Raw genomic sequence first — 144,179 nt, forward strand, 5'->3', positions numbered from 1 at the left:
TCAATTTGTTGCTCTCGGATTGCTTATTGTTCTTGCCTCCTATATGTGCTTTTTCTTTTACCTTATTGTGTTCATAACTTGCTATTAGTTCTAGTAAGTTTCTTTAGAGTTAGGTTTCCATTGTGTCTTAAGTTTTCAAATCACATTTCCATTGAAAAATCTTATAAAAAAAATTTTGTGACTCAAAATTTCAAGTGCTTAATCTTACTTCTAGTGCACTATCTTTTGGATTCAAATTTTAAAAAGTAAATAGGCTGAAAACAGAGACAAAAACAGAGCCTAAATCAAAAGAAAAGTACAAAGATTCAAAGAAGAAAAGTGTACAAAAGAATCCAAGACAAAACCTAAAAACTAGTGCACTAGTTTCCTTGTTTTCACTTGAATTTTTGTCTAACTTGTAGTCACGGTTTCTATAGCTTGGAATCTTAGAAAAATTTGAAACAAAAGGCAAATATACTCTCTGGACTCTTAACTTGAATATAGAAAAAGAAAGAATTAAAAAAAAAATTAGAGAAAGCATTTTAAAGTGAAAAAGCCGAGAGGTGTACATTGGTGAAAAATCACTTGATTCCTTGTTATTGTTTTGACTACTACTTGTGCTATACTTATCCAATTGCTTTCAAATTTTTTTTGTTTTGTTCATCTACTCTAGTACCTATCTAGGAACATTCCTAACTGAGTGCTAGCTTTATTTGGAGTCTTATTTTCCAGTTTTACTTGTTGAACCTCTTTGAGTCTTGTCATATATACATATTACTCTTAACTTTTGGTATAAGCTTTCCAAATTGTGCTTTATTGCTTGTATAGTTTTCTTTCAATAATTTCCCTGTGCTGGAAGTGGCCTCAAATCCTTGCTCAAGGATCAAGCATTGCTCAACAAAGAGTAGGAAAAGTTTGGACACTAAGACCTAAAAATTTGACCTAATTTAGTGACCAAAACTTCTCCTAAACTTCCTTCACTTGAGTGACCATTCCTTTCACCTTGTGAGGCAGCCACCATTAACCTCTTTGTTGTGTTTCTTTTGCAGGTCCAGTAGCATCATATTGAAGGATTAGTGGCGGATTAAACACTTGATTAAGTGTTGGAAAATTTGCACAACAATCCGTCACTAATTGGTCACCAAAACCACCATTTATTGCTTTCTAGGCTAGTTTAAATTTTGCAATCTCACTTGTATTTTAAAATCAATTTGTAAAGCTTGGAGGGAGTATTAAGAAGCTGGTCAGGTATATCTAACTCCTTGTTAGCATTCTCACGTGTAGTACTAGTGGAAGTGGCTTGAAAATTTCATATGTTTCAAGCTTCCACCTAGGGCAAACCGACTAGTTGATTTATCCTTGCTTCCTTCAAGTGTTTGAACTTTAATTGTGTTTACTTAGTTGCTTAAATTCGTCTAGACTTGTGTAGATTTACTTGCTCACGTTTAGTTTAGTCTCAAAAACAAACAAATTGTGAAAAAGCATTCAATTTTGTGAAAATTTTTGGGGAATCAAAGATACCACAAAGGAGTTTAGTGATTTCCACTTGAAAAGGCTTGGTTATTAAGTGGCTCTTAGTAGCTCACCTCCCTTGATAGTGCAATTTGTACACTTAGACTTCCAAGTGCTATTTTTGTTCCTAGAAAAGTCCAAAAATATTTTCTTTTTGCATAGCATATACAAAAAAAAAATCTTTTGTTTAATCATGAGAAAATATTTCTCAAGTGGTAGTGAATTAAGCTCTCCAAAAGGTTTTTCACATTCTACTCAAAGGCTTAAATCACTAACACCTTGGACAAAGCAAGAAGCTTTAAAAAAAGAAAAAGAAAAACTTGAAAAAAAGCACAAATTGCAATTTTAGAGGAAGAAATTCACATTATTAAACAAAAGAGAGAAAAACTTTTAGCAAAAGAAAAATTGAGAAAAACAAGAGAAAAAGAAAGAAAAAAGGCATTGCTCTTAGGGAAGAGTAAGGAGGAAAATAATTCCTCTAAAGGACTTGTGAGTGAAGAGAGTTGTTCTACCACTAAAAATCATTTACAAAATACTCTCTTCATAAATAAAGACCTTAACTCTTACCCTAATCTTACCACTAGTCATGAAGTAGAGATTCAAGAACAAATCATTCTAAAGAAAAATGAATCTCAACTTCAAGATGTAGTGAAGAAGGAGTGGACTACATTTAGTTCCACTTCTTGTGCTACTTCCTTGGAGGTGCCCAAGGAAGATAGCCTTCCTCTCTTTAGGAATCCTTCTACCATAGTTGTTCTAATAAAGCACCCAAATTTTGGAATATATTGTTTGATAGATACATCTTGTCATATTTCATATTCTATTTTTGATCTTATGGGAAGTTCATCTTTATTTGAACTTAATTTGCACCCTTCCCTACAAGACAAAAATAGTTTATATGAGTTTTCAAGATTTTTCAAGACATTTTATCTACCAAACAATATGATTCAAAATTGTTTAGGACGTTTTCTAGTATTCTTTTCTTTATATTTTAGGAAAAGCCTAGGCTACCATTTAGGGTATTTTAGGAAAGATATTGTAGTGTTTAAAAATCATTATTTTCATTGTCTTAGTCATAGTGTTATTACATTCTTAGGTTTTACTTCTAGGTTATGCTTAGGAGAGGAGCCTATTTCTACTTTTAGGGAGTCTAATTTTGATAGTTTATTTTTTCTTAGGCTAGATATAAGGACTCCTCTTAGGATCCATAATCCATTTTCTCATCATAAACATGTCACCTCTTATACATGGTTTGTTGTGTATGTAGGTGATGATTCTTATTCCATGCATCCTCGTGATTTGAGGACAAATCCTTTTCAAGAGGGAGGGGATGATAGAATCATGCCTAGGAAGGCAAGAGGTGACATATTGAAGGAGCCAAGAGGAGTTGGCTAGACATGAAGGTTTGGGCTAGTCAGGGCCCAATGGGCCTGATGGGCCTGGGAAGGCCCAAGTTGAACTTTTCATAGGCCATATTTTGTTATAGCTAATTTCATATGTTTTGTATACATGATGTTAGTATAGGTATCATATATTTTGGTCTTGTATTTTGGACCACATAGAATAGCATTTTAGGTTTTAGGCTAGTTGGGCCTAGTTTTGGGCTTCATGGGCCTTTGGGCTTTTGGTACCCAATATTGGGCTCATTTTCATTCTTGTAATTTTTCCTTTCCATTGTAATTGTTTGGCCAATGTAATTAGGTCATTAGAATAGGAAAATACAAGGAATACTAAAGTATGCTAATTAGGTTAAACTAGGTTTAATTTGGAAGCCATTTAAGTTACATTTGAGTCACATGTTTTGCACCATTGGTGGCTGAACATGTGACACTCAAATTAACCCTAAATGACTCTCAAATCAGACCTAAATGCACCTTGGTACCTAAATTTTCGGACTTACACATGTGCACCAAAGTTTGAATTCAAATTTCAAATTTGAATTCAAACTTTAGGCGCCAATTTGTGTAGCTTTGGTTTAGGTGCCTATGTGTTTCATTTCCGTGCATACTTAAGTCCTCCCTTCACATTTTTGTATTCACTTTTGAATATATGAATTTTCTGAACTTGTATTCAGCCAAATTCCCTCAAGAGTCACCGAAACCATCCAAGAGAGAAAACCTTAAGAGAGTGCCTTCAATTTCCTTAGGAAACCTAGCTTCCTTCTCTTTGAAGTGTGCAATCCCTTGAGACTTGTGCTTGGATGCTTCCGTCCATGGATTAGAGCTTCTAATCCTCACGAATTCCTCTTCCAAAGGTGTTCAAGTTTTCGGTCCTATCTCCTTGATTGAAGATCCATGCATAAGGAGAGCTAAGGAGAAGCTACATCTTCCACTTCTCCATTTCTCTTCCATCATATAACCATGAAGAGCGAAGGGTAACATCTCATGCCAGTCTTTAAATGAGACAACCATCTTTTGCACTATTTTCTTGATGTTTTTATTGGCTGCCTCGACTACCCCATTCATCTTTGGCCGATATGGGGAAGAGTTGTGGTGTTGGATCTTGAATTCTTGGCACAGTTCTTCCACCATTTTGTTATTCAAATTAGATCCATTATCAGTGATGATTTTATCGGGATTACCGTATCTGCATATAATGTTCTTCTTGATGAAGGATGTTACCACCTTTCGGGTCACATGAGCATACGATGCCGCTTCTACCCATTTGGTGAAGTAGTCAATGGCCACAAGGATGAATCTATGTCCATTGGATGCTTTCGGCTCAATGGGTCCAATAACATCCATGCCCCACATTGCGAATGGCCAAGGTGAAGCCAATACGTTGAGTGGAGTTGGTGGGACATGAATGTTGTCGGCGTATGCTTGACACTTATGGCATTTTCGCACGTACTGGTAACAATCCCTTTCCATGGTCGACCAATAGTATCCCGCCCTGAGGATCTTTTTAGCCATTGCAGGCCCGGGGATATGGGTACCGAAAACCCCCTCATGTACTTCTTTGATCATATTTTGAGCTTCGACTCGGTCTATACATCTCAACAAGATCGAGTCATAATTTTTCTTGTAGAGGGTTTCACCGACTAGCAGAAATCCCATGGCCCTTCTTCGGATATGCTTCTTGTCATTATCGTTGGCCGCATCAGGATATTCCTCTTTTGTTAAATATTGCTTGATGTCATGGAACCATGGACGATCATCGACAGCTTTATCTATCAGAAGGCAGAACGCTTGCTTATCGTGCCGCCGGATATTGATGATGGGCATTTCATGCTCACTATCCAAGGTGAACATCGACGAGAGCGTAGCAAGAGCGTCGGCAAACTGATTCTCCTCCCTTGGAATGTATTCAAAGACGACACTTTGGAAGAGATGTGTCAAATCTTTGATGTGCTCAACAAATGGTATCAGTTTAGGATTTCGGACTTCCCAATCACCTCGTAGTTGGTAGATGACTAGGGCCGAATCACCAAACACTTTGAGCTTTAGGATACCATTGTTGATGGCTGCTTGGATTCCCAACGCGCAAGCCTCGTATTCACCCATGTTGTTTGTACAATCAAAGTTGAGTCTTGCCGTTATGGGAATGTATTTTCCTTGTGGAGAGATTAGAACTGTGCCAATCCCTCGTCCAAGCATGTTGGAGGCTCCATCAAAATACATGGTCCACGCATCATCTTTAGGCTCTTCATGTTGTAGATTCATTATATCCTCATCGGGGAAATTATCCTGAAGGGATTGGTAGTCGTTGGTCGGCCCGTGTGCTAGGTAATCAGCTAGGGTACTGCCCTTGATGGCCTTTTGTGTGACATGTATGATGTCAAATTCTGATAACTGTACTTGCCATCGGGCAATCTTCCTAGTGATTATTGGTTTGTCGAACACGTACTTAATTGGATCTATTTTGGAAACCAACCAAGTAGTATGCCTAATCATATACTGCCTGAGCCGTTGTGTTGCCCATGCTAACGCACAACACGTCTTTTCTAACGGCGTGTAGCGGGTTTCATAGTCGAGAAATTTCTTGCTCAGGTAGTAGATGGCTCGTTCTTTCTTTCCCGTTTCATCTTGTTGTCCTAGCACACCTCCCATGGACTCATCAAGCACGGTTAAGTAGAGGATTAATGGTCTTCCCTCGACAGGTGGCACCAATACTGGTGGATTGGCCAAGCACTATTTGATCTTATCAAAAGCTTGTTGACAATCCTCATCCCAAGATTCGGAATGATTCTTGCGCAACAGCCTGAATATTGGTTTGCACGTGTCAGTCAACTGTGCGATGAACCTTGCGACATAGTTCACCCTGCCGAGGAATCCTCTTATCTCTTTCTCGGTCTTAGGAGGAGGCATTTCCATTATTGCCTTCACTTTATCGGGGTCCACCTCTATGCCTTTTTTACTGATGATGAACCCGAGAAGCTTACCCGACCGAACTCCGAAAGTACACTTAGCCGGATTTAGCTTAAGCTGATACTTGCGAAACCGGTTGAATAATTTTCTCAAATATTGGATATGGTCCATTTCGTCCTTTGACTTTGCGATCATGTCGTCCACGTATACTTCGATTTCTTTGTGGATCATGTCGTGGAATAACATCACCATCGCTCGTTGGTAGGTGGCACCCGCATTTTTGAGTCCAAAAGGCATCACCCTGTAGCAGAAAGTGCCCCAGGGTGTAATGAAGGAAGTTTTCTCGCGGTCTTCCACATTCATCTTGATTTGGTTGTACCCAGAGTACCCATCCATAAAGGAATAGAGTGTGTTCGTGGCTGTATGATCCACTAGTGTATCGATGTGCGGTAAGGGAAAATCGTCCTTTGGACTGGCACGATTCAGATCCCTGTAGTCAACACAAACTCTAACCTTTCCATTCTTTTTAATGACTGGCACGATGTTAGCCAGCCATTCGGGATACTGAGATACAACCAAGAATCCCGCGTCTAATTGCTTTTCTACCTCCTCCTTGATCTTTAAAGACCATTCGGGCTTGATTCGTCGGAGCTTTTGTTTGATGGGTCGAAACCCTTCTTTCAACGGTAACTTGTGCTCGACGATGTTAGAGTCCAAACCGGGCATATCATGATACGACCATGCAAATACGTCCTTATATTCCCTTAACAATTGGATCAATTGCGCCCTTATTTCATCACTGATATGGGTCCCAATGTTGACCTCTTTTATCTCTTGGCCCTGCCCCAAATTCACGGTCTCCAATTTCTCTTGATACTGTTGGAGTAGACGAGCTTCTTGATCTAGCAGTCTTTGCAGATCCGGAGAGATGGTCTCCTCATCACTGTCCAACTCAACCCATTCATCCTCAACTTTCGGATCCCGGTCGGAGCGAACAATCACAGACATAATTGTTTTATCGGTTCTATTTTTGGTTTAGAATTATTAATGTTAATGAGAGAAAGAGAGAAAAGAATAAATGAGAGAATGATGTGTGAAAAATGCCTCTTTATTGATATGTATAAAAAACTGTACAAAAAACCCTTATTTATATGAAAAGGATCTCATGATCTCGGGTACTGATCATGAGTCCCAAAAAGAAAAGAAAAATGTGGAGGGGCCCTATCTTGGCTTGCTCTTCTCTCTACTCCTACTTCGACAGAGGATTCTTGCTCACGTCGGGCGCTGTCGAATCAAAAGTGATCCACCCAGCATCGATAAGGTCTTAGACCTTATATTTGAGAGCTCTACAGTTCTCTGTTGAATGCCCCGGTGCCCCCGAATGGTATAGACATTTGTCTTGCGGATTGTACCAATCGGGGTAAGGTGGATCAATTTTCCTTGGTGGAATGTAAGCTAGAAGATGAGCTTGCACTAGCTTCGGCAGAAGGTCGCTATATGTGGTCGGAAGTTTATCAAACTTCTTCACAGGGTTGTACTGTGACTTTCCCGACTTCGAAGCGGAGGAAGATGAAGAAATAGTTACGGCGTTGACTCCTCCCTCCTTCTTCTTCCCATAGGTCCTGTTAGCTTCAAATGATTGGGAAGGCTTAGCTAGCTTCCCACTTTTCAGCCCTTGTTCCACTCTTTCTCCAATGGTGATGATGTCCGAGAAGAGCGTTGTCGTGTTCCCTATCATCTTGTCATAATAGGGACCGGTCAACGAGTTTATAAACAGGGACATCGTCTCCTTATCCGACAGTGGGGGCTCTATTTGTGCCGCCAACTCCCTCCATCGTTGGGCGTACGCCTTAAAGGATTCATCACTTTTCTTACTCAAGGCTTGAAGATCGGACCTATCGGGTGTTAGGTCGATGTTATACTTGTAGCGCTTGAGAAATGCGTCGGCCAACTGCTTCCATGTAAGCACCTGATTCCCATCCAGCTGCATATACCAGTTGAGTGCGGTGTCAGCCAAGCTCTCTTGGAAGCAATGGATTAAGAGCTTTTCATTAGTGGCATATGTAGCCATCTTTCGGCAATACATGGTGAGATGACTTTTGGGGCAAGTCGATCCCACATACTTTGGGAGATCGGGCACTTTAAATTTGGGAGGGAATGTCGCCACCCGCCGAAACGGACTTTGGCATTCGCGACGATGGTTGGACTCTTTTTAAGTTTTGAAAAATGATGGATTGTTAGAACGACTTATTCTCAAACTGAGACCTCATCGAACTAACAATTTTATTAAATGATTCACCAATCCATGTTAATCCCAAGCTGGACCCTCCATGGATTAGTGGTTTTCGCAAAAAGAAGGGTTCTTGGAGTGGCCACCAATGTTTTACTCAAAACATTGGAAAAAGGGATAAGGCAATTGATTTTCGCAAATCAACCTTGGCCATTACAACCAGAGTTGGGTAAGGGAGTCGGTTACGTGCGGGGAAGGTGTTAGCACCCCACAACGCCCCTTTCGGGTTCCCTATGACGGATTATTTCATAAATAACAGTGTAAAATTACTAAATTACCCCTATTTATTAGAAACGATTATAAGCGGAATATTTACATGATGAAAATTCTAAATATGCAATGCAACAATCATAAAGAGGTAAAAGAAGGGATTTGGAAAAGAAACCTTTGAAGCGTGCTTTTATATATTTAAACAGACGTTAGGAGGCTTTTTGGCGCTCCTTCCCACTACACGCTCGCTCGTTCCTTCCCTAAAAATAATTTTTACTCCGGAAATCAAAGAGATTTCCCTTCGACTAGTTCGAATCCTCAAGCTAAATGCTCAGAACTCAAGAACTTTGTCGGATCAGCTCTCGGAGAGATATCTAGGGCAGAACACTGCTCAAAAACCCCAGAATACTCAGCCAGAGGGTCCAAAAGTATGGAAAAAGTGTGGGAGGACGTGCCAATGACGTCCTATTTATAGGATTGAGGCGCAATACGGCCTGGGAGGTCAATACGGCCCGTACTGGGTTTTTGAACTACAGTACGGCCGTATTGAAATTGGTACGGCCGTACTGAAGTTCAAAAACTTCAGTACGGCCGTATTGATTTCACTACGGCCCGTACTGAGCCATTTTGAACTACAGTACGGCCGTGTTGAATTTGGTACGGCCGTACTGAAGTTCAAAAACTTCAGTACGGCCGTATTGATTTCACTACGGCCGTATTGTAGTTCAAATGGCTCAGTACGGCCGTACTGAACCTCTAGGAGGGCGTATTGAGCTCCAATCCTCGCACACCCTTATTCTAAGCTACTCTAAGACCTTTAGACCTACAAAGAATCACCCTAGGGTCTTCCAGGAGTCCTTCTGGCTGACTTTCCTTCGGTCTTCGAGAGTCTTTGAGCTTTATTTCTGACCCGGACAATTTTAGGGGTCTACAGGGAATTGGATGTCCCTCACTAAGCACATGTCGACGGCATCTTTGATATCAAAATCATGCCCCTCCATAGCCCTCAGCCGGTGCTCGAGAGCGTGGAATTGCTCCTTTGAAATCTCGGGCTCTCTAATTGTAATCCCCGCCCCAAGGGGTACAGCTTGCGGAGGCTCTTGCTCTTGCTCCTCCTCATGATGAGATTCATGGTCACTGTGTTGAGCCCCGTGTATGTTTTGGTGACGCATGAGTTCCATCATTTGCGCCATTTGCTCCTTGAGCTGTGAGAGCTCGGCTGTAAGCTTCCTATTTTGTTCCTCCAACGCGTCCATCTTCTTGAGTTTCTGCGCGCGCGTGAGGACAGAGAGATGACCAGCCACTTTCTAAAATGAATGCTTAATCTAATTAGTTTATTTATGGAATGAATACACTCTTGACATGAGCTTGATAACCTTCCATCTTTAAGGTGCTACCATTTTAAGACGGAGGTTTACCACCCTCCTTGACTTATGATCTCTCCCCTAACGGAGAATCTCAATAGTCATGGGTCTCTTTCACTCATGTCAAGGGGTATTGGTGAACCTAAAATGAATGGTTATGAGGATGCATGATGTCTTATTGGTAATGATGCACATGCTCCTCACTTTCATTATATTTTCACACATGGTCTTTCCTCTCATGTCATGACATTTTTCATGCATGGGGGTTATTCTTAGACCTCATCACGAGGTTTATTATTAATGCACAAACAATGTCACATAGACCTATACACAAACAATTCACTCATCCACGAACAGTCACGAGCGAATCACGAGGTAGGGGTATCCTGCAGACAAGTGCATATTTAAGGAGGTTCTAACTGTTCTCACCGGTCTAAGGCCCCCAAGGTGCCCCCATTATAGGGACCCAATCCCTTTCGTCGTAAGTCGATGGAAAGCTCCAACGCACTGTCGGACTTGAGTTCATGGTTTTCACCTTGAGTGATGCTTTCCGACAACGGTCTACGGGCACCTATAGACCCATTCGACAACCGGCCGTACTAGCATCCACTCCCTATGGCTTTCCACTCATGCCCCCGGGTATAGAGGGAACTGTTGTGTGCAAAGGTTCGTGTGCAGTTTATATTTCAAACAATTGCGAAAATTTAAACACCCAACAGTTATTAAAGCCAATTAGGTAAAACATATTATCATACAAGCAAGGGGTAATGAAGTAATTTTAAACTATCATTTTAGAAATAATCCATCACTAAATGGGACTGACTCTCAAGGCTTCCCCAGTGGAGTCGCCATCTGTCGCCACCCGCCGAAACGGGCATTGGCATTCGCGACGATGGTTGGACTCTTTTTTGGTTTTGAAAAATGATGGATTGTTAGAACGACTTATTCTCAAACTGAGACCTCATCGAACTAACAATTTTGTTAAATGATTCTCACCAATCCGTGTTAATCCCAAACGGGACCCTCCATGGATTAGTGGTTTTCGCAAAAAGGGGTTCTTGGAGTCGCCACCAATGTTTTACTCAAAACATTGGAAAAAGACATAAGGCAATTGATTTTCGCAAATCAACTTTGGCCATTACAACCAGAGTTGGGTAAGGGAGTCGATTACGTGTGGGGAAGGTGTTAGCACCCCACAACGCCCCTTTCGGGTTCCCTATGAAGGATTATTTCATAAATAATAGCGTAAAATTACTAAACTACCCCTATTTATTAGAACGATTATAAGTAAACTCTCTACATGATGAAAGCTTTAAACGTGCAATGCAACAATCAAAAAGCGATAAATGAAAGCGGTAAAAGAAAGGATTTGGAAAGAAACCTTCGAAGCGGGCTTTTATATATTCAAAAAGGAGTTAGGAGGCTTTTTGGCGCTCCTTCCCACTACACGTTCGCTCACTCCTTTCCCTAAAAATAAATGTTAACTATGGAAATCAAAGAGATTTCCCTTCGACTTGTTCGAGTCTCAAGCTAAAGGCTCGTGAACTCAAGAACTTAGTCGGATCAGCTCTCGGAGAGATTTCTAGGGCAGAGAATAGCTCAAAAACCCAAGAATACTCAGCCAGAGGGTGGAGAAATGCTCCAAATGTGTGGAAGGACGATCCAATGACGTCCTATTTGTAGGATTGAGGCGCAGTACGGCCTAAGGAGTCAATACGGCCCGTACTGAGTTTTTGAACTACAGTACGGCCGTACTGAATTCAGTACGGCCGTATTGATTTCATTATTGCTGTATTGTAGTTCAAATGGCTCAGTACGGCCGTACTGAACCTCTAGGAGGGCATATTGAGCTCCAATCCTCACACACCCTTATTCTAAGCTACTCTAAGACTTCTAGACCTACAAAGAATCATCCTAGGGTCTTCCAGGAGTCCTTCCGGCTGACTTTCCTTCGGTCTTCGAGAGTCTTTGAGTCTTATTTCCGACCCGGACAATTTTAGGGGTCTACAAAGAGGAGTCTAGGAAACTCATATAATCTAAGTTTGTCTTGTAAGGAAGTATCCAAGTTAAGTTCAAATAAATTTGAACTTCCTTCAAGATCAAAAATAGAAGATACAACACCATGAGATGTATCCAACAAACCATACAAGCCAAAAGTTGGGTGCTTTATGAAGAAAACTAAAGTAAAGAGTCTTAAAGAAAGAAGGCTCATCTACCTTGGGCACCACCAAGGAAGTAGTACAAGAGGTGGTACTAAGTGAAGTCCACTTCTTCTTCACTAAATCTTGAAGTTGAGATTCTTTTTCTTTAAAAAGGACTTGTTTTTGAATCTCCACTTCATGACTAGTGGCAACGTGAGAGAAAGAGTTAAGGTCATGATGAATAAAGAAAGTCTTTTTTAAATCATTTTCAATAGTAAAATGACTTTCTTTAAGCATAAGCCCTTTGGAAGAAATATTATCCTCCTTACTCTTCTCTAAGAGTGTTGGTTGTTTTTCTTTTTCTAACCACTCTTTAACTTTCTCTATACTTTTCTTAATTTTTTCTTTCTTTTCTATGTTCTTTTCTTTTTCTTTCCTTCTAAGTTCCTCCTCTCTTGTTGTATTTTCTTGCTCATGCATACTCCTAGGAACTCTAACTTCTTTGCCTTTTTGAGATCTTGTTGGAACAATCCTAGGTTGGGATCCACTAGTTTCTCTCCTCTCAACTAATTTTGCAAGTAGTTGTTTTATTTCCTCATTATTTCTTTCAAACTTTTTTTCTTTTCTTCTCAATTCTTCCTCTCTTTTTATATTTTCCTCTTCTTTTTTTCTTAGGTACTCTTTGAGTTGCCTAAGCTCATCCCTAACACTAGACCTAGTACTACAAGAGTTATGACCATGCACACTAGAATGATCACTCATCTTTGATCAAAAAGGTTTTCACAAAGTTGTTTTCAAAAAGGTTTGAAAAAGGTTTTCACAAAGAATGAGTGATAAAAGGGTTTTCACAAAAGGTTTTCAAGATGCAAGATTGGTATGAAAAGGCCTAAGTATACAAATTGAACTATCAAGGGAGGTGGACTACTAAGAATCACTTAAAAACCAAGCCTTTTCAAGTAAAAATTACTAAGCTTTTTCACACTTTTCTCACAAGACAATTTTTTTTTGCACAAAAGTTAAGTGTGTGTGTTGTGCACGCCCCCCTAGTAGGCAAATGAAGCCTTCTAAACGAAACAAATAAACAAAGTAAAGTCCTAGGCAAATATACTACCAAAGCTTTAAAGCATGCAAAGGAAAGACTTAAAGCATATGCTAGTCGGTTTCCTAGGTGAAGGTTTTCAAATCACCTTCAAACTACACGAAATTACTACCCAAAAAAATGAAGAGGTTTAAAATGGCCAATTACAACCCAAGATGGAAGAAAGCAAAGGCCAAATACAAGAAGGCCAAAAATAAAACAAGAACGAAACAAGTAAGAAAAAGAAATTGTTGAATTTCCAAGTCTTCAAATCTCCACCCCTTCACAATGAACACCCAAGGTTAGCCTTTCAAAGGTGTTTGCACTCTTTGATTTGGTGTGATCCTCCAAAGTTCCTTGAACTTAAATCGGACAGCCCCTCCACTCAATCCACCAAGAAAGTGTGTGGTGTTTAAAAGCTTTCCTCACCTAGGTCAAGAAGAAAACACAACCCAATAGTACAAGAGGCCAAGGAAGAAAACTAAAAAGGCACAATTAAAAAGGCTAAACTCAAGTGGATTTGTTGAGACAAACTTAAGAGTAGAAAGAAAGACTCAAAAACTAAAATTAAGGCACATTAACAAAAGGCAAGCACACAAAAGAGTAAGTCCTAGAATGGCACTAGAATAGAATTTATCAAATAGGCTTAAAAGAAAGTAATGCACTTAATGTGTTTGATTAAATGTCTCATAAAGTCAATAAGCATTGTCCAAAAGTCCAAGAATAACTCCAAGTGCCAAGGTATGAAAATTTGGTCCAAAACTCCACAAGTCTAGCAAAGGTTCCCTTTTTCTTTTGTCTTTGATTCTTTTGATTTTGTTTCTTTTGTTTCTTTTGACACTTGACTAGGTCACGGTTTTGAGGTCCAAAAGTCCATCCAATACTTTTTTTTTTTTTAATTTTATAGTTCTCCTTTGCTTGGGTTTTACACTTGTGTTTGTTAGTTTGATGAGTAAGTCCTTGGAGTATCCTTTTAGCAACTTACAATGGCTTAAAGAGACAAGTTTTGAGTGTCTTCTTAAGGTTTTTAATGTGCAATGTCCAGCAACAAGAACTTGCACATAAAAGGAATTTTCATACTCAAAACATCAAACAATACATAGGCATGTTAAGTGCACCAAGGAATACACAAAGTGGCCGAAAATTTTAAAGCATGTATGTGCAAAGAAATTAATCACACATGATATTTTAGGAATGTAGAACATGCTAGAACTAATTAGCATGCATGATTGACTCTCTAAAGCACATCAAGGACTCACGGCCATTTTATCAAACAAGTGGCATGCATATCATTTTTTGTTCATTTCAAAGGCTAAACATAAAAACTTGGAATTTCTTTCAAGGTAGTTCAAAGGAAACAAGCTTATGACAAAACCATATGGATTATAAAATGAAAAACATCATTATATCATGCAGCCCAAAAATTTCCAGCAACTCAATTTTAAAGAAAAAATGGTAGGAACCCTAGCAAGGAAGCCTAAAGCACCAAGATGATTCACAAGAATGATGAGGCATGAATCAATACATGAAAATGAGGAATAAGAATCATGACATATGACAAGATGATGACTCAATCATGCACAACAATTTAGACATTCAAGGAGACACAAATGACATGACCGAAAATACCAAAGATGGAAAAGTTACCCTTGAAGAACCAAGGCTCTAGATACCACATGATGGCATCCTCACTTGCATGGACATGAGATGATGGACAAGGAAGATGATGCCTCACTCCAAAGATCAAGTTCTTCAAAGGTGGCACAAGGTTTTAGGGTGGATGATGATAGAATGGATGAAAATGGAGGTTGGGTAGAAGGTGTTTGAGAAAATGCTTGAGAAGGGTACTCTAGGGTTGGCTCACTTCATGATGATGAAGGCCACTTCTAGGGTTGTTTCTCTCAAGGTGGAGATGGGAGGGAGGTGGCTGAATTAGCCAAGGGTGACTAAGGAAAGATATAAAGGCACAAAAGACTCTCTTTATATTCAATATCCAAAGTATTTACAAGGTGTGGTGCATTGGGTATTTATAGGAGGGGAGGCATCTAGGGTTGCATTTGGAGTAGGCAAATGCTTTCCAAATGAAATGCAAATGAACCCTAAATGCAACTTGGTGGCGAAGGATGGAATCTTTGGGTTTAGATTGGCTATATCTAGGTGCATGATAAGACCATGCAACCTTTGCCCTCCACTTGGGCCTAAGCCTTTCTAACACCAAAAATAGACCCAATAGGCACCAAAAATATGTGTCACCCTCTAATTAACACCCTAGCCCAAAATTAAAAACCCTAATCATCTAGAGCACCCCATAATACAAGGGTAAAATGGGAAATACAAGGGAAAATAAATTCTAAGTCCTAAACACCCCAAAATACAAGGGTAAAATTAGAAATACAAGTAAAATAAATTCTATGACTAAAATACCCCAAAGTACAAGGGTAATTTTGGAATCAAAGATAAGGGAAAAAATAGGAATAAAAAAAAATGCTATGCTAATAAGAACTTAGGAGCTAAGGTCCAAAAGTGGCCTCACTCCTCCTATGGTTTTTTTTCAACACTAACCCATTCCTTTTGTTTCCTTCAATACATCACCTCTTGGACTTCTTGGCCTTAGTGTTATTCCATCATTCCCCCTTACATGAAGGAATGAAAAATGATCACAAATGTTGCCAAAAAAAAAGCTTGGCAGGAAACCCATTAATGGGGCTGTGCAAAAATTAGGGCAAGGTCCTCTAGGAGACTCACAAACAAAAAGGGTAACCTAGGAAAAAGCGAGGATCGAAAAGAAAATGTCTGCTAGGAAACACATCCCAAGCTACCTAGGCAAAAGTTAGGACAAAGCACCATAATGAACTGAAAATCGAGAGGTAGTTCGGGAAGATCATTTAACCAATAAGCAATCTCAAGTAATCCTTTAACTTTGAATGTTCTTGTTCACCAGCTTAAACACTAGCCAACCTCGGTCAGCCATTCTTCTTAGAACAACTAAAAAAAAAAACCTTTTGAAACAAATCTTTTGAAAAATAAAAAATATCCCTTTCTTTCTCTTTTCTTGACCAACATGTCATTAAGATATTATTGAGAGATACACGGAATATGCACAGTGAACACTCACAGGAAAAAGTTGGATGTGTCCTAGAACAGAGTCTAGGTACACCTGATCTAAGGGCTAACATATCATATCTGGTATAGGCGAGAGGGCCGAACTACACAAACCTCAAGTTCAAGAAGCAACACTGAATTTGACAAGGCTAAAGGCTAACAATCCATGTCATTGATCAATGCGCATAGATTAATTTCTTGAAAGTAAAAATAAATTTTCATTTTAAGCATTAGCGTAGAAGCATCATTGCATAACATGCATATGGAACAAGGATGCACAAAAGGGAATAAAAAAACAATAAAAATCAACAATAAAAAGATCACCCAATCCATTCTTGCTTTATACTTTTTTTGCATTTTGCATCTTTGTTTTGTTTGTTGTTATCAATAAGAAGGCATTAGAAGCCTAATTTTACAGGGGCACTCCATACAAGTGATTTTATACAGCCTTCAAGAAAAAAGACATATCAATAGCAAGATAGTGCAAAACTCACCAAGGAAGAATAAGCAAGCCTACAAGAAGATGCTTAGAGAGGCATCACAATACTCACATGGCAGGGGCAACACCAGAATCCCTGTCACCCATCTATCGCCCATCAACATAGGGGCACATCAAGTACATCTTGCCCATCCTCCTTGGGGAATTTTCCATCACAAATCAACAACGAGGGTACCGTTGAGTACTTCAAATTGAAATAAAAATCACCATCAAGTATCCACCCAAGATTTCAAAGGTCCTCCTTCAAAGGATATCAACAATCATCCAAGTCGAGAGCTGCCGTCGAGCCTCTCAAATCATTAATCGACAATGAGGGTACCGCCGAGTTCCTCGAAGTAAAAATTGGGACTGCCGTCAAGCTCCCACTATAGGCCGGCTGAAGCCTTAAAATCAGTCCAACTTGGTTGAGAGCTGCCGTTGAGCCTCTCAAATCAGTGAATGACAACGAGGGTACCGCCGAGTTCCTTGAAGTCAAAATCGGGACTTCCATCGAGCTCCCACCATAGGTCGGCTGAAGCCTTAAAATCTGTCCAGCTTGATTGAGAGCTGCCGTCGAGCCTCTCAAATCATTAATCGACAACGAGGATACCGCCAAGTTCTTTGAAGTCCAAATCGGGACTACCGTCGAGCTCCCACTATATGTCGGCTGAAGCCTTAAAATCAGTCCAGCTTGATCGAGAGTTACCTTCGAGCCTCTCAAATCATTCATGGATAACGAGGATACCATCGAGTTCTTCGAAGTCAAAACTGGGACTGCCATCGAGCTCCCACCATAGGTTCGTTAAAGCCTTAAAAACAGCATAGCTTGATCGAGAGCTGCCATCGAGCCTCTCAAATCATTAATCAACAACGAGGATACTGCCTAGTTCCTTAAAGTAAAAAATAGGGATTATCGTTGAGCTCCCACCATAGGCCGGTTGAAGCCTTAAAATCAGTCCATCTTGATCGAGAGCCACCGTCGAGCCTCTTAAATCAGTGAATGACAACGAGGGTACCGCCGAGTTCTTCGAAGTCAAAATCGGGATTATCGTCAAGCTCCCACCATAGGTTAGATGAAGCCTTAAAATCAGTCCAGCTTGATTGAGAGCCGTCATCGAGCCTCTCAAATCAGTGAATGACAACAAGGGTACCGCCGAGTTCCTCGAAGTCAAAATCGGGACCACCGTCGAGCTCCCATTAGTGGGCCGGTTGAAGCCCTAAATGTCAGTCCAGCTTGGAGAGGTTGAGCTCAGAATATACTCCCTTTTTAACAAGCTCACAAATAAAAGAATTCACTACATGAGACAAGCAGAAGCAACAGGAAGCATCTACATCAAGACCATAAGGCTAGATGTTTCAAATTTTTGCCTCACTATCACAAGAAAAATAATGGATCATCTACTCGAAGACTGAAGATCACGTGTATAGTTTGTCACCCTTGTTACCCCATAGAGTATGCAATCCAACACTCAGCTGCTGTAAAAGGTAATGATACGAGTAAATACACCTATACAAGGGAAGCAACGTAGAAGAGCACAAAGAGACAAAGAGAAGACCTGGATGAAATGTCTACAACTTTACTTGCCTTTGGAAAAGCAACACATAGCTATTCCAAAAGACAATTAAAGAGGGGTAGCTGTAGACACCCAATTTCGTCCAGGGGGCATACAAACAAAGAAATGGATGTCTATTATCAAGGAAAGGAACTCCCAAAGCAGGAAAGCAATAAGACAGGACATTAGAGGGTCGAAAGCCCAAAACAATTGATTTTAGTGGCCTGGAACGGGATATTCCAAAATCAAAACGGGTCTTTCCCAAATCTGAAACGTAAATTGGAACAGGCCGTTCCGAGCCACCTAAAAGGCTTAAAAACTCTTGGTTGGAACGGGCCGTTCCAAACCAAAACAGGTCGTTCCAAACCAATCAAAAGGCCTAAAAAACTTGGTCTGGAATGGGCCATTCCTAGACCAGAACCGGTCGTTCTAAACTATTAAAAAGACCTAAAACCTAGTTTGGAACGGGCCATTCTAAGAAAGGGAATATGGTGTTAATCTCAACTCCGGAACGGGTCGTTCTCCGTTCAGAACAGGCCGTTCCAGGTTTCAGAACGGGCCGTTCTGATTTCAGAACGAGCCATTCCCAAGTGCGTGATTAACACACAACGTCCGGATCCAGAATGGGCCGTTCTAAATCTAGAATGGGTCGTTCTGTCCCCCATTCTAATGCCCATAAATAGCTGCCTCGGGCACAGTTCTCAAGGCCACAAAATTTTGTCCAAGACTCCTTAGAGCTCAAAATTTCTTTTTTTTTTGTCTCTCTTTTGTATTTCTTGAGTTCTCTCCTTCTCTCTCTTTTGTATTTCTTGAGATTTGAGAGGGATATTGTAGTGTGAAAGGCTGCCACAAAGAACCTAAATTCTCCATAGTTGAACATCTAATAAAGCTTGCTACGAGGTATTGCTCATCAATCTCTTGCTCTATCTTTTTACTCTCTTGCTCTATCTTTTACTTTTTTATTTTAAATATTGTTATAATAAACGCAATCATGTAGATATTTTAGGGTTGATCGTGTAATTTAAATTTTAAGTATGTAAATAAATATTAATAAAGGGAATTTAATATTTAATTTATTAATTCTTATCGCGTTAATTTCATCATAGGGTACCGATTTAAGGCCCTGTAGGGGTGCTTAATACCTTCCTTACACGTAACCGACTCTGAAACCCAATTTTGGTTATCAAGGCCGTTATTGGACTTTTAAAAACCTTTCTTGTTTGAATGCTTTTGAGTAAAAAATTGGTGGCGACTCCCTGAACCTATTTTTCAAAACCATTAATTAAGGATTAATATGGTGTGTTGAGATTCATAGTGGTTGAATCAACTCACTTCTGGTTAATCTGGAGAATGAAGGTTTTGATGATAACAAGTATGGATCAAAGCTGACCAAGGACATCAACAGGTCAAAAACAAAGTCAAGAGGAAAATGTGGCTATTATGTTGTGTAATAGGAGTAGCTCATAAATTGTATTATTTTTTTTAGCTTATTTTTCATGTGTGTGCTTTGTGCATGAGCTAATCTTTATCTAATCTGATTAAGAGTGAGTATGATGATGAGTTAGAAACTTAAGAAGTTATTTTGAGACATTAAATAGTTTTTTGAAAACTGACTCAAAATAATTGATTATCATTAAATATAATCGATTATTCCAGCAACAGGTAAAAGGGATGCCTTGCTGCAATAATCGATTATTTGTGAAATAATCGATTATCCCAGGAATCACTCTCTGGAATAATCGATTATCCTGCAAAAAATCGATTAAATTGTTCTTGGTTGATTTCCAGAAATCATGAAGAACAAAATAATCGATTATTCTTTAAAATAATCGATTATCTGGTTCTAAAAATGTTATAAATAGTTCTTATATTTTGAAACTTCAGAACAAGATAGAATAGAGATCAAAAAGAGAAAAACATGTTTGTGAAGTCTTTGTGACCTTGGAGTGTTTTCTTTGTGAAACCAAGAAGAAAAATGTTTTTGAAATGCTTTGACAAGATCATCATCATCATCATCACATTCTTGAAAAGAGAAAAATTAAGATTTACTTCTGAATTCCAAGTGAATTCGTTCCTTTAATTCTGTGAATAATTGTAAATCTTGAGTAGGTTTCTCAAGTGGTAAGGAATTCTTGTAGTGGGTTTCTACAAGGGGTGCTTTCTTGGGGTCAAGAAAGTGGTTATCTTGAATGTAGGAGTGTATACATGTGTCGTATGCTTGTAAAACTTCTTCATTAAGATAGTTGAACAAATCTTGATCAGGTTATGATTGAGGACTGGATGTAGGTCACATGTGGAGTGACTGAACCAGGATAAAAGACTTGTGCAATATTCTCTTACCCTTATCCTTTACTTTGAGTATTCTTGGTTAAAATGTTTGTATGCACAATGTTGACTTAAACTGAATCTAAGTGTTGCGTATTGATTGTTCTTAACCTTGAAGTTTATCAAAGATTAATCAAAGAAGCATATAGGATTCATTTTTCATTAACAAGTCTTTAAGGAACTTCTTTGAAAATTCTTATTAGAAATGTTTGAATTGAAATAAAGATCCTAAGAACTATGAAAATTTTTAAAGTTTCATAGAATCCAATTCACCCCCCCTCTTGGATTCAGCCATTCTTTTCTAACAATTGGTATCTAGAGCAAGGTTCTTGAGTGTTATTCAAGATTTAAAAAATGGCCAATAGAAACCTACCTTATGGTGAGGGTGTGTCTATTCATAGACCTCCTGTTTTCAATGGTGAAAACTATGTCTACTGGAAAATTAGGATGAGAATTTTCATTGAAGCAATTGACATTACTGTGTGGGATGTAATTGAAAATGGACCCTATATCCCTATGACCAAAGATGATGATGGGAAGAGAGAAAAACATTGGAGTGAGTGGAGTGATGATGAGAAGAAGAGAGCCCAATATGACTATAGAGCAAAGAACATCATTACATCTGCATTGTCTATTGATGAATTTTTTAGAATTTCTCAATGCAAATCTGCTAAAGAAATGTGGGATACTTTGCAAGTCACTCATTAAGGAACAAGTGATGTAAAGAGATCAAGAAAGCATAGTCTCATAAGAGAATATGAATTGTTCAGAATGAACAATGGTGAATCAATTTCTAATTTTCAAAAGAGATTTACACACTTGATAAATCACCTTGTTGACCTTGGCAGGAAATTTGAAGAAGAAAAATTAAATTTGAAAGTTCTGCAATGCATGGACAGATCATGGCAAGCAAAGGTGACTTCCATAGATGAATCAAAGGACTTTACTTCATTGACCCTTGCTACTACTCTCTTTGGAAAGCTGAGAGAGCATGAGAAAAAGCTGCATATATTTGAGGAAAATGAACACCAGGACAAGAAGGGCAAGGGAGTGTCACTAAGAGCCTTGAAATCGGTCAAAGGCAAAGAAGTGTGTAAAGAATCAAGCTTCGAAGATTCTGAAATAGAGAACTTCAACTTACTGGTGAAGAAGTTCAGAAAATTCCTAAGGAAGAAGAGGAATTCCCCCTACAAGTTCAATAAGAAGAATAATAAGAAAGAGGAAGCAAGTACATCCTCCTATAATTATTTTAAGTGTGGGAAATCGGGACACATAAAAGCTGAATGTCCAAACCTCTTAAAGAAGTAACAAGAGGAAAAGAAAATGAAGAAAAATGGCAAAGGAAAGAGAGCCTACATTGCTTGGGAAGACAATGACTCAAGCACACCAAGTGATGAATCTGAATTTGAAGAGAACAATTTGTGTTTGATGGCTGGAGTTGATCAAGACATAATAGTAAGTGATTCTGACCTTGAATCTAATTCGAACTATGATCAACTCCAAGAAGCTTTCATTCAAATTCACAAAAAGGCTGTGAAATTAGATGCTTTAAATTCAAAACTTAAAAATAAGCTCTTATGGTATGAAAATGCTTTAATTAAAGCTGAATAAGACGTTGAGGATTTGAAAATTGAGCATGACAATCTTCAAACTATTTTGAACTTTAATGAAGCTCATTGTGAAACCTCCTCTTCTTCAAAAGGTGTTTGTGAAAATTGCAAGACTTTGGAAAAGAAAAATGATGATTCAAAAATTACCCTTGCAAAGTTCACAAATGGAAATGCAAATTTGAATATCATTTTGGGAAGACAAAGAAATACTTTTGATAGAAGTGGACTAGGTTTTAATCAAAGCATGAACATGCCATTAAAATAAAAAAAAAGGAGTTTTTAAGAAAAACCAAGTTTTTAGAAAATATAAAAGCAATTTCAATAGACAAACAACTTGCTATTATTGTTATAAGAAAGGTCATACAATAAGTAATTGCTACTCTAGGAGGTATGGAGTGTCGCCACCCGCTGAAACGGACCTTGGCAATCGCGACGATGGTCGGACTCTTTTTAATGTTTTGAAATTGGTGGATTGATAGAACGACTTATTCTCAAACTGAGACCTTGTCGAGCTACCAATTTTATTAAATGATTCACCAATCCATGTTAATCCCAAGCGGGACCCTCTATGGATTAGTGGTTTTCGTAAAAAGAAGGGTTCTTGGAGTCGCCACCAATGTTTTACTCAAAACATTGGAAAAAGTGATAAGGCAATTGATTTTCGCAAATCAACCTTGGCCACTACAACCAGAGTTGGGTAAGGGAGTCGGTTACGTGTGGGGAAGGTGTTAGCACCCCACAACGCCCCTTTCGGGTTCCCTATGATGGATTATTTATTAAATAATAGCGTAAAATTACTAAATTACCCCTATTTATTATAAGCGATTATATATTAAATATCTACATGATGAAGAATTTAAATATGCAACAATCAGAAAGCGGTAAAAGAAGGGATTTTTAGAGAAGAAACCTCTTGAAGCGTGCTTTTTATATATCAATGAAGTCTAGGAGGCTTTTTGGCACTCCCTCCCTCTACAAGCTCGCTCGCTCCTTCCTAAAAATAATTTTTGACTATGGAAATCCAAAAGATTTCCCTTCGACTAAGTTTGAATCTCCAAGCTAAATGCTCGGAATTCCAGAACTTCGTCGGATCGACTCCCAGAGAGATTTCTAGGGCAGAACACTGCTCAAAAACCCTAGAATACTCAAGGAGGGAGTCAAAACTGTGTGGAAAAGTGTGTAATGACGTCCAAATGACGTCTTATTTATAGGGAACAGGCGCAATACGGGCCCTGGAGTCAATACGGCCCGTATTGAAGTTTTGAACTACAATACGACCGTATTGAATTCAGTACGGCCGTATTCAAGTTCAAGAAACCTCAATACAGCCGTATTGAGTTCAGTGCGGCCGTATTGAAGTTCAAGAAACCTCAATACAGCCGTATTGAGTTCAGTGCGGCCGTATTGAAGTTCAAGAAACCTCAATACGGCCGTATTGAGTTCAGTGCGGCCGTATTGTAGTTCAAAATGTTCAATACGGCCGTACTGAACTTTTGGGAGGCCGTATTGGGCTTCATTCCCTCCACTTCCTTATTTTGAGCTATTACAAGACCTCTAGACCTACAGAGAATCCTCCTAGGGCCTTCCATGAGTCCTTCTGGCTGACTTTCCTTCAGTCCTCAAGAGTCTTCAAGCTTTATTTCCTACCCGGACAATTTTAGGGGTCTACAGCTGCCCCCCCTTTACTTAGTCAAACGGTCTTTTTGGTGTATCGATTGACAAGTAAAGGAGTTGACCCAATTGTCCGGGGAATAAGCCATCCTTCCGACTTGTAGTGTCTTCCGGTGGAAAATTGTTGAGTAGCCTCTCCAGGTTGAGTATTAGTCGTCGCCTCTCCAGGCTCATTGCATACCTCGGTGCTCTCGACAACTGGGTAGCTGAGTACCGCCTCTCCAGGCTTGTGCATACCTCGGTGCTCTCGACAACTGGGTAGCTGAGTACCGCCTCTCCAGGCTTGTGCATACCTCGGTGCTCTCGACAACTGGGTAGTTGAGTAGCGCCTCTCCAGGCTTGTGCATACCTCGGTGCTCTCGACAACTAGGTAGCTGAGTACCGCCTCTCCAGGCTTGTGCATACCTCGGTGCTCTCGACAACTGGGTAGCTGAGTATTGCCTCTTAGGCTTGTGCATACCTAGGTGCTCTCGACAACTGGGTAGCTGAGTAGCGCCTCTCCAGGCTTGTGCATACCTCGGTGCTCTCGACAACTGGGTAGCTGAGTACCGCCTCTCCAGGCTTGTGCATACCTCGGTGCTCTCGACAACTGGGTAGCTGAGTATTGCCTCTTAGGCTTGTGCATACCTCGGTGCTCTCGACAACTGGGTAGCTGAGTAGCGCCTCTCCAGGCTTGTGCATACCTCGGTGCTCTCGACAACTGGGTAGCTGAGTACCGCCTCTCCAGGCTTGTGCATACCTCGGTGCTCTCGACAACTGGGTAGCTGAGTATTGCCTCTTAGGCTTGTGCATACCTTGGTGCTCTCGACAACTGGGTAGCTGAGTACTGCCTCTTAGGCTTTGAGATGATTTTGTCTCCACAGTCCACGATGCTGCTTCGACGGTTTGATTTTGATTTTGGTGCCGCTGAGGGCTGGATAACGCAGGGATCCGTCTAGGGGATGTGCAGTTACTCATAGGTTCTTGTGTCCCAACTTTCCTTTGCATAGTTGGTACCCATTGAGGAATTTCTGTTTCCCTGGGGTGTAGACACGAAGATGCTCTTTCTGAGATGAGCGGTGCCTTATGATTGGCTGACGTCCTTTCGACGTTGGTGGAGTATCCCGGTTATCCTTATTCGGGTGACTCTTTTTATTTTCTGATTTTGTTGCCTCTGTGTAGGCTATTATCCGCTGGGGGATTTTGTCATTGATTGTGATTAGACTCTTCTGTTAGGCCGATCATCTTGACGCTTGATGTTTGGCTAAGAGCCGGATTCCACTTGGGGAATGATTATTGATCTTTTGATTTTTCTCTTTTTTGTAGGGATGCCTCTTAATAGGCGACTGGGGATTTGAAGTTTATATATCCCAGAGTATTATTTAGAAAGCCTCTTCAGGCTTAGCTTCACTCATCGCTTGAGTTGGAAATCTATCCTCCACTGAGGAGGTCATAGTCCTTTCGACTTGGATATTCTGTTTAGATGATCAAGCCCTCCTTGGGGAATCTTGCTGATCTTGGTTTGATAGCTTTCACTGGGGAATTTGGCCCATGAGTGGAAGCTGAGATATCTCTGGGGAGTATTATTTCGGCGAGCCTCTCCAGGCTCAATTATTCTGTACAATTTGTCGAGTATTATTTCGGTGAGCCTCTCCAGGCTCAATTATTTTGTGAGAGTATTATTTCAGCAAGCCTCTCCAGGCTCAGTTATTCTGTGAGAGTATTATTTCGGCAAGCCTCTCCAGGCTCAGTTATTCTGTACAATTGGAATCTTTGCCTTTTTTGTCGAATTTTGACTTTTTCTGTATTTGATTGCTTTTTCTGTCGATTTGCGGCTTTTTTTGTTGACCGCTGCCATACACAAGCAATTTTTCCTATTTTTCTGTTTTATGCAATTGCCTCATGAAGAGGTCTTTGAAAATTTCTTTGTGGCTAATACGGCCATATCTATTTCAGTACGCCCGTATTGAGTTGAAAATTTGTTCATAACCCTATTTTTAGTACGGGTGTACTGAACATGATACGGGCGCATTTGTTTTTTTCTGAAGTTTGATTTTTTTTTTTTTTTTTTTTTTAATAAACAGAGAATAAGTGATCTTCCAGTACACCTATCATCTGTATGCATGTATGCGGTATGATGCACCTAATTCTATTTGATTCATTTTTCAAAAGAATTAACCGATGCGTTTCTCTGTTTGAATTTTGCCATTCCTCCAGACGGGCTGTGCGATGCCGATTTCTGTAGCCGAGGAATGATGCGTGTTATATTGAGATTTGGTGTTATCAACCAAGTGATTCTTCCCTTCCTTTAGAAGATATGTCAACCCTCCTATTGACCACTATATCTCCATGTTTCCACTAGATTATCCTAAAATCGCTTGGGACAAGAGAGAAAAGAAAGGAAAGGTATATATTTTTCGAAAGTTTGTGTTTTAGAGGGGTTTTTATTTTCATTTTGAAAAATGGTTTTTGTAAGAATGGCTGGCCAAGGTAGGCTTATTGTGTTTAGGCTTGTTTGTTTAAGCATTTATGAAGTTAATCAAATCTTGTTATTGACGTTGTGATTTGACAACTTAGATAGCTTTCCCTGAACTTTTTCTTTTTGAATTCTGTTCATGGTACCATCATGGATTTCTTTTCGCTTTTTGATTGTCCTTATTTTTGCCTAAAACACCCTTTTGTGGCGTTTTAGCGGACTTTTGTTTTTGTTCATTTTTGCAACCCTAACTTTTGCCTAGGTCACCCTTTCGTGGGATTCCTAGCGGGTCTTTTGCTCTTATTTTTGCGCAGCCCCCCTTTTTGGGTTTCCTGCCGAGCTTTTTTGTTTTTATGGTTCTTGTTTTTAAAGGATTTTCTTTTTATCCATGATGGCACTTGTCGAGGCCAAGGAAAGGTGCTCTAAGTTGTCACGCACACTTCCACATAAAAATGATGCGGGTTTATTGTTATTAAGACAATCTTAACCTCATTCATGCTTATTCAAACAGGGTTAAAAATAATGTGGTTTAGAAATTTATTGTAAGCAAGAAGAGAAGCAGTAAGAAATAATAAAGAATGATTTTATTATAATCATAATGGAAACATGTGCCCTATCGAGGCTCGGGGGTCGGGCTGTCCCCGAGGAGTGATCTCTAATAGTCATCAGGTCTATACATCCCTATCAGAAGGAGAAAAGCACTTGATGACAACGACCGGCCTTGACGCTTGTGAACCGGCCTTCCTAAAGATCTGGCTTAAAGAACGTCGAGAAGGATCTTGGTTCCTCTTCGTCCTTTGATCTTTATTAGGGTTGTATCCTAACCCTTGTTTCCCCGTATTATCCTTGATAATAGGTAGCTCAGGAATTCCTTGGGAGTCCTTGCCAAGTCCTTGTCCGGGCAAGTATCCGTTCTTGGTAAGCATGTAGGCTACCTTCTTTATTTCTTGGGGAAACGTTTCAACATTGGCACTTTCCAATGCTTGGAAGGCGGTCTCTAGATTTTCCTCCTCGGATTCTTTATTTTCCTTTCCTTTATTCTTGGGAGCTTTTATCATGAAGATCATTGGGAGTGTAGATCCTGCCACTCCTAGTCATGCCCCCAAGTCCAGCGATGTTAGAGAAATTGCTGTTGGCAGAAAAATGGATGTCATATATCCATGGCACAGCCTTATTTGATTTGTAGGGAAAAGGCCTTGGAGTAGTGATCCTTAACGGTGTCGGACCTTCCCCTTTGTTCGTCTTGATTACCAACAACGAAGTTGTCGTGTGCTCGCTTGGCGCAGTTGTTGGTTTGCATTTGATAACAAATGGCGTGCGATCCACTCTTTGATTATACGCATCGATTAATTCTTTCTTTTTATTAATGTTTATTATTAAATTACTTGGAGAGATGTATGCAAATGAATGACTATGAAATGCAAGGGCAATTGAGACATTTCATAAATCAAAAACTTGATTTCATTGATCATAAAAAGTGTACAACTTATCATACGATGCTTTGAAGCAATTTTTTACAATATGAGAAAAGCCGATAAAAACCCACAGGCGGGTTCATATTTCTTCTCCATTCGTCTTCGGCTTCCTCTACATGGCGTGCCATTGCTTCAACTTGCGTATGGACCGCTTGGCTCATATCATCACTGATCTTCTGAGCGTCCTTCGCTTTTTGAATGTGATAGTTGATCATGGCCTGCAGCTCATTGAGCTCGTCTTCGGCTCGATCCTTCTCCTCTCGGAGTCTAGCCATTTGTGCTAGTCCTTCCCTTTCCCTCTTGCGGAAGTTGGAAAGGCTTGCGGTTTGTTGTTGAGCAACTTCCCGCCATTGTTGTGCGTCGGATCGAGTCAAGAGCAGATCGTCTTGCATGTCCTTGATCAACTGTGCCTGCCTTGCATACTCGGCTTCAAGGCGTGCTATCTTTGCGTTAATTTCTTGGAGTTGACTACTCGGTTCAACCTTTGGCATTTTGGATGCCCGAGTAGCCTCCTCATTGAGGTTAGCACATTCATCCTTGAGCCGCTCTATCTCGTGGTCTTTCTTCTTGCATTGCCTTTGTAGACCATCAATGATGAAACTGGATTCTTCATTTTTCTCTTCAAGAACTCTCATCTGAGCTCCCATAATTTCCAGCTTCTTGGTCAAGGCGTCGACTTGTTCTTGCATTAACCTCCTTGTGGTTGCGGTTGCGCAAGAGGTGGATGGTTGAGACACCCCCCTCTCGCTCCTCCATATCTCGTAGTCGGTGGAGGCGGATACCCGAGGCTTTCCAAGCTCTCGATCTCCCTCATAGATTGGTTTCTCCCACGCTCTAATGACAGCATGCATATCCCTCTGATGCTCGGAATCAAAGGAGAAACACAACCCTCCAAGCTCCTCTTTAGTAGGAATAATTTGAGTCCTCATTAGTTGTCTCATAACCAAACTAGGTGAGTAGGCTATGCAACCTCTGAGGCCCATCAATGGTATGCTTGGATAACTGCCGCATCTTGTCAATACATTACTTGGACGGAACCAAGGACAAACCCACGTGAAGTGCTCAATACTCCACTGTTCCATCTCTTCCTTCCACTCGGAAGCATATCGGCGGCGTACGGGGATCTTCGAAAAACTCCTCAACAGATCGGGCAAGGTCCCCATGTGACTAGAGGCATAGAAGTGTGTGATGCCCCACACATACAACAAGGAGGTGCAGCATCGGATAGTCTTCCCTTGCTTCTGTTGAGATAGGTTAACAGAAAGCAAGGTGTCGGCAAGAATGGCAGGCACGGGACTCTTCATGTGTACGTCCCAAGCGAAGAAGGCGTCCATAGCAGCATGGTCCACTGTGTTAGCGTGAAAGGGGAATAAGATCGTCCCAAACACGGCTAACGCTAGAGTCTTGTTGAAAGCTAACCAATCTCCCTCACCAGTCAAGGAAGAAAGGTGGTCTTCAATCATAGCAAGCTTCCAACCCCTGATACTGCCGTTCCCCACTAAAGCGGATGATCGTAATGGCTATCGCCACCGGCCCGAAACGGGCTTTCGGCATTCGCGAAGGATGGTTGGACTCTTTTATTTGTTTAAAAATATGGATTGCTAGAATGACTTATTCTCAAACTGAGACCTTGTCAAACGAGCAATTTTATTAAAAGGCTCACCAATCCATGTTAATCCCAAGCGGGACCCTCCATGGATTAGCGGTTTTCATAAAAAGGAAGGGTTCATGGAGTCGCCACCAATGTTTTACTCAAAACATTGGAAAAAGAAGTTTAAGGCAATCGATTCAAAAATCGACTTCGGCCATTACAACCAGAGTCGGGTAAGGGAGTCGGTTACGCGTGGGGAAGGTGTTAGCACCCCACAGCGCCCCTTTCGGGTTCCCTATGACAGATTATTTCTAAAAATAATAGTGCGAAATTACTAAATTACCCCTATTTATTCTAAACAATTATAACTTAACTATCTACATGATGACAGTTAAATATACACACAGAAAGTAGTAAAAGGAAAGTCTTAAGAAGAAACCTTTGAAGCGTGCTTTTATATTCAAGTAAAACTGGGAAGCTTTTTGGCGTTCCCTCGCTCTACAAACCCGCTCGCTCCCTCCTAGAAAATTTTAACTATGGAAATCCGGAGGATTTCCCTTCGACTCAGTTCGAGACTCAAGCAAAAAGCTCAGAACTCGAGAACTTTGTCAGATCAACTCTCCGAGTGATTTCTAGGCAGAGCACTGCTCAAAAAAAACCCAGAATACTCAAGAAGAGGGTTAAAACTCAGTGTAAAAGTGTCAAATGACGTCCAATTGACGTCATATTTATAGGGATGAGGCACAATACGGCCTCTGGGGGTCAATACGGTCCGTATTGAAGTTTTGAACTACAATACGGCCGTATTGAATTCAGTACGGCCGTATTGAAGTTCAAAAAACCTCAATACGGCCGTATTGAGTTCAGTGCAGCCGTATTGAAGTTCAGTGCAGCCGTATTGAGTTCAGTGCAGCCGTATTGAAGTTCAGAAACTTCAATACGGCCGTATTGAGTTCAGTGCGACCGTATTGTAGTTTAAAATGTTCAATACGGCCGTACTGAACTTTTGGGAGGCCGTATTGGGCTTCATTCCCTCCACTTTCTTATTTTTTGCTACTCTAAGACCTCTAAACCTACAGATTGTCATCCCACGGTCTTCTAAGAGTCCCTTTGGCTGACTTTCCTTTGATCTTCGAGAGTCTTCGAGTCTTATTTCCGACCCGGACAATTTTAGGGGTCTACAGCTGCCCCTCCTTTACTTAGTCAAACGGCCTTTTGGTGTACCGTTTGATAAGTAAAGGAGTTGACCCAATTGTCCGGGGAATAAGCCATCCTTCCGACTTGTAGTGTCTTCAGGCGGGAAAATTGTTGAGTAGCCTCTCCAGGTTGAGTTTGCCCTCTCCAGGGTGAGTATTAGTCGTCGCCTCTCCAGGCTCATTGCATACCTCGGTGCTCTCGACAACTGGGTAGCTGAGTACCGCCTATCCAGGCTTGTGCATACCTCGGTGCTCTCGACAACTGGGTAGCTGAGTATTGCCTCTTAGGCTTGTGCATACCTCGGTGCTCTCGACAACTGGGTAGCTGAGTACCGCCTCTCCAGGCTTGTGCATACCTCGGTGCTCTCGACAACTGGGTAGCTGAGTACCGCCTCTCCAGGCTTGTGCATACCTCGGTGCTCTCGACAACTGGGTAGCTGAGTACCGCCTCTCCAGGCTTGTGCATACCTCGGTGCTCTCGACAACAGGGTAGCTGAGTACCGCCTCTCCAGGCTTGTGCATACCTCGGTGCTCTCGACAACTGGGTAGCTGAGTATTGCCTCTCCAGGCTTGTGCATACCTCGGTGCTCTCGACAACTGGGTAGCTGAGTACCGCCTCTCCAGGCTTGTGCATACCTCGGTGCTCTCGACAACTGGGTAGCTGAGTACCCGCCTCTCCAGGCTTGTGCATACCTCGGTGCTCTCGACAACTGGGTAGCTGAGTACCGCCTCTCCAGGCTTGTGCATACCTCGGTGCTCTCGACAACTGGGTAGCTAAGTATTGCCTCTTAGGCTTGTGCATACCTCGGTGCTCTCGACAACTGGGTAGCTGAGTATTGCCTCTTAGGCTTTGAGATGATTTTGTCTCCACAGTCCACGATGCTGCTTCGACGATTGTTTTTGATTTTTGTGCCACTGAGGGCTGGATAACGCAGGGATCCGTCTAGGGGATGTGCAGTTACTCATAGGTTCTTGTGTCCCAACTTTCCATTGCGTAGTTGGTACCCATTGAGGAATTTCTGTTTCCTTGGGGTGTAGACACGAAGATGCTCTTTCTGATGTGAGCGATGCCTTATGATTGGCTGACGTCCTTTGACGTTGGTGGAGTATCCCGGTTATCCTTATTCGGGTGACTCTTTTGATTTTCTGATTTTGTTGCCTCTGTGTAGGCTATTATCCGCTGGGGGATTTTGTCATTGATTGTGATTAGCCTCTTCTGTTAGGCAGATCATCTTGACGCTTGATGTTTGGCTAAGAGCCGGATTCCACTTGGGGAATGATTATTGATCTTTTGATTTTCTCTTTTTGAAGAAGTGCCTCTGAGTAGGCGAATTATCTTGATGTTCCGAGTGCCGGATTCCGCTTTGGGGAATGATTATTAATCTTTTTGATTTTTCCTCTTTTTGAAGGAGTGCCTCTGAGTAGGCGAATGATCTTGATGTTCGGTGTTCGGCTGAGTGCCGGATTCCGCTTGGGGAATGGTTATTGATGTTTTTTTGATTTTTTTGCTTTTTGAAGGGGTGCCTCTGAGTAGGCGAGTGGGGATTTGAAGTTTATATATCCCAGAGTATTATTTAGAAAGCCTCTTCAGGCTTAGCTTCACTCATCGCTTGAGTTGGAAAGCTACCTTCCACTGAGGAAGTTTAAGTCCTTTCGACTTGGATATTCTGTTTAGATGATCAAGCCTCCCTTGGGGAATTTTGCTGATCTTGGTTTGATAGCTTTCACTGGGGAATTTGGCCCGTGAGTGGAAGCTGAGATATCTCTGGGGAGTATTATTTCGGCGAGCCTCTCCAGGCTCAATTATTCTTATACGAGTATTATTTCGGCAAGCCTCTCCAGGCTCAATTATTCTAAGAGGGAGTATTGTTTCTGCAAGACTCTCCAGGCTCAATTATTCTGTATGATGAGAGAGTATTATTTCGGTGAGCCTCTCCAGGCTCAATTATTCTGAGAGAGTATTATTTCAGCAAGCCTCTCCAGGCTCAGTTATTCTGAGAGAGTATTATTTCAGCAAGCCTCTCCAGGCTCAGTTATTCTGTTGAGGGAGTATTATTTCGGCGAGCCTCTCCAGGCTCAGTTATTCTGAGAGAGTATTATTTCAGCAAGCCTCTCCAGGCTCAGTTATTCTGAGAGTATTATTTCGGCAAGCCTCTCCAGGCTCAGTTATTCTGTATGAGTATTATTTCGGCAAGCCTCTCCAGGCTCAATTATTCTGTACGTTTTATTGATTTTCTGAATTTCTGCATTTTGTTTGCTGCTGTCATACACAAGCAATTTTTCTATTTTTTCTATTTTATGCGACTGCCTCATGATGAGGTCTTTGAATATTTCTTTGTGGCCAATACGGCCATATCTATTTCAGTACGCCCGTACTGAGTTGAAAATTTGTTCATAACCCTGTTTTTAGTACGGGTGTACTGAACATGATACGGGCGCATTGTTTTTTCTGAAGTTTATATTTTTTTGTTTTTTTCAATAAACAGAGAATAAGTGATCTTCCATTACACCTATCATCTGTATGCATGTATGCAGTATGATGCACCTAATTCTATTTGATTCACTTTTCAAAAGAATTAACCGATGCGTTTCTCTGTTTGGATTTTTGCCATTCCTCTAGACGGGCTGTGTGCTGCCGATTTCTGTAACCGAGGAATGATGCATGTTATATTGAGATTTGGTGTCATCAACCAAATGATTTTCCTTTCCTTTAGAAGATGTGTCAACCCTCCTATTGACTACTATATCTCCATGTTTCCACTAGATTATTCAAAAATCGTTTGGGACAAGAGAGAAAAGAAGGAAAGGATATATTTTTTTCGAAAGTTTGTGTTTTAGAGGGGATTATTTATTTTTTGAAAAATGGATTTTGTAAGAATGGATGGCCAAGGTAGGCTTATGTGTTTAGGCTTTGTTTGATTAAACACTTATGAAGTTAAGAAAATCTTTGTTTATTGACGTTGTGATTTGACAACTTAGATAACTTCCCTTGAACCTTTCTTTTTGAATTCGGTTCATGGTACCATCATGGATTTCTTTTCGCTTTTTGATTGTCCTTATTTTTGCCTAAAACACCCTTTTGTGGCGTTTTAGCGGACTTTTGTTTTTGTTCATTTTTGCAACCCTAACTTTTGCCTAGGTCACCCTTTCGTGGGATTCCTAGCGGGTCTTTTGCTCTTATTTTTGCGCAGCCCCCTTTTTGGGTTTCCTGCCGAGCTTTTTTGTTTTTATGGTTCTTGTTTTTAAAGGATTTTCTTTTTATCCATGATGGCACTTGTCGAGGCCAAGGAAAGGTGCTCTAAGTTGTCACGCACACTTCCACATAAAAATGATGCGGGTTTATTGTTATTAAGACAATCTTAACCTCATTCATGCTTATTCAAACAGGGTTAAAAATAATGTGGTTTAGAAATTTATTGTAAGCAAGAAGAGAAGCAATAAGAAAGAATGATTTTATTATAATCATAGTGGAAAACATGTGCCCTATCGAGGCTCGGGGGTCGGGCTGTCCCCGAGGAGTGATCTCTAACAGTCATCGAGTTTATACATCCCTATCGGAAGAAGAAAAACACTTGATGACGACAGCTGGCCTTGATATTTGTGAACCAGCCTTCCTAAAGATCTGGCTTAAAGAACGTCGAGAAGGATCTTGATTCCTCTTCGTTCTTTGATCTTTAACGGGGTTGTATCCTAACCCTTGTTTCCCCGGATTATCCTTGATAATGGGTAGCTCCGGGATTCCTTGGGAGTCCTTGCCTAATCCTTGTCCTGGCAAGTATCCGTTCTTAGTGAGCATATGGGCTACCTTCTTCATTTCTCGGGGAAACGTCTCAACATTGGCAATTTCCAATGCTTGGAAGGCGGTTTCTAGAGCTTCCTCTGCTGCATCCACGTAAGGTATGGTGGATGGCTTGCTGATGAGTATGTCATCTTCAGCTTGTACGGTCACCAGTTTGTCATCCACTATGAATTTGACTTTCTGGTGGAGCGTAGAGGGAACAGCTTTCGCATCATGAATCCAAGGTCGGCCGAGGAGACAGCTGTATGCGGGAGTAATGTCCATCACTTGAAATTCGACGTTGAAGATGGTGGGTCCAATTTGGATTGGGAGATTGATCTCTCCCACCACTTCTCTTTTAGAACCGTCGAAAGCTCGAACGATCATATTGCTCGGGCGCATTTGGATTCCCTTGATTGCCACTTGATCAAGCGTTCTTTTGGGCATCACATTCAAGGAAGATCCGTTGTCTACCAAGACTTTTGCGATGTGATACTCCTTGAACTTTACGGAGATGTGCAAGGGCTTGTTGTGATTAGGTCCCTCGGCGGGGATCTCTTCATCGGTGAAAGTGAGGTGATCATTAGCCGTGATATGACTAACAATCCCCTCAAACTTGTCTTGGGAGATAGTATGCGACACATATGCCTCGTTCAAGACTTTCAACAGAGCTTGCCGATGCGGTTCAGAGCTTAGGATCAACGACAACAAAGTGATCTTTGCTGGTGTCTTGTGAAGTTGATCCACAATGGAATACTCGCTTTGTTTGATGATTTTTAACAGCTCATCAGTCTCCTCCTCGGATTCTCTATCTTCCTCGGTTTTCTCCTTTTCTTTTCCTTTATTCTTGGGAGCTTTGTCGTGCAGATCTTCGGGAGTGTAGATCCTGCCACTCCTAGTCATGCCCCCAAGTCCAGCGATGTTGGAGATATCGCTGTCGGCATAAGAATGGACGTCGTATATCCATGGCACAGCCTTATTTGATTCGTAGGGGAAAGGCCTTGGAGCGATGATCCTTAACGGTGTCGGACCTTCCCCTTTGTCTGTCTTGATTACCAACAACGGAGTCGCCGTGTGCTTGCTTGGTGCAGTTGTTGGCTTGCATTTAATTACCAATGGCGTGCGATCCATTCTGAACATACGCATCGATTATTTCTTTCTTTTTATTAATATTTATTATTAAATTACCGGGAGAGATAAATGCAAATGAATGACTAATGAGATGCAAAGGCAATAAATCTCAAAAATACAATTTTTATTAATTGAAGAAAGTGTACAACTTTTATACAATGCTTTGAAGCAACTTTTTACAAAAAGAGAAAAGCCGGTAAAAACCCACAGGCGGGTTCATATGTCTTTGCCATTCAGCTTCGGCTTCCTCCACATGGCGGCCCATTGCTTCAATCTGAGTATGGACCGCTTGGCTCATATCATCACTGATTTTCTGAGCATCTTTCGCTTTTTGTATATGATAGTTGATCATGGCCTGCAGCTCATTAAGCTCATCCTCGGCCCGATCCTTCTCCTCTTGGAGTTTGGCCATTTGTGCCAATCCTTCCCTTTCCTTTTTGCGGAAGTCGGAAAGGTTTGCGGCTTGTCGTTGAACAACTTCCCGCCATTGTTGCGCATCGGATCGAGTCAAAAGCAGATCGTCTTGCATATCCTTGATCAACTGTGCCTGCTTTGAATACTCGGCCTCAAGGTGTGCTATCTTCATGTTGACTTCTTGGAGTTGACTACTCGGTTCAACCTTTGGCATTTTGGGTGCCCGAGTAGCCTCCTCATTGAGGTTAGCATACTCATCCTTGAGCCGCTCTATCTCGTGGTCTTTCTTCTTGCATTGCCTTTGAAGACCATCAATAGTAAAACTGGATTCTTCATTTTTCTCTTCAAGAACTCTCATCTGAGCTCCCATGATTTCCAGTTTCTTGGTCAAGGCGTCGACTTGCTCTTGCAACACCTTCCTTGTTGCTGTGGTTGCACAAGAAGTGGATGGTTGAGGCACTCCCCTCTCGCTCCTCCATTTCTCATAATCAATGGAGACGGATTCCCGAGGCTTTCCAAGCTCGAGATCTCCCTCATAGGTTGGTCTCTCCCATGCTCTCATGACAGCGTGCATGTCCTTCTGATGTTCGGAATCGTAGGAGAAACACAACCCTCCAAGCTCCTCTATAGTAGGAATGGTCTGAGTCCTCATCAGTTGCCTCATAACCAATCTAGGTGAGTAGGCTATGCAACCTCTGAGGCCTATCAATGGTATGCTTGGATAACTACCGCATCTCATCAATACATGGCTTGGACGGAATCAAGGGCAAACCCACGTGAAGTGCTCGATACTCCACTGTTCCATCTCTTCTTTCCACTCAGAAGCATATCGGCGGCGTACGGGAATTTTCGAAAAACTCCTCAAAGGGTCGGGCAAGGTCCCCACATGACTAGAGGCATAGAAATGAGTGATGCTCCACACATACAGTAAGGAGGTGCAGCATCGGATGATTTTTCCTTGCTTCTGTTGAGACAGATGAACAGAGAGCAAGGTGTCGGCAAGAATAGCAGGCACGGGACTCTTCATGTGTACGTCCCAAGCGAAGAAAGCGTCCATCGCAGCATGGTCCACTGTGTTAGCGTGAAAGGGGAATAGGATCATCCCAAACACAGCTAACGCTAGAGTCTTGTTGAAAGCTAACCAATCTCCCTCACCAGCCAAGGAAGAAAGGTGGTCCTCAATCATAGCAAGCTTCCAACCTTTAATACTGTCGTTCCCCACTAAGGCAGCTGATCGTGATGGTAATTTGACCTGAGTGGCAACTCTCTCTACGGCCACATGGTTGTCATGAAAGATATAGACCCCGGCTGATTTGGGCCATCGTAGCATGAGTTCGTACTCCTCGAGAGTAGGAACTAGGTCAAACTGGGGGAACTCGAAGCAGTGCAAATCGATACTCCAGAAGTGAACCAGTGCTCTCAGAAATGCTGGATCCACACAGATCTTCATCAAGTCGAGGACTCGTCCATATGATTTCTCAAACTTGACGCGAGCCTCTCTTGGCATCAAAGTACAGAGGTGATCCAACCTCTCAGCACGGTATAACAAGAAGTCTACTTTCTTCAACTGCCCATGCATCTCCTTAGACCTCTCCATATTCTACAATACAATGCATGATATGAGATGATGGAGATGAATATGCATGCATAGTGTTTATTCAACTAAGCATTATCATGTTTTGGGATTTTCCTAAGATGATGCATGATATTGCTTGGTTTGGATAAATACATATTTTTTTCTTTTCTTTTGGGTATTTTTTGTATTTTTTGGGTGAAAAGGGAAACTACCTATATGAATGTGATGAAGGTAGATGTTAACACCGTATAATGGAAGATTCTTATTCCTATTTATTCTTATTTTTAAAAGAATAGGAATGTTGTATGTTTAAAGAAATGCAATGTATGCTCAAACAATTTCACATAATCAATGCACAAACAATTCACTCATCCACGAACAGTCACGAGCGAATCACGAGGTAGGGGTATCCTGCAGAAAAGTGCATATTCAAGGTGGTTCTAACTGTTCTCACCGGTCTGAGGCCCCCAAGGTGCCCCCATTATAGGGACCCAATTCCTCTCGTCGTAAGTCGATGGAAAGCTCCAACGCACTGTCGGACTCGAGTTCATGGTTATCACCTTGAGTGATGCTTTCCGACAACGGTCTACGGGCACCTATAGACCCATTCGACAACCGGCCGTACTAACATCCACTCCCTATGGCTTACCACTCATGCCCCCGGGTATAGAGGGAACTGTTGTGTGCAAAGGTTTGTGTGCAGTTTTTATTTCAAACAATTGCGGAAATTTAAACATACAACAGTTATTAAAGCCAAATAGATAAACATGTTATCATACAAGTGAGGGGTAATAAAGTAATTTTAACTATTATTTGTTAAAAATAATCTGTCACTAAATGGGACTGACTCTCGAGGCTTCCCCAGTGGAGTCGCCATCTGTCGCCACCGGCCCGAAACGGGCTTTCGGCATTCGCGAAGGATGGTTGGACTCTTTTATTTGTTTAAAAATATGGATTGCTAGAATGACTTATTCTCAAACTGAGACCTTGTCAAACGAGCAATTTTATTAAAAGGCTCACCAATCCATGTTAATCCCAAGCGGGACCCTCCATGGATTAGCGGTTTTCATAAAAAGGAAGGGTTCATGGAGTCGCCACCAATGTTTTACTCAAAACATTGGAAAAAGAAGTTTAAGGCAATCGATTCAAAAATCGACTTCGGCCATTACAACCAGAGTCGGGTAAGGGAGTCGGTTACGCGTGGGGAAGGTGTTAGCACCCCACAGAACTCAAGCAAAAAGCTCAGAACTCGAGAACTTTGTCGGATCAACTCTCCGAGTGATTTCTAGGCAGAGCACTGCTCAAAAAAAACCCAGAATACTCAAGAAGAGGGTTAAAACTCAGTGTAAAAGTGTCAAATGACGTCCAATTGATGTCATATTTATAGGGATGAGGCGCAATACGGCCTCTGGGGGTCAATACGGTCCGTATTGAAGTTTTGAACTACAATACGGCCGTATTGAATTCAGTACGGCCGTATTGAAGTTCAAAAAACCTCAATACGGCCGTATTGAGTTCAGGGCAGCCGTATTGAAGTTCAGTGCAGCCGTATTGAGTTCAGTGCAGCCGTATTGAAGTTCAGAAACTTCAATACGGCCGTATTGAGTTCAGTGCGGCCGTATTGTAGTTTAAAATGTTCAATACGGCCGTACTGAACTTTTGGGAGGCCGTATTGGGCTTCATTCCCTCCACTTTCTTATTTTTTGCTACTCTAAGACCTCTAAACCTACAGATTGTCATCCCACGGTCTTCTAAGAGTCCCTTTGGCTGACTTTCCTTTGATCTTCGAGAGTCTTCGAGTCTTATTTCCGACCCGGACAATTTTAGGGGTCTACAATGGCAATTTGACTTGAGTTGCGACCCTCTCTACGGCCACATGATTTCCATGGAAGATATAGACCCCTGCTGATTTGGGCCATCGTAGCATGAGCTCATACTCCTCGAGAGTAGGAACTAAGTCAAACTGGGGGAACTCGAAACAATGCAGATCGAGACTCCAAAAATGGACCAAGGCTCTCAGAAAAGCTGGATCCACACAAATCTTCATCAAATCGAGAACTCGTCCATAAGATTTTTCAAACTCCACACGAGCCTCTCGTGGCATCAAGGAACAGAGGTGATCCAACCTCTCGGCACGGTACAATAAGAAGTCCACTTTCTTCAATTGCCCATGTATTCCCCTAGATCCCTCCATAATCTACAATAAAATGCATGATATGAAATGGTGATGTTGAATATGCATGCATAGTGTTTATTTAACTAAGCATTATCATGTTTTCGGGATATTCCTAAAATGATGCATGATATTGCTTGGTTTGGATAAATAACCCTTTTTTTTTTTTTTTTGGGTATTTTGTTTTTTGTATTTTTTTGGGTGAAAAGGGAAACTACCTATATGAATGTGATGAAGGTAGATGTTAACACCATGCAATGGAAGATTCTTATTCCTATTTATTCTTATTTTAAAAAAGGAATGTTGTATGTTTAAAGAAATGCAATGTATGCTCAAACAATTTCACATAATCAATGCACAAACAATTCACTCATCCACGAACAGTCACGAGCGAATCACGAGATAGGGGTATCCAGCAGAAAAGTGCATATTCAAGGTGGTTCTAACTGTTCTCACCGGTCTGAGGCCCCCAAGGTGCCCCCATTATAGGGACCCAATTCCTCTCGTCGTAAGTCGATGGAAAGTTCCAACGCACTGTCGGACTCGAGTTCATGGTTATCACCTTGAGTGATGTTTTCCGACAACGGTCTACGGGCACCTATAGACCCATTCGACAACCGGTCGTACTAACATCCACTCCCTATGGCTTACCACTCATGCCCCCGGGTATAGAGGGAACTGTTGTGTGCAAAGGTTTGTGTGCAGTTTGTATTCCAAACAATTGCGAGAATTTAAACATACAACAGTTATTTAAAGCCAAATAGATAAAACATATTATCATACAAGCGAGGGGTAATAAAGTAATTTTAAACTATTATTTTAGAAATAATCCATCACTAAATGGGACTGACTCTCGAGGCTTCCCCAGTGGAGTCGCCATCTGTCGCCACCCCGCTGAAACGGACTGTCGCCACCGGCCCGAAACGGGCTTTCGGCATTCGCGAGGGATGGTTGGACTCTTTTATTGTTTTGAAAAGTATGGATTGCTAGAATGACTTATTCTCAAACTGAGACCTCGTCAAACGAGCAATTTTATTAAAAGGCTCACCAATCCAGGTTAATCCCAAGCGGGACCCTCCATGGATTAGCGGTTTTCATAAAAAGGAAGGGTTCGTGGAGTCGCCACCAATGTTTTACTCAAAACATTGGAAAAAGGGATAAGGCAATTGATTTTATAAATCAACTTCGGCCATTACAACCAGAGTCGGGTAAGGGAGTCGGTTACGCGTGAGGAAGGTGTTAGCACCCCACAGCGCCCCTTTCATGTTCCCTATGACAGATTATTTCTAAAATAACAGTATAAAATTACTAAATTACCCCTATTTATTATAAGCGATTATACTTTAGATATCTACATGATGACAATTTTTAATATGCACACAGAAAGCAGTAAAAGGAAGGATTTAAGAAGAAACCTTTGAAGCGTGCTATTATATATTTCGAGTAAAACTGGGAAGCTTTTTGGCGTTCCCTCGCTCTACAAGCCCGCTCGCTCCCTCCTATAAAATTTTAACTATGGAAATCCGGAGGATTTCCCTTCGACTAGGTTCGATCCTCAAGCAAAATGGCTCGGGGCTCAAGAACTTCGTCGGATCAACTCTCCGAGTGATTTCTAGGGCAGAACACTGCTCAAAAACCCCAGAATACTCAAGGAGAGGGTTAAAACTCTGTTCCCCAGTGTGATATGACGTCCAATTGACGTCATATTTATAGGGAATAGGCCCAATACGGGCTACGGAATCAATACGGCCGTATTGAAATTTTTGAACTTCAATACGGCCGTATTGAGTTCAATACGGCCGTGTTGAAATTCAGAAATTTCAATACGGCCGTATTGAGTTCACTGCGGCTGTATTGAAGCTTCAATACGGCCGTATTGATTTCAGTACGGCCGTATTGAAGTTTCAGAAACTTCAATACGGCCGTATTGAGTTCACTGCGGCCGTATTGAAGCTTCAATACGGCTGTATTAAGTTCAGTACGGCCGTATTGGGCTTCATTCCCTCCACTTCCTTATTTTAAGCTATTCTAAGACCTCTAGACCTACAGAGAACCCTCCTAGGGCCTTCCAGGAGTCCTTCTGGCTGATCTTCCTTCAGTCTTCGAGAGTCTTCAAGCTTTATTTCTGACCCGGACAATTTTAGGGGTCTACACGGACCTTGGCAATCGCGACGATGGTCGGACTCTTTTTAATGTTTTGAAAGTGGTGGATTGATAGAACGACTTATTCTCAAACTGAGACCTTGTCGAGCTACCAATTTTATTAAATGATTCACCAATCCATGTTAATCCCAAGCGGGACCCTCTATGGATTAGTGGTTTTCGTAAAAAGAAGGGTTCTTGGAGTCGCCACCAATGTTTTACTCAAAACATTGGAAAAAGGGATAAGGCAATTGATTTTCGCAAATCAACCTTGGCCATTACAACCAGAGTTGGGTAAGGGAGTCGGTTACGTGTGGGGAAGGTGTTAGCACCCCACAACGCCCCTTTCGGGTTCCCTATGACGGATTATTTATTAAATAATAGCGTAAAATTACTAAATTACCCCTATTTATTATAAGCGATTATATATTAAATATCTACATGATGAAGAATTTAAATATGCAACAATCAGAAAGCGGTAAAAGAAGGGATTTTTAGAGAAGAAACCTCTTGAAGCGTGCTTTTTATATATCAATGAAGTCTAGGAGGCTTTTTGGCACTCCCTCCCTCTACAAGCTCGCTCGCTCCTTCCTAAAAATAATTTTTGACTATGGAAATCCAAAAGATTTCCCTTCGACTAAGTTTGAATCTCCAAGCTAAATGCTCGGAATTCCAGAACTTCGTCGGATCGACTCCCAGAGAGATTTCTAGGGCAGAACACTGCTCAAAAACCCTAGAATACTCAAGGAGGGAGTCAAAACTGTGTGGAAAAGTGTGTAATGACGTCCAAATGACGTCTTATTTATAGGGAACAGGCGCAATACGGGCCCTGGAGTCAATACGGCCTGTATTGAAGTTTTGAACTACAATACGGCCGTATTGAATTCAGTACGGCCGTATTGAAGTTCAAGAAACCTCAATACAGCCGTATTGAGTTCAGTGCGGCCGTATTGAAGTTCAAGAAACCTCAATACAGCCGTATTGAGTTCAGTGCGGCCGTATTGAAGTTCAAGAAACCTCAATACGGCCGTATTGAGTTCAGTGCGGCCGTATTGTAGTTCAAAATGTTCAATACGGCCGTACTGAACTTTTGGGAGGCCGTATTGGGCTTCATTCCCTCCACTTCCTTATTTTGAGCTATTACAAGACCTCTAGACCTACAGAGAATCCTCCTAGGGCCTTCCATGAGTCCTTCTGGCTGACTTTCCTTCAGTCCTCAAGAGTCTTCAAGCTTTATTTCCTACCCGGACAATTTTAGGGGTCTACATGGAGTTCCAAATGGAGAAATGGTTTGGATTAAAAATAGCCAAAGGCTGAGAACTAACCATCAAGGACCCTTCACATGGTTACCTAAATCATTTTTCTGATCTTTGTTGTAGGAATGCTTGAGGGCCAAGAGCTTACTAAAGTATCTTGATAGTGGCTGCTCAAGGCATATGACTAGAGATCCTTCAAAATTCTCAAGTCTAAAATTGAAGAATGAAAGGTTTGTTACTTATGGTGACAACAACAAAGGGAGAATTCTTGGTCATGGTAACATTGGTAACTCCTCCTCCTTAACATTGATTGAGAATGTATTACTTGTTGAAGGGCTGAAACATAATTTGCTGAGTATAAGTCAACTTAGTGATAAAGGTTTTAAAATTGAATTTGATAATACTTGTTGCTTGATCTGTGATAAAAAGACAAAAGAAATCAGATTCATTGGAAGAAGAACTGACAACATATACATGCTTGACTTAGAAATCTCAATAGCAATTTCCAATACCAAGTCCTTAATAACCAAAGAAGACAACATTTGGCTTTTGGCATAGGAGAGCTGCACATATTCATATGGATCACTTAAACAAACTTAGTAGAAAGGAGTTAGTGATAGGATTACCTAAACTCAAGTTTAGTAAGGACAAACTATGTGATGCTTGTCAAATGGGCAAGCAAGTGAAGGCCAACTTTAAAAGCAAAAATCAGATGTCAAATACTGGACGTTTATAATTAAATCACATGGATTTGTTTGGTCCTTCAAGAACCATGAGTCTAGGTGGGAACTACTATGGGTTAGTTATTGTAGATGACTATTCAAGATTCACATGGGTTATGTTTCTTGCAAATAAAAATGAAGCTTTTAATGCTTTTAAGAAATATGCCAAGCTTGTTCAAAATGAAAAGAACTTAAACATCACCTCTATTAGAAGTGACCATGGACGTGAATTCCAAAATATTTTGTTCCAAAAATTTTGTGAGGAGCATGGTATTAATCATAATTTTTCAGCACCTAGGACACCTCAACAAAGTGGGGTTGTTGAGAGGAAAAATAGGTCTCTTGAGGAATTGGCTAGGACTATGTTGAATGAGACCAAATTACCAAAATATTTTTGGGCTGATGCGATTAACACAGCTTGTCATGTGTTAAACAAAGTTCTGATCCGACCCATACTAAAGAAAACACCTTATGAAATTTATAATGGGAGGAAGCCTAATATTTCATACTTTAGATTATTTGGGTGTAAGTGTTTTGTGCTGAACAATGGCAAAGAGCAACTTGGAAAATTTGATGCAAAAACTAATGAGGCAATCTTCTTAGGATATTTTACAAATAACAAAGCCTATAGAATATATAACAAGATAACTCTAATTGTTGAAGAATCAGTTCATGTTGTGTTTGATGAGATTAACAAACAAGAGACAAAGCAAACTGAAATAGAAGACTTGACTGATTTTCTTGATCAACCTTTATTAGAAAGTGAACCTAATGAAAAGCCTAAAGAGAGTGAATCAAATGAAACCACTGAGGATACAAGTGAACAATTTCCTAAGGAATGGAAAACTTCTAGGGACTTATCAATGGAAAATATAATTGGAAATATTGGTAAGGGAGTGTCAACTAGAAGAGTCATCAAGAATATTTGTAATACTATGGCTTTCGTGTCACAAGTTGAACCTAAGACTATAGATGAAGCACTAAAAGATGAACATTGGTTAATGGCTATGCAAGAGGAACTAAATCAGTTTGAAAGAAATGAAGTATTATATTTAGTGCCATTACCAACTGATTATCCAATTATAGGAACCAAGTGGGTTTTTAGAAATAAGCTTGATGAATCAGGAATTATTATAAGAAATAAGGCAAGGTTAGTGGCTAAGGGGTATAATCAAGAAGAGGGAATTGATTATGATGAGACTTTTGCCCCTGTAGCAAGGATAGAAGCCATTAGATTACTTCTTGCTTATTCTTCTATAATGAATTTCAAGCTTTATCAAATGGATGTGAAAAGTGCTTTTCTGAATGGGTTGATACAAGATGAAGTGTATGTGGAGCAACCACCTGGTTTTGTTGATTTTAAGTATCCTAATCATATGTACAAACTTAAAAAGGCACTCTATGGCTTGAAACAAGCTCCAGGATCATTTGCAATTAATTCACATGGATTTGTTTGGTCCTTCAAGAACCATGAATCTAGGTGGAAACTACTATGGTTTAGTTATTGTAGATGACTACTCAAGATTCACATGGGTTATGTTTCTTGCAAATAAAAATGATGCTTTTAATGCCTTTAGAAAATTTGCCAAGCTTGTTCAAAATGAAAAGAATTCAAACATTACCTCTATAAGAAGTGACCATGGAGGTGAATTCACAAACATTTTGTTCCAAAAATTCTGTGAGGAGCATGGTATAAACCATAATTTCTCAGCACCTAGGACACCTCAACAAAATGGGGTTGTTGAGAGGAAAAATAGGTCCCTTGGAGAACTAGCTAGGACTATGTTAAATGAGACAAAATTGCCAAAATATTTTTGGGTTGATGCTATTAACACAGCTTGTCATGTGTTAAACAAAGTTCTAATCTGGCCTATATTAAAGAAAACACCCTATGAAATTTACAATGGAAGGAAGCCTAACATTTCATACTTTAGAGTGTTTGGGTGTAAGTGCTTTGTGCTGAACAATAGGAAAGAGCAACTTGGAAAATTTGATGCAAAGGCTGATGAGGCAATTTTTTAGGATATTCTACAAATAGCAAAGCCTTGTAGACCCCTAAAATTGTCCGGGTCGGAAATAAAGCTCAAAGACTCTCAAAGACCGAAGGAAAGTCAGCCGGAAGGACTCCTGGAAGACCCTAGGATGATTCTTTGTAGGTCTAGAAGTCTTAGAGTAGCTTAGAATAAGGGTGTGCGAGGATTGGAGCTCAATACACCCTCCCAGAGGTTCAGTACGACCGTACTGAGCCATTTGAACTACAATACGGCCGTAGTGAACTCAATACGGCCGTACTGAAGTTTTTGAACTTCAGTACGGCCGTACCAAATTCAATACGGCCGTACTGTAGTTCAAAATGACTCAGTACGGGCCGTACCAAATTCAATACGGCCGTACTGTAGTTCAAAAACCCAGTACGGGCCGTATTGACCTCCTAGGCCGTATTGCGCCTCAATCCTATAAATAGGACGTCATTGGCACGTCCTCCCACACTTTTTCCAGACTTCTGGAACCTCGTGCTGAGTATTCTTGGGTTTTTTAGCTATTCTCTGCCCTAGAAGTCTCTCCGAGAGCCAATCCGACGAAGTTCTTGAGTCATGAGCCATTAGCTTGAGACTCGAACAAGTCGAAGGGAAATCTCTTTGATTTCCATAGTAAAAATTATCTTTAGGGAAAGGAGCGAGCGGACGTGTAGTGGGAAGGAGCGCCAAAAAGCCTCCTAACTTCTTTTTGAGTATATAAAAGCACGCTTCAAAGGTTTATTCCCAAAATCCTTTCTTTTACCGCTTTTTGATTGTTGCATTACACGTTTAAAGCTTTCATCATGTAAATATTATACTTATAATCGTTTCTAATAAATAGGGGTAATTTAGTAACTTTACACTATTATTTATGAAATAATCCGTCATAGGGAACCCGAAAGGGGCGTTGTGGGGTGCTAACACCTTCCTCACACGTAACCGAACTCCCTTACCCAACTCTGGTTGTAATGGCCGAAGTTGATTTGCGAAAATCAATTGCCTTATATCTTTTTCCAATGTTTTGAGTAAAACATTGGTGGCGACTCCAAGAACCCCTTCTTTTTGCGAAAACCACTAATCGATGGAGGGTCCCGCTTGGGATTAACATGGATTGGTGAGAGTCATTTAAACAAAATTGTTAGCTCGATGAGGTCTCAATTTGAGAATAAGTCGTTCTAACAATCCATCATTTTTTCAAAACTTAAAAAGAGTCCGACCATCGTCGCGAATGCCAATGTCCGTTTCGGCGGGTGGCGACAGATGGCGACTCCACTGGGGAAGCCTCGAGAGTCAGTCCCATTTAGTGATGGATTATTTCTAAAATAATAGTTTAAAATTACTTCATTACCCCTCGCTTGTATGATAATATGTTTTATCTAATTGGCTTTAATAACTGTTGAATGTTTAAATTTTCGCAATTGTTTGAAATATAAACTGCACACAAACCTTTGCACACAACAGTTCCCTCTATACCCGGGGGCATGAGTGGAAAGCCATAGGGAGTGGATGTTAGTACGGCATGTTGTCGAATGGGTCTATAGGTGCCCGTAGACCGTTGTCGGAAAACATCACTCAAGGTGATAACCATGAACTCGAGTCCGACAGTGCGTTGGAGCTTTCCATCGACTTACGACGAGAGGAATTGGGTCCCTATAATGGGGGCACCTTGGGGGCCTTGGACCGGTGAGAACAGTTAGAACCTCCTTGAATATGCACTTTTCTGCAGGATACCCCTACCTCGTGATTCGCTCGTGACTGTTCGTGGATGAGTGAATTGTTTGTGCATTGTTTATGTGACATTGTTTGAGCATACATTGCATTCTTTAAACATACAACATTCCCTTTTAAAATAAGAATAAATAGGAATAAGAACCTTCCATTACATGGTGTTAACATCTACCTTCATCACATTCATATAGGTAGTTTCCCTTTTCACCCAAAAAAATACAAAAAACAAAATACCCAAAAAAAGATATTTATCCAAACCAAGCAATATCATGCATCATCTTAGGAGCATCCTGAAAACATGATAATGCTTAGTTGAATAAACACAATGCATGCATATTGTAGACCCCTAAAATTGTCCGGGTCGGAAATAAGACTCGAAGACTCTCAAAGATCGAAAGAAAGTCAGCCAGAAGGACTCCTAGAAGACCATAGGATGGCTATCTGTAGGTTTAGAGGTCTTAGAGTACCTAAAAATAAGGAAGTGGGAGGTTTGGAGCTCAATACGGCCTCCTTGGAGTTCAGTACGGCCGTACTGCACATTTTGTACTACAATACGGCCGTACTGAAACCAATACGGTCGTATTGAAGTTTCTGTATTTCAATACAGCCGTACTGAATTCAATACGGCCGTATTGAAGTACAAAAACTCAATACGGGCCGTATTGAACCCAGGGGCCGTACTGCGCCTCATCCCTATAAATAGGACGTCATTTGGACGTCATTCCACACTTTTTCACACTTCTTGGACTCTCTCCTTGAGGATTGTTGGGTTTTTGAGCAGTGTTCTGCCCTAGGAATCTCTCCGAGAGCCGATCCGACGAAGTTCTTGAGTTCTAAGCATTTAGCTTGAGAATTCGAACTAGTCGAAGGGAAATCTTTTTGATTTCCATAGTAAAAATTATTTTTTAGGAAGGAGCGAGCGAGATTGTAGAGGGAGGGAGCGCCAAAAAGCCTCCTAAACTTCATTGATATATAAAAAGCACGCTTCAAGAGGTTTCTTCTCTAAAAATCCCTTCTTTTACCGCTTTCTGATTGTTGCATATTTAAATTCGTCATCATGTAGATATTTAATATATAATCGCTTATAATAAATAGGGGTAATTTAGTAATTTTACGCTATTATTTAATAAATGATCCGTCATAGGGAACCCGAAAGGGGCGTTGTGGGGTGCTAACACCTTCCTCACACGTAACCGACTCCCTTACCCGACTCTGGTTGTAATGGCCAAAGTTGATTTGTGAAATCAATTGCCTTATCCCTTTTTCCAATGTTTTAAGTAAAACATTGGTGGCGACTCCAAGAACCCTACTTTGCGAAAACCACTAATCTATGGAGGGTCCCGCTTGGGATTAACATGGATTAGTGAATCATTTAATAAAATTGTTAGTTCGACAAGGTCTCAGTTTGAGAATAAGTCGTTCTAGCAATCCACCACTTTTCAAAAACTTTAAAACGAGTCTTGACCATCGTCGCGATTGCCAAGGTCCGTTTCGGCGGGTGGCGACAGATGGCGACTCCACTGGGGAAGCCTTGAGAGTCAGTCCCATTTAGTGATGGATTGTTTCTAAAAATAATAGTTTAAAATTACTTCATTACCCCTTACTTGTATGATAACATGCTTTATCTATTTGGCTTTAATAACTGTTGTATTTTTAAATTCTCGCAATTGTTTGAAATACAAACTGCACACGAACCTTTGCACACAACAGTTCCCTCTATACCCGGGGGCATGAGTGGTAAGCCATAGGGAGTGGATGTTAGTACGGCCGGTTGTCGAATGGGTCTATAGGTGCCCGTAGACCGTTGTCGGAAAGCATCACTCAAGGTGATAACCATGAACTTGAGTCCGACAGTTCGTTGGAGCTTTCCATCGACTTACGACGAGAGGAATTGGGTCCCTATAATGGGGGCACCTTGGGGGCCTCAGACCGGTGAGAACAGTTAGAACCACCTTGAATATGCACTTTTCTGCAGGATACCCCTACCTCGTGATTCGCTCGTGACTGTTCGTGGATGAGTGAATTGTTTGTGTATAGGTTTATGTGATATTGTTTGTGCATTAATAAAACCTCGTGATAAGGTTTAAGAATAATCCCCATGCATGAAAATACCATGACATGAGAGGAAAGACCATGTGTGAAAATATAATAAAAGTGAGGAGCATGTGCATCATTACCAATAAGACATCATGCATCCTCACAAACCATGCATTTTAGGTTCACCAATACCTCTTGACATGAGTAAAAGAGACCCATAATCATCGAGTTTCTCCGTTGGGGAGGGATTATAAGTCAAGGAGGGTGGTAACACTCTGTTTTAAAAAGGCAGCGCCTTAAAAATGGAGGGTTATCAAGCTCATGTCAAGAGTGTATTCACTCCATAAATAAAATTAGATTAAACATTCATTTTAGAAAGTGGCTGGTCATCTCTCTGTCCTCACGCGCGCGCAGAAAATCAAGAAGATGGACGCGTTGGAGGAACAAAATAAGAAGCTTACAGCTGAGCTCTCACAGCTCAAGGAGCAAATGGCGCAAATGATGGAACTCATGCGTCACCACAACATACACGGGGCTGAGCACAGTGACCATGAGTCCCATCATGTTGGAGGAAGAGTGGAACAAGAGCTGAAAAGTGGGAAGCTAGCTAAACCTTCCCAATCATTTAAAGCTAAGAAGACCTTTAGGAAGAAGAAGGAGAGAGGAGTCAATGCCGTAAATATTTCTTCATCTTCTTCCACTTCGAAGTCAGGAAAGTCGCAATACAACCCTGTGAAGAAGTTTGATAAACTTCCGACCACATATAGCGACCTCCTGCCGAAGCTAGTGGAAGCACGTCTTCTAGCTTATGTTCCACCAAAGAAAATGGATCCACCCTACCCCGATTGGTACAATCCACAAGATAAATGTCTATACCATTCGGGGGCACCGGGGCATTCAACGGAGAACTGTAGAGCTCTCAAATATAAGGTCCAAAACCTTATCGATGCTGGGTGGACAGCGCCCGACGTGAGCAAGAATCCTCGGCCAAAGCAGGAATAGAGAGAAGAACAAGCCACGATAGGGCCCCTCCATATTCTTCTTTTAGGGACTCATGATCAGTACCCGAGATCATGAGAACTTTTTCATGTAAATAAGGGTTTTTGTACAGTTTTAATACATATCAATAAAGAGGCATTTTTCACATATCATTCTCTCTTTTGTTCTTTTCTCTCTTTCTCTTATTAATATTAATAATTCTAAACCAAAATAGAACCAATAAAATAATTATGTCTGTAATTGTTCGCTCTGACCGGGATCCGGAAGTTGAGGATGAATGGGTTGAGCTGGACAGTGATGAGGAGGCCATCTCTCCGGATCTGCAAAGACTGCTAGATCAAAAAGCTCGTATACTCCAACCGTGTCAAGAGAAATTGGAGACTGTGAATTTGGGGCAGGGCCGAGAGATAAAAGAGGTCAACATTGGGACCCATATCAGTGATGAAATAAGGACACATGTTCCCGCTATGATTATAATGAAATCATTCTTTTTGCTTCTTTTCTTGCTTATAATAAAATTCTAAACCACATTATTTTTAACCCTGTTTGAATAAACATGAATGAGGTTAAAATCATCTTAATAATAATAAACCCAAATCATTTTTATGTGGAAGTGTGTGTGACAACTTGGAACACCTTCCCTTGGCCTCGACAAGTGCCATCATGGATAAAAAGAAATCCTTTATAATAAAAGAAGCTCGGCAGGAAACCCAAAAAGGGGGCTGCGCAAAAATAAGAGCAAAAGACCCGCTAGGAATCCCACAAAAGGGTGACCTAGGCAAAAGTTAGGGTTGCAAAAATGAATAAAAACAAAAGTCCGCTAAAACGCCACAAAAGGGTGTTTTAGGCAAAAATAAGGACAATCAAAAAACAAAAGAAATCCATGATGGTACCCCGAGCCGAATTCAAGAAAGGTTCAAGGGAAGCTATCTAAGTTGTCAAGTCACAACGTCAATAAACAAAGATTTTCTTAACTTCATAAGTGTTTAATCAAACAAGCCTAAACACATAAGCCTACCTCGGCTAACCATTCTTACAAAAACCATTTTTGAAAAATAAATCCCCTCTAAAACACAAACTTCAGAATAAAAGTATCTTTCCCTTCTTTTCTCTCTTGTCCCAAATGATTTTAGAATAATCTAGTGGAAGCATGGAGAAATAAATCATCACTAATAATGGATCTAATCTGAACAACAAAATGGTGGAAGAACTGTGCCAAGAATTCAAGATCCAACACCATAACTCTTCCCCATATCGGCCAAAGATGAATGGGGCAGTCGAGGCAACCAATAAGAACATCAAGAAAATAGTGCAAAAGATGGTTGTCTCATTTAAAGACTGGCACGAGATGTTACCCTTCGCTCCTCATGGCTATAGGACTTCAGTACATACATCTACAGGAGCTACTCCATTCTCCCTCGTTTATGGGATGGAGGCAGTTCTACCCGTCGAAGTCGAGATACCTTCTCTAAGGGTAATCATGGAAACAAAACTTTCCGAGGTAGAATGGGTTCAAAGCCGATACGACCAGTTGAACCTTATCAAAAAGAAACGGCTGAACGCCATATGCCATGGTCAAGCCTATCAGAGGAAGATCAAAAAGGCTTTTGACAAGAAAGTCCACCCTCGAGTCTATCATGAGGGAGAGTTGGTAATGAAGAAATTGCTACCAACTCAAAAGGACAAAATCGGAAAGTGTGCCCCAAATCACGGAGGACCATACGTGGTAAAATGAGCCTTCTCAGGAGGAGCATTGATCCTCACAGACATGGATGGAGAAGAACTTCGATACCCAGTCAACGCTGACGTGGTAAAGAAGTACTATGCTTGAAGACGTTGCTTGCATAGGCCCGCTAGGATGAAAACCCAAAAAGGGCGTCCTAGGCAAAAGTTAGGGCAAAATAAAAAGCCCGCCAGTACAAGGGTACTAGGCAAAACAAAGGCGAATTTATCCCCGCTAGGATACGTCCTAGACAAAAATTAGGGGCAAAAGAATAAGATGCAAAAACAAAGCAAGCAACGATCACTTGAATCGAAAACCGAAAGGCGGATCAAGTGATTATCTTCTAGAAGCAAGCGTCTTGCAGCATCTACGCTCCTGGCTCAGACATCTCACCCGAAGCAATTAGGGGAGCGTAAAGAGCAACAATTACAGATATAATTGTTAAGCCCAATGTATATAGCTTACCCTGGCCAGCCATTCTTCAGAAATTTCCTTCTGTATATCTTTCTGTAAAAACACTTGTAAATATCAATAAAATATCTATTCATTTCTCTTCTCTCTTGACCATGTGATTATGCCTCTAAAATTGGTATTTCATAAAAATTGTACGAAATTCCTTTAATAATCGGTCAATAAAGAAAATTGGAGGGGTTCCTATAAAATCCGTAATCTCCTGTGAAAAAGGCTCACAAAGATATTCCCTCACGTCGACGACATAAATTCCTCCAAGAAAATGAGGATAGGGAGAGCCATTCATTTAAAAAAAAAAAAAAAAAAAAAAAAAAGCCATTAATAAAATAATCAAACTTGCATTTGTGCATCACACACACATTAGTTGCACATTCAAAGACCTTATCATGAGGCAATTGCATAAAATAGAAAAATAGAAAAATTGCTTGTGTATGACAACAGTCAACAAAAAAGGCAAAAATACAGAAAAAGCCAAAAAACGACAAAAAAGGCAAAAATACAGGAAAAGCCCAAAAACGACAAAAAAGGCAAAAGATTTAGAAAATCAATCGCATCGTACAGAATAACTGAGCCTGGAGAGGCTTGCCGAAATAATACTCTCTCAGAATAACTGAGCCTGGAGAGGCTTGCCGAAACAATACTCCCACAGAATAACTGAGCCTGGAGAGGCTCGCCGAAATAATACTCAACAAATTGTACAGAATAATTGAGCCTGGAGAGGCTCGCCGAAATAATACTCCCCAGAGATATCTCAGCTTCCACTCACGGACCAAATTCCCCAGTGAAAGCTATCAAACCAAGATCAGCAAGATTCCCCAAGGAGGGTTTGATCGTCTAAACAGAATATCCGAGTCGAAAGGACTATGACCTCCTCAGTGGAGGATAGCTTTCCAACTCAAGCGATGAGTGAAGCTAAGCCTGAAGAGGCTTTCTAAATAATACTATGGGATATATAAACTTTAAATCTCCACTCGCCTACTCAAAGGCACCCCTTCAAGAAAAATCACAAAAGACAAATAATCATTCCCCAAGTGGAATCCGGCTCTCAGCCAAACATCAAGCGTCGAGATGATCTGCCTAACAGAAGAGGCTAATCACAACAAAACGACAAAATCCCCCAGTGGATAACAGCCTACGCAGAGGCAACAAAACCGGAAAATCAAAAGAGTCACCCGAATAAGGATAACCAGGATACTCCACCATCGTCGAAAGGACGTCAGCCAATCATAAGGCATCGCTCACATCAGAAAGAGCATCTTCGTGTCTACACCCCAAGGAAACAGAAATTCCTCAATGGGTACCAACTACGCAATGGAAAGTTGGGACACAAGAACCTATGAGTAACTGCACATCCCCTAGACGGATCCCTGCGTTATCCAGCCCTCAGTGGCACAAAAATCAAAAACAATCGTCGAAGCAGCATCGTGGACTGTGGAGACAAAACTATAACAAATCCCTGGAGAGGGCAAACTCACGCTACCCAGATGTCTAGAGCACCGAGGTATGCACGAGCCTGGAGAGGCGATGACTAATACTCACCCTGGAGAGGGCAAACTCACCTTGGAGAGGGCAAGACTCACGCTACTAAAGTGATCAGAAGCACTGAGGTATGCACGAGCCTGGAGAGGCGACAACTAATACTCACCCTGGAGAGGGCAAACTCACCCTGGAGAGGGCAAGACTCACGCTACCAAAGTGATCAGAAGCACCGAGGTATGCAAACCCTGGAGAGGGCAAACTCACCCTGGAGAGGGCAAGACTCACGCTACCAAAGTGATCAGAAGCACTGAGGTATGCACGAGCCTGGAGAGGCGACGACTAATACTCACCCTGGAGAGGGCAAACTCACCCTGGAGAGGGCAAGACTCACGCTACCAAAGTGATCAGAAGCACTGAGGTATGCAAACCCTGGAGAGGGCAAACTCACCCTGGAGAGGGCAAGACTCACGCTACCAAAGTGATTAGAAGCACTGAGGTATGCACGAGCCTGGAGAGGCGACGACTAATACTCACCCTGGAGAGGGCAAACTCACCCTGGAGAGGGCAAGACTCACGCTACCAAAGTGATCAGAAGCACAGAGGTATGCAACCCTGGAGAGGGCAAGACTCACGCTACCAAAGTGACTAGAAGCGCGGAGGTATGCACGAGCCTGGAGAGGCGACGACTAATACTCACCCTGGAGAGGGCAAGACTCACGCTACCAAAGTGACTAGAAGCGCGGAGGTATGCACGAGCCTGGAGAGGCGACGACTAATACTCACCCTGGAGAGGGCAAACTCAACCTGGAGAGGCTACTCAACAATTTTCCCACCTGAAGACACTACAAGTCGGAAGGATGGCTTATTCCCCGGACAATTGGGTCAACTCCTTTACTTATCAAACGGTACACCAAAAGGCCGTTTGACTAAGTAAAGGGGGGGCAGCTGTAGACCCCTAAAATTGTCCGGGTCGGAAATAAGACTCGAAGACTCTCAAAGATCGAAAGAAAGTCAGCCAGAAGGACTCCTAGAAGACCATAGGATGGCTATCTGTAGGTTTAGAGGTCTTAGAGTACCTAAAAATAAGGAAGTGGGAGGTTTGGAGCTCAATACGGCCTCCTTGGAGTTCAGTACGGCCGTACTGCACATTTTGTACTACAATACGGCCGTACTGAAACCAATACGGCCGTATTGAATTTTTTGTATTTCAATACGGCCGTACTGAATTCAATACGGCCGTATTGAAGTACAAAAACTCAATACGGGCCGTATTGAACCCAGGGGCCGTACTGCGCCTCATCCATATAAATAGGACGTCATTTGGACGTCATTCCACACTTTTTCACACTTCTTGGACTCTCTCCTTGAGGATTCTGGGGTTTTTGAGCAGTGTTCTGCCCTAGGAATCTCTCCGAGAGCCGATCCGACGAAGTTCTTGAGTTCTAAGCATTTAGCTTGAGAATTCGAACTAGTCGAAGGGAAATCTTTTTGATTTCCATAGTAAAAATTATTTTTTAGGAAGGAGCGAGCGAGCTTGTAGAGGGAGGGAGCGCCAAAAAGCCTCCTAAACTTCATTGATATATAAAAAGCACGCTTCAAGAGGTTTCTTCTCTAAAAATCCCTTCTTTTACCGTTTTCTGATTGTTGCATATTTAAATTCGTCATCATGTAGATATTTAATATATAATCGCTTATAATAAATAGGGGTAATTTAGTAATTTTACGCTATTATTTAATAAATGATCCGTCATAGGGAACCCGAAAGGGGCGTTGTGGGGTGCTAACACCTTCCTCACACGTAACCGACTCCCTTACCCGACTCTGGTTGTAATGGCCAAAGTTGATTTGTGAAATCAATTGCCTTATCCCTTTTTCCAATGTTTTGAGTAAAACATTGGTGGCGACTCCAAGAACCCTACTTTGCGAAAACCACTAATCTATGGAGGGTCCCGCTTGGGATTAACATGGATTAGTGAATCATTTAATAAAATTGTTAGTTCGACAAGGTCTCAGTTTGAGAATAAGTCGTTCTAGCAATCCACCACTTCTCAAAAACTTTAAAACGAGTCTTGACCATCGTCGCGATTGCCAAGGTCCATTTCGGCGGGTGGCGACACATATTCAACGCCATCATCTCATATCATGCATTCTTATCGAAGATCATGGAGGGATCTAGGGGAGTGCATTGCATACATCTCTCCTAGTAATTAATTAATAACATTAATAAAAAGAAAGGATTAATCGATGCGTATGTTCAAAATGGATCGCACGCCGTTTATTATTAAGTGTAAACCAACAACCGCGCCAAGCGAACGCACATCAACTCCTTTATTGGTAATCAAGACGAATAAAGGGGAAGGTCCGATACCGTTGAAGATCACTGCTCCAAGACCTTTTCCCTACGAATCGAATAAGGCTGTGCCATGGATATACGACATCCATTCTTCTGCCGACAGCGATATCTCTAACATCGCTGGACTTGGGGGCATGACTAGGAGTGGCAGGATCTACACTCCCGAAGATCTTCATGATAAAGCTCCCAAGAATAAAGGAAAAGAAAAAGAAAAAGAAAAAAATGAGGAAAATAAGGAATCCGAGGAGGAGACTGATGAGCTGTTAAAATATATCCGACAGAGCGAGTACTCCATCGTGGATCAACTTCATAGGACGCCAGCAAAGATTACTCTGTTGTCGTTGATCCTAAGCTCCGAACCGCATCGGCAAGCTCTATTGAAAGTCTTGAACGAGGCATACGTGTCGCACACTATCTCCCAAGACAAGTTTGAGGGGATTGTTAGTCACATCACGGCTAATGATCACCTCCCTTTCACCGATGAAGAAATCCCTGCTGGGGGACCGAACCACAACAAGCCCTTGCACATCTCTGTAAAGTGCAAGGAATATCACATCGCTAAAGTCTTGGTGGATAATGGATCTTCCTTGAATGTGATGCCAAAAAGAACATTCGATCAAGTGGCAATCAAGGGAATCCAAATGCGCCCGAGCAACATGATCGTCCGAGCTTTCGACGGTTCCAAAAGAGAAGTGGTGGGAGAAATTAATCTTCCAATCCAAATTGGACCCATCATCTTTAATGTCGAATTTCAAGTGATGGACATTACTCCCGCGTACAGCTGTCTCCTCGGCCGACCTTGGATTCATGATCGAAAGTTGTTGCCTCTACGCTCCACCAGAAAGTCAAATTCATAGTGGGTGACAAGCTGGTGACCGTACAAGCTGAAGATGACATACTCATCAGCAAGCCATCTGCCATACCTTACGTGGATGCAGCAGAGGAAGCTCTAGAGACCGCCTTCCAAGCATTGGAGATCGCCAATGTCGAAACGTTTCCCCGAGAAATGAAGAAGGTAGCCTACATGCTCACCAAGAACGGATACTTGCCTGGACAAGGACTTGGCAAGGATTCCCAAGGAATTCTCGAGCTACCCATTATTAAGGATAATCCGGGGAAACAAGGGTTAGGATACAACCCTAATAAAGATCAAAGGACGAAGAGGAACCAAGATCCTTCTCGACGTTCTTTAAGCCAGATCTTTAGAAAGGCCGGTTCACAAGCGTCAAGGCCGGTCGTCGTCATCAAGTGCTCTTCTCCTTCCGATAGGGATGTATAGACCTGATGACTGTTAGAGATTACTCCTCGGGGACAGCCCGACCCCCGAGCCTCGATAGGGCACATGTTTCCGCTATAATTATAATAAAATCGTTCTTTATTATTTCTTATTGCTTCTTTTCTTGCTTGCAATAAATCTCTAGACCACATTATTTTAACCCTGTTTGAATAAGCATGAATGAGGTTAAAATTGTCTTAATAACAATAAACCCGCATCATTTTTATGTGGAAGTGTGTGTGACAACTTGGAGCACCATTCCTTGGCCTCGACAAGTGCCATCATGGATAAAAAAGAAATCCTTTAAAAACAAAAATCATAAAAACAAAAAAGCTCGGCAGGAAACCCAAAAAGGGGGCTGCGCAAAAATAAGAGCAAAGAACCCGCTAGGAATCCCACGAAAGGGTGACCTAGGCAAAAATTAGGGTTGCAAAAATAAACAAAAACAAAGGTCCGCTGAGACACCACAAAGGGGTGTTTTAGGCAAAAAATAAGGACTATCAAAAAACAAAAGAAATCCATGATGGTACCATGAGCTGAATCCAAAAAGAAAGGTTCAAGGGAAACTATCTAAGTTGTCGAATCACAACGTCAATAACAAGACTTTCTTAACTTCATAAGTGTTTAATCAAACAAGCCTAAACACATGAGCCTACCTTGGCCAGCCATTCTTACAAAAACCGTTTTCAAAACAATAATAATCCCCTCTAAAACACAAACTTTTGAACAAAAATACCTTTCCCTTCTTTTCTCTTGTCCCAAACGATTTTAGAATAATCTAGTGGAAACATGGAGATATAGTGGTCAATAGGAAGGTTAATACATCTTCTAAAGGAAGGTAATTATCACTGGGTCGATGACACCAATCTCGATATAACACGCATCATTCCTCGGTTACAGAAATCGGCAGCGCACAGCCCGTCTAAGAGGAATGGCAAAATCCAAGCAAAGAAACGCATCGGTTAATTCTTTTGAAAAATAAATCAAATAGAATTAGGTGCATCATACCGCATACATGCATACAGATGATAGGTGTACTGGAAGATCACTTATTCTCTGTTTATTGAAAAAACAAACAAAAAACAAAAAAACAAAAAAAGCAAAAAACATATAAACTTCAGAAAAAACAAAGCGCCCGTACCATGTTCAGTACACCCGTGCTAAAATTAGGGTTATGAACAAATTTTCAACTCAAACACGGGCGTACTGAAATGAATACGGCAGCATTGGCCATAACGTCCACACCAATACGGGCGTATTGAATTCAATACGGCCCGTATTGGCCCATTCTTTTGTACATCAACAACATCTTCATTCCTCTGCATACTTTATCTGTGAGTGTGTTTGAGATCCTTCCGTACAAAAAAAGCCAAAAATCGACAAGAAAGGCAAAAATTCAGAAAATCCAACAATCGGACATAATAACTGAGCCTGGAGAGGCTTGCCGAAATAATACTCCCCAGAGACATCTCAGCTTGCACTCTTGGGCCGAATTCCCAGTGAAAGCTATCAGAGCAAGATCAGCAAGATTCCCCAATGGAAGCATGATCATCCAAACAAAATATCAGAGTCAAAAGACTTAGACTTCCTCAGTGGAAGATAGCTTTCCAACTCGAGCGACGAGTGAAGCTAAGCCTAAAGAGGCTTTCTAAATAATACTCTGGGATACATAAGATCCTCAATCCCCATTCGCCTACTCAGAGGCACTCCTTCAAAAAGAGAAAATCCAACAATCATACAGAATAACTGAGCCTGGAGAGGCTTGCCGAAATAATACTCCCCAGAGACATCTCAGCTTGCACTCTTGGGCCGAATTCCCAGTGAAAGCTATCAGAGCAAGATCAGCAAGATTCCCCAATGGAAGCATGATCATCCAAACAAAATATCCGAGTCAAAGGACTCAGACTTCCTCAGTGGAAGATAGCTTTCCAACTCAAGCGACGAGTGAAGCTAAGCCTGAAGAGGCTTTCTAAATAATACTCTGGGATACATAAGATCCACAATCCCCATTCGCCTACTCAGAGGCACTCCTCCAAAAAAAAGGAAAATCCAAAAAGATCAATACCCATTCCCCAAGCCGAATTCGGTATTCAACCAAACACCGAACGTCAAGATAATCTGCCTAACAGAAGAGGCCAATCAAGATCAATACGACAGAATCCCCCAGCGGATTACAGCCTACGCAGAGGCAACAAAACCAGAAAATCAAAAGAGTCACCCGAATAAGGATAACCGGGATACTCCACCACCGTCGAAAGGACGTCAGCCAACCATAAGGCACCGCTCACATCAGAAAGAGCATCTTTGTGTCTACATCCCCAAGGAATCAGAATTTCCCCAGTGGGCACCAACTACGCAATGGAAAGTTGGGACACAAGAACCTATGAGTAACTGCACATCCCCTAGACGGATCCCTGCGTTATCCAGCCCTCAGCGGCATCAAAATCAAAAACAACCGTCGAAGCAGCATCGTGGACTGTGGAGACAAAATCATCACAATAGAATCCCCCAGCGGATAACAGCCTACGCAGAAGCAATAAAACCAGAAAATCAAAAAGAGTCACCCGAATAAGGATAACCGGGATACTCCACCACCATCGAAAGGACGTCAGCCAACCATAAGGCACCGCTCACATCAGAAAGAGCATCTTTGTGTCTACATCCCCAAGGAATCAGAATTTCCCCAGTGGGCACCAACTACGCAATGGAAAGTTGGGACACAAGAACCTATGAGTAACTGCACATCCCCTAGACGGATCCCTGCGCTATCCAGCCCTCAACGACACCAAAATCAAAAGCAACCGTCGAAGCAGCATCGTGGACTGTGGAGACAAAATCATGACAAATCCCTGGAGAGGGCAAACTCACGCTACCAAAGTGACCAGAAGCACGGAGGTATGCAACCCTGGGGAGGGCAAACCGCAGACCCTGGAGAGGGCAAACTCACGCTACCGAGGTTGTCAGAAACACCGAGGTATGCACGAGCCTGGAGAGGCGACGACTAATACTCAACTACCCCGTCGTCAGAAACACGGAGGTATGCAGCTACCGAGGTTGTTAGAAACACCGAGGTATGCACGAGCCTGGAGAGGCGGTACTCAGCTACCCCGTCGTCAGAAACACGGAGGTATGCAGCTACCGAGGTTGTCAGAAACACCGAGGTATGCACGAGCCTGGAGAGGCGGTACTCAGCTATCCCGTCGTCAGAAACACGAAGGTATGCAGCTACCGAGGTTGTCAGAAACACCGAGGTATGCACGAGCCTGGAGAGGCGACGACTAATACTCAGCTACCCCGTTGTCAGAAACACGGAGGTATGCAGCTACCGAGGTTGTCAGAAACACCGAGGTATGCACGAGCCTGGAGAGGCGGTACTCAGCTACCCCGTCGTCAAAAACACGGAGGTATGCAGCTACCGAGGTTGTCAGAAACACCGAGGTATGCAGACCCTGGAGAGGGCAAACTCACGCTACCGAGGTTGTCAGAAACACCGAGGTATGCACGAGCCTGGAGAGGCGATGGCTAATACTCAACCTGGAGAGGCCACTCAACAATTTTCCCACCGGAAGACACTACAAGTCGGAAGGATGGCTTACTCCCCGGACAATTGGGTCAAATCCTTTACTTGTCAACCGGTACACCAAAAAGTCGTTCGACTAAGTAAAGGGGGGGCAGCTGTAGACCCCTAAAATTGTCCGGGTCGGAAATAAAGCTCAAAGACTCTCAAAGACCGAAGGAAAGTCAGCCGGAAGGACTCCTGGAAGACCCTAGGATGATTCTTTGTAGGTCTAGAAGTCTTAGAGTAGCTTAGAATAAGGGTGTGCGAGGATTGGAGCTCAATACACCCTCCCAGAGGTTCAGTACGGCCGTACTGAGCCATTTGAACTGCAATACGGACGTAGTGAACTAAATACGGCCGTACTGAAGTTTTTGAACTTCAGTACGGCCGTACCAAATTCAATACGGCCGTACTGTAGTTCAAAATGGCTCAGTACGGGCTGTACCAAATTCAATACGGCCGTACTGTAGTTCAAAAACCCAGTACGGGCCGTATTGACCTCCCAGGCCGTATTGCGCCTCAATCCTATAAATAGGACGTCATTGGCACGTCCTCCCACACTTTTTCCAGACTTCTGGACCCTCGTGCTGAGTATTCTTGGGTTTTTGAGCTATTCTCTGCCCTAGAAGTCTCTCCGAGAGCCAATCCGACGAAGTTCTTGAGTCATGAGCCATTAGCTTGAGACTCGAACAAGTCGAAGGGAAATCTCTTTGATTTCCATAGTAAAAATTATCTTTAGGGAAAGGAGCGAGCGGACGTGTAGTGGGAAGGAGCGCCAAAAAGCCTCCTAACTTCTTTTTGAGTATATAAAAGCACGCTTCAAAGGTTTATTCCCAAAATCCTTTCTTTTACCGCTTTTTGATTGTTGCATTACACGTTTAAAGCTTTCATCATGTAAATATTATACTTATAATCGTTTCTAATAAATAGGGGTAATTTAGTAACTTTACACTATTATTTATGAAATAATCCGTCATAGGGAACCCGAAAGGGGCGTTGTGGGGTGCTAACACCTTCCTCACACGTAACCGAACTCCCTTACCCAACTCTGGTTGTAATGGCCGAAGTTGATTTGCGAAAATCAATTGCCTTATATCTTTTTCCAATGTTTTGAGTAAAACATTGGTGGCGACTCCAAGAACCCCTTCTTTTTGCGAAAACCACTAATCCATGGAGGGTCCCGCTTGGGATTAACATGGATTGGTGAGAGTCATTTAAACAAAATTGTTAGCTCGATGAGGTCTTAGTTTGAGAATAAGTCGTATTAACAATCCATCATTTTTTCAAAACTTAAAAAGAGTCCGACCATCGTCGCGAATGCCAATGTCCGTTTCGGCGGGTGGCGACAAGCCTATAGAATCTATAGCAAGAGAACTCTAGTTGTTGAAGAATCTGTCCATGTTGTATTTGATGAGTCTAACAAATAAGAGACAAGGCAAACTGAAATTAAAGACTTGACTGATTTGCTTGATCAACCTCTATTGGAGAGTGAAACTAATAAAAATCCTAAAGAGAGTGAATCACATCAAAACACAAAGGAAACTAGTGAACAATTGCCTAAGGAATGGAAAACTTCTAGGGACTTATCAATGGAAAATATAATTGGAAATATTGGTAAGGGAGTTTCAACAAGGAGTGCCATTAAGAATATTTGCAATACTATGGCTTTTGTGTCACAAGTTGAACCTAAGAGTATTGATGAAGCACTTAAAGATGAACATTGGTTAATGGCCATGCAAGAGGAGCTAAATCAGTTTGAAAGAAATGAAGTATGGGATTTAGTGCCATTACCAACTGATTATCCAATTATAGGAACCAAGTGAGTTTTTAGAAATAAGCTTGATGAATCTGGAATAATTATAAGAAATAAGGCAAGGCTAGTGGCTAAGGGGTATAATCAAGAAGAGGGAATTGACTATGATGAGACTTTTTCCCCTGTAGCAAGGATAGAAGCCATTAGATTACTTCTTTCTTATTCCTCAATAATGAATTTCAAGCTTTATCAAATGGATGTGAAAAATGCTTTTCTCAATGGGTTGATACAAAAGGAAGTGTATGTGGAGCAACCACCAGGCTTTGTGGATTTTAAAAATCCTAATCATGTGTACAAACTTAAAAAGGCACTTTATGGCTTGAAGCAAGCTCCAAGATCATGGTATGATAGGTTGAGCAAATTTTTGATTGAGAATGACTATGTAAGAGGGAAAGTAAATAATACATTGTTTGTCAAAAAGTTTGAAAATGATATAATGTATGTTCAAATCTATGTGGATGATATAGTATTTGGATCTACCAATGTCTCTCTATGCAAAGAATTTGCTAAAACCATGCAAGGAGAATTTGAAATGTCAATGATGGGGGAGCCTACATTCTTTTTGGGGTTGCAAATCAAACAAATGAGTGAAGGAATTTTCATAAGTCAAAGTAAGTATTGCAATGAACTATTGAAAAATTTGGTATGGAAGGGTGTAAGGAGGCTACCACACCAATATCAAACACTTGTAATCTTGACTTAGATGAAAAAGCCATAGCTGTTGATAACTCAAAGTATAGAGGTATCATTGGATCACTCTTATACTTGACATCTAGTAGGCCTGATAAAATGTTTGTTGTGTGCTTATGTGCAAGATTTCAGGCTAATCCAAAAGAATCTCACGTGAAGACTGTAAAAAGAATTCTTAAATATTTGAAAGGTACAACTAATGTAGGTTTGTGGTATCCAAAGGGAGTCTCACTAAGTCTGATAGGCTACTCAGATTCAGACTATGCTGGGTGTAAACTAGATAGAAAAAGCACAAGTGGTACTTGATGGAAGCACTTGGTGAAGATTGATGTTCATCCAAGCTTCCATGCAAGGACCGAAAATGCTCCATGAGGTTATCGCGTTTTGACCTTGGAATTCTCCTTTGAAGAAGCTTCAATGGAGGAGAAGCACCTTTGAGGAGGTTCGGTTACCTCTTGAAGAAGTGAAGAAGCTTGAGAAACCAAGCTTCTAGGAGAAGGAACTTTGAGAGAGAACCTAGGAGAAGGTTCCTCACGAATTTGACTCTTGAAAATGAGAGAGAAATCTGATTTCTAATTCTCATAAATGTCCAAAAGTGATTACAAGAGAGGGTTTTACAAATATATAGGGGAGGTAGCTTCTAGGAGAAGCTAACCTTAACCATGGTTCACTAGGAACCATGGTAAGGTGTAGCTAACCATCCATGGTTTCTAAAACTTGTAGGAGAAGCTATCCTTTACCATGGTTCACTTAAGAACCATGGTAAGGTTAGCCTAACTTACAATGGTTTAGAAACTTGGAGGAGAAGCTTCAAAAACTAGAAGGAAAACTAGTAATTTTCGGCCATGAACAAGAGAGAATGCTAGGCGGCCTTGACTCCAAATTGCTCCAAGATTTATTTCAAAAATATTTGATTTGGTTTAGTTAGGTTAATCATATGATGATGAGACCTAGCTAAATCAAATCTATGAAAAATTAGGAGCAAAATGAGTCCAATATGCAAAATTTTGCCTAGACCCAGTTCTGGCCCAATTACTAGTCACACCCTCAAGTATTGCTAAATGTCACCCCCTTTTCTCTACTGAAAAAATACAAAATGAATGTATCAACTAGGGAGGTTAAATGGAGTTAAACTCTCCAAGTAGCCTACCTTAAAATCAATATACAAACACTAGAAAAAGCAAGTAAAGTGCCTCACAAATACAAAGGCAAAAATAACCTATACAAAAGAGCTACTATATGTACAAACATAAGAAAAAGGTCTTTAAGATCATCCCATTCCTCTTGGTTCTTTTAGTATATCACCTCTTGGATTCCTTGGCCTTGGCCATAGTCTATCATCCCCTCCCTCTTGAAAAGGATTTGACCTCAAATCTCGAGGGTCCTCATGATTATTGGCCATACCTACAAATATATAATAAAATTCATCAGAGGTGATATTTTCATCAAATAAGTGTGAAAGGTATATCCTAGAAGGAATCCTTTCATGGAACCTAAAGAAATCTATGATGCTAGACCTACTAATATAATGAATAGGATCCTCTCCTAAACATAGACTAGGTATTTTACTAAATCCTAAAAATGTGCTAATACTAAAACTATAGCACACTAAAGACTTAATCCTAAAAACTAAAACATCTTGCCTAAAGTACCCTATGTGGTAACCTAGGCATTTCCTAGAAAATAAGGAAAATACTACTAAGAAATTTCCTAAACAATTTTGGATTATATTATTTGTTGGATAGTTATGAAAAGAATTTGTCACAAGGAACCTTGAAGGTTCAAATGTTATATCCAACAAATAATATATTCCATAAATTGGGTGCATTATTGACACAACTAAGGTAGGAAGACTATCAACCTTGGGCACCACCAAGGAAGTAGCATGAGAAGTGGAACTAAGTGAAGTCCACTTCTCCTTCACCAAATCTTGAAATTGAGACTCTTTTTCTTTAAAAATAATGATTTATGAATCTCCTCTTCAAGACTAGTGGCAGAATGAGGGCAAGAGTTAAGATCTTTATGAATAAAGAGAATTTTTTTCGTAGGTCGGTTGAAGCCTTAAAATCAGCCAAGCTTGATCGAGAGCCGCCATCGAGCCTCTTAAATCAATGAGCAACAACGAGGGTACTGCCGAGTTCCTCGAAGTCAAAATCGGGACCACCGTCGAGCTCCCACCATAGGTCCGTTGAAGCCTTAAAAATCAGCACAGTTAGATCGAGAGCCGCCATCGAGCCTCTTAAATCAGTGAATGACGATGAGGGTACCGCCGAGTTCTTCAAAGTCAAAATCGGGATTGTCGTCGAGCTCCCACCTGTGGGCCGGCTGAAGCCCTAAATATCAGTCCAGCCTGGAGAGGCTGAGCTCATAATATACTCCCTCTTCAAAAAACAACAAATAAAGGAACACATTATCACAAGGGAAACAATGCAGAAGCACCAAAGAGACGAAGAGAAGACCCGGACGAAATGTCTACGTCTTTCCTTGCCTTTGGAAAAGCAACACATTACTATTCCAAAGGACAAGTAAAGAGGGGCAGTTGTAGACACCTAATTTTGTCCGGGGGCACACAAACAAGGACATGGATCTCTATTACGAAGGGAAGGAGCTCCCGAAGCATGCCAACAAGAAGACAAGACTGCAGAGGGTCCAAAAGCACAAATTAAATATTTTTATGGGCCCGGAACGGGCCGTTCCAAGCTTCGGAATGGGCCGTTCCGAGGCTCCCAAAAGGCCAAAAACCCTAATTTGGAACGGGCTGTTCCGAGATTGGAACGGGCCGTTCCAAACTCCTCCAAAAAGGGGTAAAAGCTTATTTGGAACTGGTCAGGAACGGGCCGTTCCTAAAATGGAACGGGTCGTTCCAAGGCTGTTCCAGACCAATCATGTGTGCTTAATTTGGACCCCAGAACGGGCCGTTCTGAAATCAGAACGGGGCATTCTGGTTCCCCAGAACGGGTCGTTCCGGTTTCATAACGGGCCGTTCCAGGGTCCAAATTAACCCACAACAGCTATATCCAAAACGGCCTTCCAATTTTGGAACGGGCCGTTCTGGACCCCCTTCTCGAAGTCTATAAATAGACAGCTGGGGCTCATTTCTCCGGACTCCAAAATTTCGTCCAGACTCCTTAGAGCATGAAATTTCTCTCTTTTTCTCTCCTCCCTCTCTTTTGTATTTCTTGAGATTTTTGTGAGGCATTGTAGTGTCAAGGGTTGCCACAAAGCACCTAAATTTCCATATTTGAAGATTAATAGAGCTCGTTCAAGAGGTATTTCAGCTCATTTTCTTCTTTCTCTTTTATTTCTTATTTTTGATAAATATTGTTTATAATAAAAGCAATCATGTAGATATTTTAAAGTTAATTGTTTAATTTAAATTTCAAGCATGTAAATATTTACCAATAAAAGGGGATCTAATATTTAAGTTATTATTTCTTATCACGTTAACTTCATCATAGGATACCGATTGAGGGCGCTGTAGGGGTGCTTAATACCTTCCCCACACGTAACCGACTCCCGAACCCAATACTGGTTATCAAGGCCATTATTGGATCTTTAAAAAAAACCTTTTCTTTTTCCAATGTTTTGAGTAAAATATTGGTGGCGACTCCATGAACCTATTTTCAAAACCATTAATTAAGGATTAGTCTGGTGTCCGGGCATTCCTTAATTAATGAGACTTTTAAAAGGATGTCTAAACCATTATTCGCGAGATCGAAAAAATTCGGGGTGGCGACATTCATAGCAGATAGTGTTTTTAAAGGGTTTTACTGATACAAATAATTGATTATTTGTATAAATAATCGATTATCTGGGTGACCTTAGGCATTCGTAAAGCATTTTGAACGATTTATATGCGCGCCAAACCCTTAACTTCCCATAACTTTTCAGTTAAGAAACCTCTCCCACTCAGAACGTGCTAGGGAATAACTACCCCCAAAACCTCTCTTTTCTCCACATTCTCACATTCTCTCAAACCCTCAAACCCTAACCTCCTCATCTCTCTCTCATTCTCTTCTTCTCCACCAAGACCCATTCACGGCTTCTTCCTCCAAGCGACCCAAGAAGCTGGAAGTGAGAGGGAGCAAGCGCCCTCTGCCCTCAGGGCAACTAATCTCCAAATGGTTCGCGGATGAGAAAACCCAAGAATATTACTTCGAGTGGTATGCGGGTCGGAGAATCATCCCTCCCAAGACCCTTAAGCTGGAGTGGTTCAAGAATTAAGGGTTTAGCTTTCCAACTCTTCTGGAGCACCAAGAACTTGGAAAGTTTTTGGAAATGGAAGGACCCTACTACCCTAAGCTAATCAGGCTGTTTCTCTGCTTTGCCACAAGCAATGACGGCATTATGCAATCAGTGGTGAAGGGGAAGCTGATAAGGCTTGACGAGCCAACTTTGAAGGCGACTGCCGGGCTGAGCGGCACTGGGAGTGAAAAACCTCAACCCTTCAACTTTGGTGATTTTGAGGAACTGAAGACCTTCAGAGATTATTAGAGGAATCCTGAGAACACCAACTACAACAAATTTTTGGCGGGAGGTATGAAGAAAAATTCCCGTTTGATTTCTTTTATTATTGCTTGGATGCTTAAACCGCGTTTGCATAACCATGCCCAAATGTCAAGGGATGACATTTTATTAATGCATGTGATTAAAAAGAAAATCAAGATTGATTGGGTATCAGTGATGAATGATTGTATGTGGAAGGCAAGACGGAAAGAGGATGGTCCAATTCTGTATACTCTGTTGCTGTCTAAAATTTTTTAGAATGCAGGGGTAGACTTGACAGGGGAGAAGAAAATAATTCTCCATGCCTCTAACAAGATTGAGAAATCTTCCTTGCATCACATTCGGATGCTCAAACAGGAGGATAAATGGGTATTCAAAGGAGATGTACCTCCAACTCCTAAATGGGCGACAGACGAGGATGGCATTCCATCACATGATGAAGACCAGCCACCACAGGTTGAAGCTAAACCTGATCGGGAGCCAGAGGCGGAGCCTAAGCTATTCTCTCCATTCGAGAAAATTATGATTAATAAGCTTGATGCTGTGATGGAGATGTCGAGAAGGCATGAGTCAATTTATTCGGGTATTCTTGATAGGTTTGATACCCTTGATCATGAAACTAACCGACTCAAGACTCACCTTGGGATGCCTGAAGACTCGAAGTGATTAGTGTTCTGTTCTATTTTAATTAGGAAGATTAAATTCTCTTTTTAAGTTTTAGTTTCAATTTGGTTGTAATATTTTTAATTCCAGAACAATTTGAATGCTTTAATCTGTTGAACAATTTAATTTCTGATGCTATTTGAATTTTGAATTGCTGTTATATTGGTTTGAATGGTGTGACAAATTTTGATTTGGTTAGTTGATGCTATGATGCTCTATTTTTGAGCATGGTGATGTTCTATTTTTTTTTTTTAGCATTGATATCTTGATCTTTGATATTTGGTGAGCCAAATTGATAATGTTTTTGGATTATAAAATTCTGAATTGTGGTTTGAAACTTGTAATGTTGGCTGACCAATTCATGTTTGAATTGCTGATCTAATAATTTTGACTTGGATATTATAGGTCACAAAGTTTGTTTGTTGACCAATACCTATGATGTGTTAAACCAGTTTTGTTATTGTTCTGAGCATATAAGGTGTATGCATATGGCTCATACTGTGTGTTGTGGACATACATACTGATCGAAGCCGTATTCGGTCAAATAAATGCAATTAAATGTAGTACTAGGAAGTGACTCCTAGGTCGTCTCCCAAGGACCGTCTTTTACTGTTAAAGGCTTAAACACATGAAGTGGGGGGGTTTGGTTCAGAATTTTCAGTTTGTAACACAATAAAACGAAATAAAACAGCAAGCAAAACGGATTGGCTCCCTGTTCAAATTACAACTCTTTTATCCCTGGTTCTTAAAAGATTTCTCTGTTCATAACTTAATCCTTGTTCCATCCGAGTGAACAAACTAAGCGAAGATTAACTCAGGATTTCCCTACACAAATTAAGCAAACGTATACAACATCAAACCTTCCCACAAGATTAAGCAACATGTGAGCTACCTGGCTCATTAAGCATGAACAGGTGTCAAAAACGTTTCAGAGGTTCAATGAAGAAGAACCAAGCAGACACATATACAAATATGAATAAAACCTCAAATAGAGATTGCAATCTGCTCAAGGAGCCAACCCCTGGGGTTTTAGCCTTCCATTAAAATGGAAACACAAAACGAACACAGAAGAACAACAAATGAGTAATCTGTATTCTTCAAATATAAATGTTCAGTTTTTACAACCAGAGAAGAGAAAGCAACAAAAACGTGACTGGAGAAGAAGCAAAACGTAAAAACCCAACAGAGAGCAAGAAAAACGTGAATAACAATGGAGTTACTGAGCAGAGAAGGAAAACAAAGCTTAAAAGAAACCAAGAGGGAAGCCAAAAACGTAAACTGTAGCTCCAGAGAGAAAAACGTAAAAACAAAAAACAAAGAGTGGCTGCCCCCTCACGTAGTCACATCAGATTCTTCATGCTAGTGGCTGCCAAGTCAGCCCTACCCTAGGCTCCTATGAGCTAAAACGAAATTGGGCCCCCAACAATACAAGTCTAACCCAAGCTACAATAAAATAGAGTAAAAACTGAAAATAAATGCTGAGATGGAAAATGGTGTAGTGGTGACATGGCAGATGATGTGGCAGCTCCTCTTGAAGTCCAAAAATTAATTCCAAGCCCAAATAATTATTAAACTGCCCTGAAAACAAAATTTGGAATAATTAGATTCAAAAAATTCAAATTAGTTAAAATATGAATTATCGGTCCAATTAAAGCCCAAATAGAAAACAGTGCAGAATATAAACAATTAAGCACAAATCAGAGATTAAAATAAGTACAGAAAGGTAAGAAAATAGGGGAAAATATTGACTCATCACATAGCTTGATTTGGTTTTTGATGATGTCCAAAGGGGGAGAAAGGTTTTTTTTTGTTGTTTTGCAGGTTTTGAATGAGAAAGAAAAGGCAAAAGAAAAATGAACAAAATTGCTCAAGCTTAGCATGGTTTGTCATCAAGCTTAACATGGTTTGTCATCATCAAAAAGGGGGAGATTGTTGAGATTGGAGAGCCTGAGATTGATGAGATCACCTCTGAAGTATGAAGAGTTTTGATGATAACAAATGTGTACCAAGGACATCAACAACAAAGAAGTCAAAAACAAAGTCAAAGGAAGATGCTATGTAATAGGAGTAGTTTATAGTGTATAAAATTGTTTTGATTGAGTTTATCTTTTGTGTGATGTGTGCATGAGCTAAAGCTATGTCTAATCTGATTAAGGAGTGTATGATGATGAGTTAAAAGGATTAAGAAGTTATTTTGAGACTTAAAACAAAGTTTTGAAAACTAACTCAAAATAATCGATTATCATTAAATATAATCGATTATTCCAGCAACAGGCAAAAAGGGATGCCTTGCTGTAATAATCGATTATTTGTGAAATAATTGATTATCCCAGAAATGACTCTCTGGAATAATCGATTATCCAGCAAAATAACCGATTAAATTTTTCTTGGTTGGTTTCCAGAAAACCTGAAGAACAAAATAATCGATTATTCTTTAAAATAATCAATTATCTGGTTTTGAAAATTTTATAAATAGTTTGAACATTTTGAAACTTCAGAACAGAGTTAGAATTGAGAATCAAAATTAGAAAAGCATTTTTGTGAAGTCTTTGTGACAATCTTGGAGAGTTTTCTTTGTGAATCCAAGAAGTAAAACGTTTGTGAAAAACTTTGAGAAAAGATCATCATCATCATCACAATCTTGAAAGGAAGATTTGCTTCTGAATTCTAGGTGAATTCGTTCCGTAATTCTTTGTGAATACTTGTAAAATCGTGAAAGGGTTTCTCAAGTGGTAAGGAATTCTTGTAGTGGGTTTCTACAAGGGGTGTTTTCTTGAGGTCAAGAAAGTGGTTATCTTGAATGTAGGAGTATATGCATGTGTGGTATGCTTGTAAACCTTCTTCATTAAGATAGTGGAACAAATCTTGATCAGGTTATGATTGAGGACTGGATGTAGGTCACATGTGGAGTGGCTGAACCAGGATAAAAGACTTGTGCAATCTTCTCTTACTCATATCTTTAACTTTGTGTAATATGTTGATTGTACATTAAATAAGATTGTTCTTGATTAACTCATTAATGTTGGATTGAACTGAATCAAAGCATTACAAATTGGTATTATCTTTGAACCTTATAATCGGTTAATCAAGAAAGCATATAGGATTCATTGTTCAATAACAAGTCTTTAAGGAACTTTATTGAAAATTCATTTTTATAAAAGTTTAATTGAAATAAAGATCCTAAATACTCTAAAAAATTTTAAAGTGTCATAGAATCCAATTCACCCCCCTCTTGGATTGTGCCATTCTTTTCTAACAATTGTAGATGACTATTCAAGATTCACATGGGTTATGTTTCTTGCAAACAAAAATGAAGCTTTTCATGCTTTTAAGAAATTTGCCAAGCTTGTTCAAAATGAAAAGAACACAAACATCACCTCAATTAGAAGTGACCATGGAGGTGAATTCCAAAATATTTTGTTCCAAAAATTCTGTGAGGAGCATGGTATTAATCATAATTTTTCAGCACCTAGGACACCTCAACAAAATGGGGTTGTTGAAAGGAAAAATAGGTCTCTTGAGGAATTAGCAAGAACTATGTTGAATGAGACCAAATTACCAAAATATTTTTGGGAAGATGCTATTAACACAGCTTGCATGTGTTAAACAAAGTTCTGATCTGGCCCTTTCTGAAGAAAACACCCTATGAAATTTATAATGGGAGGAAGCCTAGTATTTCATACTTTAGAATATTTGGGTGTAAGTATTTTGTGTTGAACAATGGCAAAGAGCAACTTGGAAAATTTGATGCAAAAGCTGATGAGGCAATCTTCTTAGGATATTCTACAAATAGCAAAGCCTCTAAAATATATGTCGCCACCCGCCGAAACGGACATTGGCATTCGCGACGATGGTCGGACTCTTTTTAGTTTTGAAAAATGATGGATTGTTAGAACTACTTATTCTCAAACTAAGACCTCATCGAACTAACAATTTTGTTAAATGATTCTCACCAATCCATGTTAATCCCAAACGGGACCCTCCATGGATTAGTGGTTTTCGCAAAAAGGGGTTCTTGGAGTCGCCACCAATGTTTTACTCAAAACATTGGAAAAATACATAAGGCAATTGATTTTCGCAAATCAACTTTGGCCATTACAACCAGAGTTGGGTAAGGGAGTCGATTACGTGCGGGGAAGGTGTTAGCACCCCACAATGCCCCTTTCGGGTTCCCTATGACGGATTATTTCATAAATAATAGCGTAAAATTACTAAACTACCCCTATTTATTGGAACGATTATAAGTAAACTATCTACATGATGAAAGCTTTAAACGTGCAATGCAACAATCAAAAAAGCGGTAAAAGAAAGGATTTGGAAAGAAACCTTCGAAGCGTGCTTTTATATATTCAAAAAGGAATCTAGGAGGCTTTTTGGCGCTCCTTCCCACTACACGTTCGCTCGCTCCTTTCCCTAAAAATAATGTTTACTATGGAAATCAAAGAGATTTCCCTTCGACTTGTTCGAGTCTCAAGCTAATGGCTCGTGAACTCAAGAACTTAGTCGGATCGGCTCCCGGAGAGATTTCTAGGGCAGAGAATAGCTCAAAAACCCAAGAATACTCAGCCAGAGGGTGGAGGAATGCTCCAAAAGTCTGGGAGGACGTGCCAATGACGTCTTATTTATAGGATTGAGGCGCAGTACGGCCTAAGGGGTCAATACGGCCCGTACTGAGTTTTTGAACTACAGTACGGCCGTATTGAATTTGGTACGGCCGTACTGAAGTTCAAAAACTTCAGTACGGCCGTATTGATTTCACTACGGCCGTATTGTAGTTCAAATGGCTCAGTACGGCCGTACTGAACCTCTAGGAGGGTGTATTGAGCTCCAATCCTCGCACACCCTTATTCTAAGCTACTCTAAGACTTCTAGACCTACAAAGAATCATCCTAGGGTCTTCCAGGAGTCCTTCCGGCTGACTTTCCTTCGGTCTTCGAGAGTCTTTGAGTCTTATTTCTGACCCGGACAATTTTAGGGGTCTACAATATATAACAAGAGAACTTTAATTGTTGAAGAATCAATTCATGTTGTGTTTGATGAGATAACAAACAAGAGACAAAGCAAACTGAAATAGAAGACTTGATTGATTTGCTTGATCAACCTCTATTAGAAAGTGAACCTAATGAAAATCCTAAAGAGAGTGAATCAAATGAAACCACTGAGAATACAAGTGAACAATTGCCTAAGGAATGGAAAACTTCTAGGGACTTATCAATGGAAAATATAATTGGAAATATTGGTAAGGGAGTGTCAACTAGAAGAGCCATCAAGAATATTTGTAACGTTATGGCTTTTGTTTCACAAGTTGAACCTAAGACTATAGATGAAGCATTACAAGATGAACATTGGTTAATGGCTATGCAAGAGGAACTAAATCAATTTGAAAGAGATGAAGTATGGGATTTAGTGCCATTACCAACTGATTATCCAATTATAGGAACCAAGTGGGTTTTTAAAAATAAGCTTGATGAATCTAGAATTATTATAAGAAATAAGGCAAGATTAGTGGCTAAGGGGTATAATCAAGAAGAGGGAATTGATTATGATGAGACTTTTGCCCTTGTAGCAAGGATAGAAGCCATTAGATTACTTCTTGCTTATTCTTCTATAATGAATTTCAAGCTCTATCAAATGGTTGTGAAAAGTTCTTTTCTTAATGGTTTGATACAAGAAGAAGTGTACGTGGAGCAACCACCAGGTTTTGTTGATTTTAAGTATCCTAATCATGTGTAAAAACTTAAAAAGGCACTTTATGGCTTGAAACAAGCTCCAAGATCATGGTATGACAGGCTAAGCAAATTTTTGATTGAGAATGACTATGTAAGAGGGAAAGTAGATAATACATTGTTAATGAAGAAGTTTAAAAATGATACAATGTATGTTCAAATCTATGTGGATGACATTGTTTTTGGATCTACTAATGTCTCTCTATGCAAAGAATTTGCTAAAACCATGCAAGGTGAATTTGAAATGTCAATGATGAGAGAGCTGACATTCTTCTTGGGGTTGCAAATCAAATAAATGAGTGATGGAATCTTCATAACTCAAAGTAAGTATTGCAATGAACTGTTGAAGAAGTTTGGTATGGAAGGGTGTAAGGAGGCTACAGCACCAATATCAAACACATGCAATCTTGACTTGGATGAGAAAGGCATAGCTGTTGGCCACCTAAAATATAGAGGTATCATTGGATCACTTTTATATTTGATAGCTAGTAGGCCTAATATAATGTTTTCTATGTGCTTGTGTGAAAGATTTCAGGCAAATCCAAAAGAATCTCACATGAAATATGTAAAAAGAATTCTTAAATATCTGAAAGGAACAACTAATGTAGGTTTGTGGTATCCAAAAGGGGTCTCACTAAGTCTGATAGGCTACTCGGATTCAGACTATGCTGGGTGTAGACTTGATAGGAAAAGCATAGGTGGTACTTGTCACCTACTTGGAAGTGCACTAGTCTCATGGCATAGCAAAATGTAAGCTTGTGTTGCTTTAAGTACAGCTGAGGCTGAATATATAGCTGTCGCGAGTTGTTATTCTCAAATTCTTTGGATGAAACAACAACTAAGAGATTATGGAACTGAGCTTAATAAAATTCCTTGAGATGTGATAATACAAGTGCAATAAATCTGACCAAAAATCCAATTTTGCACTCTAGGACAAAACATATAGAGATAAGACACCACCTTTTAAGAGATCTTGTTGATAAAAATGATTGCATTGTAGAGTTTGTTGAAACTAGTAAACAATTACCTGACATATTTACAAAACCTCTACCAAGAGAAAGATTTAATCAATTAAGAATTAAACTAGGAATAATCAATGAGTCTTGTTTGAATTGATTATGAATGTGTACTTGGGATTGATTGTTTGATTGATTGGTTGATGTATGTGTAAAACATTGATGTATGATGCATAAAAAAAAAGAGAAGTTTAAGAGTTGAAATAGATTAGGAATGGTTTAAAAAGTTAGAAATAAGAGAATCAAAACTTCTCTGGAATAATCGGTTGTTTTAAAATTTAATCGATTATTGTAAGTGAGCCTATGAGAATAATCGATTATTTGGGCAATAATCGATTATCTATAAGAAGATGAATTCCAAAAGTCTCTGGAATAATCGATTATTTGGGCAATAATCAATTATCTGGGAAGCAAGAATACAAAGAGTCTCTGGAATAATCGATTATTTGGAAAATAATCGATTATTTGGGCAAGTTAGAGGAAATGACCCTTTGGAATAATAGATTGTTCCAAAACTAATTGATTATTTAGTGCAGGAAGGGTTTTTCAAAGGATTTTACTGATACAAATAATCGATTATTTGAATAGATAATCAATTATTTGCATGACCCTTGGTTTTCCAGACGGTTTTTGAACGATTTTATTCGCGCCAACCTTCAACTTCCCACTACTCTTCGTTTGTGGAACCTCTCCTCTACCCCAAAACTGTGCTAGGACTTTTATAACCTTTGAACCCTCTTATTTTTCAAAAACCCACATTCTCTCAACTCTCAAACCCTAACACACTCATTTTCTTCATCTTCATCATCTTCTTCATCTCCACCAAAGAACCAATCTTTAACCCAACAATGGCTTCATCTTCCAAAAGGCCAAAGAAGCTAGAAGTTAGGGGGAGCAAGCATCCTCTACCCACAGAACAACTCATCTCAAAATGGTTTGCTGATGAGAAGACCCAAGTGTACTATTTTGAATGGTATGCGGGTAGAAGAATCATCCCTCCGAAGACCTTGAAGCTGGAGTGGTTCAAGAATGAGGGGTTTATCTTTCCTCTTCTCTTGGAACACCAGGAACTTGGAAAGTTCTTGGAACTAGAAGGACCCTATTACCCTGAGCTTATAAGGTTGTTCTTATGCTTTGCCTCAAGCAATGAAGGGATAATGCAATCGGTGGTGAAGGGCAAGCTCATAAAGCTTGACGGTCCAACTTTGAAGGAAGTTGTCGGGCTGAGCGGAGATGGGAGTACAAAGCCCCAACCCTTCAACTTTAGAGATTTTGAGGAGCTGACAACTTTTAGAGATTGTCATAGGAACCTGGAGACCACCAACTACACAAAATTTCTGGCCGGAGGTGTGAAGAAAAATTCACGCTTAATTTCTTTTATCATAGCTTGGATGATTAAGCCCCGGTTGCATAATCATGGTCAAATGTCAAGGGATGACATTTTGTTGATGCATGTAATCAAGAAAAAGATTAAAATAGATTGGGTGTCTGTGGTAAACGACTGTATGTGGAAGGCTAGGAGGAAGGAGGATGGTCCAATACCATATGCTTTATTATTGTCTAGAATTTTTGAGAAAGCAGGTGTGGATCTGAAAGGGGAGAAAAAGATAATTCTCCATGCCTCGAACAAGATTGAGAAATCTTCCTTGCATCACATGGGGATGTTGAAACAGGAAGATAAATGGGTATTCAAGGGAGATGTCCCTCCGACTCCTGAACCTACAACTGATGAAGATGGCGTTCCATCTCATGATGAAGACCAGCCACCACAAGTGGAAATTGAAGCTGAAAGGGAACAAGAATCAGAGCCTAAAGCATTTTCTCCATTTGAGCAAGTTATGATTAATAAGCTTGATGCAGTAATGGAGATGTCTAGGAGGCACGAGTCGATTTATTCGGGTATTCTTGATCGGTTAGATAACCTTGATCATGAGATTGGCCGAATTAAGGCTTAACTTGGGGTGCCGGAAGACTCGGAGTGACTTTAGTGTTTTAGTGTTTTTTTTTTGAATTAGGAATTTTAGTTTAAATTTCTATTTTTGAATTGGGTTGTAGTTCGTTTAATTTCTGAAAAATTATCTTGGTTTATTTTGTTGGACAATTTATATTATGATGCGATGTGAAGTTTTATTGTTGTTATATTGTGTTTGGAATGATTTGATAAATTTGTTTTGGATGATTGATTGTGCAATGTTCTATTTTTGAACATTGATATGTGATAGTGTTGTTGCATATATGTTGATGTTTGCTGGTATATTTGGTATTGTTTGGACTTTGATATGAGATAATGTACTGCATATTTGTGATTTTGGATGGTGATATGTTGTTTTGCTGATGAATCATATGGAAATTATGAGCAATGCCTATGTTGCTAAGTATTAAATCAGTCTTGTGGCATTGATTATGAGCAAAGGAGTATTGTGCATAAGTTCATACATGTGTAATCTTGACAAATACGTATTGGTTTTTTTTTTATGATGTCCAAAGGGGGAGAAAGGTTTTTTTTTTAGCTTGTTTTGCAGGGTTTAAAATGTGGAAATATTGGTTTGCAAAACAAAATGGCTTGTATGGTTTGTCATCATCATGTAGACCCCTAAAATTGTCCGGGTCGGAAATAAAACTCGAAGACCCTCAAAGATCGAAGGAAAGTCAGCCAGAAGGACTCCTAGAAGACCATAGGATGGCTATCTGTAGGTTTAGAGGTCTTAGAGTAGTTTAAAATAAGGAAGTGGAGGGAATGAAGCCCAATACGGCCGTACTAAACTTAATACGGCCGTATTGAAGCTTCAACACGGCCGCAGTGAACTCAATACGGCGTATTGAAGTTTCTGAAACTTCAATACGGCCGTACTGAAATCAATACGACCGTATTGAAGGTTCAATACAGCCGCAGTGAACTCAATACGGGCGCATTGAAATTTCTGAATTTCAATACGACCGTATTGAACTCAATACGACCGTATTGAAGTTCAAAAATTTCAATACGGCCGTATTGATTCTGTAGCCCGTATTGCGCCTATTCCCTATAAATATGACGTCAATTGGACGTCATTACACACTTTTGAACATAGTTTCAACCCTCTCCTTGAGTATTCTGGGGTTTTTGAGCAGTGTTCTGCCCTAGAAATCACTCGGAGAGTTGATCCGACGAAGTTCTTGAGCCCCGAGCCATTTTGCTTGAGGATCGAACCTAGTCGAAGGGAAATCCTCCGGATTTCCGTAGTCAAAATTTTATAGGAGGGAGCGAGCGGGCTTGTAGAGCGAGGGAACGCCAAAAAGCTTCCCAGTTTTACGAAATATATAAAAGCACGCTTCAAAGGTTTCTTCTTAAATCCTTCCTTTTACTGCTTTCTGTGTGCATATTTAAACTGTCATCATGTAGATAGTTAATTTATAATTGCTTAGAATAAATAGGGGTAATTTAGTAATTTTACGCTATTATTTTAGAAATAATCTGTCATAGGGAACCCGAAAGGGGCGCTGTGGGGTGCTAACACCTTCCCCACGCGTAACCGACTCCCTTACCCGACTCTGGTTGTAATGGCCGAAGTCGATTTTTGAATCGATTGCCTTATCCCTTTTTCCAATGTTTTGAGTAAAACATTGGTGGCGACTCCAAAGAACCCTCCTTTTGCGAAAACCACTAATCCATGGAGGGTCCCGCTTGGGATTAATATGGATTGGTGAACCATTTTAATAAAATTGCTCGTTTGACGAGGTCTCAGTTTGAGAATAAGTCATTCTAGCAATCCATACTTTAAACAAATAAACGAGTCCAACCATCCTTCGCGAATGCCGAAAGCCCGTTTCGGGCCGGTGGCGACAGATGGCGACTCCACTGGGGAAGCTTCGAGAGTCAGTCCCATTTAGTGACAGATTATTTTTAACAAATAATAGTTAAAATTATTTTATTACCCCTCACTTGTATGATAACATGTTTATCTATTTGGCTTTAATAACTGTTGTATTTTTAAATTTACGCAATTGTTTGAAATAAAAACTGCACACAAACCTTTGCACACAACAGTTCCCTCTATACCCGGGGGCATAAGTGATTAACCATAGGGAGTGGATGTTAGTACGGCCGGTTGTCGAATGGGTCTATAGGTGCCCGTAGACCGTTGTCGGAAAACATCACTCAAGGTGATAACCATGAACTTGAGTCCGATGGTGCGTTGGAGCTTTCCATCGACCTACGATGAGAGGAATTGGGTCCCTATAATGGGGGCACCTTGGGGGCCTCAGACCGGTGAGAACAGTTAGATCCACCTTGAATATGCACTTTTCTGCAGGATACCCCTACCTCGTGATTCGCTCGTGACTGTTCGTGGATGAGTGAATTGTTTGTGCATTGTTTATGTGAAATTGTTTGAGCATACATTGCATTTCTTTAAACATACAACATTCCTATTCTTTTAAAAATAAGAATAAATAGGAATAAGAATCTTCCATTATACGGTGTTAACATCTACCTTCATCACATTCATATAGGTAGTTTCCCTTTTCACCCAAAAAATACAAAAAATATATAAAATAAAAAATACCCAAAAAAAAGAAAAAAGGGTTATTTATCCAAACCAAGCAATATCATGCATCATCTTAGGAACATCCTAAAAACATGATAATGCTTAGTTGAATAAACACTATGCATGCATATTCAACCTCATCATCTCATATCATGCATATAGATCATGGAGAGATCTAGGAGTCATTCATACATCTCTCCTAGTAATCCATTAATAAACATTAATAAAAAGAAAGAAATAATCGATGCGTATATTCAAAGAATGGATCACACGCCGTTCATTATCAAGTGTAAGCCAACAACCGCGCCAAGCGAGCACACGTCAACTCCGTTGTTGGTAATCAAGACAAACAAAGGGGAAGGTCCAACACCATTAAGGATCACAGTTCCAAGGCCTTTCCCTTGCAAATCAAATAAGGTTGTGCCGTGGATATACGACATCCACTCTTCTGCCGACAGCGATATCTCCAACATCGCTGGACTTGGGGGCATGACTAGGAGTGGTAGGATCTACACTCCCGATGATCTTCATAACAAAGCCCCCAAGAATAAAGAAAAAGAAGAAAAGAAAACCGAGGAAAAAGAATCCGAGGAGGAGACTGACGAGCTGTTAAAGTTTATCCGACAGAGCGAGTACTCCATCGTGGATCAACTTCATAGGACGCCAGCAAAGATTACGCTGTTGTCGTTGATCCTAAATTCCGAACCGCATCGGCAAGCTCTGTCGAAAGTCTTGAACGAGGCATATGTGTCGCACACTATCTCCCAAGACAAGTTTGAGGGGATTGTTAGTCACATCACGGCTAGTGATCACCTCACCTTCACCGATGAAGAAATCCCCGCTGGGGGACCGAATCATAACAAGCCCTTGCACATCTCTGTAAAGTGCAAGGAGTATCACATCGCTAAAGTCTTGGTAGATAATGGATCTTCCTTGAATGTGATGCCAAAAAGAACGCTCAAGCAATTGGCAATCAAGGGAGTCCAAATGCGCCCGAGCAACATGATCGTTCGAGCCTTCGATGGTTCTAAAAGAGAAGTGGTGGGAGAGATCAATCTTCCAATCTAAATTGGACCCACTATCTTTAAAGTCGAATTCCAAGTAATGGATATTACTCCTGCATACAGCTGTCTCCTCGGCCGACCTTGGATTCATGATGCGAAAGTTGTACCCTCTACGCTCCACCAGAAAGTCAAGTTCATCGTGAGTGACAAACTGGTGACCGTGCAAGCTGAAGATGACATACTCATCAGTAAGCCATCCAACATACCTTATGTGGATGCAGCAGAGGAAGCTTTGGAAACCGCCTTCCAAACATTGGAAATCGCCAATGTTGAAACGTTTCCCCGAGAAATGAAGAAGGTAGCTCATATGCTCACAAAGAACGGATACTTGCCAGGACAAGGATTAGGCAAGGACTCCCAAGGAATCCCGGAGCTACCCATTATCAAGGACAATCCGGGGAAACAAGGGTTAGGATACAACCCTGTTAAAGATCAAAGAACGAAGAGGAATCAAGATCCTTCTCGACGTTCTTTAAGCCAGATCTTTAGGAAGGCTGGTTCACAAACGTCAAGGCCAGCTGTCGTCATCAAGTGTCCTTTTCCTTCTAATAGGGATGTGTAAATTCAGTGACTATTAGAGATCACTCCTCGGGGACAGCCCGACCCCCGAGCCTCGATAGGGCACATGTTTCCACTATGATTATAATAGAATCATTCTTCATTATTTCTTATTGCTTCTTTTCTTGCTTGCAATAAATCTCTAGACCACATTATTTAACCCTGTTTGAATAAACATAAGTGAGGTTAAAATCGTCTTAATAATCAATAAACCCGCATCATTTTTATGTGGAAATGTGCATGATAGCTTGGAGCACCTTTTCTTGGCCTCAATAAGTGCCATCATGGATAAAGAAATCCTAAAGATAATAAGCTCGGCAGGGAACCCAAAAAGGGGACTGCGCAAAAATAAGAGCAAAAGACCCGCTAGGAATCCCACAAAAGGGTGACCTAGGCAAAAGATAGGGTTACAAAATGAAGACAAAAACCCGCTAGGAATCCCACGAAAAGGGTGACCTAGGCAAAAGTTAGGGTTGAAAAAAATGAACAAAGACAAAAGCCCGCTAAGACATCACAAATGGGTGTTTTAGGCAAAAGTTAGGGCCGTCAAAAAAAAGAAAAACAAAATAAATCCATGATGGTACCATCAATCGAATTCAACAAGGGGGCTCAAGAAAAGCTATCCAAGTTGTCAAAGCACAATCATTAATAACAAAGATGTGTTTAACTTCATAAGTGTTTAATCAAACTAACCTAAACACTTGAGCCTACCATTGGCCAGCCATTCTTTCAAAATCCATTTTTCGAAAATAAAATAATCCCCTCTAAAACACAAACTTTTGAAAACATATATCCTTTCCTTCTCTTCTCCCTTGTCCCAAAGATTTTTGAATAATCTAAGTGGAAACGTGGAGATATAGTGGTCAATAGGAGGGTTGACACATCTTCTAAAGGAAGGGAGAATCATTTGGTTGATAACACCAAAAATCAAATACGCATCGTTCCTCGGTTACAGAAATCGGCAAAGCACAGTCTGTCTGGAGGAATGGCAAGATCCAAACAAAGAACGCATCGATTAATTCTTTTGAAAACCTGAATCAAATAGAATTAGGTGCATCTCATTTGCATACATGCATACAGATGATAGGTGTACTAGAAGATCACTTATTCTCTGTTTATATTTAAAAAAAAAAAAAAAAATCAAAAATCAAAAATCAGAAAAAATCCAATACGCCCGTATTGGTATTAATACGGTCGTATTGGAGTTAACGTTAAGTACAACGTTCCAACTCCAATACGGGCGTATTAAAATCCAGTACGCCCGTACTGAACCCCAATACGGTCGTATTGAATCCAATACGGTCCATATTGATTGTAAACTTTGTACATCAACGGAAAGGCCAATACGGCCGTATTGAATCCAATACGGGCCGTATTGGCGGAATTTTGCCTATAAATAAGACCTCCCCTCCCTCATTTTGCATACCTTTCTTCATTCTCCACATTCCTTGCTTGTGAGTGCATTCCTACAAAGATTATCAGAAATGGCAGAATCTTCTCGCAAAAGGCAGAGAGCCCCGGCCAGACGTGTAATGATAGATCGACACCGGGACCGGCTACAGTTTATAGAGACGTTCACCATCGAGCCGTCAAGGGTGCTCGACTTTGAGCTTCTCCGAGCAGTGGGCTTGGAGAATGATGTCAGGAGCTACTTTGACGCCATAGGATGGGGATTTCTCCTTAATCCACCATCCCAGCTATATTTGACGGCCACGAAGGAGTTCTTGGCTACAGTCGGCGTCACGGAGTCGACTAACAGCTATGGGGAGGATGTTTGCGCGGTGGATTTCTGGATGAATGAAGGATACCGCTCGCTGACGTTGGACGAGTTCAACGTCCAGGCAGGGTTTTTCAGCCGCACTGATCAGCTGGCATTCCGAGATGCCATATGCGAGTGGCCTGATCAGTGGACTCCGGTTGAGATGTGGAGTTTGCTCACTGGCCGACGGGATTATCATTCAGGGGTGAAGGGCTCCCGGCTCCCGACTGCTCTTAGGATCTGTCACAAGATCCTCACCAGTACTATTCATGGCAGGTCCAAGAGTCCGGAGTCGATTACACGGCCGGATCTGCTGGCCTTATATTGCATGGCCACTGGCCGGAAGGCCAATCCTGGATATTTCTTCCTCGAGCACGTAAAGAAGCTTGGGGTACGAGAGGGAGGAGAGTCCAGACAGGGGTACATCTTGGTTGCCCCACTCCTCTCACGGCTGGCGGAGACATGGGGATGTCCCGATGGTGCAGAGCCAGGGGCATTGGCGCCGAAGCTGATTGGTGCCTCCACCCTGATTAACATGAAGATCATCGCTAGATCGCCAGGAGGGGGGTTTGTGCGAGTAGATGGCCTCGAGACCTTCGACGACCTCCTCAACAACCTCGACTTTGAAGGAGGCGACGCCCCGCAGCCAGAGGCCAGCACATCACGGTCGGACAGGGGATACTTTAACGCCCGCTTCGACACACTGCAGCAAAGCATTGACACGCGATTCGATGCTTTTCAGCAGAGCATTGACACACGATTCGATGCTTTTCAGCATAGTGTCGGTACATGGCAGCAGAGTACCGATACTCGACTAGATAGCTTGGTGCAGGGTTTCGACAACCTCTCAGTCTGGCTCCATAGCCACTACCCCACTCCTCCTCAGGATCCGCCGGCCGATGAGTGAAGACCGGATTGCTTCCTTTAATTTTTATGTATTTAGTTTGTTTGGGCTGTGTCCCATCTTTTGATTTCTTTTGATTTCTCTCGTACAAACTTATTTTCTATTTAATGAAAATTTCCACTGTTTGATTTTAAATTCTCTAGCAATTTAAATTCTGTACAGCAAAAGCCAAAAACATAAAAAAGGCAAAATACAGAAAAAGCCAAATCAGAAGAAAAGGCAAAATACAGAAAAAGCCGAAAATGAAAAAAGGCAAGGATATAGAAAATCCAACAAACAGATTGCACAGAATAACTGAGCCTGGAGAGGCTTGCCGAAACAATACTCATCAGTTTGTACAGAATAACTGAGCCTGGAGAGGCTTGCCGAAACAATACTCCTCAGTAAACAGAATAATTGAGCCTGGAGAGGCTCGCAGAAATAATACTCCCCAGAGGGAACCTCAACTCATGCTCTTGGATTCAAAATCCCCAGCAAGAGCTATCAAGCAAGATCGTCAAAATCTCCAATGGAAGTATGATCATCCAAGCAGTATATCCAAGTCAAAGGACTTTAAAACTTCCTCAGTGAAGATAGCTCTTCAACTCAGGCGTTGAGTGAGGCTAAGCCTGCAGAGGCTTCATAAAAAATACTCTGGGATACATAAGATCCCCAAATCCCCAGTCGCCTACTCAAGAGGCATCCCTGCAAAAGGAGAAAAATCAAAAAATATCAATAAATATTCCCCAAGCGGAATCCGGCACTCAGCCGAACACTGAACCCCATTCCCCAGTCGCCTACATAAGAGGCACTCCTTCAAAAGGAAAAATCATAAAAAGATCAATAATCATTCCCCAAGTGGAATCTGGCTCTCAGCCAATCATTGAACATCAAGGTGATATGCCTAACAGAAGAGGCTAATCAAAATCAACGACAAAATCCCCCAGTGGATAACAGCCTACACAGAGGCAGCAAAATCAGAAAATCAAAAAGAGTCGCCCGAATAAGGATAACCGGGATACTCCACCAAACGTCGAAAGGACGTCAGCCAATCATAAGGCACCGCTCACATCAGAAAGAGCATCTTTGTGTCTGCACCCCTAAGGAATCAGAAATTCCCCAGTGGGCACCAACTACGCAATGGAATGTTGGGACACAAGAACCTATGAGTAACTGCACATCCCCTAGACGGATCCCTGCGTTATCCAGCCCTTAGTGGCACAAAAATCAAAAAACAACCGTCGAAGCAGCATCGTGGACTGTGGAGACAAAAATCATCACAAATCCCTGGAAAGGAGATATTCACGCTACCCCCGTCGTCACAAACACGGAGGTATGCAGCTTCCGGCTCGAGCAATGAGCGAAGCTATCCCTGGAAAGGAGATACTCACGCTACCCCGTCGTCACAAACACGGAGGTATGCAGCTTCCGGCTCGAGCAATGAGCGAAGCTATCCCTGGAAAGGAGATACTCACACTGCTCACCGTCGTCACAAAGGTACTTAGCTTCCGGCTCGAGCAAAGAGTGAAGCTAAGCCTGGAGAGGCGGTACTCACAGCTTCCAGCTTGGGCAGCAAGCAAAGCAAAGCCTGGAGAGGCGAAACTCACACTCCTCACCGTCGTCACAAAGGTGCTTAGTTTCCGGCTCGAACAAAGAGCGAGACTAAGCCTGGAGAGGCGAAACTCACACTGCTACCGTTGTCACAAGGGTACTTAGCTTCCGGCTCGAACAAAGAGTGAAGCTAAGCCTGGAGAGGCGGTACTCACAGCTTCCAGCTTGGGCAGCAAGCAAAGCAAAACCTGGAGAGGCTACTCGACAATTTTCCACCGGAAGACGCTACAAGTCAGAAGGTCGGCGCATCACCCGGACAATTGGGTCAACTCCTTTACTTGTCAGCCGGTACACCAAAAGGCCGTCCGACTAAGTAAAGGGGGGGCAGCTGTAGACCCCTAAAATTGTCCGGGTCGGAAATAAAACTCGAAGACCCTCAAAGATCGAAGGAAAGTCAGCCAGAAGGACTCCTAGAAGACCATAGGATGGCTATCTGTAGGTTTAGAGGTCTTAGAGTAGTTTAAAATAAGGAAGTGGAGGGAATGAAGCCCAATACGGCCGTACTAAACTTAATACGGCCGTATTGAAGCTTCAACACGGCCGTAGTGAACTCAATACGGCGTATTGAAGTTTCTGAAACTTTAATACGGCCGTACTGAAATCAATACGACCGTATTGAAGCTTCAATACAGCCGCAGTGAACTCAATACGGGCGCATTGAAATTTCTGAATTTCAATACGACCGTATTGAACTCAATACGACCGTATTGAAGTTCAAAAATTTCAATACGGCCGTATTGATTCTGTAGCCCGTATTGCGCCTATTCCCTATAAATATGACGTCAATTGGACGTCATTACACACTTTTGAACATAGTTTCAACCCTCTCCTTGAGTATTCTGGGGTTTTTGAGCAGTGTTCTGCCCTAGAAATCACTCGGAGAGTTGATCCGACGAAGTTCTTGAGCCCCGAGCCATTTTGCTTGAGGATCGAACCTAGTCGAAGGGAAATCCTCCGGATTTCCGTAGTCAAAATTTTATAGGAGGGAGCGAGCGGGCTTGTAGAGCGAGGGAACGCCAAAAAGCTTCCCAGTTTTACGAAATATATAAAAGCACGCTTCAAAGGTTTCTTCTTAAATCCTTCCTTTTACTGCTTTCTGTGTGCATATTTAAACTGTCATCATGTAGATAGTTAATTTATAATTGCTTAGAATAAATAGGGGTAATTTAGTAATTTTACGCTATTATTTTAGAAATAATCTGTCATAGGGAACCCGAAAGGGGCGCTGTGGGGTGCTAACACCTTCCCCACGCGTAACCGACTCCCTTACCCGACTCTGGTTGTAATGGCCGAAGTCGATTTTTGAATCGATTGCCTTATCCCTTTTTCCAATGTTTTGAGTAAAACATTGGTGGCGACTCCAAAGAACCCTCCTTTTGCGAAAACCACTAATCCATGGAGGGTCCCGTTTGGGATTAATATGGATTGGTGAACCATTTTAATAAAATTGCTCGTTTGACGAGGTCTCAGTTTGAGAATAAGTCATTCTAGCAATCCATACTTTAAACAAATAAACGAGTCCAACCATCCTTCGCGAATGCCGAAAGCCCGTTTCGGGCCGGTGGCGACACATCAAAAATGGGGAGATTGTTGAGATTCATGGAGTGGTGAATCAACTCAAACTTGGAGAATGAAGGTTTTGATGATAACAAAGTATGGATTCTGAGAATCAAAGCTGGCCAAGGATATCAACAAGTCAAAAACAAAGTCAAGAAGAAAATATGGCTATTATGATGTGTAATAGGAGTAGCTCATAGTTGTATTGTTTTGATTGAGCTTATTTTGCATGTGTATGCTTTGTGCATGGGTTAATCTTTATCTAATCTAACTAAGAGTGAGTATGATGATGAGTTAGAAACTTGAAAAGTTATTTTGAGACATAAAACAGAGTTTTTGAAAACTGACTCAAAATAATCGATTATCATTAAATATAATCGATTATTCCAACAGCAGGTAAAAAGCATGCCTTGCTGCAATAATTGATTATTTGTGAAATAATCGATTATCCCAGGAATCACTCTCTGGAATAATCGATTATCTTGCAAAATAATCGATTAATCTGTTCTTGGTTGATTTTCAGAAATCATGAAGAAAAAAATAGTTTGCACATTTTGAAACTTCAGAACAAGATAGAACAAAGAATCAAAAAGAGAAAAACGTTATTGTGAAGTCTTTGTGACCTTCTTGGAGTGTTTTCTTTGTGAAACCAAGAAGTAAAGAAAGTGATTATCTTGAATGTAGGAGTGTATGCATGTGTCGTATGCTTGTAAAAATTCTTCATTAAGATAGTGGAACAAATCTTGATCAGGTTATGATTGAGGACTGGATGTAGGTCACATGTGGAGTGGCTGAATCAGGATAAAAGACTTGTGCAATCTTCTCTTACCCTTATCTTTTACTTTGTGTAATATCTTGGTTGTGTGTTAAAGAGATTATTATTGATTAACATGTTTGTATGCACAACATTGTTTTAAACTGAATCAATGTATTGCATGTTGATTGTTCTTAACTTTGAAGTTTATCAAAGATTAATCAAGAAAGCATATAGGACTCATTTTTCATTAACAAGTCTTTAAGGAACTTCTTTGAAAATTCATATTAGAAAAGTTTGAATTGAAATAAAGATCCTAAGAACACTGAAAATTTTTAAAGTGTCATAGAATCCAATTCACCCCCTCTTGGATTGAGCCATTTTTTTTCTAACAAGAGGTGCGATCTTTTCTTAACCATGCAAGTTTCTACAGGCGCTTCATTAAGGACTTCAGCAAGAAAGCCCTTCCACTATCTAGCTTGCTTCAGAAGGATATTGAATTTAATTTTGATGATAGGTGCAAGGAGGCATTTGATTGCCTCAAGAGAGCCTTGACCACCTCTCCTATCATTCAAGTACCAGACTAGACAGTTCCCTTTGAGCTGATGTGTGATGGTTCAAATTATGCACTAGGGGATGTCTTAGCACAGAGGGTTGATAAATTGCCTAGGGTGATATACTATGCTTACAGGACATTAGATGTTGCTAAAGAAAATTACACGACCACGGAAAAGGAAATTTTAGCTATTATTTTTGCACTTGATAATTTTTTATCATATTTGCTTAGTTTCTCGTGTCGTTGTTTTTACAGATCATGCAACTCTAAAGTACCTGTTGAAAAAGGCTGACTCAAAGCCTAGGATGATCAGATGGATGCTCTGGCTTCAAGAGTTTGACTTGGACATCCATGATAGAAGTGGGGCACAGAACTTGGTGGCAGACCATCTCAGCAGGATTGAGAGAGCTGTAGATGAGAAGACTTTGCCCATTCAGGATGATTCTCCTAATGAACATTTGTTAACTATTTTTGTTCCTTCCCCTACCCCTTGGTTTGCAAACATTGTCAATTATTTAGTTGCTTCTATTTTCCTCCTTCGGTCTGGTAGTTTTGTCATTCTTCTGCACCTGGTGGTCATTTTGGCATTCAGAGGATAGCTAGTAAGTTGCTTGACTATGGTTTTTACTAGCCCACCATCTTCAAGGATGCGTGGAAGATTTGCAGCACTTGTGAGTAGTGTTAGAGAGCAGGAGGAGCCCTTTCCTAGAGATAGCAAATTCCTCAGTAACCCATGTTGTTTAGTAAGGTCTTTGATGTCTAGGGTATAGATTTCATGGGTGTTTTTCCTGTCTCCTTTGGTTTTTCATATATTCTCCTAGCTGTTGATTATGTTTCAAAATGGGTGGAAGCCAAAGCCACCAGAACTAGTGATGCTCGGGTTGTTGTGGAATTTGTTATATCTAACATATTTTGCAGGTTTGGAGTACCCAGAGCAATTTTTAGTGATCAAGGCACCCATTTTTGTAACAGATCCATGCAAGCCTTGCTCAGGAAGTATGGGGTTGTTCATAGAATTTATACACCCTACCACCCCTAGACTAATGGGAAAGCCGAGATTTCAAATAGGGAGATCAAGAGGATCTTGGAGAAGATTGTGCAGCCCAACAGGAAAGATTAGAGCAGCAGGCTAGAGGATGCTCTCTGGGATTGTAGGACTTCTTACAAAGCACCCATAGGGATGTCTCCTTATCGAGTTTTCTTTGGCAAAGCATGTCATCTTCCTGTGGAGATAGAGCACTGAGCCTACTGGCTGTGAAGACCTGCAACTTCTCTATTGATCAGGCTAAAGAGGAAAGAAAGTTGCAACTGAGTGAGCTTGATGAGATCCGCCTGGAAGCCTATGAGAACTCTAAGTTCTACAAGGAGAAAACCATGAAGTTCCATGATAGTTTGATGGCTAGAAAGGACTTTATGGTTGGGCAGAAAGTTTTACTATATAATTCAAGGCTTGGTCTCATGGGTGGTAAGTTACGTTCTAAGTGGATTGGACCTTTTGTTGTTACTAATGTTTTTCCTTATGGTACAGTTGAGATTGAAAGTGAATGCACAATCAAGAGCTTCAAAGTTAATGGGCACCATCTGAAGCCTTTCCTCAACAATCCTTCCCTGTTAAATGTAGTTGTAGAGGATATGTCTCTACTCAACCCCACTTCTCTCCCACCGCCATGACTTAGGGAGTTTTCTTTCACATTTTCCTTCTTTACTTTTATTTCACATGTCCAATTCTGTTGATTGTTCTGATTACTCTAATCTTATGTGTGTGCCACGTTGGGACAATGTGTGATTTAAGTGTGGGGGGAATTGTTTTGGTTATATGCTTTTAGGGTTTATTTGTTATTTTTGGTTTAGGTTTTATGTTTAGGTTTTAGGTTTTATGTACAGTTTTGCATGTTTCTCTTTGAATTTTGGGTTTTGATAGTTTGTAGGCACTTACTTCACTCTTGGATATGAGTTGCTTGATATTATATGGATTGAAATACCTGTCTTTCTTTGCTTGGCAAGTTGATTATAAGGTTTGAGAGGTTGATTTCAATGTGATAGATTTACCCTATGTGAGGTTTTGACCCCTTCTCTATTCTTTCTTGTGTGTTTTGCCTCTTGATTGCTTGCACAATATCCTTGGCTTGACTCTATTTGATATTTCTTGGTCCACATGCATGTTTGGAAAGAATTAAGTGATGGAGCCAACTTCTCCATGAGAGCTAGTGGTTGATTCCTTCTCTTCTCCAAGGTTGATATGATGTGAAGGATGATCTCTTCAAGGGTATGGAAGTGGAGGATTTGGTGTTTGGGAAGGTGAAGGGTGACGCACAAAATAAAGGAGAGAAATGGATGGTGTTTGGTGGTGTAGCTCATTTAGGCTAGCTCAGTTCACTTAGGATAATGAAGGCCAACCAAGGAAGACCCAAGCTCAGTCAAGGAAGGGAGGAGAGGATAGGGGGCCATGGAGTTCCTTTGGGACTAAGGAAAGAATGAAGCGGCACTAGGCTCACTCAATAGCATTAATTTCCAAAGTGGCTACCAAGTGGGTTACCTAGAGTACTTATAGGGAGAGAAAGGCATTTAGGGTTTCTTGGGAGCATTTGGCCGAAATTTTGGAGTCCAAATGCACCCTAAATGCATCCCAAATGAAATGGCTCTCATCCCTCCTAAAAGATTAAAGTACCCTTAGGTCTAAAAAAAGAAAGAAATGGACTTTTGACCTTAAAAATAAGGCTTAAGTCCTAAAATAAATCCTATGACTAATTTTGCCCCATAATACAAAGGCTAAATAAAAATACAAAATAAAATCCTTATATCTAATATACCCCAAAATACAAGGGAAAAATGGGAAAAGAAAGCAACAAATTAAGGAGAGGGCTCAAATTCCACACACATGATGATCATGGCCTTTGGTTGGTGTGTTTTTCAACTTCCTCTACTCTCCTTGATGGCAAAAACTAGGAGAAGTGGTAGATGTTCTTCTCCTCGGATTCACCAATGCTTGGACCTCTTCAATGGAGCTTGAAATCCGAATGTAAGACACTTGAAGGAGTGAAGATTTTCGGACTTAGGGTTCCTAGACTATGGATGGAAGCATCCAAGCTTAAGGAACAAAGGAAAGCTCACTTCAAAAGGTAGGAAACCTAGCTAGGGTTCCTAAAAAGTGATGGCTCTCTCTTGGTGACTTTTGGAAGAAACTTGGCAGAATATTTGCTCTCAAATTTCATATATCAAAAGTGATTACAATGTATGAAGGAGGTAGCTTAAATGGATCCGGAATTAGGGACACTTGGCGCCAATGTGGAGGCTTCACATGTGGCGCCAAGTTTTGAATTCAAATTTTGAATTTTGAATTCAAAAATTAACTCACATGTACAAGTCCGGTTCACATTCATGCTAGGTGTATTTAGGTTTGATTTAGTGTGCATTTAGGGTTGAATTTGAGTCACACATGTTCAGCCAAGGTGGCACCATCCATGTGACTCAAAATGCAACTTAAATGCATGCTAAATTAAACCTAGTTTTGAATTTTGAATTCAAAACTTAACTCACATGTATAAGTCCTGTAGACCCCTAAAATTGTCCGGGTCAGAAATAAAACTCGAAGACCCTCAAAGATCGAAGGAAAGTCAGCCAGAAGGACTCCTAGAAGACCATAGGATGGCTATCTGTAGGTTTAGAGGTCTTAGAGTAGCTTAAAATAAGGAAGTGGAGGGAATGAAGCCCAATACGGCCGTACTAAACTTAATACGGCCGTATTGAAGCTTCAACACGGCCGCAGTGAACTCAATACGGCGTATTAAAGTTTCTGAAACTTCAATACGGCCGTACTGAAATCAATACGGCCGTATTGAAGCTTCAATACAGCCGCAGTGAACTCAATACGGGCGCATCGAAATTTCTGAATTTCAATACGGCCGTATTGAACTCAATACGGCCGTATTGAAGTTCAAAAATTTCAATACGGCTGTATTGATTCCATAGCCCGTATTGCGCCTATTCCCTATAAATATGGCGTCATTTTGACGTCATAGGACACTTTTACACTGAGTTTTGACTCCCTCCTTGAGTATTCTGGGGTTTTTGAGCAGTGTTCTGCCCTAGAAATCTCTCTGGGAGTCGATCCGACGAAGTTCTAGAATTCCGAGCATTTAGCTTGGAGATTCGAACTTAGTCGAAGGGAAATCCATCGGATTTCCAAGTCAAAAATTATTTTTAGGAAGGAGTGAGCGGGCTTGTAGAGCGAGGGAACGCCAAAAAGCTTCCCAGTTTTACTTGATATATAAAAAGCACGCTTCAAGAGGTTTCTTTTCTAAAAATCCCTTCTTTTACTGCTTTCTGTGTGCATATTAAACTGTCATCATGTAGATAGTTAATTTATAATTGCTTAGAATAAATAGGGGTAATTTAGTAATTTTGCACTATTATTTTTAGAAATAATCTGTCATAGGGAACCCGAAAGGGGCGCTGTGGGGTGCTAACACCTTCCCCACGCGTAACCGACTCCCTTACCCAACTCTGGTTGTAATGGCCGAAGTTGATTTATAAAATCAATTGCCTTATCCCTTTTTCCAATGTTTTGAGTAAAACATTGGTGGCGACTCCACGAACCCTTCCTTTTTATGAAAACCGCTAATCCATGGAGGGTCCCGCTTGGGATTAACATGGATTGGTGAGCCTTTTAATAAAATTGCTCGTTTGACGAGGTCTTAGTTTGAGAATAAGTCATTCTAGCAATCCATACTTTTCAAAACAATAAAAGAGTCCAACCATCCTTCGCGAATGCCGAAAGCCCCGTTTCGGGCCGGTGGCGACAGATGGCGACTCCACTGGGGAAGCTTCGAGAGTCAGTCCCATTTAGTGACAGATTATTTTAACAAATAATAGTTAAAATTACTTCATTACCCTTCACTTGTATGATAACATGTTTATCTATTTGGCTTTAATAACTGTTGTATTTTTAAATTTACGCAATTGTTTGAAATAAAAACTGCACACAAACCTTTGCACACAACAGTTCCCTCTATACCCGGGGGCATGAGTGATTAACCATAGGGAGTGGATGTTAGTACGGCCGGTTGTCGAATGGGTCTATAGGTGCCCGTAGACCGTTGTCGGAAAACATCACTCAAGGTGATAACCATGAACTTGAGTCCGACGGTGCGTTGGAGCTTTCCATCGACCTACGATGAGAGGAATTGGGTCCCTATAATGGGGGCACCTTGGGGGCCTCAGACCGGTGAGAACAGTTAGAACCACTTTGAATATGCACCTTTCTGCAGGAAACCCCTACCTCGTGATTCGCTCGTGACTGTTCGTGGATGAGTGAATTGTTTGTGCATTGTTTATGTGAAATTGTTTGAGCATACATTGCATTTCTTTAAACATACAACATTCCTATTCTTTTAAAATAAAAATAAATAGGAATAAGGATCTTCCATTGCATGGTGTTAACATCTACCTTCATCACATTCATGTAGGTAGTTTCCCTTTTCACCCAAAAAAATACAAAAAACAAAATACCCAAAAAAAAAAAGGAAAAAAGGGTTATTTATCCAAACCAAGCAATATCATGCATCATCTTAGGGACATCCTAAAAACATGATAATGCTTAGTTGAATAAACACAATGCATGCATATTCATCGCCATCATCTCATATCATGCATTCTTATCAAAGATCATGGAGGGATCTAGGTTTGCATTTCATACATCCCTCCTAGTAATTCATTAATAAACGTTAATAAAAAGAAAGAAATAATCGATGCGTATGTTCAAGATGGATCGCACGCCATTTGTTATTAAGTGTAAGCCAACAACCGCGCCAAGCGAGCGCACACCAACTCCGTTGTTGGCAATCAAGACGAATAAAGGGGAAGGTCCAACACCATTAAGGATCATTGCTCCAAGGCCTTTTCCCTACGAAACAAATAAGGTTGTGCCATGGATATACGACATCCATTCTTCTGCCGACAGCGATATCTCCAACATCGCTGGACTTGGGGGCATGACTAGGAGTGGCAGGATCTACACTCCCGAAGATCTTCATGATAAAGCCCCCAAGAATAAAGAAAAAGAAGAAAAGAAAACCGAGGAAAAAGAATCCGAGGAGGAGACAGACGAGCTGTTAAAGTTTATCCGACAGAGCGAGTACTCCATCGTGGATCAACTTCATAGGACGCCAGCAAAGATTACGCTGTTGTCGTTGATCCTAAGTTCCGAACCGCATCGGCAAGCTCTGTCGAAAGTCTTGAATGAGGCATATGTGTCGCACACTATCTCCCAAGACAAGTTTGAGGGGATTGTTAGTCACATCACGGCTAGTGATCACCTCACCTTCACCGATGAAGAAATCCCCGCTGGGGGACCGAATCATAACAAGCCCTTGCACATCTCTGTAAAGTGCAAGGAGTATCACATCGCTAAAGTCTTGGTAGATAATGGATCTTCCTTGAACGTAATGCCAAAGAGTACGTTCGACCAAATGACAATCAAGGGAGTCCAAATGCGCCCGAGCAACATGATCGTTCGAGCTTTCGACGGCTCTAAAAGAGAAGTGGTGGGAGAAATCAGTCTTCCAATCCAAATTGGGCCCACTATCTTTAATGTCGAATTCCAAGTGATGGACATTACTCCTGCATACAGCTGTCTCCTTGGCCGACCTTGGATTCATGATGCGAAAGCTGTTCTCTCTACGCTCCACCAGAAAGTCAAATTCATAGTGGATGACAAACTGGTGACCGTACAAGCTGAAGATGACATACTCATCAGCAAGCCATCCACCATACCTTACGTGGATGCAGCAGAGGAAGCTTTAGAAACTGCCTTCCAAGCATTGGAGATCGCCAATGTTGAAACATTTCCCCGAGAAATGAAGAAGGTAGCCCATATGCTCACCAAGAATGGATACTTGCCGGGACAAGGACTTGGCAAGGATTCCCAAGGAATTCCCGAGCTACCTATTATCAAGGATAATCCGGGGCAACAAGAGTTAGGATACAACCCTAACAAAGATCAAAGAACGAAGAGGAATCAAGATCCTTCTCGACGTTCTTTAAGCCAGATCTTTAGGAAGGCCGGTTCACAAGCGTCAAGGCCGGTCGTCGTCATCAAGTGTTCTCCTCCTTCCGATAGGGATGTGTAAACCTGATGACTATTAGAGATTACTCCTCGGGGACAGCCCGACCCCCGAGCCTCGATAGGGCACATGTTTCCACTATGATTATAATAAAATCATTCTTCATTATTTCTTATTGCTTCTTTTCTTGCTTGCAATAAAATTCTAAACCACATTATTTAACCCTGTTTGAATGAACATAAGTGAGGTTAAAATCGTCTTAATAATCAATAAACCCACATCATTTTGTGTGGAAGTGTGCACGACAACTTGGAGCACCTTTCCTTGGCCTCAATAAGTGCCATCATGGATGTCGCCACCGGCCCAAACGGGCCTCGGCGGTCGCGAAGACGGTCGAGCTCGCTTATTATTTTAGTTTTGAAAATGTATTGGATTATTAGAACGACTTGTTCTCAAACTGAGACCTTGTCGATCCTATCCAATTTATTTATTAAAACGTCTCACCAATCCATATTAATCCCAAGCGGGACCCTCCATGGATTAGTGGTTTTCGTAAAAGGAGGGTTCGTGGAGTCGCCACCAATGTTTTACTCAAAACATTGGAAAAAGGGATAAGGCAATTGATTTTATAAATCAACTTTGGCCATTACAACCAGAGTTGGGTAAGGGAGTCGGTTACGCGTGGGGAAGGTGTTAGCACCCCACAGCGCCCCTTTCGGGTTCCCTATGACAGATTATTTTCTAAAATAACAGCGTAAAATTACTAAATTACCCTTATTTATTCTAAGCAATTATAAATTAACTATCTACATGATGACAGTTTAAATATGCACACAGAAAGCAGTAAAAGGAAGGATTTAAGAAGAAACCTCTTGAAGCGTGCTTTTATATATTGAGTAAAACTGGGAAGCTTTTTGGCGTTCCCTCGCTCTACAAGCTCGCTCGCTCCTTCTAAAAACTTTTAACTATGGAAATCCGGAGGATTTCCCTTCGACTAGGTTCGATCCTCAAGCAAAATGGCTCGGGGCTCAAGAACTTCGTCGGATCAACTCTCCGAGTGATTTCTAGGGCAGAACACTGCTCAAAAACCCCAGAATACTCAAGGAGAGGGTTAAAACTATGTGAAAAAGTGTGGAATGACGTCCAATTGACGTCATATTTATAGGGAATAGGCGCAATACGGCCTACAGAAGCAATACGGCCGTATTGAAATTTTTGAACTTCAATACGGCCGTATTGAGTTCAATACGGCCGTATTGAAATTCAGAAATTTCAATACGGCCGTATTGAGTTCAATACGGCTGTATTGAAGCTTCAATACGGCCGTATTGATTTCAGTACGGCCGTATTGAAGTTTCTGAAACTTCAATACGCCGTATTGAGTTCACTGCGGCCGTATTGAAGCTTCAATACGGCCGTATTAAGTTCAGTACGGCCGTATTGGGCTTCATTCCCTCCACTTCCTTATTTTGAGCTATTCTAAGACCTCTAGACCTACAGAGAACCCTCCTAGGGCCTTCCAGGAGTCCTTCTGGCTGATCTTCCTTCAGTCTTCGAGAGTCTTCAAGCTTTATTTCCGACCCGGACAATTTTAGGGGTCTACAGCTGCCCCCCCTTTACTTAGTCGGACGGCCTTTTGGTGTATCGGCTGACAAGTAAAGGAGTTGACCCAATTGTCCGGGTGATGCGCCGACCTTCTGACTTGTAGCGTCTTCCGGTGGAAAATTGTCGAGTAGCCTCTCCAGGTTTTGCTTTGCTTGCTGCCCAAGCTGGAAGCTGTGAGTACCGCCTCTCCAGGCTTAGCTTCACTCTTTGTTCGAGCCGGAAGCTAAGTACCCTTGTGACAACGGTAGCAGTGTGAGTTTCGCCTCTCCAGGCTTAGTCTCGCTCTTTGTTCGAGCCGGAAACTAAGCACCTTTGTGACGACGGTGAGCAGTGTGAGTTTCGCCTCTCCAGGCTTAGTCTCGCTCTTTGTTCGAGCCGGAAACTAAGCACCTTTGTGACGACGGTGAGCAGTGTGAGTTTCGCCTCTCCAGGCTTTGCTTTGCTTGCTGCCCAAGCTGGAAGCTGTGAGTACCGCCTCTCCAGGCTTAGCTTCACTCTTTGTTTGAGCCGGAAGCTAAGTACCCTTGTGACAACGGTAAGCAGTGAGTACCCCCTTTCCAGAGATAGCTTCGCTCATTGCTCGAGCCGGAAGCTGCATACCTCCGTGTTTGTGACGACGGGGGTAGCGTGAATATCTCCTTTCCAGGGATTTGTGATGATTTTGTCTCCACAGTCCACGATGCTGCTTCGACGGTTGTTTTTTTGATTTTTGTGCCACTGAGGGCTGGATAACGCAGGGATCCGTCTAGGGGATGTGCAGTTACTCATAGGTTTTTTGTGTCCCAACTTTCCATTGCGTAGTTGGTGCCCACTGGGGAATTTCTGATTCCTTAGGGATGCAGACACAAAGATGCTCTTTCTGATGTGAGCGGTGCCTTATGATTGGCTGACGTCCTTTCGACGTTGGTGGAGTATCCCGGTTATCCTTGTTCAGGTAACTCTTTTTGATTTTCTGATTTTTTGCTGCCTCTGTGTAGGCTGTTATCCGCTGGGGATTCTGGATATTGATTTTGTCTCCGCAGTCCACGATGCTGCTTCGACGATTGTTTTTCTGATTTTGTGCCGCTGAGGGCTGGATAACGCAGGGATCCGTCTAGGGGATGTGCAGTCATTCATAGGTTCTTGTGCCCCAACTTGCATTGCATTGTTGGTACCCATGGGGAATTTTTGACTCCTTGGGGTATAGACACAGATGCTCTCTCTCTGAGTTGAGCGATGCCTTATGTTTGGCTGACGTCCTTTTGACGTGGGTGGAGTATCCCGGTTGTCCTTATTCGGGTATCTCTTTTGAGTTTTCTGATTTCGTTGCCTCTGTGTAGGCTGTTATCCGCTAGGGGATTTCGTCATTAGTTGTGATTGGCCTCTTCTGTTAGGCGTATCAGCTTGACGTTCAATGATTGGCTGAAAAGCCGAATTCCGCTTGGGGAATTTGTTGTTGATTTTTCCGATTTTTCTCTTCTTTGAAGGAATGCCTCTGTGTAGGCTGTTACCCGCTGGGGGATTTTGTCGTTGATTTTGATTAGCCTCTTCTGTTAGGCATATCATCTTGATGTTCAATGATTGGCTGAAAAGCCAAATTCAGCTTGGGGAATAATTATTGATATTTTTTATTTTCTTCTCCTTTTTGCAGGGATGCCTCTTGAGTAGGCGATTGGGGATTTGGGGATCTTATTGTATCCCAGAGTATTATTTAGAAAGCCTCTTCAGGCTTAGCTTCACTCTTCATTTGAGTTGGAGAGCTATCTTCCACTGAGGAAGTTTTAAGTCCTTTGACTAGATATACTGTTTGAATCATGCTTCCGTTAAGGAATTTTGCTGATCTCTCTTTGATAGCTTTCACTGAGGAATTTGGCCCGTGAGTGGAAGCTGAGATTTCTCTGGGGAGTATTATTTCGGCGAGCCTCTCCAGGCTCAGTTATTCTGAGAGTATTATTTAGGCAAGTCTCTCCAGGCTCAATTATTCTGAAAGAGTATTATTTCGGCGAGCCTCTCCAGGCTCAGTTATCTTGTGCAATCTGTTTGCTGGATTTTCTATATCCTTGCCTTTTTTATTTTCGGCTTTTTCTGTGTTTTGCCTTTTCTTCTGATTTGGCTTTTTCTGGTATTTTGCCTTTTTTTGTGTTTTTGGCTTTTGCTGTACAGAATTTAAATTGCTAGAGAATTTTGAATTCAAAAGTGGCAAATTTCATTACTAAAAATGAATTTTGTACAAGGAAAATTTGAGAAATGGGGCTAAGCCCAACCAAACTAATGCATGAAAAAGCAAGAAAACAGAAGCCGGTCTTCACTCCTCTGCCGGCGGGTCCTGTGGCGGGTCCGGGAAGCGACGATGCATCCAGACGGAGAGGTTGTCAAACCCCTGCACCAAGGTGTCTAGTCGAGCATCTGTACTCTGCTGCCATGTGCCGATGCTATGCTGAAAAGCATCGAATCGAGTATCGATGCTTTGCTGTAAAGCGTCAAAGCGGGCATCAAAGTAGGCCCTATCCGACTGCGAGGTGCCGGTCTCTGGCTGTGGACTGCCATCGCCCTCAAAGTCGAGGTCATTGAGGATGTCGGCATAGGCATCGGGGCCATCTACTCGTACAAACCCTCCAGCTGACCTAGTAATGATCCTCATGCTAATCAAAGTGGTAGCACCGATCAGCTTTGGCGCCAGGGCCCTTGGCTCTTCGCCATCGGGGCATCCCCATGTCTCCGCCAGCTGTGAAAGGAGTGGGGCGACCAAGATATACCCCTGTCTAGATTCTCCTCCCTCTCGTGCCCCCAGCTTCTTCACATGCTCGAGGAAGAAATATCCAGGGTTGGCCTTCCGTCCGGTGGCCATGCAATATAATGCCAGCAGGTCCGGACGAGTAATCGACTCGGGGCTCTTGGACCTGCCATGGATAGTACTGGTAAGGATCTTGTGGCAGATCCGAAGAGCGGTCGGAAGCCGGGAGCCCTTTACCCCTGAATGGTAATCCTCTCGGCCAGTGAGCAATCTCCACATGTCAACCGGAGTCCACTGATCAGGCCACTCGCATATGGCATCACGAAATTCCAGCTGATCAGTGCGGCTGAAAAATCCTGCCTGGACATTGAACTCGTCCAAAGTCAAGGAGCGGTACCCCTGATTCATCCAGAAGTCAACCGAGCAGACATCTTCCCCATAACTGTTCGTCGACTCAGTAACACCGACGGAGGCCAGGAACTCCTTCGTGGCTGTCAAGTACAGCTGAGAAGGGGAATCAAGGAGAAATCCCCATCCTATGCTGCCGAAGTAACCCCTGACGTCATCCTCCAAGCCCACTGCTCGGAGAAGGTCAAAGTCGAGCACCCTTGACGGCTCGAAGTTGAATGTCTCTATGAGCTCCAGCCGTTGCCTGTGTCGATCCGTCATCTCACGTCGAGCTGGGGCTCTCTGTCTTTTTCGTGATGACTCTGCCATTTCTGAGAAGTTGTCTAGGGTGCACTCACAAACAAAATATGCAGAGAATGAAGATTGGTGTGCAAAAATGAGAGGGGGGAGGCTTATTTATAGAGAAGTTTTCGCCAGTACGGCCGTATTGAATTCAATACGGCCGTATTGGCTTTACCGTTATTGTACAAATGTGGCAATCAATACGGCCCGTATTGAATGGAATACGGCTGTATTGAGCGTCAATACGCCCGTATTGTGTTTAATACGTCGTATTGAATACGAAACGTTGCTTCAACGTTCACCTTGATACGCCCGTATTAAACTCAATACAGGCGCATTGATTTTTTTTTTTTTTTTTTTTTTTTTAAGAAACAGAGAATAAGTGATCTTCCAGTACACCTATCATCTGTATGCATGTATGCAGTATATGATGCACCTAATTCTATTTGATTCGTTTTTTCAAAAGAATTAATCGATGCGTTCTTCTGTTTGGATTTTTGCCATTCCTCTAGACGAGCTGTGCTCTGCTGATTTCTGTTACCGAGGAATGATGCGTATTTGATTTTGGTGTCATCAACCAAATGATTCTTCCCTTTCTTTAGAAGATGTGTCAACCCTCCTATTGACCACTATATCTCCATGTTTCCACTAGATTATTCAAAAATCGTTGGGACAAGAGAGAAAAGAAGGAAAGGATATATTTTCAAAAGTTTGTGTTTTAGAGGGGATTATTTTATTTTTTTGAAAAATGGATTTTGTAAGAATGGCGGGCCAATGGTAGGCTTAAGTGTTTAGGCTTGTTCGATTAAACACTTATGAAGTTAAGCACATCTTTGTTATTAATGATTGTGCTTTGACAACTCGGATAACTTTTCTTGAGCTCCTTGTTGAATTCAATTGATGGTACCATCATGGATTTATTTTGTTTTTCTTTTTTGACGGCCCTAACTTTTGCCTAAAACACCCATTCGTGATGTCTTACGGGCTTTTGTCTTTGTTCATTTTTTTCAACCCTAACTTTTGCCTAGGTCACCCTTTTCGTGGGATTCCTAGCGGGTCTTTTGCTCTTATTTTTGCGCAGTCCCCTTTTTGGGTTCCCTGCCGAGCTTATTATTTTTAGGATTTCTTTATCCATGATGGCACTTATTGAGGCCAAGAAAAGGTGCTCCAAGCTATCATGCACATTTCCACATAAAAATGATGCGGGTTTATTGATTATTAAGACGATTTTAACCTCACTTATGTTTATTCAAACAGGGTTAAATGACGTGGTTTAGAATTTTATTGCAAGCAAGAAAAGAAGCAATAAAGAATTAATGAAGAATGATTTTATTATAATCATGATGGAAACATGTGCCCTATAGAGGCTCGGGGGTCGGGCTGTCCCCGAGGAGTGATCTCTAATAGTCACTGAATTTACACATCCCTATTAGAAGGAAAAGGACACTTGATGACGACAGCTGGCCTTGACGTTTGTGAACCAGCCTTCCTAAAGATCTGGCTTAAAGAACGTCGAGAAGGATCTTGATTCCTCTTCGTCCTTTGATCTTTAACAGGGTTGTATCCTAACCCTTGTTTCCCCGGATTGTCCTTGATAATGGGTAGCTCCGGGATTCCTTGGGAGTTCTTGCCTAATCCTTGTCCTGGCAAGTATCCGTTCTTTGTGAGCATATGGGCTACCTTCTTCATTTCTCGGGGAAACGTTTCAACATTGGCGATTTCCAATGCTTGGAAGGCGGTTTCCAAAGCTTCCTCTGCTGCATCCACATAAGGTATGTTGGATGGCTTACTGATGAGTATGTCATCTTCAGCTTGCACGGTCACCAGTTTGTCACCCACGATGAACTTGATTTTCTGGTGGAGCGTAGAGGGTACAGCTTTCGCATCATGAATCCAAGGTCGGCCGAGGAGACAGCTGTATGCAGGAGTAATGTCCATTATTTGAAATTCGACGTTAAAGATAGTGGGTCCGATTTGGATTGGAAGACTGACTTCTCCCACCACTTCTCTTTTAGAGCCGTCGAAAGCTCGAACGATCATGTTGCTTGGGCGCATTTGGACTCCCTTGATTGCCATCTGATCGAACGTTCTTTTTGGCATCACGTTCAAGGAAGATCCATTATCCACCAAGACCTTCGCGATGTGATACTCCTTGCACTTTACAGAGATGTGCAAGGGCTTGTTATGGTGCGGTCCCTCGGTGGGGATCTCTTCATCTGTGAAGGTGAGGTGATCATTAGCCGTGATGTGACTAACAATTCCCTCAAATTTGTCTTGGGATATGGTGTGTGATACATACGCCTCGTTCAAGACTTTCAACAGAGCTTGCCGATGCGGTTCGGAGCTTAGGATCAACGACAACAAAGTGATCTTTGCTGGTGTCTTGTGAAGTTGATCCACAATGGAGTACTCGCTTTGTTTGATGAATTTTAACAGCTCATCAGTCTCCTCCTCGGATTCTCTATCTTCCTCGGTTTTCTCCTTTTCTTTTCCTTTACTCTTGGGAGCTTTATCGTGCAGATCTTCGGGAGAGTAGATCCTGCCACTCCTAGTCATGCCTCCAAGTCCAGCGATGTTGGAGATATCGCTGTCGGCAGAAAAATGGACGTCGTATATCCATGGCACAGCCTTATTTGTTTTGTAGGGGAAAGGTCTTGGAGCGATGATCCTTAACGGTGTCGGACCTTCCCTTTCGTCTGTCTTGATTACCAACAACGGAGTCGCCGCGTGCTTGTTTGGTGCAGTTGTTGGTTTGCATTTAATGACCAATGGCGTGCGATCCATTCTGAACATACGCATCGATTATTTCTTTCTTTTTATTAATATTTATTATTAAATTACCGGGAGAGATAAATGCAAATGAATGACTATGAAATGCAAAGGCAATTGAGAGATTTCATAAATCACAAAGCTTGATTTCATTGATCATAGAAAGTGTACAACTTATCATACAATGCTTTGAAGCAATTTTTTACAATATGAGAAAAGCCGATAAAAACCCACAGGCGGGTTCATTTTTCTTCTCCATTCGTCTTCGGCTTCCTCCACGTGGCGTGCTATTGCTTCAACTTGCATATGGACGGCTTGACTCATATCATCACTACTTTTCTGAGCGTCCTTCGCCTTTTGAGTGTGATAGTTGATCATGGCCTGCAACTCGTTAAGCTCGTCTTCGGCTCGATCCTTCTCTTCTCGGAGTCTAGCCATTTGTGCTAGTCCCTCCCTTTCCTTTTTGCGGAAATCGGAAAGGTTTGCGGTTTGTTGTTGAGCAACTTCCCGCCATTGTTGTGCGTCGGATCGAGTCAAGAGCAGATCGTCTTGCATGTTCTTGATCAACTGTGCCTGCCTTGCATGTTCGGCTTCAAGGTGTGCTATCTTTGCGTTGACTTCTTGGAGTTGACTACTCGGTTCAACCTTTGGCATTTTGGATGCCCGAGTAGTCTCCTCATTGAGGTTAGCACACTCATCCTTGAGCCGCTCTATCTCGTGGTCTTTCTTCTTGCATTGCCTTTGAAGACCATCAATAGTAAAACTGGATTCTTCATTTTTCTCTTCAAGAACTCTCATTTGAGCTCCCATAATTTCCAGCTTTTTGGTCAAGGCGTCAACTTGTTCTTGCAATGCCTTCCTTGTTGCTGTGGTTGCACAAGAAGTGGATGGTTGAGGCACCCCCCTCTTGCTCCTCCATTCCTCATAATCAATGGAGACGGATACCCGAGGCTTTCCAAGCTCGAGATCTCCCTCATAGGTTGGTCTCTCCCACGCTCTCATGACAGCGTGCATGTCCTTCTGATGCTCATAATCGAAAGAGAAACACAACCCTCCAAGCTCCTCTATAGTAGGAATGATCTGAGTCCTCATCAGTTGCCTCATAACCAATCTTGGTGAGTAGGCTATACAACCTCTGAGGCCCATCAATGGTATGCTTGGATAACTGCCGCATCTCATCAATACATTGCTTGGACGGAACCAAGGGCAAACCCACGTGAAGTGTTCAATACTCCACTGTTCCATCTCCTCCTTCCACTCGGAAGCATATCGGCGGCGTACGGGGATCTTCGAAAAACTTCTCAACGGATCGGGCAAAGTCCCCATATGACTAAAGGCATAAAAGTGTGTGATGCCCCACACATACAACAAGGAGGTGCAGCATCGGATGATTTTTCCTTGCTTCTGTTGAGACAAATGAACAGAGAGCAAGGTGTCGGCAAGAATGGCAGGCACGGGACTCTTTATGTGTACGTCCCAAGCGAAGAAAGCGTCCATCGCAGCATGGTCCACTGTGTTAGCGTAAAAGGGGAAAAGGATCATCCCAAATACAGCTAACGCTAGAGTTTTGTTGAAAGCTAACCAATCTCCCTCACCAGCCAAGGAAGAAAGGTGGTCTTCAATCATAGCAAGCTTCCAACCTTTAATACTGCCGTTCCCCACTAAGGCAGCTGATCGTGATGGTAATTTGACCTGAGTGGCAACTCTCTCCACGGCCACATGGTTATCATGAAAGATATAGACCCCAGCTGATTTGGGCCATCGTAGCATGAGCTCGTACTCCTCGAGAGTAGGAACTAGGTCAAACTGGGGGAACTCGAAACAATGTAGATTGAGACTCCAAAAGTGGACCAATGCTCTCAGAAAAGATGGATCCACACAAATCTTCATCAAGTCGAGAACTCGTCCATAGGATTTTTCGAACTCCAAACGAGCCTCTCGTGGCATCAAGGTACAGAGGTGATCCAACCTCTCGGCACGGTACAATAAGAAGTCCACTTTCTTCAATTGCCCTTGCACTCCCCTAGATCCCTCCATGATCTACAATAAAATGCATGATATGAGATGATGGAGATGAATATGCATGCATAGTGTTTATTTAACTAAGCATTATCATGTTTTTGGGATTTTCCTAACATGATGCATGATATTGCTTGGTTTGGGTAAATATCATTATTTTTTGATATTTTGTATCTTTTTGTATTTTTGGGTGAAAAGGGAAACTACCTATATGAATGCAATGAAGGTAGATGTTAACACCATGTACTTAGAAGATCCTTATTCCTATTTATTATTTTTTTATTTAAAAAGAATGTTGTATGTTTAAAAGGTGCAATGTATGCTCATACAATGTCACATAAAAATGCACACACAATTCACTCATCCACGAACAGTCACGAGCGAATCACGAGGTAGGGGTCTCCTGCAGAAAAGTGCATATTCAAGGAGGATCTAACTGTTCTCACTTGGTCAAAGGCCCCCAAGGTGCCCCCATTATAGGGACCCAATTCCTCTCGTCGTAAGTCGATGGAAAGCTCCAACGCACTGTCGGACTCGAGTTCATGGTTATCACCTTGAGTGATGTTTTTCCGACAACGGTCTCGTAGGCTCCTATAGACCCATTCAACCGGCCGTACTAACATCCACTCCCTATGGATTACCACTCATGCCCCCGGGTATAGAGGGAACTGTTGTGTGCAAAGGTTTGTGTGCAATTTTTATTTCAAACAATTGCGGAAAATTAAACAAACAACAGTTATTTAAAGCCAAATATATAAAGCATGTTATCATACAAGCAAGGGGTAATAAAGTAATTTTAACTATTATTTGTTAAAAATAATCTGTCACTAAATGGGACTGACTCTCGAAGCTTCCCCAGTGGAGTCGCCATCTGTCGCCACCGGCCCAAACGGGCCTCAGCGGTCGCGAAGACGGTCGAGCTCGCTTATTATTTTAGTTTTGAAAATGTATTGGATTATTAGAACGACTTGTTCTCAAACTGAGACCTTGTCGATCCTATCCAATTTATTTATTAAAACGTCTCACCAATCCATATTAATCCCAAGCGGGACCCTCCATGGATTAGTGGTTTTCGTAAAAGGAGGGTTCGTGGAGTCGCCACCAATGTTTTACTCAAAACATTGGAAAAAGGGATAAGGCAATTGATTTTATAAATCAACTTTGGCCATTACAACCAGAGTTGGGTAAGGGAGTCGGTTACGCGTGGGGAAGGTGTTAGCACCCCACAGCGCCCCTTTCGGGTTCCCTATGACAGATTATTTTCTAAAATAACAGCGTAAAATTACTAAATTACCCCTATTTATTCTAAGCAATTATAAATTAACTATCTACATGATGACAGTTTAAATATGCACACAGAAAGCAGTAAAAGGAAGGATTTAAGAAGAAACCTCTTGAAGCGTGCTTTTATATATTGAGTAAAACTGGGAAGCTTTTTGGCGTTCCCTCGCTCTACAAGCTCGCTCGCTCCTTCTAAAAACTTTTAACTATGGAAATCCGGAGGATTTCCCTTCGACTAGGTTCGATCCTCAAGCAAAATGGCTCGGGGCTTAAGAACTTCGTCGGATCAACTCTCCGAGTGATTTCTAGGGCAGAACACTGCTCAAAAACCCCAGAATACTCAAGGAGAGGGTTAAAACTATGTGAAAAAGTGTGGAATGACGTCCAATTGACGTCATATTTATAGGGAATAGGCGCAATACGGCCTACAGAAGCAATACGGCCGTATTGAAATTTTTGAACTTCAATACGGCCGTATTGAGTTCAATACGGCCGTATTGAGTTCAATACGGCCGTATTGAAATTCAGAAATTTCAATACGGCCGTATTGAGTTCAATACGGCTGTATTGAAGCTTCAATACGGCCGTATTGATTTCAGTACGGCCGTATTGAAGTTTCTGAAACTTCAATACGCCGTATTGAGTTCACTGCGGCCGTATTGAAGCTTCAATATGGCCGTATTAAGTTCAGTACGGCCGTATTGGGCTTCATTCCCTCCACTTCCTTATTTTGAGCTATTCTAAGACCTCTAGACCTACAGAGAACCCTCCTAGGGCCTTCCAGGAGTCCTTCTGGCTGATCTTCCTTCAGTCTTCGAGAGTCTTCAAGCTTTATTTCCGACCCGGACAATTTTAGGGGTCTACAATGGATAAAAAGAAATCCATTCAGGACAAAAATCCTAAAAATATAAAAAAGCTCGGCAGGAAACCCAAAAAGGGGACTGCGCAAAAATAAGAGCAAAAGACCCGCTAGGAATCCCACAAAAGGGTGACCTAGGCAAAAATTAGGGTTACAAAATAATGAACAAAAACAAAAGCCCGCTAAAACTCCACAAATGGGTGTTTTAGGCAAAATTTAGGGCAATCGAAAAACAGAATAAATCCATGATGGTACCACCAACTGAATTCAACAAAGGGGCTCAAGAAAAGCTATCCAAGTTGTCAAATCACAAATGTTAATAACCAAGACGTGCTTAACTTCATAAGTGTTTAATCAAACAAGCCTAAACACTTAAGCCTACCATTGGCCAAGCCATTCTTACAAAATCCATTTTTCAAAAAATAAATAATCCCCTCTAAAACACAAACTTTCGAAAAAAAATATATCCTTTCCTTCTTTTCTCTCTTGTCCCAAACGATTTTTGAATAATCTAGTGGAAACATGGAGATATAGTAGTCAATAGGAGGGTTGACGCATCTTCTAAAGGAAAGGAAAATCATTTGGTTGATGACACCAAAATCTCAATATAACATGCATCATTCCTCGGTTACAGAAAGTCGGCAGCGCACAGTCCGTCTGGAGGAATGGCAAAATCCAAGCAGAGAAATGCATCGGTTAATTCTTTTGAAAAAAGAATCAAATAGAATTAGGTGCATCATACTGCATACATGCATACAGATGATAGGTGTAATGGAAGATCACTTATTCTCTGTTTATTAAAAAAAAAAAAACAAAAAAAAAAAACAAAAAAAAAAAAAAAAACAAAAAAACAAAAAAATATAAACTTCAGAAAAACAATACGCCCGTATCATGTTCAGTACGCCCGTACCAAAATTAGGGTTATGAACAAATTTTCAATTCAATACGGGCATACTGAAATGAATAACGGCCGTATTGGCAATAACAGAAATCCTCCCCCACGTCGATGACAAAATTCCTCCAAGAAGAAGAGGATAGGGGGAGCCATTCATTTTTTCTAAAAAACAACAAAACATTAAATAATAAAACTTGCATTTGTGCATCACGCACATTAATTGCACATTCAAAGACCTCATCATGAGGCAGTCGCATAAAATAGAAAAAATAGGAAAAATTGCTTGTGTATGACAGCAGCAAACAAAATGAAGAAATTCAGAAAATCCAACAAATTATACAGAATAATTGAGCCTGGAGAGGCTTGCCGAAATAATACTCCCACAGAATAATTGAGCCTGGAGAGGCTCGCCGAAATAATACTCTCAGAATAATTGAGCCTGGAGAGGCTTGCTGAAAAAATACTTCCTCAGAATAATTGAGCCTGGAGAGGCTTGCTGAAATAATACTCTCGCAGAATAATTGAGCCTGGAGAGGCTCGCCGAAATAATACTCTTTCAGAATAACTGAGCCTGGAGAGGCTTGCCGAAATAATACTCTCTCAGAATAATTGAGCCTGGAGAGGCTCGCCGAAATAATACTCCCCAGAGATATCTCAGCTTCCACTCACGGGCCAAATTCCCCAGTGAAAGCTATCAAAGCAAGATCGACAAAATTCCCAATGGAAGCACGATCACCCAAGCAGTATATCTAGTCAAAGGACTTAGACTTCCTCAGTGGAAGGTAGCTTTCCAACTCAAGCGATGAGTGAAGCTAAGCCTGAAGAGGCTTTCTAAATAATACTCTGGGATATATAAACTTTAAATCCCCACTCGCCTACTCAGAGGCATTCCTACAAAAAGCAAAAATCCAAAAGATCAATAACAATTCCCCAAGCGGAATCTGGCTTTTCAGCCAAACATCAAGCGTAAAGATGATCTGCCTAACAGAAGAGGCTAATCAAAATCAATGACAAAATCCCCAGCGGATAATAGCCTACACAGAGGCAACAAAACCAGGAAAACAAAAAGAGTCGCCCGAATAAGGACAACCGGGATACTCCACCTACGTCAAAAGGACGTCAGCCAACCATAAGGCACCGCTCATCTCAGAAAGAGCATCTTTGTGTCTACACCCCAAGGAAACAGAAATTCCTCAATGGGCACCAATTACGCAATGCAAAATTGGGACACAAGAACCTATGAGTAACTGCACATCCCCTAGACGGATCCCTGCGTTATCCAGCCCTCAGCGGCACCAAAATCAAAAACAACCGTCGAAGCAGCATCGTGGACTGTGGAGACAAAACTATCACAAATCCCTGGAGAGGGCAAACTCACGCTACCCAGATGTCCAGAGCACCGAGGTATGCACAAAGCCTGGAGAGGCAATACTCAGCTACCCAGATGTCCAGAGCACCGAGGTATGCACAAGCCTGGAGAGGCAATACTCAGCTACCCAGATGTCCAGAGCACCGAGGTATGCACAAGCCTGGAGAGGCAATACTCAGCTACCCAGATGTCCAGAGCACCGAGGTATGCACAAGCCTGGAGAGGCAATACTCAGCTACCCAGATGTCCAGAGCACCGAGGTATGCGCAAGCCTGGAGAGGCAATACTCAGCTACCCAGATGTCCAGAGCACCGAGGTATGCACAAGCCTGGAGAGGCGGTACTCAGCTACCCAGATGCCCAGAGCACCGAGGTATGCACAAGCCTAAAAGGCAATACTCAGCTACCCAGATGTCCAGAGCACCGAGGTACGCACAAAGCCTGGAGAGGCGGTACTCAGCTACCCAGATGCCCAGAGCACCGAGGTATGCACAAGCCTGGAGTGGCGATACTCAGCTACTCAGATGTCCAGAGCACCGAGGTATGCACAAAGCCTGGAGAGGCGATACTCAGCTACCCAGATGTCCAGAGCACCGAGGTATGCACAAGCCTGGAGAGGCGATACTCAGCTACCCAGATGTCCAGAGCACCGAGGTATGCACAAGCCTGGAGAGGTAATACTCAGCTACCCAGATGTCCAGAGCACCGAGGTATGCATAAGCCTGGAGAGGTAATACTCAGCTACCCAGATGTCCAGAGCACCGAGGTATGCAATGAGCCTGGAGAGGCGACGACTAATACTCAACCTGGAGAGGGTAAACTCAGCTACCGAGGATGTCAGAAGCGCCGAGGTATGCACCCACCTGGAGAGGCTACTCAACAATTTTCCACCGGAAGACGCTACAAGTCAGAAGGTTGGCATAAGGACAATTGGGTCAACTCCTTTACTTGTCAATCGGTACACCAAAAGGCCGTTTGACTAAGTAAAGGGGGGGCAGCTGTAGACCCCTAAAATTGTCCGGGTCGGAAATAAAACTCGAAGACCCTCAAAGATCGAAGGAAAGTCAGCCAGAAGGACTCCTAGAAGACCATAGGATGGCTATCTGTAGGTTTAGAGGTCTTAGAGTAGCTTAAAATAAGGAAGTGGAGGGAATGAAGCCCAATACGGCCGTACTAAACTTAATACGGCCGTATTGAAGCTTCAACACGGCCGCAGTGAACTCAATACGGCGTATTAAAGTTTCTGAAACTTCAATACGGCCGTACTGAAATCAATACGGCCGTATTGAAGCTTCAATACAGCCGCAGTGAACTCAATACGGGCGCATCGAAATTTCTGAATTTCAATACGGCCGTATTGAACTCAATACGGCCGTATTGAAGTTCAAAAATTTCAATACGGCTGTATTGATTCCATAGCCCGTATTGCGCCTGTTCCCTATAAATATGGCGTCATTTTGACGTCATAGGACACTTTTACACTGAGTTTTGACTCCCTCCTTGAGTATTCTGGGGTTTTTGAGCAGTGTTCTGCCCTAGAAATCTTTCTGGGAGTCGATCCGACGAAGTTCTGGAATTCCGAGCATTTAGCTTGGAGATTCGAACTTAGTCGAAGGGAAATCCATCGGATTTCCAAGTCAAAAATTATTTTTAGGAAGGAGTGAGCGGGCTTGTAGAGCGAGGGAACGCCAAAAAGCTTCCCAGTTTTACTTTATATATAAAAAGCACGCTTCAAGAGGTTTCTTTTCTAAAAATCCCTTCTTTTACTGCTTTCTGTGTGCATATTAAACTGTCATCATGTAGATAGTTAATTTATAATTGCTTAGAATAAATAGGGGTAATTTAGTAATTTTGCACTATTATTTTTAGAAATAATCTGTCATAGGGAACCCGAAAGGGGCGCTGTGGGGTGCTAACACCTTCCCCACGCGTAACCGACTCCCTTACCCAACTCTGGTTGTAATGGCCGAAGTTGATTTATAAAATCATTTGCCTTATCCCTTTTTCCAATGTTTTGAGTAAAACATTGGTGGCGACTCCACGAACCCTTCCTTTTTATGAAAACCGCTAATCCATGGAGGGTCCCGCTTGGGATTAACATGGATTGGTGAGCCTTTTAATAAAATTGCTCGTTTGACGAGGTCTCAGTTTGAGAATAAGTCATTCTAGCAATCCATACTTTTCAAAACAATAAAAGAGTCCAACCATCCTTCGCGAATGCCGAAAGCCCCGTTTCGGGCCGGTGGCGACAAGTCCGGTTCAAAATTGATGCTAGGTGATTTTAGGTTTGATTTAGTGTGCATTTAGGGTTGAATTTGAGTCACACATGTTCAGCCAAGGTGGCACCATCCATGTGACTCAAAATGCAACTTAAATGCATGCTAAATTAAACCTAGTTTTGCCTAATTCACTTAAACTAATAATCCTCCTTAAATCCTAATCTAATGGCCTAAATACAATGGCCAAAAATATACAAACATTAGGAAATAATAAAAGAAACAAAATGAGCCCAATATTGGGTACAAAAAGCCCAAAGGCCCATGAAGCCCAAAACTAGGCCCAATAAGCCTATGGCCCAAAAAATGTTATTCTATGTGGTCCAAAATACAAGACCAAAATATGTGAAACCTATACTAATATAATATGTACAAAATATAAGAAAAATGGATTTATCAAGAGATGGCCCATGTGAAGCTCAAATTGGGCTTTCCAGGCCCATCGAGCCCATTGGGCCTTGACTGGCCCAAAACTTCATGTCTAGCCAACTCCTCTTGGCTCCTTCAATGTGTCACCCCTTGCCTTCCTAGGCATGATTCCATCATCCCCTCCCTCTTGAAAAGGATTTGTCCTCAAATCACGAGGATCCATGGGAGAAAAATCATCACCAACATGCACAACAAACCATGTATAAGAGGTGACATGTTCATGAAATGAAAATGGAATGTGGATCCTGATGGAGAAGACTAGGAGAAGTGAAGTAAGGCCTCCTCCTTGAATCCGCCAATGCTAGGATCTTCTTCAAAGGAGATTAGAAACCGTGATGAAGAACACTTGAAGACAATAGAATCTCGGATCTAGGTTTCCTAAGCTATGGAGGGAAGTATCCAAGCTCAAGAAGCAATGGATTACTCACTTCAAAGAGAGGAAGAAGAAGATGAACTCCTAAGGTTTTGAGGTGAGTAATCTTGGTGGCTTTGAAGGGGAGAAACTCGGCCAAAGGCTCTCAAATTTCTATTCAATATTCAAAGTGAGTACAATAGATGAGAGGAGGGAAACATATAGCATCCGAATTTGAGGAGAACACTTGGTGCCACATGATTGGTCACATGTTGGCGCCAAGATTTGATACTGGAAAAAGAAAGAATTAAAAAAAAAAATATACAAGACATTTTAAAATACAAAAGCCGAGAGGTGTACATTGGTGAAAATTCATTTGGTTCCTTGTTATTGTTTTGGCTACTACTTTTGCTATACTTGTCCAATTGCTTTCAAATTTTTTTTGTTTTCTTCATCTACTCTAGTACCTATCTAGGATTCATTCTAACTGAGTGCTAGCTTCATTTTGGAGTCTTAATTTTCCAGTTTTACTTGTTGAACTTCTTTGAGTCTTGTCATATACACATATTACTCTTAATTTTGGTATAAGCTTTCCAAAATGTGCTTTGTTGCTTGTCTAGTTTTCTTTCAATAATTTCCTGTGCTGGAAGTGGCCTTAAATCCTTGCTCAAGGATCAAGCATTGCTCAACAAAGAGTAGGAAAAATTTTGGACACTATAATCACCAAATTTGACCTAATTTAGTGACCAAAATACAACGGTCTAATGAATACAATCAATAGGAAATATTACAAGGAAAATAATGAGCCCAATATTGGGTACCAAAAGCCCAAAGGCCCATGAAACCCAAAACTAGGCCCAACTAGCCTAAACCCTAATCTATGGTCAAAATACAAGACCAACATGAAAATAGATTCCTAAACTAAGAAAGTACAATTAAACATGGTGTATAATCAATTAAGCCCAAGTAAGAAGCACCCTAGGCCCACCAAGCCCATTGGGCCCACTAAGCTCTGAAGCAGTCAAATCTTCAAGTAACCTCCTGGCCATAGCTCTAGTGGTTGGGCCTTTAGCCCATGCTCTTCCATCAGATCCTAAGAGGAGTCCTTCTATCTAGCCTAAGAAAGAAAAATAAACTATCAAAATTAGACTCCCTAAAAGTAAAAATAGGATCTGAAATCCTAAAAATGTAATGACACTATGGTTAAGACAATGAAAAGAGTGATTCTTAAAAACTACAACATCTTGCCTAAAGTACCCTAAACGGTAACCTAGGCTTTTCCTAAAATATAAAGAAAAGACAACTAGAAAATGTCCTAAACAATTTTGGATTTGATTGTTTGCTAGATACTCATAATCATATAAACTATATTTGTCTTGTAGGGAAGGAATCATATTAAGTTCAAAAGAGAATGAACTTCCCATAAGAGCAAACATAGAATATAGATTATTACAAGTTGTATCCATCAGACAATGTAAACCAAAAATTGGGTGCTTTATTAGAACAACTAAGGTAGAAGGAGTCCTAAAGATGGGAAGGCTTTCTTCCTTGGGCACCTCCAAGGAAGTAGCACAAGAAGTGGAACTAAATGTAGTCCACTCCTTCTTCACTACATCTTGAAGTTGAGATTCATTTTTCTTTAAAATATTTTGTTCTAGAATCTCTACTTCATGACTAGTGGTAGCATAAGGGTAAGAGTTAAGGTCTTGATGTATGAAGAGAGTATTTTGCAAATGGTTTATAGAACAACTCTCTTCATTCACAAGTCCTTTAGAGGAGATATTTTCCTCCTTACTCTTCCCTAAGAGAAATGCCTTTTTTTTTCTTTATCTCTAGTTTTTCTCAATTTTTCTTTTGCTAAAATTTTTTCTTCCTTTTGTTTAAGAATGTGAATTTCTTCTTCTAAAATTGCAAGTTGTGCTTTTCTTTCAAGTTTTTCTTTTTCTCTTTTTAACACTTCTTGCTTTGTCCAAGGTGTTAGTGATTTAAGCCTTTGAGTATGGTGTGAAAAACTTTTCGCAGAGCTTGAATCACTACCATTTGAAGAATATTTTCTCATGATTAAACAAAAGAATTTTTATATGCTATGCAAAAGAGATAAAATATTTTTGGTATTTTCTAGGAACAAAAATAGCACTTGGAAGTCTAAGTGTACAAGTTGCACTATCAAGGGAGGTGAGCTACTAAGAGCCACTTAATAACCAAGCCTTTTCAAGTGGAAATCACTAAACTCCCTTGTGGTATTTTCAATTCCACAAAGATTTTCACAAAAAATTTTATGTGTATGCTTTTCACAATTTGTTTTTGGAGCTATCTAAGCGTGAACAATTAAATCTACACAAGTCTAGACGAATCAAGGCAGCAAAGTAAACACAATTAAGATCAAGCAACTTAAAGGAAACAAGGATAAGTAACTAGTTGGTTTGCCCTAAGTAGAAGCTTGAAACATATGAAGTTTCCAAGCCACTTCCACTAGTACTACACGTGAGTAGGCTACCAAGGGTTAGATATACCTGACCAGCTTCTTAATACTCCCTCCAAGCTTTACAAATTGATTTAAAATACAAGAGAATTTGCAAGAATTTAAACTACACTAGAAAGCAAATAATGGCGGCTTTTCTGACCAAATTAGTGACGGATTTGTTGTCCAATTTTTCTAACACTTGTTTAAGTGTTCCAATCCGCCACTAATCCTTGAATTAAGTTGCTCCTGGACCCTGCACAATGAACACAACAAAGTGATTAATAAAGGATGCTCACAAGGTTAAAGGAATGATCACTCTTGTGAAGGTAGTTTAGGAAAAGTTTGGTCACTAAATTAGGTCAAATTTTGAAGTCTTTAATGTCCAAGTCTTTTCCTACTTTTTGTTGAGTCAATGTTTGATCCTTAAGAAATTATTTGAGGCCACTTCCAGCACAGAATGTTTAGTCAAAGAAAACAAGACAAGCAACAAAAGCACAATTTAAGAAGCTTATACCAAAAATTGAAGAATAAGGTGTTTATGACAAGAGTCAAAGATATCCAACAAAGAAAGCTGAAACATAAGACTCCAATGAAAGCTAGAACACAGTAAAGAAAGCTCCTAGATAGGCACTAGAATAGATTTACAAAACAACAAAAAAAAATTGAAGGAATTTGAACAAGTACACACAAAATAGTAGTCCAAAGAAAATATGGAATCAAGTGAATTTTTCTTGTTTTTGCTCTTCTCGGCTTTTACTCTTAAAAATGCTTTATATAATTTTTTTTTTATTCTTTCTTTTTACGAATTCAAATTAAGATTCCAGAGAAGACATTTTCCTTTTGTTTTCAAAATTTTCACAATTCCAATGTAAAGAAACCGAGACTACAAGTTTGTCAAATTTCAAGTGAAATTGGTGGAACTAGTGCACTAGTTTTTAGGTTTTAATTGGATTCTTTTGTTCACTTTCTTTTTTAACTATTTTGAGACATCATGCTCTGTATTTTCTCTGTTTTCCAGAAACTACACTTTTAAAATTTGAATCCAAAAGAAATAGTGCACTAGAAGTAAAATGATTCATTTGAAATTTTAAGTAACACAAAATTGTTTCAAGAAATTTTTTATAGAAAGTGATTTGAAAACTTAAGTACACAATGGAAACCTAACTCTAAGAAATTTGCTATAACTAATAGCAAATTATGAACTCAAAAAGGTAAAATAAAAAGCACATATAGGTAGGCAAGAAGAGTAAACAAACCGAGACCAAAATGTAGACAAACAACTCAAGAAAACTAGGTTAAACATGTTATTCAAGGAATTTGCAACATATAAGGACTAAACACAAACTACTAAGACAAAACAAGGATTCAAAACAAAAATCTAATGCAAATGTATGAAGTCCAATCACGGACACATGCAAGGAAAATGAGAGACTCAAACAAAAACAAAAGGAAGCACAAGCAAATAGTCCTAAACATATTGATTGTGAAAGAAAAATAAAAATACAATCAATCAATGGATCTATGGATAGAATTTTTTTTTTCAAAAACAAAGATCCGAAATGAAACTCAAAAAGACACACAAGAACACAAAGACAACAATACAAATGGACACAAAAAGATGAAGAACACTTATCTCCTTGAAGACCTTGCTCTTGATACCAAAAATCATGGCAAAAACTAGGAGAAGTGGTAGATGTTCTTCTCCTCGGATTCACCAATGCTTGGACCTCTTCAATGGAGCTTGAAATCCGAATGTAAGACACTTGAAGGAGTGAAGATTTTCGGACTTAGGGTTCCTAGACTATGGAAGGAAGCATCCAAGCTTAAGGAACAAAGGAAAGCTCACTTCAAAAGGTAGGAAACCTAGCTAGGGTTCCTAAAAAGTGATGGCTCTCTCTTGGTGAATTTTGGAAGAAACTTGGTAGAATATTTGCTCTCAAATTTCATATATCAAAAGTGATTACAATGTGTGAAGGAGGTAGCTTAAATGGATCCGGAATTAGGGACATTTGGCGCCAATGTGGAGGCTTCACATGTGGAGCCAAGTTTTGAATTCAAATTTTGAATTTTGAATTCAAAACTTAACTCACATGTACAAGTCCGGTTCACATTGATGCTAGGTGTATTTAGGTTTGATTTAGTGTGCATTTAGGGTTGAATTTGAGTCACACATGTTCAGCCAAGGTGGCACCATCCATGTGACTCAAAATACAACTTAAATGCATGCTAAATTAAACCTAGATTTGAATTTTGAATTCAAAACTTAACTCACATGTACAAGTCCAGTTCACATTGATGCTAGGTGTTTTCAGGTTTGATTTAGTGTGCATTTAGGGTTGAATTTGAGTCACACATGTTCAGCCAAGGTGGCACCATCCATGTGACTCAAAATGCAACTTAAATGCATGCTAAATTAAACCTAGTTTTGCCTAATTCACTTAAACTAATAATCCTCCTTAAATCCTAATCTAATGGCCTACATACAATGGCCAAAAATATACAAACATTAGGAAATAATAAAAGAAACAAAACGAGCCCAATATTGGGTACAAAAAGCCCAAAGGCCCATGAAGCCCAAAACTAGGCCCAATAAGCCTATGGCCCAAAAAATGCTATTCTATGTGGTCCAAAATACAAGACCAAAATATGTGAAACCTATACTAATATAATATGTACAAAATATAAGAAAAATGGATTTATCAAGAGATGGCCCATGTGAAGCTCAAATTGGGCTTTCCAGACCCATCGGGCCCATTGGGCCTTGACTGGCCCAAAACTTCATGTCTAGCCAACTCCTCTTGGCTCCTTCAATGTGTCACCCCTTGCCTTCCTAGGCATGATTCCATCACTCCTAGCCATGGAACTTGTGATAGGCCCTATATGATGCTTCAAGGATGGTCCTCCATTATCCCCTCCTTCTTGAGAAGGATTTGACCTCATATCTTTAAGCTCATCCATGCCATTGGTCCCTTCAAATATGTGAGACCACGATTAGGGAAATAAACTACTAAAATTTTCCTATTCAACCCTTAAGTACATGATATATTAGATGAATGAGAGTTCTAGGGGTGTTGGGGAGGCCCAAAAAGGCATCACCAACCATGCATATAAGCAAATTTTGAAAAATTTAATGGCCCCATGCAAGACATCCATCAAATCATCTAGCTTAGGAATTGGGTGCCTATATTTTATTTATTGATGGCTTTCTAAAATCGGTTCACATCCTCCATTGCCATATCTTTCTTTGGCACCAAGAGAATGAGGATGGAACAAGGGTTAAGGTTCTCTTGAACCTATCCCTTCCTTCTCTCCAAAGGAAAAACTCTTTTCTTTTCTTTTCTTTTTTTTTTGTTTTTGGTTTTCTCCTCTTCCTCTTTCTTGGCTTTCAATTTGAGTTGGTCCTCATTCACTTGAGAGGGTGATAGAGGAAACCACACAAAATTCTTACCCAAGTTTTGGAAACTTATTTTATTTGTGAGGCCATCATGGATTGTTTTCTTGTCAAACTGCCATGGCCTCCCAAGCAAGACATGACTAGCCTCCAAGGGCACTATGTCACACAAAACTTCTTCTTTATATTTGCGAATGGAGATTGGTATGCTTGCTTGTTGGCAAACTACAATACCTCTTTCCTCATTGATCCATTGCATTTTATAAGGTTTAGGATGAGGTTTTGTAGTTAAGGCTAGCTTATCAACCAATCTAGTACTACAACAATTGGAAGTAGACCCGCTATCTACAATGAGAGAACAAGTGTTTTCTAGAACCTTGCATCTTGTGTGAAATAAGTTTTCTCTTTGAGATTGGTCAATTTCACTAGATTGATTGTTAAGGAGCCTTCTAACCAATAATAAGTCTCCTTCACAAGGTAAGATTTCTTCCTCGAAATCTATGGCTTCATCTTCACTACTAGAGGAAGATGAAGTAGCTTCATCAAGGCTACTATAGTGATCTTGGGCTTTTAAAATCATGGTTTTCTTTGTAGTACATTGAGAAGAAATATGTCCTCTTCCAAGACACTTGAAACACTTAATTTCACTTGACTTAGATTCTTTGGAAGGTGCTTTGAGAGACGATTTTTCTTTTTCTTTTTCTTTTTCTTCCTTACAATAAGGGTCGGAAGAGTGGCCCTCCTTCTTAAAACTCTTGGAATAATAGGAAGTGGAGTCTTTTCGAAAAGTTTTTCTTTTAAGTTGATCCTCCACTCTTGAACAAAGTTAAACAATTTCATTTAAATCTCTATAAGGCAAAAGTTCAACTTTGTCTCTTATTTCAAGATTGAAACCACTTTGAAATCTAGAAATGGTGGTCCTCTCTTCTTCACTTATTCTAGCCCTCATCATAAGTAACTCCATTTGTTGCCTATATTCCTCCACACTTGAGGACCCTTGTTTCAACCTTTGAAGCTTATCCGTAAGCTCACGGTCATAGTATAGGGGAATATGCCTCCTTCTTAAGGCACTACGGAGTTCACTCCAATATTGTATTGGGGTTCACGATGCAATTTTCTTTCTTTTTCCAAGGAGGTCCACCAATACATAGCATGCCCTTGGAAGCTAAGGGTTTCCAAAGAAACCTTTTTCTCTTCACTTATTTCATGGCAAGAAAAAAGTTGTTCAACTTTCATTTCCCAATCTAAATATGTTTCAACATTGTCTTTTCCATGAAATGAGGGAAGAGTAATATTAGGTTCCTTATTTGAAGACTCCCTTGGTCTTTGTGTTCTTGGTGGCCTTTGATAGTAATCATCATTGTGATAACTACTATAATGGCTATCACTTGGGGGTTTGTAGGGTGTTGACTACCCTCACTTTCACTTCTAGGGGGTCTCCCCCCATTGCCTCCTTGGGGCCTTGGGTTGGATCCCCCAACTCCCCCCATGAATAGTTTTACAAGCATTTCTTTTATTTCTTTATTTTTTTTCTCATTTTCTCTCTTTTTTCTCTTATATTCTTCCTCTTTTTTTTCATTTTCTTCTTCTTTTCTTTTTATGTATTCCCTAAGTTCTCTAAGTTCATCCCTAAGACTATGTCTACTACTATGGATATTTTGACCACGTACACTTGAATGATCACTCATCTTTGATCAAGAAAGGTTTTCACAAAGAGGTTCTTGAAAATATTTTCACAAAGACTGAGTGATAAAAGGTTTTCAAAAAAGCTTTTGAGTGCAAGAGTAGTGATAGGAGGCCTAAGTGCACAAAGTGAACTATCAAGGGAGGTGGACGATAGAGAGTCTCTTATAAACCAAGCCTTTTCAAGTAGAAATCACTAAACCCCTTTTCACTTTTCTCTCAAAAACAATTTTAGCACAAGAGTGAGTGTGTGTTCGGACCCTTAGTAGGCATCTTTGGAAGCCTCTAAATGAACATACAACAATCTAAGGAATTATGCTAACAACTAAGAGAATTAAAGGAAAGAAATAAAGCATATACTAGTCGGAAGTCCTAGGGTGGAAGCTTGAAGTGACCTTGGGGGTTTTCAAGACATTTCCACAAGTACTAAATGAAACTACTCCTAAAAAACTAATTATAAGAGGCCAATTTACAACCCAATTGAATGAATAAGGACCAAGACACAAGTGGCCTAATCAAAACAACACAAAATTGGCACAAAAGAAAGAGTAAATGATGGAAGAGCATGGACCAAGGTTCCAACCACTAGAGCTATGGCCAGGAGATTACTAGAAGACATGACTGCTTCAGAGCTTAGTGGGCCCAATGGGCTTGGTGGACCTATGGTGCTTCTCACTTGGGCTTTACTTGTTTGACACCATGTTTTATTGCAAATTCATAGAATAGGAATTTACTTTGTTTTGGTCTTGTATTTTGACCATAGATTAGGGTTTGTGAACTTTGGGCTTGTAATTGGGCTTCATGGGCTTTTGGGCTTTTGATACCCAATATTGGGCTCATTTTCTTTCTTGTAATTTTTCCTATTCATTGTATTTCATTGACCATTGTATTTAGGTCATTAGTATAGGAATTAGGAGGGAAAACTTGTTTAATAGGATTAGGTCAAACTAGGTTTAATTTAGCTTGCATTTAAGTTGCATTTTCAGTCACATGGACGGCGCCACCTTGGCTGAACATGTGTGACTCAAATTCAACCCTAAATGCAAATTAAATCAAACCTAAATTCACTTAGCATCCTTGTGAACCGGTGACACACATGTGAGTTAAGATTTGAATTCAAAATTCAAATTTGAATTCAAAATTCAAATTTGAATTCAAATCTTGGCGGCACATGTGAAGCCTTCACATTGGCGCCAAGTGACTCCTATTTCTGGTCCTATAAATGTTTTCCTCCAAGCACCTTGTATGCACTTTTTGAATGAAATAGAATTTTCTGAAATTAAACTTCAGCCAATTCTCTCAAAGAGTCACCGAGAGTGCCTTCACCTTTTAGGAATTCGACCTAGGTTATCCTACCTTTTGAAGTGAGCATTCCTTTGTTCCTTAAGCTTGGATGCTTCCATCCATAGTTTAGGTAACCTTAGTCCGAAAACAACCTTCCTTCAAGTATCCTTCAATCCAGTTTTACATCTCCAAAGAAGAGGTCCAAGCATAGGCGAATCCAAGGAGGAGTACATCCATCACTTCTCCTAGTTTCTCCATCAATTTTGGTATCAAGAGCAAGGCTTCTTCATTGGAGATAAGTGTTTTGAGTTTTGACCGTTTGTTTTGTGTTCTTGTGTTCTTGTTGTCATATTTTGAGTCTCTCCTTGGATCTATAATTTTTTAAATTAAATTTTTTCCGTAGATCCAATTGATTGATTGCATTTTGATTTTCAATCCGTAATCAATGAAACTGGGATTCAACTTGTGCTATTGTGTTGTTTTTACTTGAGCCTTCTCCATTTCTTAGCATGTGTCCGTGATTGGACTTCATTACATTGCATTAGTTTTATTTTTGAATCCTTTGTTTTGTCTTAGAAAGTTATGTGTAGTTCTTTGTATGTTGAAAATTCCTAGACTAGCTTGTTTAACCTAATTTCTGTGTTGTGTTTGTCTACTATTGGTCACAGTTTTTGCTTATAATCTTTGTGCCTACCTATATGTGCTTTTGTTTTACATATTTGAGTTCATATTCATCATTAGATCATTGATGAATTCTTAGTGTTAGGTTTCCTTTGTGTTCTTAAGTTTTCAAATCACTTTCCATAATATTCTTGAAACAACTTTGTGTAACTTGAAATTTTAAGTGATTCATCTTACTTCTAAGGGTCATTCAGTTTCATATTTTTCAGTAGTAGAAGTGGGGTGACAAATAGTAAGGTGTGTAGGTGCAACTAGTAATTGGGCCAAAATTGGACCTAGACCAAATTTTACATATTGGGCTTGTTTTGCTCTATATTTTTCAAGGAATTGATTTAGCTAGGTATCACCATCATTTGGTGAACCTAACTAAACCAACTCCAACATTTTGGATTGGATTAAATATGGAAAAACAATTGTTGGCCGCCTAGCCTAATCCTTTGGCCAAATTACTTGGCTTGTCTTGCACACTTGGGAAGCTTATGCTACAAGCTTCAGACTTAGCTTGCTTCCCAAGCTTCTAAGTTAGAAGCTTGATCCACAAGCCTCTTAAACCAACTAGGCCGATCAAGCTAAGCTAACCATGGTTCTCTTGAACCAAAGTTAGCCTAGTTTGCTATATAAACCGTTTTCTTACCTTTGTAATCACTTTTTGATGAAATATAGAGTGAATTCCGAAATTGTTCAACCAATTTCTCTCTTTTAAAATTCTTAACCTCTTTGATATTCATCCAATTCTCTTATCCTCTCAAAGAAGAGTGTGGTGAGGATTGAAGGATCTTATCTCCTCCAAGGTTTGGCGCCTCTTGAAGAGTGTTCTACACCAAAGCATTGGTGGAATCCAAAGCTTCTCTTCCATTGGAGGCTTTGGAAAGCTTAAGGAGAATCAAGGAGCCAGAGGTCTAGGGAGGAACTTGAAGATGTAACGACCCGCCATGGTCTCTACACTTAGTGGAATCGCACTACTGCTAGTGAAACTAAGAGAAATATTAAGCTGGATAACTCATACACATGTACAAATAAAAATGAAATAACTAAGTTTCTGGTTATAAAATAGAACTCCATATATGTACAGTCATTCCAAAAATAATATTCCCTAGTGTCGGTCAAGCACAGACAAAACCGTTACCCAAAATGGTAACTCTAACACGAGGATCAAAACTCCTCGTCTCGCAGCGGACACCTCAACTCCAAGCTAGCCCTGACCTGCTCTCATACCAAGTATGATCATCGCAGTTCCACATGGAAACAGAAGGGTAAGCTAGAGTTCAAAAATCAATCATACAAGTATAGAACAAATCTATATTACACATCATCCAACTATCAATCATGTTCATAGAGTCACACCATACACTCTATCTAATTCTACTCATGCATAAAATACAATCCACCAATCATGAAGTCAAACACCACACTTCATCATATTAATAATCATGCAATAAATGCATCTCATGACAGATATCAATTCATATCAATCATCTAATGCTTCGTCACGCATACACCTAGGAGATCTCCATAACAATAGAGTTGTATAAGTGACATTCCATCCTACCGAAACCACCCCAACCGTTTTCACGCCCAATGCACCCGCTCGGTCACAACTAAACAGGATATAATCCTCACTCGGGTTTACTCGGATGATGTCACTTACACAATTGGAATTCCAGATCCACCGTCAGGTATAGCACAGCTGGGTACGGGCTTACCATGACCTTGGCATGCATAACCAAGTCAATTGTGGAGTTCGCCCACCGACTATCCGCAATGATCCACGCACCTTCCCGAGTACTTGGTTAAGGGAATAACCCTCGACCTCATACCCCGCTCCAACACTAGCTAAGGACTTAGAGGAGACTCACCCAACCTAGTGGCCTATTTGAGCACCACTCTCCCAAATCTAGTGGCCTCCCTGAGCACCACTCTCATATATCAGTGGCCTATCCAAGCACCACTCTCAAGAGACTCTATGTGAGCTCTTCCAGTTCAAAAATATTTTTCCTCTCCACAAGTCCTAGGCTAGACTCATGCCATAAGGCATCACATGCAATTATGCATCATACATCATACATGGTCTGCCCACCATCATGATCAATAAACATACTCATGCCATAAAGCATCACATGCAATAATGCATCATACATCATACATGGTCTACCACCATTATGATCAATAAACATAACCATATGAACATATACACATGTCATATCATATTCAAACATTCATAAGTATCATCACAAAGCATACATATGAATCACCCCTCACCATACATCATATATCATACATACATGATCTAAACTTCAACTTTAAACATGCATAAGCATCAATTCATTCATAAACATATTCACGCCCGGCGTAGCCTGAGCTCGCCCAGCCTAATCCCAACCTGAGAGTCCTAAGACTCATCTACGCCCAATGCGTTCAACTCACGCTCGATGTCCTTGAAACAAAGACTCCTAAGAGTATTCACGCCTGACGCAACCAAATCACGTCTGGCCCAACATCCAACCCGAGAGTCCTAAGCTCTTCCACGCCTGGCGCGCTCAACCTGCGCCTAGCCTAATCCTAGTCAGAGAGTTCAGAAACTCTCATCCAAACCAACAAATCCAGCCACATGCAAACACAAAAACACAATGCATAGGCTCCATACAATACAAAAACAAACTCAAAATCTACATGCACCCATCTGATGCATCAATTCCACCCAAAAACCCCATTTTTCCCAAAATCTCGAAAAATGAGCGAATTCTCCGATCCAGCCATGGACCCTCAACTTTCATGCATCAATTGAATCTCTAAACTCACATGCAACTTAAATAACAAACATTCTAGCTTCCCTCACCTGAAGATTGGCTCAAAATAGCCAATAACTGAGAAGAAGTAGAATTCCCTTCCGAAGCTCAACCCAGAACTTCAATCCTCCCAAAGCAAGCTTCATAGTCTGAATTTCAAGAAAATCCAGAAGGCGTTAGTGATCTAGAGGAGAAAAGGAATCATACGGAGAAATTTGGAAGAGAAAAGAGCTCACATATCCAGAGTCCTTCTCTCTAAAACTTCTTTCTAAAAACTCATTCTCCTCAACTGCCCCCAACCCCTATTTATAGACATTCCGGAGTGGCCAGAACGGCCTGTACCGAAACCAAAACGGCTCGTTCTACACTCCCTCAACATGTACAAATATCACATGCAGAACGGCCCGTTCTGAAATCAGAACGGCCCGTTCTGAGACTCATCCAGAACGGCCCGTTCTCCATCCAGAACGGCCAGTACTCCCTCCAGAACGGCCCGTTTTGAGGTTTAGAACGGCCCGTTCTCCCTCCAGAACGGCTCGTTCTCAACTACGTTTTATAGGTCAATTCAGTAGTTTGGAACGGCCCGTTCCAGTTTGGGAATGGCCCGTTCTGGGCTACTGAATCACCTATACTAGGCTTTTGGGCCTTCTGAAATAACTTGCTACGTTATAGAAGAGGAATCAACATCAATTCGGTTCCACTACAAGATTTCCATCAGAGCATCTACACCAAGCTAGAAGTTCAAATGGTACAGTTTACCACACCTTTGTCACCCAACAGAACACGCAACTCGATACTTAGTTTCTCCAAAGGGAAAGGATACAGGTAAATCCATATACCCGAAGGAAATGATGTGGAAGCACCTACACTATGAAGCAAAAGAGAAGATTTGGACGAAATTTCTATGTCTTTACTTGTCTTTGAAAAAGCAACACATAACTATCCAAAGGACAAGTAAAGAGGGGAATCTGTATACACAATAATTTCATTTTGGACAAACAAACAAGGAAATGGGCCTTTAGTATAAGACAAAGGAGTCCCTAAAGTCCCGAATATGACGTCAAAATGGACCAACATGACATCAGAATGGCTCATTGATTTCAGAATGGACCAGGATTATATCAGAAGGCTCGAAGATCCAAAAAGGATGAGTTAGGAGCTCGGAACAGGCCATTCGCAATCTGGAATGGGTTATTTCAAGCTTCTAAAATGCCTTAGAAACCCTAGGTCAAAACAAAGTGTTTCCAATCTGAAATGGGCCATTTTGACCTAGGTTATTATGAGTTAACTTCAAATCCAAATTGGACTGTTCCGATCTTGGAACAGACCGTTCTAAATTCAAAAATTACTCAAAACAAACTAATCCAAAATAGCTTGTTCCAAAGATCAGAATGGCCATTCCAATTAAGTTTGACATCTACTCGTGTACAATGCTAAAAAAATTTCCTAGTAGAGTTTTATATAGCTTGAAATCTTGTCTTTCTACCCCTTCTTGTATTTCTTGGGATTTGTGAGGTAAATTGTAGTGTGTAAGGCAGCCAAAAAGAACCTCAAATTCACCATTTGGAAGCATATTTTATAAAAGCGCATTCAGAAGGTATTCCAATCGAATTTCTTCTCTATCATCTACTATTTCCATCATAAACATTGTCATAAATAAAAGCGACTGTGTAGACGTCTTAGGTTCAACCATGTAATTTTAAAATTATGTAAATAATCACTAATAAAGGAAACTAAATATTTGAACTTTTATTCTCTGTCGTGCTAATTTTGTCATAGGGTACCAAGATAGGACGTTGTATGGTGTCTAAAACTTTTCCTACGCGTAACCGACCACCGAACCCAAGGCTGGCTATGAAGGTCATTTTGATAAAAAAAAAATCTTTCCTTTTTTGATGTTTTGAGAAAAACATTAGAAACGACTCCTTCAAACACTTTTCAAAATCATTGATTGAACACTACAAGAAAATGACGATTTTGCGACGGTTATATGGCCTACATTGCGACGGTTAGAACTTCCGCAAAGACAATATTGCGAAGGTTTGGGAACCGTCGCAGAATTGTCCGTCACCAGGCAATTTTGCGACGATTATCAAAACCGTTGCACAAACCGTCGCAAACTTGGAATTGCGACCCTTTCATCAACTGTCGCACCAACAGCCTCTAAATTAATATTACGACCCTTTTTTTACCCGTCAAAAATTATATATTTTTTTTAATTTTAATAAATTTATTAATGTAACAATCCTCATATTTGGCCTCTCAAGGGTTCTATTTCACAATATTTCACTATTTAGCGTGTTCTATCCTTACTTGTGCAATTTCTGGGAAACTTCCCAGAAGGTCACCCATCCCTGTACTACTCCAGGTCAAGCACGCTTAACTGTGAAGTTCTGATGAGTAGGCTACCGAAATGTATATGTATGTTGTCAGTATAACTTGTACAAATTAATTCATTTAATTCATCCTCAAATATACAATCTCATATTTGTACTATAATAATAATATATAATAATTTTATATTACGAATAATAATAATAATAATAATAATAATAATAATAATATATTTAGTTATTCTTTATTTATATGTACTTAATTTTATAATTAACATCTACTTATTTCTATTCAAAATTATAATTTAAATTATTTAATTTTATAATTTATAATGATAATATAATTTATAAAATTATAAATATTTATCTATTACATACTTATAAATTAAATTTTAATATTTTAAATAATTATTAATTAATTTAATATATTTATTTACCTTAAATCAAACATATAAAATTCAAAAAAAATGTATTTATCCTTGTTTTATTTTCTAATTATCAACTATTAATAAAATACTAACTTAAAATCTTATCTAATTATATATAATATTCTCATATCAAATTTAAAACCAGATATTAGTTATACAAAAATATTAAGATCATATAGTAAATTGTCAATAAGATTTTAGTTAAATAATTTAAAATAATTAATGTTTCAATTATATTGTTAATTAACAAATAATTTATTCCAAAACTAATTATTTTTTTTATATTAATTATTAGTAAAATTTAATAACTTTTAAATTAACAATTAATTGGATCGATGAAATTCAACATACACCATGAGTTATTGAGCGGAATAACTTTACCAAGAATTATTTTGTAAGTTATCTTAAATCAAACATATAATATTCAAAAAATGTATTTATCCTTGTTTTATTTTTTAATTAGCAACCATTAATAAAATACTAACTTAAAATCTTATCTAATTATATCATAATATTTTCATATCAAATTTAAAACTAGTTTTTACATTTTCGACAAATATAAATTTTTCTGAAATATTCCATCAATAATATAGCTTTTCCTACAAAAATTTTCTCATCGAAAATATAAATTTTTCGACAGATTGAATTTAATTTTATAAGAAATCATCTTCGATTAATATAACATTTTATATATATGATTTAAGAGTAAAAAATTTTCAATTTAACGGTTGAATTTACAAAATTCACATTTAACATTTTGTGACGGTTTTAAAAAACTGTCGTATGAAGGGTCGCAATATCAAAGCGACGACGGTTTTTAGATAACCGTCGCAATTTTTCCGTCGCAATTTATCATTTTCCTTGTAGTAGAAGATTAGTCTAGTTTCTGGACATTCCTTAACCAATGAGATTTTCAAATGGAAGTCCAAACTATCTATGAACTAAATCGGAATATTTTGAGTTTTGACAAAGGCAAGTTGCAATTTTTAGCTCATTATCACTAGACAAGCTAGTCTATCTTGCCCCATTGTATGAAAGATGGCGATAGAGTAGGGTGACCCACTTTGTTACCCTTACTTATCACTATCAACATGGCTACTACCATGGTTAATAATTGTAGTCATTATCATTAACATTGTTACCACCAACAATACTACATAAATACACACATAAATTAATTTTGATAGGATAAAAAGTTTATAAATAAATTAAAATATAAAATAGTAAAAGCATAAAATTAAAATTGACTATAACTTTTAAAACTTAATATTAAAAACTATCGTGAACGGGCCTTACCTAAAATTGATATTTTAACATGTCTATAAAAGATCCAACATAAAACCGAACATACGGAATTGATCACCGCCAAAACATTAATTGCTTGTCTACACACTTCACATTAATGTTTAAAATTGCGGTTTCTCTTATGTCACAATTCTTAATATTATGAAAAACTATAAACAAATAAATTGACGCAACCACAATTACCGTCACCATAATATACTGTGTTGTGGAGAGCACAGAAACATATTGCAAATCACAATTTAAAAGCCTTTTCAAAATACAACAAAAAGTGTAACGTGCAACACTCGAGCTATACACCCTTGACATGCATCAACAAGCCCGACACCCGTGTGTAACAAGCCAAAGAAATAGTGTTTTCGTCTCACTTTCGCACAAACAAATTAGAAAAGGAAATGATTGAAACTTCTGCAAAAAAAATACCTAGTAGAGATAAACTTAGGAAGGAATTTTTTAAGTTAAAATTAGTTTATGAATAAAATTTAATTTTTAAAAAAGTCTGTTTTATTAACTTTTAAAATTGTTTTTAATTTATATATAAGTTAATTTTAACTTATTGAGAAATTTATCATAACTATTTTCTTATTTTTTTAATTAAATTATACTTTTGATGTTCCTATAATATTTGGTCTCTTTATTTTTAATTTTGTAATTTTAATCTCTCAAATTTTATAAAATTTTTAATTTTGATCTTGTTATCAAATTATTATTGATTGTTAAAATTATAACATTAATCCTAATGTGACATGAAGTAAATAATATTAATGATTATTATTTAATAATATTTATAATAAATTATTCTTTTAGTTTTTAATGTTATCTTATTTTCATTTTATGTTATTATTTTTATTTTTAATAAATATTATTAAATTTGAATTATCATATTATTTACTTAATATCATATTATAACTAACATTAGATGAATATTCTATGAAGAAATTAAAATTGTGAATTTAATATATTAAATGTACGGTTTTTTTTTTTTCTGTTAGTATTTGTGGAAAAGCTTATCAGAAATTTGAAAAGAAAAAATTGCATTGCCGAAAGCAAAGACAAATGAAGTGAAAAGATAGTAGCAAAGCGTTCGAGTTTTAAGCCAACCTCAGCACCCCTTACCCTCCTCTCGTTTATTATAAACAGTGAACAGAGAAAGGATTGAGATGCAGATAGAGGCAGAAACAGTGTTTGCATAGCGTCACCACTATTAAATTATTGCACGGTTTCGTGACGAGCCCTTTGGAATGTTCCCCTTTTTCTATTATTTTTCTTAGATAAATATTTCTTCCTTCTTTACTGCGACCCAGGTTTCCATGCGTATCATCACATGCACTTGCTTGCCAAAATCCTACCTAGTTCCCCCTTTTGATTTGTCCACATTTGGATTCACTTCTTTTACCATTATCACTGTTACTTCTACCATTGAGATTGGTAAATTTAATTTATATCCGCGGCATGCAAAACAAGGTAGTGGCTTATTGTATTAATAAAATGGAATCATGACACCGGAGAAGTGAGAACAATGATGCATTTCCAATTGAATAATAAAGGACAAAAAGGGAATGGAAGGAGAAAGATAGACCAAAAAAGGGGGGAGTTATCAACAGCGACCAATTTGTTTCCCGCATTAAATTTTACTCAGTAAAACCTATTTAAATAAAAAAAAATTTTAAAAAAAAGTAGATATTCTACCTTGCTCATATAAATTTGAGTGATTTTAGAATGGTTGATTTGATATGATGTTTTGGGTTTTTGTTTTAATGATCATTTAGTTTGAATAATGTTCATGGCATGAATTGTGAGAAAGTACGAAGTGTGAATCAAGTTTGTCGAGAAGGATTTTGAATGTAAGAGTGAAAAAAGTTACGAGACTAATGGAGAATCCTATTATAGTGTTTATTGTTTTAAATGTTATTTGAGTCATTGTCACATACAAGTTTTACGTCTATGATTTCATTGGTTTTGACTAATATAAGAATTCAATGTAAACATGTTCAATGCTTATTTCATTTTAATTGATCTTTGAAGTAGATGTTTCAAAACATCTTACTAATGTAGAATATATATGTAATGTCACCTTAATTGGGACTTCGTAATTTATATCATCCAATAATAAGTTTATTTGGTTAAACTAAAATATAAATGCTTTTAAACAAATATTTCTTTTTTAAAAAAATAATTCTTACAAAAAGTTGATAAAAGCTGCTTCTTTAAAAAAAAAAAAAAGTAAATAAAAGTTACTTATTTTAAACAAAAAGATAAACACTTAAAAAAAATTATCTTATTAAAAAAAAGTTAAAAAAAAAACAGACTCTATTATATATATATATATATATATATATGGAATTCCTTTGCTACAAAAGTAAGTTTATCAAGACTTATTACGTTCAATAAGTCATGTTATACATCAAATTTCAATTATTCAATAGTTGAATTTAATTTTTTTTAATATACAGATCAAGTTTGGAAATTTTTAAAAATTTGAAAGTCATTTAATAGTTTATTTCATTAATTTAAATTGATGGATAATCTTAAAAATATTTTATATAATGATTTGAATTAAGAGAATGAAGTATCAAATATTTTTCAAATTTTTGAAAATTTGTAAACTTAATGTATGTATTGAGAACTTTAAATTCAATTGTTGAATCGTTGAGATTTGATATAGAGCATGAGTTATTGAGTAGAGTAAATTTAAGTAAATTTATTCCTGAAATAAACAGATCCTTCCTAAATTCAACGGTTGAATCATTGAGATTTGATGTAGAGCATGAGTTATTGAACTGAGTAAATCTAAGTAAACTTAGACCTGAAGTAAACTATGTGTATGTGTCATTAATATAGGGGATACATTATTTTAGTGTCTAATATTTTTGACATTTTTATCCCTTATAACTAATTTATTAACCACACACCTTTTTAATTTCATCATTTTTATTATATTTTTTTTCATTCTTATAATTGCAGACATTATTTTTGATAGATTATTATATTATTAATAATTATTATTAATAGTTCTTAAAATTTTTAATTATATATATGGGAGGAGGAATTTACTTTCTTTAAAAGTAAGTTTATTTAGACTTATTTCATTTAATAACTAATATTTTACATTAGATTTTAACTATCCAACTATTAACTTAAAATTTCTTAATGCATAAATTCAAGTTAGCGGAAAAATACATAGAAGGGAGGTTGAATATGTGTGTGTATGAACAAAGGTATTTTAAAACTTTTTTGCAAGAGTGGTGCTCTTCGTCCACTGCACTTTTGAATATCAGACGATTGTGCAGAGCTTGCTTAACTTACGATTAATGCGTCTAAAAGGTTTATCTTCCACTAGGAAAATGTCCCATAAAAATATTAATTGAAGTTCTTACATTTTCCTTTTCAAGATAGTTTCGTTTAAGGATAAGTAGCAGATGAACTTTCAGTGTAATAAGTTTGTCAAGCAAAGTTAGCATCTTCGTCTAAGAGTTGTTTTAAATATATTTGAACATTGGATGAAGTCTTTCGCAAAGATTTAATCAATAAGAAACATTTGCGTCTACGTAAATAAAAGAATATAATCATTTTATACTGGTTCGCTCAACAGAGCAACGTCCAGTCTCCTTCAACTTTAAGGGTTCCACTATATATGAATTGAAAAACATTGAGTATTATCGTCCACTCCTGGACCTGAGTATTCTCGACCACTCCTGACCCGTCAGCTTCACTCACCAACGCTAGTATTCTTAAATCACTTATGGTTATCCAAGTATTCTTAACAACTCTTGACCCATCGGCTTCACTCACCAACGCTAGTATTCTTAAACCACTTATGGTTCTCCAAGTATTCTCGACCACTCTGGCCCGTCAGCTTCACTCACCAACGCTAGTATTCTTAAACCACTTCTGGTTCTCCAAGTATTCTCGACCACTCCTGGCCCGTCGGCTTCACTCATCAACGCTAGTATCTTCTTATCAGCCACTTCTGGCTAGCAGCGAGTATTCTTTGACAATCCCCTCTGGGCTTTACAAGTATTCTTTCTCTAACCTATTTAGGATTTACAACTGATAAATGTATAGTCGGGTTCGAGTGTTTTGGGTTACTCTCACAAAGAGGATACATATATGATCTACACTCACTAAGGTTTGCTACCTTAGTTTTATAGAGATTTTGAGTGTGTGGGTTACTCTCATGGAGAGGATACATAAGTTTACAATACTCACTAAGGTTTAGTCCATCACAGACATTTTCGAACACCTTAGTCTACAGAGATAAAAATACAACATTACATTGTACATATGACTATGTAAGCTCATCTCTGGTCTCTGTCTTGTGGGCTTGATATCACCATTTTTCTGTTTATCAAGAAGCCAACATCTTAAGGTTTGAGATAGTGATATATATATATATATATGGTCTAGTGGAGATCTTCCCATTGAAGCAAATATAGTCGTTTACGACTAGTTTGATCTTCTCATTTAATGCTCAGATTCGTGCATTAAATGTTGCTTCCCATTTATAAACAAAATGCATGAAGTTTTCCTACTCAGTTGGTAGCTGTATCTGAATGTAGTAGAATCATAGGAAACTTTTGTCCTTTTTTGATCCTATAGCTGTGGAGCTTTTGTCCTTGTCTAAAAAAGTGATGTACTTTTTCTGACATACGCATGATTTAACATTTGAGTATGCTCTTCTTCTCTTTTCTTCTCTTCTCATAGTTCGACTGACTTCGTGTGCTCTTCTGTGAGTGTAGACGATATTCAAACTGTCTTTTGAAGCTTGATTTCTCAGATGATTGCATGTCATTTTTCGTCTGCGTCTAGTGATAACTTTTAGATTAGTACATTGACCTTGATCTAATCATTTGTTATTAACGCACTGACTTTTCCTTTCGTCTGGTCGACTTTGTATATGGTCAGACTTTCCAGTTCTTCTAGAGTTTCTTCTTGGTCGTTTGACTATCTTTCGTCTGATTCCCTATGTGCTGCCTTCGATTGTGCTTGGCATGGTCTTGTTCTTGATTTGGCTTGAGTGCTTATGTTGGCATTCCGTTTTGTATCGTCTGATGCTTATGCCTTTTCATCATTTTACATGTTCTTATGTTCTTCTGAAACACTAACTCACTTGTTAGAGAAAACACCATATATTATATTTGTCTCACTCAAAACCTTTTTGGAAATGTCTTCATCTGACTTAACATAAATTAATTATACATATTTAAAATAAATTTGAAAACTATTTGATATTGTATGTTAAGGGATCCACTTACTTTAAGAGCAAATCTATCTAGATTTACTCCACTCAATTAATCATGTTTTACATCAATTTTTAACAATTCAATTGTTAAAATAAAATTTCTTAATGTTTAAAAAAATTTAAAAACTATTTGATACTATGTGTATGAATGGATCCACTTACTCATAAAATAAATCTATACCTAGACTTATTCCAGTCAATAACTCAAGTTCTATATCAAATTTTAATGATTCAACTATTAAATTAAAAGTTCTTAATTCATAAATCGAGTATGTAAATTAAAAAGAAAACATTTTGATACTCTTTGTCATTAATTCAAATTAATAGATAATCATAAAAATATTTTATATATTAATTTGAATTTATATAACAAAATATTAAATAGTTTTAAAATTTTATAAAAATTTGCAGACATAATCTATGCATTAAAATTTTTTTAATTCAATGATTAGATCGTTGAAATTTGATATAAAACATAAGTTATTAAATAAAATAAGTTTAAATGGACTTACTTTTAGATTAAATGAATCTCTCTTTTCTCTATATATTAACAAGTTTGGAACGATAAATCTCGGTGATTCCCTATTTTCGTATACACAATTTTTAGATTCTTTTACCCATAAATCTTTAAATAATAAAAATAATATTAAAAATTAATTATTAATACAAATCCAAGATTTTAAAATTTAAAAATTATACACAATATTAATTAATTCAACAAAAATTAATAATTTTTAAATAAATATAAAAGTAAAAAATATCTCAACAATAAAATACATAATTCAATCAAACCACCATTATAATCTAATCGCAACTTAAAACTTTGTTTAAATTATTCATTTTTATACAAATTATGTCGGTCGAAATTTTACGTTTTTTTTTATAAGTATTCGTTTATTATAATTAGTTTTAGTGTTAATGAAAACTGTGGTTTCATGTAGAATGACGTAATTTGAATCAACAACTTAAATCCCATCTAAAACTTTTTTTTTCCCAAACACATGATATTTAGAGTATTTAAAATTGATAATTAAATACTAATTTATATATATATATATATGTTAAAATATGATACAAACTTCTAGAATAATCTAGATTCTTATAGAAAAATATACATAAGTGTTCCGGTATTAGGAAACACACTTCAATTATCCTTGTTCTAACAGGTCGGGTCTTAGGTCTCGGTCTTCTCGCTCCTATCCGGGTAGTCTGATGCGAAGGGGGGGTGTGCCTGCAAAGACACTCCAACGCTCAAGTAAGTGCTCGGCGTAATAAATGCGGTAGGTGAAAGTTGGTTACGTACCTTAAGAGGGGGTCTATTTATAGTGTTTGTTGTTGGGCCGTGATTAGGGATTGGGCCCCGGAAAATTAGGGGACTAACCTGGCGTATTATGAAAATTAACCCTTCCGTAATCATACTGGTGAATGTCGTCAGTTTGGCCGAGCACAACGAGATGTTCCATTTCGTGAATGGTCGGTGTGATCGGGTACACGGACTATTCGGTTATAAATTAGAGTGCTCGGCCGGGTCGGTTCCATACAATTGTTCGGTCAGGTCGTGTCGCCACCGGCCCGAAACGGGCTTTCGGCATTCGCGAAGGATGGTTGGACTCTTTTATTTGTTTAAAAATATGGATTGCTAGAATGACTTATTCTCAAACTGAGACCTCGTCAAACGAGCAATTTTATTAAAAGGCTCACCAATCCATGTTAATCCCAAGCGGGACCCTCCATGGATTAGCGGTTTTCGTAAAAAGGAAGGGTTCATGGAGTCGCCACCAATGTTTTACTCAAAACATTGGAAAAAGAGGTTTAAGGCAATCGATTCAAAAATCGACTTCGGCCATTACAACCAGAGTCGGGTAAGGGAGTCGGTTACGCGTGGGGAAGGTGTTAGCACCCCACAGCGCCCCTTTCGGGTTCCCTATGACAGATTATTTAAAAATAATAGTGCGAAATTACTAAATTACCCCTATTTATTCTAAGCAATTATAAATTAACTATCTACATGATGACAGTTTAAATATGTACACACAGAAAGCGGTAAAAGAAGGGACTTTAAAGAGATAAACCTTTGAAGCGTGCTTTCTTATATATCTTGACAGAAATTGGGAAGCGTTTTGGCGTTCCCTCCCTCTACAAGACCGCTCGCTCCCTCCTATAAAATTTTAACTATGGAAATCCGGAGGATTTCCCTTCGACTAGGTTCGAGACTCAAGCAAATGGCTCGTGACTCAAGAACTTCGTCGGATCAACTCTCCGAGTGATTTCTAGGCAGAGCACTGCTCAAAAAAACCCAGAATACTCAAGAAGAGGGTTAAAACTGTGTGTGAAAGTGTGAAATGACGTCCCATTGACGTCATATTTATAGGGAAGAGGCTCAATACGGTTTCTGGGGGTCAATACGGTCCGTATTGAAGTTTTGAACTACAATACGGCCGTATTGAATTCAATACGGCCGTATTGAAGTTCAAAAACCTCAATACGGCCGTATTGAAGTTCAGTGCAGCCGTATTGAGTTCAATGCAGCCGTATTGAACTTCAATACGGCCGTATTGAGTTCAGTGCGGCCGTATTGTAGTTTAAAATGTTCAATACGGCCGTACTGAACTCTTGGGAGGCCGTATTGGGCTTCATTCCCTCCACTTTTTTATTTTTAGCTATCCTAAGACCTCTAGACCTATAGAGAACCCTCCTTGGGCCTTCTGGAAGTCCTTCTGGCTGATCTTCCTTCAGTCTTCGAGAGTCTTCAAGCTTTATTTCCGACCCGGACAATTTTAGGGGTCTACAGCTGCCCCCCCTTTACTTAGTCGGACGGCCTTTTGGTGTACCGGCTGACAAGTAAAGGAGTTGACCCAATTGTCCGGGTGATGTGCCAACCTTCTGACTTGTAGCGTCTTCCGGTGGAAAATTGTTGAGTAGCCTCTCCAGGTTGTTGCATACCTCGGCGCTTCTGACAACCTCGGTAGCTAAGTTTACCCTCTCCAGGGTCAACTTCACTCGACGCCCGAGCTGGAAGTTGAACACCAATGTGCCTCTGACGACACTGATGGTTGAGTACTGTCTCTCCAGACCTTGAGTACCGTCTCTCCAGACTTTGAGTACTGTCTCTCCAGACCTTGAGTACCGTCTCTCCAGACTTTCTTTGAGTACCGTCTCTCCAGACTTTCTTTGAGTACCGTCTCTCCAGACTTTGTTTGAGTACCGTCTCTCCAGACCTTGTTTGAGTACCGTCTCTCCAGACCTTGTTTGAGTACCGTCTCTCCAGACTTTGTTTGAGTACCGTCTCTCCAGACCTTGTTTGAGTACCGTCTCTCCAGACCTTGTTTGAGTACCGTCTCTCCAGACCTTGTTTGAGTACCGTCTCTCCAGACCTTGTTTGAGTACCGTCTCTCCAGACCTTATTTGAGTACCGTCTCTCCAGACCTTGTTTGAGTACCGTCTCTCCAGACTTTGCTTGAGTACCGTCTCTCCAGACCTTGTTTGAGTACCGTCTCTCCAGACCTTGTTTGAGTACCGTCTCTCCAGACCTTATTTGAGTACCGTCTCTCTAGACCTTGTTTGAGTACCGTCTCTCCAGACTTTGCTTGAGTACCGTCTCTCCAGACCTTGTTTGAGTACCGTCTCTCCAGACCTTGTTTGAGTACCGTCTCTCCAGACTTTGTTTGAGTACCGTCTCTCCAGACCTTGTTTGAGTACCGTCTCTCCAGACCTTGTTTGAGTACCGTCTCTCCAGACCTTGTTTGAGTACCGTCTCTCCAGACTTTGTTTGAGTACCGTCTCTCCAGACCTTGTTTGAGTACCGTCTCTCCAGACCTTGTTTGAGTACCGTCTCTCCAGACCTTGTTTGAGTACCGTCTCTCCAGACCTTGTTTGAGTACCGTCTCTCCAGACTTTGTTTGAGTACCGTCTCTCCAGACCTTGTTTGAGTACCGTCTCTCCAGACTTTGTTTGAGTACCGTCTCTCCAGACTTTGTTTGGTCTCTGACGACCTAGGCAACTGAGTTTGCCCTCTCCAGGGTCTGCGTCCGTGTCTTCTGATCACTTCGGCAATGCGAGTCTACCCTCTCCAGGGATCTGAGATGATTTTTTTTGTCTCCACAGTCCACTATGCTGCTTCGACGTTTTTCTGATTTTGTGCCACTGAGGGCTGGATAACGCTGGGATCCGTCTAGGGGATGTGCATTCATTCATAGGTTCTTGTGCCCCAACTTGCATTTGCATAGTTGGTACCCATGGGGAATTTCTGACTCCTTGGGGTGTAGACACAGATGCTCTTCTTGATTTGAGCGATGCCTTATGTTTGGCTGACGTCCTTTTGACGTAAGTGGAGTATCCCGGTTATCCTTATTCGGGTGTCTCTCTTTGATTTTTCTGATTTTTGTAGCCTCTGTGTAGGCTATTATCCACTGAGGGTTCTGGATGTTGATTTTGATTTTGTCTCCACAGTCCACGATGCTGCTTTGACGATTGTTTTTGATTTTTGTGCCACTGAGGGCTGGATAACGCAGGGATCCGTCTAGGGGATGTGCAGTTACTCATAGGTTCTTGTGTCCCAACTTTCCTTTGCATAGTTGGTGCCCATTGAGGAATTTCTGTTTCCCTGGGGTGTAGACACAAAGATGCTCTTTCTGAGATGAGCGGTGCCTTATGATTGGCTGACGTCCTTTCGACGATGGTGGAGTATCCCGGTTATCCTTATTCGGGTGACTCTTTTTGTTTTTCTGGTTTTGTCGCCTCTGTGTAGGCAGTTATCCGCTGGGGGATTTTGTCATTGATTGTGATTAGCCTCTTCTGTTAGGCAGATCATCTTGACGCTTGATGTTTGGCCAAGAGCCGGATTCCACTTGGGGAATGATTATTGATCTTTTGATTTTTTTTCTTTTTGTAGGAATGCCTCTTGAGTAGGCGACTGGGGATTTGGGGATCTTATGTATCCCAGAGTATTATTTAGAAAGCCTCTTCAGGCTTAGCTTCACTCTTCGTTTGAGTTGGAAAGCTATCTTCCACTGAGGAAGTCTAAGTCCTTTGACTTGGATATTTTGTTTGGATCATGCTTCCGTTGGGGAATTTTGCTGATCTCGCTTTGATAGCTTTCACTGGGGAATTTGGCCCGTGAGTGGAAGCTGAGATATCTCTGGGGAGTATTATTTCGGCGAGCCTCTCCAGGCTCAATTATTCTGAGAGAGTATTATTTCGGCAAGCCTCTCCAGGCTCAGTTATTCTGTGGGAGTATTGTTTCGGCAAGCCTCTCCAGGCTCAGTTATTCTGCATGAGTATTGTTTTTTGTTCAGCCCGAGAATGCGAGCTGAGACGTCTTTTGGAGAGTATTATTTCGGCAAGCCTCTCCAGGCTTAATTATTTTGTGGGAGTATTTTTCAGCAAGCCTCTCCAGGCTCAATTATTCTGTGGGAGTATTTTTTCAGCAAGCCTCTCCAGGCTCAATCATTCTGTACAAACTGAGGAGTATTGTTTGTATCCTTGCCTTTTTTCGTTTTCGGCTTTTGTTGACTGCTGTCATACACAAGCAATTTTCTATTTTTTCTATTTTATGCAATTGCCTTATGATGAGGTCTTTGAATGTGCAATTAATGTGCGTGATGCACAAAATGCAAGTTTAATTATTTTATTTTTGGAAAAAATGAATGGCTCCCCCTATCCTCTTCTTCTTGGAGGAATTTTGTCATTGATGTGAGGGAGGATTTCTGTTATTGCCAATACGGCCGTTATTCATTTCAGTATGCCCGTATTGAATTGAAAATTTGTTCATAACCCTAATTTTGGTACGGGCATACTGAACATGATACGGGCGTATTGTTTTTCTGAAGTTTATATATTTTTTTTGTTTTTTTCAATAAACAGAGAATAAGTGATCTTCCATTACACCTATCATCTGTATGCATGTATGCAGTATGATGCACCTAATTCTATTTGATTCACTTTTCAAAAGAATTAACCGATGCGTTTCTCTGTTTGGATTTTTGCCATTCCTCTAGACGGGCTGTGTGCTGCCGATTTCTGTAACCGAGGAATGATGCATGTTATATTGAGATTTGGTGTCATCAACCAAATGATTTTCCTTTCCTTTAGAAGATGTGTCAACCCTCCTATTGACTACTATATCTCCATGTTTCCACTAGATTATTCAAAAATCGTTTGGGACAAGAGAGAAAAGAAGGAAAGGATATATTTTCAAAAGTTTGTGTTTTAGAAGGGATTATTTATTTTTTGAAAAATGGATTTTGTAAGAATGGCTTGGCCAATGGTAGGCTTAAGTGTTTAGGCTTGTTTGATTAAACACTTATGAAGTTAAGCACGTCTTGGTTATTAACATTTGTGATTTGATAACTTGGATAGCTTTTCTTGAGCCCCTTCGTTGAATTCAGTTGGTGGTACCATCATGGATTTATTCTGTTTTTCGATTGCCCTAACTTTTGCCTAAAACACCCATTTGTGGAGTTTTAGCGGGCTTTTGTTTTTGTTCATTATTTTGTAACCCTAATTTTTGCCCAGGTCACCCTTTTGTAGGATTCCTAGCGGGTCTTTTGCTCTTATTTTTGCGCAGTCCCCTTTTTTGGGTTTCCTGCCGAGCTTCTTTTATTTTTAGGATTTTTGTCCTGAATGGATTTCTTTTTATCCATGACGGCACTTATTGAGGCCAAGGAAAGGTGCTCCAAGTTGTCGTGCACACTTCCACACAAAATGATGTGGGTTTATTGATTATTAAGACGATTTTAACCTCACTTATGTTCATTCAAACAGGGTTAAATAATGCGGTCTAGAATTTTATTGCAAGCAAGAAAAGAAGCAATAAAGAATTAATAAAGAATGATTTTATTATAATCATAATGGAAACATGTGCCCTATCGAGGCTCGGGGGTCGGGCTGTCCCCGAGGAGTAATCTCTAATAGTCATCAGGTCTATACATCCCTATCGGAAGGAGAAAAACACTTGACGACGACGACCGGCCTTAACGCTTGTGAACTGGCCTTCCTAAAGATCTGGCTTAAAGAACGTCGAGAAGGATCTTGGTTTCTCTTCGTCCTTTGATCTTTATAAGGGTTGTATCCTAACCCTTGTTTCCCCGGATTATCCTTGATAATGGGTAGCTCCGGGATTCCTTGGGAGTCCTTGCCTAATCCTTGTCCTGGCAAGTATCCGTTCTTGGTGAGCATGGAGGCTACCTTCTTCATTTCTCGGGGAAACGTTTCGACATTGGCGATTTCCGATGCTTGGAAGGCGGTTTCTAAAGCTTCCTCCGCTGCATCCACGTAAGGTATGGTGGATGGTTTGCTGATGAGTATGTCATCTTCAGCTTGTACAGTCACCAGTTTGTCACCCACTATGAACTTGACTTTCTGGTGGAGCGTAGAGGGTACAGCTTTCGCATCATGAATCCAAGGTCGGCCGAGGAGACAGCTGTATGCGGGAGTAATGTCCATCACTTGGAATTCGACATTAAAGATAGTGGGTCCAATTTGGATTGGAAGATTGATCTCTCCCACCACTTCTCTTTTAGAACCATCGAAGGCTCGAACGATCATGTTGCTCGGGCGCATTTGGACTCCCTTGACTGCCAATTGCTTGAGCGTTCTTTTTGGCATCACATTCAAGGAAGATCCATTATCTACCAAGACTTTAGCGATGTGATACTCCTTGCACTTTACAGAGATGTGCAAGGGCTTGTTATGATTCGGTCCCCCAGCGGGGATTTCTTCATCGGTGAAGGTGAGGTGATCACTAGCCGTGATGTGACTAACAATCCCCTCAAACTTGTCTTGGGAGATAGTGTGCGACACATATGCCTCGTTCAAGACTTTCGACAGAGCTTGCCGATGCGGTTCGGAATTTAGGATCAACGACAACAGCGTAATCTTTGCTGGCGTCCTATGAAGTTGATCCACGATGGAGTACTCGCTCTGTCGGATAAACTTTAACAGCTCGTCTGTCTCCTCCTCGGATTCTTTTTCCTCGGTTTTCTTTTCTTTTTTTTCTTTATTCTTGGGGGCTTTATCATGAAGATCTTCGGGAGTGTAGATCCTGCCACTCCTAGTCATGCCCCCAAGTCCAGCGATGTTAGAGATATCGCTGTCGGCAGAAAAATGGATGTCGTATATCCACGGCACAGCCTTATTCGATTCGTAGGGAAAAGGCCTTGGAGTAGTGATCCTTAACGGTGTCGGACCTTCCCCTTTATTCGTCTTAATTACCAACAACGGAGTTGACGTGTGTTCGCTTGGCGCGGTTGTTGGCTTACACTTGATAACGAACGGCGTGCGATCCATTCTTTGAACATACGCATCGATTAATTCTTTATTAATGTTTATTAATGATTTACTAGGAGGGATGTATGAAATGTAAACCTAGATCCCTCCATGATCTTTGATAAGAATGCATGATATGAGATGATGACGATGAATATGCATGCATTGTGTTTATTCAACTAAGCATTATCATGTTTTTAGGATGTCCCTAAGATGATGCATGATATTGCTTGGTTTGGATAAATAACCCTTTTTTCCTTTTTTTGGGTATTTTGTTTTTTGTATTTTTTTGGGTGAAAAGGGAAACTACCTATATGAATGTGATGAAGGTAGATGTTAACACCATGCAATGGAAGATTCTTATTCCTATTTATTCTTATTTTAAAAAGGAATGTTGTATGTTTAAAAGGTGCAATGTATGCTCAAACAATTTCACATAATCAATGCACAAACAATTCACTCATCCACGAACAGTCACGAGCGAATCACGAGGTAGGGGTATCCTGCAGAAAAGTGCATATTCAAGGTGGATCTAACTGTTCTCACCGGTCTGAGGCCCCCAAGGTGCCCCCATTATAGGGACCCAATTCCTCTCGTCGTAAGCCGATGGAAAGCTCCAACGCACTGTCGGACTCGAGTTCATGGTTATCACCTTGAGTGATGCTTTCCAACAACGGTCTACGGGCACCTATAGACCCATTCGACAACCGGCCGTACTAACATCCACTCCCTATGGCTTACCACTCATGCCCCCGGGTATAGAGGGAACTGTTGTGTGCAAAGGTTTGTGTGCAATTTATATTTCAAACAATTGCGAGAATTTAAACATACAATAGTTATTAAAGCCAAATAGATAAACATGTTATCATACAAGCAAGGGGTAATAAAGTAATTTTAACTATTATTTGTTAAAAATAATCTGTCACTAAATGGGACTGACTCTCGAGGCTTCCCCAGTGGAGTCGCCATCTGTCGCCACCGGCACGAAACGGGCTTTCGGCATTCGCGAAGGATGGTTGGACTCTTTTATTTGTTTAAAAATATGGATTGCTAGAATGACTTATTCTCAAACTGAGACCTCGTCAAACGAGCAATTTTATTAAAAGGCTCACCAATCCATGTTAATCCCAAGCGGGACCCTCCATGGAT

The sequence above is a fragment of the Cajanus cajan genome, chromosome 1 (assembly GCF_000230855.2).
Source record: "Cajanus cajan strain Asha chromosome 1, NIPB_CcT2T_4, whole genome shotgun sequence".
Classification (NCBI taxonomy): domain Eukaryota; kingdom Viridiplantae; phylum Streptophyta; class Magnoliopsida; order Fabales; family Fabaceae; genus Cajanus; species Cajanus cajan.